At 40.0% G+C, this 122,946-nt stretch overlaps 3 protein-coding genes across 4 annotated transcripts; 1 reads left to right on the plus strand and 2 right to left on the minus strand.

The window, feature by feature from the left end:
- Positions 1-992: 992 nt before the first annotated feature.
- Positions 993-18,648, minus strand: LOC121517684 (mitochondrial ornithine transporter 1-like). 2 transcript variants are annotated; one of them, XM_041799658.1, is made up of 8 exons: positions 18,559-18,648; positions 18,295-18,317; positions 18,037-18,102; positions 11,612-11,870; positions 9,181-9,321; positions 6,019-6,194; positions 5,775-5,933; positions 993-1,646 (listed from the first exon to the last, which is right to left on the minus strand). In XM_041799658.1, the coding sequence occupies exons 3-8, from the start codon at positions 18,077-18,079 to the stop codon at positions 1,525-1,527; spliced, it is 900 nt and encodes a 299-aa protein (XP_041655592.1). In that variant the 5' UTR covers positions 18,080-18,102; positions 18,295-18,317; positions 18,559-18,648; the 3' UTR covers positions 993-1,524. The 2 variants fall into 2 exon arrangements, with proteins under 2 accessions (XP_041655592.1, XP_041655585.1); XM_041799651.1 differs by having other exon boundaries at positions 18,295-18,607.
- Positions 18,649-22,471: 3,823 nt separating this feature from the next.
- LOC121525218 (mitochondrial ornithine transporter 1-like) lies at positions 22,472-27,734 on the minus strand. The gene is made up of 6 exons (XM_041811090.1): positions 27,519-27,734; positions 26,217-26,475; positions 24,856-24,996; positions 24,604-24,779; positions 24,358-24,516; positions 22,472-22,593 (listed from the first exon to the last, which is right to left on the minus strand). The coding sequence occupies exons 1-6, from the start codon at positions 27,601-27,603 to the stop codon at positions 22,472-22,474; spliced, it is 942 nt and encodes a 313-aa protein (XP_041667024.1). The 5' UTR covers positions 27,604-27,734.
- Positions 27,735-30,433: 2,699 nt separating this feature from the next.
- Positions 30,434-78,278, plus strand: foxo1a (forkhead box O1 a). Its single transcript, XM_041800620.1, has 3 exons — positions 30,434-31,377; positions 72,823-73,014; positions 75,165-78,278. The coding sequence occupies exons 1-3, from the start codon at positions 30,751-30,753 to the stop codon at positions 76,347-76,349; spliced, it is 2,004 nt and encodes a 667-aa protein (XP_041656554.1). The 5' UTR covers positions 30,434-30,750; the 3' UTR covers positions 76,350-78,278.
- Positions 78,279-122,946: the final 44,668 nt, after the last annotated feature.

The following is a 122,946-nucleotide window of genomic DNA, read 5'->3' on the forward strand; positions in this document are numbered from 1 at the left end:
ATTGAATTAGGATTTTCTTTTTCAGATTGTACCGTAATGATCTGCTTATTTTGTTACTTTTTCACAAGGGCAAATCTAAAAATTGTCTCTGGTTGCATGGTTTCTAGTTGTATTAAATCGATGTGGTGTTGCTTTAATGTGGATCCACTGTAATCAAATTGCTTATTTTGATAATTTTCTTAATAACATCACATCTGGTCAATGGGTTGCATAGATTGTTGCCTACATCTATGTGATTCATATCAACTTAAATTGAAATACTTGGTGAGAAATATATTTACGCACATTTTTAAAATACACATTTAAAATTAAGAGTAATTATGTGGTTGCATCATAATCATACTGCTTATTTTGTACATTTTTAAAGTTTTTATTTTTATTATTAGATCAAATAAGGATTTCTTACAGACTAACACTGCCAAGAAATAATTGTTGTATTGCTGTTGTCGGAAAAAAAATACATAGCATTGTTCTAATTGTCTTTAGACCTCAGTAAACCACTCTCGCAATCATCCAGCATGAATGTTTACATCTCTTCGTCTCTTTGCAGTTTCGGGTAGTTGGGCTCATCCCACATGCTTCACCCTGACCAGTTCTGTGGCTCTCAACATGAACCAAATAAAATGTAACCTGCCACACTGCGTAGGACATTTTAAAGTTCAGTTCATTTGCTGTCCCATTATAAGCCTACTATAACATGCAGTCCAGAAACCTGACACCTGTTGAGTGCAGCTTATGAATAAACAATGAGAGATAGCCAAGTCAGGAAACATGAGAGCTGGCCTGCAACAAGTACATTATTTCTGTCTTTCTAAAATAGAAGCTTATAACCCTAGAAAAAAATCTGTCGATACACCACAATTTCACCAGGAAACTCCTGAGAAAATATTGGGAAAATTCAAGTAAGTCCTGGGAAATTTTCCCCAATTCCTGGGAAAGTTCCCCACAACACCTGGGAAAATTTCTGAGAAGTCTCTAAAATTCTGGGGAGCAATCTAAATATTTCTGGAAAACTTAACATCAAAATTTTCTGAAAATTACCTGGAAATTTCCATAAAAATTCACAGAATATTTACCAAAAACTTCTCTGCAAATAGTAAACACCCTGGAATTGTCATTTTCTGCTTTAATTTATGTTTAAATTACAATAGATGATGGAATTTTTGGGAACTTAACGGATGCAAAGGGATCAACATTCAGTTCAGTTAATTTTATTAAAATAATATTTTTAAAGTTAGTCTGATTCAGCAGAAAAAGCTGAACTGTGGAAATATTCACTCATTTTAAGATAACTTTATTTAAAAAAAAAAAAAGCAGTGCAGCACTGAAGCAAATGAAGCAAAGTTTTAAAATATCTCAAAGCACAATACAGCAATAAAAAACAGTTTCTTATGGTGGTTTAAAACAATATTCTGTCAAACATTTGCACACCTTTTAACTTATGGAAAAAAATTCACATCTCATCTTAAAAACAGAAATGGTGTTTGACCAGAATACTTTTTTCAAGTGTAAACATCCTCCTCATCAGGCACCCCATCGCTCCATCATGAACTTGCGGCTGAACTCATAAGCCAGGAAGAGCGCTCCGTTGGCAGGGAAGGTGCGAATCAGGGTCGGAGTCAGGCCAGAGTACAGAGTGGAGATCCCTGAGAGACAAAAGAGAGGGAGTCAAACAGATACACAGGCCATCCCAAGAGAGGAGTCAGTCACAATGCACTCAGTCTTCAAGTCATCAGCAGTGGTGCAATTACTGTGGTTTTTGTTACAACACAAAAATGTAAAGATTTGACCCTAGCTGAGCTAAATTACACAAAAGTTAAAATCTGGATCAGTCAGGGGAGCTGAATTTGTTAGAAACCTTTCTTTAAAATTCAGAAATCCACTGTTAGTCTGATACGTAAACAAGACCAATTAATGCGTTTCTAAATATTTTTTCAAGTATTAAGTAGTGATGGGTCATGCGCAAAAGCTGTGGCTCTGAGAGCCGATGCTTCATAGTGAATCAGAAGAGCCGGCTCGCATAGAGTGAGAGCCGGCTCCCAGTTTGTTTTCCTTTCGCTGCTTAGCTCTCACAGTGCTCAGCCCCAGCTCTGGTCAGAACTTTGTTTTGATTGGCCAGCATGGTGGCCGTGCAGCCAATCACATGTGAGGATAAAGGATTATACCATTATGTGAAAACAGAGAGGGAGGTGTCACTACCCGATCCGTCCCAGAAACCCGATTTGTACTGCGCATGTGCAAACAAGTGCCTACATCCGCGTCTATATAAATTAATTCAAACCCTAGCCCTAACCAGTGGAATTTAAATGCTAAACCTAACCCCAGGAAGCTAATTAATTAAAATATACACCTACCCCAGTGAGCTCCAAGCTGAGGCCTCTGATTTTTCTGAATGCCAACCTGCACTAAGGACATTTATACTGTTTGCTTGAGTTTGGTTCTGGTTCTATTTTGTGATGTGATATTAAACAAAAGTAAGAATGGTTTTGTAACAGAATAAATGCACAAAATTAGGCAATTATAAGGCTTCTTATAAAACACTGAATGTAAAAGGGTTTTCAACACACTAACCATTATTTTTTGCAAAGTTAAGGTAAAATATAGAGCTACAAAAGATCCTAAATAAAGAGCTGTTCGGGAGTCGAAAGAGCCAGCTCTTTTTTGGGAGCTGAGCTAAAAGAGCTGGCTCTCTGAAAAGAGTCTAACTTCCCATCACTAGTATTTAGCCTGATCTATGTGATCTAAATTCAACAGATTCTGTATCTGTAATTCCCCATCATACCAGCAGATGGTGCTGCAGGTGCATCATGAGGCTGTGACTCTGCATTAAAAATGCAAACAAGATGAAATGTATAGTGATACTTCACAAAATGTTTTTTTAGGTTGGGTTATTTTTACCCATAGTTTAATTTATACCCAGATCTGCTGTGTGGGGAAGTCATGCACATTTCTCTGATGTCTGAATGTGGTACAATGACAACACTACATGGGATATACCTTGTATTCTGAGATCAGCTATAGACTGAAGCGTTGAGTCAAGTCTTCACAGCTCTGCCAAGGTTGATTTAAGAGAACTTAACACTACAGTTACTGTTCTTCTTGCCGATTATATACTGTTTATACGATACATTAACAGGGATTAAAACTTGGAGAAAATCAGATATTCTGTACGTGGATCTGCAGAGAAATACAACAAGTCTTGGTCCCTATTTGTAACACGTCAAAACTTTAACACTGCTTTGAGATGTTAGACTCTCCTGTTACTTGGTCACTGTATGTATGAGATTTCAGCTGTGGGAAATGTGAGACATGGTGTATCATTTATTATCTGGTAATACTGAACAGATAGTACAATTCTGAGCATCAGTTTATTTTTATTTTATTTCATTTTTCTCTTATTTAAATTTATTATTTTTGTATTCTGTTTTTCTTTTTACTTGTTCTATTAATTATTATTTGCAATATATTATTATTTTCTTTCTTTTATCTGTCTGTTTAGTTTTGTTTTTTAATTTACATACTCACTCCTTTTATTTGCCTCCTGAAGGGTGAGGGTGGGGGTGGGGGCAGGGAACTTATGTCATGATCTTCATTTTGCCATATGTTTTGTATATGTTAAAACAACAATAAATAAAGTTAAAAAAAAAAAAACAACAACAGGAATTAATATCAGATTTAGCCGTTCTGAAACCAAGTGTTAATCCTTGATGCTTTGTGTGGACACAGCTCACTTCATACTGAAAAAAGATTTGATATGGCTCAGACTGCGTATAAGGGTGGTCTGGGATGCATTCATCCAGATTGGACTGGTTGTATGGACACAAAGCCTACCGGCTTACATTAAAGACTGCCCTGTTAGAGTTATAGATCTCAACAGCGCTTGTTAATTCTTTGGCAGTTCTAGTTCTGGCAAATTGGAATTCAAATCCTAGATAGACCTTTTGCAAAATCCTAATTAAAACACCTTTAGAGCATGAACCAAGCTAACCAGCTGTCTGAATGCTTATGACTATTAAACATTTGATTCAGTGCAATAAATGGCATTTAAAAGGAAGGAAAAAGTTCTTACACAATCCACTGCTGTTCATTTCATTGACTGGTAACCCATTTATCCAAAATCTATAAGCCACAGTGGCCTACAGGCGTGTTTTAATCCATATTTCACTTGTTTTTAGTCCTGGATGGTTAAAATAAGCAGACTGTGTCTGTCTCTCTACAAGCAGAAAAAGCTCAACCCCTCTTGTCTGTTAGCATGAAGATCCTAACGATTAGTAAAGTATGCAAAGACAGACAAGGTCTATTCCTACCAGGTCTGTCACAATAAAAGCTTTCAATGCTAATAATCATTTAAGACTTTTATTCTGAAGAGCATCATTAACAAATGGGGTGTTTTAGCAGCAACTAAACAACAGGGATGTTTCATAAACAGGAGAGAGAATCAAGGATGTTTCATAAACGGGAGATAATCACATAACTCAGAAAATGAGATCTAAGGAATAAGTGAAGTGTGAGAAAATGAAACTGAGACTTTATCTCCCATCTGCCTGCCTGTCATGCTTTTTTTTTTTTTTTTTACATTTTTGGAGGATCGTTTGTCCTATGAGTGGGCGTGGCCTCAGCTCATTCAAATGACACACCCACACCATCCTAGAGCAGATATTACTGCCTCATATTTCATGATTTTGAGGTTTACAAACTTATTAGCCCCAAAATAAGGCTTAAACTTAGAGATGTTGTTAATGACTGAAATTTGACCTGGTAGTTCATGACACAGTAGCCTGTCATACAACAGACCTAAATTAAAAAATTTTTAAAATCACTTTACAGGGACTTTAAATGATAATGTAACATATTGTAGTTAACTTGAAGTTTGCTTTATACTACATTGGCATGTACTGTAACCATCAGTACTTCACAGTTATTGTTCCTGGCTATGGTAAACATTTCTATGGTTACTGGAGACCCCACCAATCAGAGACATTGGGGTGATGTTTTGGGATTGTAGGTATAACAGTATTTTTAGCTGATATAATGAATAAGCTATGTTTTTCTCAAAAAAGCTTGATATCTTACAAACATTTGTCTTCTACAGGAACATATACTATAATTTCACACTCAGGTAACACATGTTAAGTCTAACTTGGATATTTCTGACAATATGGCTGATAATCAAAGCCACTAGGAAGAAAATAAATGGGAATTTTTATTTCCAGAATTGCTAGTAAACAAAAATCATAGCTGTATTTCTGCCCATACAGCTTCACTCAGTGTAAACTGCTCAGTTTTCTGTTATAAAAGCTTCCTTTATTTGGAAGGTAATTGCCAGAGATTTGGGATCATTTCTATTTATGTCAGAGAAATGATGTTTTATTTTGAAAAGTAAAAGAAGTTATGAAAAAAGATGAGCTGAAAACGCAGCAAAGACTGCATTAATCAAGATGATAAAAAATCATGTTTCTTTCTGTTTAAGCACCCTGCTGTTTTAGGGTCAAGGTTTGTATTAGATTTTTTTTAAACGTGCATTGTTTTAAAGCCACTTTTGAGTGCGATTATGAAGTTTGCTGAACTTAAACCAGTTGTGGGCTGGCAAATCTTTGCATCTCTCATAACGGTAACTTAGTGTACTTAACAAGAGTGTATGTTATATTTATATAGAAGTCAAAGTTGCCATAAATAGGGTTAAAATGCATTTTAAGTTGATTTAGAAAGGGTGACATGGTCATTGCGAATTGTCCTAACAACTCAAATCCAATAACAATCCATATGAATTTTACCCTCAGTCCGTATGATTCCCATAAAGGTCTGCCTGAATCCCAGCTGTCTTCCAGCCAAAGAGTGCACCTGGATCCTGGATTTCACACAGTCTATAGGATAAACCAACACCCAGAGACAAGCCCCTGCAAACCCTCCGCTGAACATCAGAGGAAGAATGCCTGCAAAGACACAGAGAGCTTTGTGAGAGCAGATCAATGAAACAAACACTTCATAAAACATGAAAGTAAAACAATAAAAGCATACCAATGCCGTCTTTGTCTGTGCCCATATAGTGTGCAAATGTAGAGCGGCACAGTTCATAGGCCCCAAAGAAGCAGAAGTAACCTGGTGGCTCTCTGACGAGGGTGGACGACAAGCCCTGGAAGAAACCTAGGGGGCCGTTTGTCCTCATCACAGTCTTCACCACTGTCCACACTGTGCTGAGGTCACAAAACACACAAAAAACACAGTCAATTATGTGTAAATGCTTCATTCCACTTATGTATGTGACTGATGTCCATGTATCTGTAAAAATGAACTTGATGCCACCCAGTGGAGATGCAAAGTAGTGCACTTTCTTAAATTAGTGAGGGAGCATGATTGAAACTACCTGCAGCCACGGGAAAAGGATCATTTTTTCAGGTTTTTGCTATTCAGTAGATTAGAATCTGTGTCTATTGCCAAGACTCACGTGGCTGCTGAAGTTCCAATGACAGGAGAAGAAGGGGGGAGAGAAAGATCAATAAATACTGCAGAAGGTGGTTGGGAATCCCTCCAAGCTTTACTGCAGTAGGCCTCTACATAAGGTCAGGGCAATTCCAGCTTCCTCTATCATCTATGGTGGAGGAGTTTGAGGTTGCAAAGTCCAGAGTTGTAATGACATACAGAGACAGGATGAACATTTCAGACCTGCAGGCGTCAGCACTGACTCATATATTGCACAAGCAGAAAGCATGCTAAAGCTACCCAAAATCACTGGAGTGTCATGCACAGGATGACAGGGCCTTGGAACTTCCCATTTCCAACTACAAGGGATGGCAGGAAACAGTGACAGAGAGAGCCATGATCCAGGAGGAAGTACGGAACCTGGAGGAGCAACTTAAAGGCCAAGGGCAGTGGAGCTAGCCTCCCAAGCAGCCTGGACCAAATGGAACCTCCCCAAGAAGAAGACCACTTGGACGAACCTATGGAGACTGAAGCTGTTCCGTATCTCTTTCTTGCTAAGATTGGTGTATGACACACTCCTGACTCCAGCAAACTTGTACAAGTGGGGCTGGAGGGAGGACCCATCGTGCAAGCTGTGTGGGGAAGGGGCACCATGGCACATATCCTGTCCAGGTGTAAAATAGCACTCACCCAAGGAGGGTACAGGTGGTGCCATGACAAAGTGCTCATGACACTCACTAACACCTTAGAGCAGGGAAGAAGCAAGAAATGCCAATCACCTTGGAAAACAACAGCAATCCAATTTGTAAGAGAGGGGGAAAAGCGACCAACCACAGCAACAATAAGAAACAGTCTGCTACAAAAGGCCCAATCATGGTAATCAGAGTCAGCCTGGGAGGAAGACTGCAGTTCCCCCAGATTGTCCAGACAACCCTGAGGTCGGATGTGGTACTGTGGTCTAACGAGGCAAAGAAGATCATCCTCATCGAACTAACAGTCCCATGGGAGGAGGGGTGAGAGCAGGCCTCTGAAAGGAAGAGCACCAAATACTAAGACCTTCTGGGAGAAAAGATGGCAGGCATGGTTGTTCCTGGTCATGGTCGGCTGTTAAGGATTCCCTGTATGGAGAAGGCTCAAAGCTCATGAAACGCATGGACATCAATACTAACTAGACTACAGAGCTACCTTTAGCTACATCGGTGAAATGTTTAACAATGCCAGGTAAACAGTCTGCCTATAGGAAAAAAAACTTGTCCTCCATAAAAACATTTAACGTAGCAAACGTAGCTTACATAGCCCTATTAGCTGTGTAAGCTACATAGATACCGTAGCCAAGTAACTAATGTAGCTAAACCAAAAGCTCATGAAACTCACCAATATCTCTACTAACAAAGCTACAATGCTAACATTAGCTACATAAGATAAATAGCTACATAATCTATGTTTTAGCAAAATTTTATAAAGCTCACTTCATGAAAGCTAACCAAGCTACATTGGCTTACATAGTAATGTTAACTATGTAGCTGTGTTAGCGCTGGCTAAAGGTGACAAGGCTAAAGCAAGCCACAGTTTGCATGACATATTCTAAAATGGGTGTTTTCATCATTTAATCCTGGATTAGACCTCTGACCTTTTCTCTGGTTTATTTATGAAATGTTTCTTAGGCTGTAATGTTTGCAGTGTGGTTGTTTCATGAATGTAACTGCTAGATTCTATGAACAAAGCTGACTTGAAAATAAATAAACGAATAAAACCAACAAACTACAGCACTTTGTTCTGACAGAGATGGTATCTCACAGTAATGGTTTGTTTGGTGGACGTCTGAATTCTTCAGATTGCAGACTGTCTCGCTGGATATCTGTAATGACCCTGGGTCATATGTTTTGTAGTGTTTGTTGTGAATGCAGCTTTGCCTCCTCTCCTGCTGTGTGTGAGTGGTGGGTGTGGCTGTCAGTGAGTCTAGCTGTGACATTGAGTGTCTGTGTTGCATCCGAGGTGTGAACGTGTGAGTGTGATTAGGTCTGGGTGCTCGGGCTGATTGGCTGCTACTAAGATTGCTACAGGTCCTGGACCTGAGGCTGATTGGCTGCTGCAGGGATTGCAGCCACCTGAGGGACTCCAGAGCCTACAAATACCTGCTGTTGCAGCCTGCTCGCCCTCTCTACTCCAGCCACTGCCAACAAAGAAACTTGTGATTTGTAGCCTTGTGTGTGTTGTATAAGTGGGACCAGTTAGTGGTAGCGCCCCAAACTTTGCTGTGTTACTTTTTGAGCCTTAGACATTCAGCCCTGGAGATACCAACTTTAATTGTTAAAGTTTCAGAGTTTTGTCATCAGTGTTTAGTTGCTTAACAATGCTGTAGCAGTGGACCTTTTGGTTGAATTTAGATTGTGGGCTGCTTGGACTGTGTTAATCATTTTGCATTTACTGAGATTTGAAAACCCAAGTTCAGTATCTAGTTTTTGTACTTAGAAATCCTGTGTTACTTGGGGCAACTTCTGTTATATATCTTTGCTCTGCACTAGCAAATAAACTTGTGTGAAACTTTTGAGGAGTTTTCCAGCTGGCTTTCTTGGGAGTGGATGGAGTCTGGGGCAACATCATGTTGTGTGTCTAGGTTCCCCTACACTGGGGACATAACATCACAGAGATTATCATAGGAAAGATTGGACTTCCTGTTTACCGGCCTCTTAACCACATGCAAGTGGAAATAAGGCCTTAGACTATTGAACATGTACTGCTCCATTTGGTTCCACTGACCTTCTCTGTCCACTCGCCACCTTGCCACTTGCTTCCATTTCATGCATGGCCTGGAGACGACATTTTATCAGCTCAGTGGGGCAAATGGCCGTAGCAGAGAAGATGGATGCCAAAGACCCTGAGGCTGCCTTCTGAATATCACTGAGGGGCAAAGAAACAGAGAGAGAAAAACAAAAAACAATATGATTAAAGGTATCTGTAGTGTGCTTATTACTCAGGGTGTTTAAAATGTAAGTCAGAAACCTTAGTTCCCTCCTATTGTGAAAACAATCAAGAAATATTTACTTCCTCACATCGCATGCAAATCTATTTTCTCTTTCACTTTGGCCTGGATGATGCACTATGACATTTGAAATCAATCACTTTATGCTTGGATAAAGAATTGGCATGACTCATCTTAAGAAAAGCTTTGTAGTGCAAATAAGTAGCTACACACATGCAGAGTTTATTCTTCCAAAACATAAAAACATTGGCCTTCTTGGTTTTACACCCTTGGCAGTCTTTGTAATTACTGGTACAACCTAATTCTAACAGATAAATTAGTATTTGGGTGATTAAGAGCCTTCTGCAGATTAAGTCCTGCTTTACTATACTAATTTGTTTTAGGGAATGCATTACCAGTATTAAGATCATCGAATATTGTTAGGGAAAAAAAAGACAAGTTTAAATACCACTGACTTTTCCAATTCCTTCACTTAAATGAAACCAACATTGTTCGTAGTCATAATGGCGATAATGTCACTCAGTGATTCTCAGTAGTAGTGGTTCTTAAACTGGTCTAGCCTCAGGACCCACCACCACCTCCTTAATATGAAATTATGACCCATTTAAAAAATCAACCACTCAAATTGGAGTTTTAGGGGAGCAATGTTGTCCTATTCTTGCTGATATAGGATTCTAGGTACTCAAAAGTCCTGGGTCCTCTTCGCCGGATTCTTTATTGCTATGATGCACCACATACTTTCTTTTGGTAAAAGGTCTGGACCGCAGGCAGGTCAGTTCAGTACATGGACTCTCCTACTGTGAAGCCATGCTGTTGTAATGGATGCAGTATGTAGTTCTGTGATCTTAAACTTCCATCTACTTTTCAGCATTGACAGTTCATTTCCGGATATGTAAGGCACTAATGCAACCCCATACCATTAGAGATGCCGGCTTTTGAACTGTGCTAGGAGGATAACAAGCTGGATGGCCCCTTTCCTCTTTAGACTGCAGGACACAGCGTCCACGGTTTCCAAAAAGAATTTCAAATGTTGATTCATGTGGCCACAGAACAGTTTTCCATTTTGTCCTGAGTCCATTTTTAATGTGCTCTGGCACAGAGAAGATGGTGGAAAATCTTGATAGCATTCCCATATGGCTTCTTCTTCACATGATGCAACTTTATAACTTGTATTTGTTGACAGGCAATGACTTCTGGAAGTGTTTCGGAGTGATTTCCAGTGCAGAATCATTACGGTTTTTATTGCAGTGCTGCCTGAGAGCTCAAAGATTGAGATCATTCAAAACTGGCTTTAGTCCTTGTCCTTTGTGCAGAGAGATGTTGTTGATGGTTGGATTTTCTAAGATTTTACAATTTTATGTTGAGAATACTTTTTTGAAATTTAGACAGTTCTTTGCAGATTGGTGAATCTCTGCCCATCTTGAGAGACTCTTCCTCCCTTATATGCTCCAATTTATACCCAGTCATGTTACTGACCTGTTGCCAATTAACCTTACTAGTTGCAAAATGCTCCACCAAGTGTTTGTAATTTTTCAGCCTTTGTTACACTGTCCCTACTTTTTTGAGATGTGATGCTGCCATGAAATTCAATATGAGTTAATATTTTTCATGAAATGGTAAAATTTCTCAGTTTTAACATATGTATGTTAATGAGATTTGCAAATCATTGCATTTTGTTTTTCTTTACAATTAACAAAGTGTCCCAGCTTTATTGGATTAGGATTGTAAATAGATGTTCGTCCAAGGGTTTCTGTACATTACAGACTTGTGGGTCCTGACCCACCAGTTGAGAACCACTACTGTAAAGTCATTAATTGTGTCAAATCTGTATGGTGCAAGTTTTTACAAAATAAGTTAAAAAAAAAACTTTTGGGAGTGTTTTACAATTAATCCAGCCATAAATCAGAGGTTTTATGCTCAAAATATCTAAAAAAAAATAGCATGTAAAAACAGGAAGTTTATTAGACATAAAAGGAAATGTGGAGAAAGGGAGTAAATTTAAATTTTTGAGAAGTTGACATAAAAAGAGAAACCTCATGACCAAAACAGTTCCTTGGAGTCATATTGAAACTAGGCTAAAACCTTCAGTCTGAGGTCAAGGGAGTATTTGATGAGTCAGGCTAACATGAATGTTAAAACTTTATCACCAATCAGCTTCTTAACACATGATAGATACAGAAATAAACGACAGAAACATGAGTGTCAAACCTGAGCTCAGAGCCTTTCTCCACATTGCACACAAAGCGAACCACTTCCTGGCAGCGCCCATAACTCAGGAAGAGAACCGAGTTCTCGGTTACGTTGGCTATGAGGGCAGGGGTCAAGCCTCTGTAGAAACCACGTAATCCCGTCTGCCTGAAGGTGGAAGTGAAGCAGTTGATGAAGCCCCGATACATGTTTGGGAACGTCTGCATCTTCACCTTTGTGGTGTCAAACGGCTGACCGCTCAGCACACATGCTGTACCACCTGAGGAGGGTTGACAAAAGGTACAGTGATTCAAAGAGACAGAACAAGCTGTCAAGACTCGTCAGACCAAAACAGAACAGTCTGAACACTTTTTGAACACTTATTTTTTGGAGAACATCAAAACTTCACCAAACAAGAATTGTTATGTTGGACCTTAAGCATGCATCTGATACAATAAAGCATGAACTGCTGCTTGCTAACCTTTTTTTACTTTCACTTTTCAAACAGTGTTGCCTGCAGGATGAGGTTAAACTTGTCAAACTGAAAACAAGCAAAACATTCAAGAGATTTGAATTCAGCCATCTCATCTCAAGTGCTCAGCCCAGCTCCACAATCCCTATCTTGAGGCCAATCTTATGCTTTCGGTGCTCAGTGTTTCCTCAAGTGTAAAAGTGTAATTATATGCTGCCAGTGTTTCATTGGCTCATTTTTTTTTTACCTCAAAAACCAAACACTGTATGCATGCAGGCCTGCCCACAGAAGTGGCTGGGCCCCTGAAAAACCCAGTGAATGGGCCCTTCCCAGTTGTGAATTATATATGATGTCAATGCATGAGTGTTTGACCAGTAGCATTAGAGCTAGCATTGTGGGTAACAGCTCCCTCATTATGGAGCTGAAAAGAGTTTCAAGCTAACATTGGGTTCTAATATTGAAATCACATATCTATGCTAAGTTTAACCAATTTCACCACCTTTTGCCACTTATTGTTGCCACTTTTGACCAATTTTACCAGATTTTAGCCCCTGTTTTCCACTTTTTTGCCACTTTTAACCAATTTTTGCTGGTTTGTAACCCATTTTGCCACTTCTTTTTGCTTTTAACCATATCCTGCCACTTTTTTAGGAATATTATGCCATGCTGTAAAACAAGTTGAAACTGCTCAAAAACATTTTTCTTACTGATTACTTCAAAGTTTTTAAGAAGTGGAAATTCATTTTTTTTTTTTTTTTGAGTAATCCTTACTCGTAGTACATTTATGTTGAGTGAACTTGACTTTTATGAGTTAAACTACACTTTAAGAAACTTTCCTATACTTAAAAATTTGATTGAAATCCAGCTCAAAATGTGTTAAAGTACTTTTTGTATGTGGTCTCCATCCACTGCAATTTTCCCTCATTTCTATCACATACTTTAATCATGAACATTAATGCCAGCTAATGTGGGCCAATATCAGGGACTACAAAGGACAATTAGTAAAAAGTTCACATCAAATCATAAAGTCCCTCCAGGTGATAGCACCTATAGTTAGTCAACTAACTCGGTGAGTTGCTTCACTCATGCCCAAAGGCATTCTGGGAACAATGACAAAAAAACACTACGAATGATTGAGTACTGTTTTACTAAACAGTACTAAACTAAAAATGTGTTCAGTCAACTCAGAAAAAAAGCAGAAATAGCTGTTTGAGTATTTTAAAGTAACACTCCTTATTTTACATTTTACCATTGTTTGGCGACTTTTCGCCCAATTTTGCCTCTTCCTTTTGGTTTAAACAATTTTGCAATTTTTTCGAATATTGTGCCACATTTAGTACATTTGGGCCCCTTGTTGCCAATTGAAGACAATTTTCTTGCTTTATTTTAACCTTTTATGCCCCTTTTCAAGAATTTTTACTGCTTTTTGCCATGTTTGTAGTACTTTAACCTATTTTGCCATTATTTGGCCATTTTTCACCCAATTTTGCCACTATCTTTTTAAGATTTATTTTTTGGCTTTTCATGCCTTTAATTGATAGGGGAGGACAATGATAGAATCGTAAACAGGAGTGAGAGTGGGGAGAGACATGGGGCAAAGGTTAAAAATAAAATGCCACAGCTTAACTTCACAAAGGACCATGATTTTGTCAGGTAGCTGACCATAACCATGTGCCCTCGTCAATAGAAAGCGACTTAATGTAGTGGAACAATTAAAGTATCTTGGTGCAGTATTTGACTCCTATCTTACTTTTAAGGAACATGGTAAAACCCTCATGTTCTAAAGTTCAATCTGGCAAATTTTCACCAGTTTTTCTCTTAAGACGTAGAGGGCTGAGGGTCATTCTTGGATAACTTCATTACTGTATAACACAATGGTATACTTGGCAAACTCTGGGCAACACTTTACAGATTAACACTGCTGATCCTACTACTCCAAATGACTAACCATAAACGGACATTGAGAGTGTAGGGTCATTTCTGGGAAATCTCTTTATTGCATGGTGCAGTGGTTATCTGTAGCAAACCACCATGTCAGAGAATGATGTATAAACAACAGAAATCTAGTCAAAATGAAAGTTAAAAACAGGACGTCCTAGTCCTCTTACAGTAGTATTTGACTCAAAATGTAATAAAGTTCAGTTTGTCAATTTTTCATCATGTAAGACCTTTTCCCACCACACAGTCACTACAATGATTTTTTCAAATATAACATAATGTTATATAATGTTGATCAAATACAGCAGCAAGTACAATAAAACCCATCATATCTCCCTTCAAGAGGACAATCAAGATCCTGGACAGGAAAACTTTTCATTTCCATCACTGCAATTATTTCTACCGTGTTAAATGGGCTTGCCCCCCACCAGTAAATGACTTTATCCGGTAGAAGAACAATAACAGGAAAAAACACCAGAGCACAAACAAAGGTGCACATTCATGGGACAGGTGACCCTTAAATATCAGAGATTGTGACAACTATAAACATTTTTAAAAGAGACTAGAACATTTGTTAAAAAACAAACCAATCCTGGACTCATTCACAGAGGCTGGAAAAGTACAAGACTACTGCGCTCAAGTAAAACTACAGCTGACGCTCCCCTGCTTTTGGAACCAATGGACTTACATTTCCAAGGGGAATGATCTCACGCTCACCTGATTAGTGTAACCCTTTACAGGTGTGAAACCACTGCTGGTAAAAGGTCCTGATGAAGACCTGAATAGGTTGCAGCATGTCAGCTTTTTAAATGCATGTAAAAAATAGCATTTGAATCACATAGAAAACTACAGTGGGCCCTGGGTTGCTTTTTAAAGACAATTGCAGTTTGTAAAGTGTGGTGGCTCCATCTCTGACTTCTTCCTAGTTGATTCTGGGGTGAGACAGGGGTGTGTCTTAGCCCCTGTGCTCTTCAGAACCTTTCTGGTCTGGATACTGGGTGCGGGTAACAAGGGGCAGTGAACTGTGGAGTTGCATTTGGTGAAGTCTGGACTTTGCAGTGACTATCGATGTCCTTGTGGGGGCTGAGGAGGCTAAAATGTTGGGAATGCACGTCTCCATGGCCAAAACAAAGATCCAGGCATTTGGATGCCGTCATCTAATTTGTGTCTTTTAATTGTGAGTAGGGATGGGAATTGTTTGGGTCTTTTCTGATATCAGTGCTTAATCAATACTTTTTTAATGGTGCCTTTGCGTAAACGTTGCTTGATTTGATGCTTTTAAGAGAAGACAAGTGTTGAAAGTCATCAGGAGAATGAAATCTTTCTCTGTATGTTAAATGAGTCAGAGAAATATCTTTCAAAGATGCCATTAAAACATGAAATAAGAAAAGGAAACGGGTGTTTATAAAGAAGGGGCAAACAAAATCCATGTACTGTAATTGTGTCAGAGACAAATCAAGTAAATGCGACTTTGTCCTTTGTGGGAAAACACGAGCAGAGCACAGCCATTGCTCCAGTCAGCAAAACAGTTAAAACACGTTCATGCTCTGCTGCAATAAAAAGAGTGGCAAGGCACCAAAATAAAGCATCAGTATCTGTGTTGTATTTCGGTCTGGTAGACACTTATTTGTTGGTACTAGTACCATGAGGGTACTGGGTTTCGATACTCATCCCTGATGGTGAGAGCGTGGAAGTTGTGGAGTCTACCTGTCTTGATCTGCTAATTGTGAGGCTGAGATCAACCAGAGGCTTGGACTCACACATGGGGCGATGGGGTCACTGAGCAAGATAGTGTGGTGAGCATGCAGAAAGAGCCAGTCTCTCTGTTCTTGGTCAGCTGTCGCGCTTTCCCGACCTGAGCTGGGTTCACCACGTACCTGGTCCCCGGACCCGGCCTGGTCTAGATGTGTGCATCATGAAGGGACCAGCTAGGAGGCTACCTGGAGAGATGGGGCATGGGCCTGGCACAGGCCTGAATGATGGCCATCAGGAGACCAGAGCAGTACAGGACCAAGGTTGATGCTAACTTTTAATATTTGAGTGCACCTAAATACTTGCCTTAAAGCGCAATAACAAAAAGAGAAATTTTACACAGACTTAGCTCAAGGTTAAGGTTACAGACTAATGCTGCAGATTTCGTTGCCCTCTGTGGCTGAAATATATACTAAAGTATATACCTGATTTTATTTTATTCTAAATATTAATGCATGCACCTTACCTTATTTTTATTATTTTTATCTTTTACCTATTTATCTATTTTTCTCCTATTTTTATTTACCCTATGTACTTTGCACCAAGAACACCAGAACAAATTCCTTGTAATTGTAAAAAAACCTACCTGGCAATAAATCTGATTCTGAATCTGATTCTGTTTCTGACTTAACAAACTGGTGCCATTCTTGAATAATCTCACTAGTGTATAGTGCAATGGTTATCTTTGGCAAACAACACTAAACAAAATTATTTCAGTGACCTCTCAACTTACAATGACTCAACAAACTTCTCTCTTACTGGAAACAGAGAGAGGAAGGTCATTTCTAAACAAGCTAATTACTGCATGGGCTGTGGTTATCTCTGGCAAACCACCACGTCTGAGTGTGACGTATATATGTTAGAGATTGAGTCAAAATGAAAGTTTAGAAAAGAAAGTAAAAAAACACAACTTGTTCTTAAGTAAATAAAGAGGCAACAGTAAAATCAAAATAAACACAAGACCAGAAATATGCAGGAATACAGGATAAACAGACAAATGATCACATGACTGCACATCAGAAAGACCAAAATTTTGATATATTGCCCTTGTGCAATAAATGTTGTGATAATGCAAAAGTTTTGATAACAAAGCCTGATAAAATGACAAAAAGTCCTAATCTTCAAAATTTTAATGACAGAGTGTTGCATCATACAACCAAATTTAAGTGTATTAATTCAATTATAAATGTTATTTATAAATTATGCAACCTAACTTAGTTTCTGAGCCAGTCATAAACATCTTAAAATGTAATAGTTATTATTTTCATTGCTATTTGTTTAGACTTTGCATTGGTTTGATGAGAATGCTAACTTACTTATCAATAATGAAGTAATTTAGTGCACAGGTCTAAAAAGATACATTGCAATACTTCAAAGTTTTGAAAATGAAACCAGAAGAAATGCAAAAAAAAAAAAAAAAAAAAAAAAAAAAAAAAAAAAAAAAAAAATAAGAAAAAGAAAAAAAATAAAATAAAAAATAAAATTTTTAATATTTCAATAACAAATTATGCTTTATACAACTAAGTATATGTGTATAAATTAGATATGACTTAACTCAGTTTCTGAGCCAGTCATAAATTTCCCAAATTATAACAGTTATTCTTTTGTCATTGTTTTTTTTCAGACTCTTGCAACGTTTCTATTGTGAATGCCAATATTTCAAGGAAAAGAAAAGACTAAAAACGTGAGTTATATTTCCTTATGCAATACATATTGTAAAAGTTATGAAAATGAAACCAGATTAAATGTCATAAGGTTATCTTCTTCAATATTTCAATAACAAAATGATGCAGTATAAGACCAAATATTAGGGTATCAATAAGATTTCTGAGCCAGTCATAAACTTCCTAAAATATACCAGTTATTCTTTTAAGAGGCTATTTTTCCTGACTTTTGCAACATGATTACTGAAAACTGGTTTAACAATATGACTCAGTAATTTACTGTGCAGTTAGATAGATGGACAGACAGAAAGATCCACCAAACACAAGACCAAAATTGAGATATAGGTTATAGCAATATTGCAACAGTTTTGAAAACAAAACCAGAAAAAAATACGAAAATAAGAATTATGATCTTTAATATTTCAATTACAAAATGATGCTTTAAATTATCAAATATAAGTGCGTAAAAAAGTTAAACCTCAGTTTCTGAGCCCGTCATAAACGTCTTGAAATATAATAGTTCTTATTTTTATTGCTTTTTTTTTTTACTTTTTCTACGTATTTATCGTGTATGATAGAAAGATGGATGGATGGATGGAGGTTCTTTAAAGGAATCCTACCGATTGCTCCAGCAGAGAAGTCAATGATTGCCTGGGCTGTCATAATGCTTCAATGATGCTGTGAACCTGAAAACAACCAAAACACACAAATATCGGCGATCACAAGTAAAGTTATACAAGTCTGGATCATTTGTTTGTGACAGTTTAAAAAAAAGTGAACATAAAAATTTAAGAATTGGTTGAATTAATATTGATACACAAGTTTTAAATGCATTCAAAAGATGTTCCAGAGACAAAAGGAAGAAAATAAATGCCCACCTGCCGTCTCCTCAGTCTTCTCTCTGGTCACAAACAGAAACCGTGCAATCATATGTTGCTAGAGGCTGTCAGCATGCTGCACCATGTGAGAACGAAATGAAGTGACACATAGCCTCGCCTACGTCCTAACACATAGCTGCTTTCCAGATGACCATTTCAGATGTCAGATTGAAACTTCTAAAAGGAACAGCGGACAGTGGTCGAAACAGCCTTTAAAATTATCCATTTCCTTTGTATCCCACGGGTGTGGATGGCATACTGTACCGTGCTTCCGTTTTCTTTGCTCGATCTTATGAAATCCTCAGACGGATTGCAACTAGTCTTCCCTGCAGGGTTTAAGGGCGTGCGCTTTACGCACCTACAGAGCGCACGAGGAGAGCAAAGGAAGCTACGAGGACACAGGAAACAGAACAAGACTCCAACATAAAGTGTGGTGACAAGATGTAGCCTTTAATTTGGGAGTCATACTGATAGCGTGATTAAATGTTGAACTTTTACACTACAGTTGGTGACTTTTGAGGCTGCTTGCTGATAACATACCTATTTAGTCTTCGCCTCAACACTTTCTCCGATTTTAAGCATCATGACTTTAAACATATTCAGTAATTTGCTTTATTTTGAAGGTGATGACTTCCTCGTGTGATAAATAGCTTTAAAACAAAAGAAATCCAAGTTGATATTTTACTAGCTAGAGAGCCTAGCTAAACATCATACGCTTCCTGTTTGTTAAAAGTTATTTGTATTGTTGATTTTTCAAGCGCAGACTAAATACTGAAGAGAGATGAATGTGGAAGAGATTAGATCCTACATTTCTCTGGTTGTTAAACCCCATAATGGCCACAAGATGGCGGTAAATATCTTTTTCGGCCGAGGACACCCAGACAAACTCCAGAGCAGCAGACCCTCAGCTGAAGACTGGACTAACACTGCTGAAGTCCGCAATCTAATTGTTTCTAACATCTTATTAAAACAACCATCTTTCTTTGAGGTTACATGTAGCATTTCTGTCTCCGGTGTGTCCCTAGCTTTGCAAAAGTTTAGTTGGTATTCATTTGGGGATTTTTGAACAGTATTTGAAAAAATTATAGTCAAAGATGTACTCCCAATCAGGGACACCCATAAAGGAGAGAGCTTTCTGGGGCCCAGCCAAACTGGGAGCACATGTTAATTGAGTTAAGGAATTTTATTTTTAACCTGAATAATAACCACTCATAAAAAGGTTAGTTTAATTTCTTTATGATTTGGTACAATAGCCTTCTTACAAATGTAAATCTTTTAAAACAGAATGACCTTTTTATTGGTATTGTTCAGAGGGAAAAAGCAGAAAAATAATGCAAGACTTCATGGCATCAGGATACCAGGAAATAAAGCAGAAAAGGAGACAACTTAATTTAAAAAATAATTTAAGAATTGTAAAAAGAGATGTGAAAAGTGAAAAGTGACAAAAGGAAGCAAAAATAGTTGAAAGGGGGCATAAAGGGTAAAAATAATAATAATAATAATAATAATAATAATAATAAACAAGAAAATTGGTTAAAAGTGGTGAAGAGGCAAAACTGGGCCACAATTGGCAGGAAGGGGCAAAAAATAGCTAAAATTGATTAAAAAAGCAAAAAAAACGGCAAAAAACAGCAGAAAATATGACACAGATGGAAAAATGGGGGAAGAACAGTGACAAAACTGGGCAAAATGCAGCAAAAAGGGATACAGATGAGCATAATAGGGGAAAATAAAGGTTAAAAGTGGCTCAAGTTCCAAAAAAGGGGCAAAAATTGGCGAAAAGCAGCAAAAAATATGGCAACAATGGGCAAAAGGCAGCAAAAGTGGTCAAAAAGGGGCAAAATAGGTTAAAAACAACAAGAATGAAAATTTGTTACAAGTAGAGAACAGCAAAATGGATGAAAAGGGGCATAGCAGGGTACAAAAAAACAAGAAAAGTAGGCTAAAAGTAGTTAATATGTGGCAAAAATTGGCAAAATGTGGCAAAAATGGGTGAAAAGGGACATATAACAAGAATAAATGTTTAAAAGTGGCAAAACTGGGTCACAATTGGCAAAAAAAAATGGGTGAAAAGAAGCATAAAGAAGTGGCAAATAGGGGCAGAAATTGGTTAAAAGTAGTAAATGTGGCAAATTAGGCAAAAGGGAACAAAATGGGTGAAAAGGGGCTGGTTAAAACATGAGGGTTAAAAAAAACAACAAGGAAAATTTGTTTAAAGTGAGAGGTGGAAAAAAATGTGCCACAATTGGCAAAAAAGGGGGTAAATAAAAAGGTTTAACTAGGCAAAAAAAAAAAAAAAAAAAAAAAAAAAAGAGGCAAAATGGGTGGAAAAATGGTGAAATAGCTTAAAATGTAGCATGGATAAATAATTCCAACATCAGACCCCAATTAAAGCTAGACACTCTTTTCAGCTCCAAAATGAGGTAACTGTTTTATTTTATTTTTATTTAACCTTTATTTAACCAGGTTAGTCCCACTGAGATCAGACATCTCTTTTTCAAGGGAGAGCTGACCAAGAATGGCAGCAATACATAGTTTCAACAACACATGCACTCAACTTACAACAATACACAATAAATATGAACAACAATAATAAAATAATCATCAGTTGAAACATTGGCATTCAGAGAGTTTGAATTCAAGAGTTTTCACTAAAGATTTAAAAACATTCAGAGTCACCAAGTTCTGCAGTTTAAATTCAGTCCGCAGATTATTCCACGCAAAAGGAGCAGAGAACCTAAAAGCCTTCTTTCCCAGTTCAGTCTGGAGTTTAGGAATAACAAACTGCACAAAATCCAGCAAACGCAAGTTGTGCAATCCATCCTTCAAGATCAACAGAGAGGAAAAGTAGTCTGGAATGCTGCTGAGAACGACTTTATAAATGAAGACGTACCAATGACCGAGGCGACGTGTACATAAAGAAGTCCAGTTGGCTTTAGAATATAAAGTACAATGATGAGTCAGAAATCCAGTCAGTGATAAATCTCAGAGCTCCATGATACACACTGTCCAGCAAATGAAGACTCTGAGTAGAAGCATTCATGTACAAAACATCACCATAATCAAGAACAGGTAAAAAAGTAGACTCAATGAGTCTCTTTCTGACATAAAAAGAGAAACAGGACTTGTTTCTGTAAAAGAAGCCTAGTAAAACCTTCAGCTTTTTAGCAACATACTGAATGCGCTCCTTAAAAGACAAGTTTTCATCTAGTAAGAACCCTAGCTATTTAAACAAGGAAACCAGCTCAATTTCTGTTAGCGAGGATGCTAGCACCAATGCTGCTGATGAAGCACACGTGCATTGATATCATCAATAAATCAGAACTGGGGAGGGCCTATTCACTGGGTGTGTCAGGGGCAGGCCCACTCCCAAGTCTTTAAGCCTCTGTATATAGCGATAGTTCTGCTGTATGGATGGAAAATTACAGGATAAAACTTTGAAGCCTAGCTATTAAAGGTAGGTGGTTGGTATTTACATTTTATATTTAAGTGGTGCTAGAGAATTAATGACCTGAATTAAACATCTGCTGATATGCCAAAGATATTCTGTGGTCCTAGAAGATAAATAAATGACCCACTTACTGATTGAGCACATGGGTTCCCAAAATTCCTGGAAATTTCTGGAGGAATTCTGGGAAATTTTCTTGAAAATTTTCCTGAATATTGTTAAATAAGACATGGGTAAATTTGGCCAGATTTTTTGGAATGTTCCTTATTAAAATGCCTAGAAAACGTTAAGAACCCCATGCCCCCAAATTCTAGGTAACTTTCTGTATAATTCTGGGAAAATGTACATCTACAGTCTACAGAAATTCCTGGGAAAATTCCCTAAAGTTCACAGGATATTTTTCAACAATTTCTAAAAAGAAAAAAAAAAAAAGAAAAGAAACATTCAATCTGAACCTGTCGGTCTGGCTGAGGAGAAAGAACTGAGCTGTGATATTAAGAAGAATTCTTTGTTTAAAAACATGGGCAGTACAGCACTGAAACAATGTTAGAAAATATCCGAAAGAACAATACAGCAACAACAAGCAGTGATCATTTTCAAAATGGTTTAGAGCAACATTTTGTCAAATATTTGAACACTTTCTAACATTTGGAATCTCATTGTCAAATAAAAAATGAATCATGCAGTGTTTGATCAGAATACTTTGTTTAAGTGTAAACATCCTGCTCATCAGGCGTCCATCTGCTCCATCATAAACTTGCGGCTGAACTCATAAGCCAGGAAGAGCGCTCCGTTGGCAGGGAAGGTGCGAATCAGGGTCGGAGTCAGGCCAGAGTACAGAGCAGAGATCCCTGAAAAATGAGAGAGAGCCAAACAGACTTACAGGTCTTTCCCAAAATAGGAGTCAGTGCTCTCAATCCTCTGCTGGTTTGGGCTGGTTTAAGGGTGTGAAGGCTGATCATAGACCTACAGACTGCAATGAGGAGGTATGAGCATGACTCAGTGTTTGAGTGGCATTTTCCCTGATCACCTTTCTCTTTCTGAATCTCCCTCTCTCCTTCTCTCTCACTGCATCTCCTGACAGGAATGTTCTCCAACCTACAGCCAACAGAGAAGTCCGTCTGCAAGGCCGCCTACAAGGGGGTACAAAGGTGAGCACTTTCTGGGGGCCAATGGAGGTCAAAGAAATCATGTTCAATTGTAAAGTTGAGCTCTGAAGTAGCAAAAATGAGGCAAAAAAGTAGCCAAATGGGTTAAGATGGATGAAAAGTGGCAACTGTGTGAAAAGGGGTAAATATGGGTTAACAGTTGAAGAATTTGCAAAAAAAGGGCTATAAGTTGGCAAATAACAGCACAGCATTCATGCAAATTGACAAAAATGGGGAAAGAGTTAGAAAAAGGTCGCAAAAATGGGTGACGACGGAAAAAGGTGGCAAAAAATGTACAATAAAAAGGTGGCAGAAATGGGCGAAAAGGGGCAATAACAGGTTAAGATTGAGAAAAAAAGGTAAACAAAAATGGGCAAAAACAGGGGCAAAAATACGTGAAAAGTGTCAAAAATTGGTTAAGATGGTTAAGATGGGAAAAAAGTGTCAAAAATAGGCAAGAAAAGTGTCAAAACAGCACAAAAAGTGACAAAAATTGGTTAACAGTTGGAAAAAAAGTGGCAAAATTGGGCTAAGGGGCAAAAAATGTGGCAAAAAGCAGCATAAAATAAGTTAAAAGTATTGAAAATGAGCAAAAAAGTGTCAAAAAAAATTTCTGATGCCCAGCTGATTCTGTGGGCAGGTCTGTCTGTGTCTGTCTGATTGGAAACATACATTATTCCTTAAAAACCATTAATTAAAATAAAAAATGGATCCTCAAAAGAACAAGGTGGGCCTTAACACAGAAAAGACTCTGCAGCTAAATATGCCATTAATATTAGAAAAATTGTACATTGTCAAAGTAGTTTGCCAAAAGTAAAAGGTTATGCTTTAAGAATTCTTCAAATAATATCATGGCTTGTGAACTAAAATCGGTTGGTCTGAAACATAAAACAGGTGCAAAACTAGAAAAGCACTAGAAAACTAGAAAATATCAATACACTAAAATACTGTGATATTCTCTGGCATGATACTGTATCGATATCTTAAAATGCTATATCGATATTTCATAAATCAACTAGAAAATCACTCAGAGAGCGCAGACCTCCACCATTAGCCCTATCTCCCAATAGTAAGGAATCCTTAAAAAAATTCATGGATCCAGACAGTGATCCGGATCACTCCCAAAATCTAATCAGTTCTTCCTTATGCCATTTCTGACATTTTATAAAAATTTCATCAAAATCCATCCCTAACTTTTTGAGTTATGTTGCTAACAATCTAACAAACTAACAAACCCTGCCGATCACATAACCTCCTTGGCAGAGTCCCACTCTGGCCCTGCATGGGCATGTGAGCTCTTATATCAGACCACCACTGAGGACATATTGTAAATGTATAACATGGAAGTCTACTAAAGGGCAGCTATTTGATTGCTAAAACTGATCGTTAATCTACAATAAATGTCCAAACAACCCCATAATGTGGACAAATGTGTCCACACAGTCACATCTTCTATTTAAATCTTACCCTCAGAGCGTATGATTCCCATTAAGGTCTTCCTGAATCCCTGTTGTCTTCCAGTTAAAGAGTGCACCTGGATCCTGGACTTCACACAGTCTATGGGATAAATGACTGACCAGTAACAAGCTCCTCCAAACCCTCCACTGAACACCAGTGGTAGAATACCTGAAAAGGCCAAGATAGCTTTATGGAGGCAGATCAATGAAACAAATGCCTCGTTAAATAGGTAAAATAATAATAGCATAGGCCTACCTATGTTTTCTTTGTCTGTGCCCAGGTACTGTGCAAATTTTGAACGACACAGTTCATAGGCCCCAAAGAAGCAGAAGTAACCCGGTATCTCTCTGATGATGGTGGCCGTCAGTCCCTGGTAGAAACCCAAGGGGCCGTTTGTCTTCATCACAGTCTTCACCACTGTCCACACGGTGCTGGAGTCAAAAAACGCAGTTAAACGTGCGTCAATTAGACTTTTATAAATAAGATCTTCCTTTTGGTTGTACTGACCTTCTCTGTCTGCTCACCACCTTGCCGCTTGCTTCCATTTCGTACATGGCCTGTAGGCGACATTTCACCAACCCTGTGGGGCAAATGGCCATGGTAGAGAAGATGGATGCTAGTGACCCTGAGGAGGCCCTCTGAAAATCACTGATGAGCAAAGAAAGGGACAAACATAGAGGCGGAAAACATAAATGGTATAAATAAACCTGCAGGTTCCAGGTCTAGCAGCCTGAGACTGTACACTAAATGGAAGAATGGAGGCTGAGGACTTGTGAGCATCAGATCCACTATCCAGGTTGAAACAGAAAACATCTAAGAGTATGTCAGACAGGTTGCTCCAAGTGACAGTCTGTTAAGGAATACCTTAGACAGCTGAAACCAAAGGGGGAGGACGAGCTGTCCAGAAAGTACAAGCTCCTGCATGGCATGAAGAAGATTGAGAAAGGTAGTTGATTTCAGAAAAAACACCAGACAAGAGACAAAAGGGCAGACAAGGCTCGGTGTAAGGATGGCACAGAGGCATCAACCATGGCCGTACAGGAACAGGCCCTGGGCACAAGACCAGAGGAGACTGAGATCTACTACACTGGCTGTGCAAAGGGGGTAAGATGTGTACATGGTGTACATGAATCGCCATAACCAAGTGGCTCGCGTAGTACACAGAAACATCTGCGCTGGATGGAAGATGTTCCCAAAGGTGGTTGAGAACAATTGACAAGCCAAGGTCCTGTGGGTCTTCTAGACTTGGACCGGCAAACTGGTGGTGCCTAGTCAACCAGAGGGATGGGCGGTGATTGATAAAGAGAAGAAAAAGGCAATGATGAAGTTACAGTAGCTTCAGGATGAAGGAACGTGAGAAGCTTGAAAAATACCAAGGGCTGAAAGAGCAACTAGAGAGGATGTGGGGAGTGAAGACAACTGTGGTACCAGCGGGGGCCAGAGCACTCAGGACTGGAGAGTGGCTTGAGCAAATTCCCGGAAAAACATCTGAGATCTCTGTCCAGAAGTGTACAATTTTAAGAAAAGATAAGAGTGCATAGAACCCTCAGACTCCAAGGTATATGGAGGACATGAGCTCTGTCTGGTACAAGTTTTTATGCATTTTTAAAGAATTTGTATCAGCTTTTGTTGGTGATTTCCATTTAATTCAACCACCAACTTGTTATCCTCAAAATGTCTCTAAAATAGACAGAGTGCAAATAGACAGGAAAGACAATGTGGACAAAGGGGGGAGATTTTTGAGTGTTTACATAGGAAGAAAAACCTTACGACCAAACTGGTTCCTAAAAGTCACACTGAAACAAGACTAAAATGTAGCCGATGATGATGGACACACAAATAAATACACAGAAACACAAGTATTAAACCTGAGATTGGAGCCTTTGTCCATGTTGCACACATAGCGGACCACATCCTGGCAGAGCCCATAACTCAAGAAGAGCACAGCGTTCTCAGTGATGTTGGATATGAGGGCGGGGGTCGTGCCTTTGTAGAGACCACGTATCCCCATCTCCTTGAAGGTGGAGGTGAAGCAGTGAATGAAGCCCCGGTATGCGTTTGGGAACGTCTGCATCTTCACCTTTGTGGTGTCAAACGGCTGACCAGTCAGCACACACGCCGTACCTCCTGAGGAGGGTTAACAAGAGATACTGTGAGATGACTCATTTGACCAGAAAAGATCAAAACAGGGTCCAGTGAACACTTTAATTTTCCTCTTTTCCCAAATAGAAAGAAACGTACATTAAAAAAAGGACATACTGTAAAAAGTTTTCTTCCCCTTGAATCGTTTGCTCTTTTGTCAATTTCATCTATCAATAATGGCCAATATAATTTTACCTTTTTTTTTCAACAAAAACATATACCAAAAAAATAGATTTCAAAGTAAAAACAGTCAATAACCTTTTCTCTGAGTCACATGGAGTGTTCTTTTGTCTTCCTGGTGTAACTGTAGCCAGGAATACTGATTAACTAGTGACTGGACCTTCCAGACACAGGTGTCTTTATACTACAATGACTTGAGACACATTCACTGCGCTCAGGTGATCCCCATTTCACTAACTGTGACTACGTACCTGCACCAGTTGGCTGGACCTCTGTTTAACGAGGTCAGTCACTTTAAAGGGGGTGAACTTTTATGCAGCCATTTTTTGTTTAAATGGCATTACTTTGTATAAATCTGTTTCACTTTGTCATTAAAGTGTCTTTTATTGTCAAAAGTCAAACTATTTTGACCATGATTGATTTATAAAATCATAAAAGGGTAAAACATCCAAGGAGGTAAAAGCTTTTAATAGGCATGGTGTAATACAACAGACTAACAGTGTATGAGATGTACCTTTAGAGGCCAGGACATATTTTTGTTGGTGGATATGACTTTGTGGATGCATAATTGAACACTTTACAGGCTGATGCTGTTGACTTCTTAACCCTCCATGTCTGATATCAATTTTTCTCTTACTGGAAATAGAGAGCGGAGGGTCATTTCTGAATAATCTCATTACTGCATAGTGCAGTTATGGTAAACCACCAAGTCTGAGTACAACTTAAATGAATAAGGAATCAGGTCAAAATGAGAAAACCTGTTCTAAAGTAAATAAAGAGACAACGGTAACGTAAATGTAAACAGGTCCAGAAATACACATTTACACAAACGGCATAAGGAAACTAACCTACTGCTCCAGCAGAGAAGTCAATGACTGCCTGGTTTGCCATAATTCTTAAAATGATCCTGAAAACTGCAGCCAAAACAAACATTAAAAATATCAATAATCACATGTAAGGTCATGCAGCAAGTTTGGATCAGTTCTTTACAAACTAATGGGAATTCGACAGATTTAAAAAGTGAACGGTTAAAATGACACTGATCTCCTACGATATGAAACAACAAAATTAGCAATGATATTTTCAAGACAGAGGGCAGAAAATTAAAAAAAAAAACAACCGAATCATTTCATGCTCACCTGTTGTCTCCTTTGTCTTCTTTTGTTTAACTTCAGCTTTGTTTGTTGTCAGTAACAGCAGCAGTGAACACAAGCTAACGCATTGCCTCACCTACACCCAAGGCGGAATCCAGGTATATTTGGGAAGTTTTGTACTTCTCTCATGTGATTACATAATCTATTCTTGTCATGACTTATCAAACATTTCTGAATTCCTCCTAATGTCCACTTTTTATGTGTGAAGAATAGTGTGCATGCTATTTGTAAAACCTTTTATGACTGTTGATACAAAACCTTATATCTGTGCTTTAATCCCTTTTAACTTATATCAAAGATCATTCAACTAAATTCTTATTATCCTGCATATTTTGTATTTGTTGTGGTCTCTTGATGGTTGATTGCCTCTATAATGTTATTATTTAAAGTGTTAAAGTCACTACAAATTTTTGTTGTATTATAAAAGTTCTTTAAGGTATCATTTTGCAGAATAATCCGCTTATCAATCAACAGAGCATTTCTCAAAACTCATCAAAAGTACCTCTCAGTCTTTCCTTGTTAAGGCCTGAATACCAGCCCACGGGTGAGATCACTATGGGACTGATGCAGTCCTTTGTTCTTATAATTATTATTATTCCAACAAATTAATTATAATTTATTTGCATTGCAAAATGCCTCCAAAAGTCAGTCAGTCTACATGCATGAAAATAGGTACGTAAGGCTGCCATTATGACAAAATAAAGAGGAGAGCTTTCTGGGGCCCAGCCAAATAGGGGTCCATGGAGGTCAGCAAATCATGACCCATTGTAAGGTTAATCTGCAATAACCATATTTTTTTCTTTTCTTTTTTTTAAACCTGAATTTAACTAATCTTATCAAAGCTACAGCTATTTTCATTCATTAATGCCATAGCATGTAGCCTTCTTAAAAATGTAAACTCCTTTTCTTAAAACAGAGTTAAAATGTCTACAGTGTCAAACTACATTATTTGAGCCAAGGGGAAAAAAAAAAAAAAAAAAAAAAAAATATATATATATATATATATATATATATATATATATATATATGTATATATATATATATATATATATATGTTTTAGAAAAAATTCTGCCACATTGAGTTTTTTTAGCTATGAGCATGTAATGTCAACTGAATGGCAACATGAAGTATCAAGTTAGGCCCTTCAACTCAAAAAAAGCTGTGAAACTTGTTACAAAATTACTTCACCTATTTTTATTGTGTAAGATTTGCAATGCCCCATCTACTGTAAGGCAGATGCACAACTCCCCCCTGAGGGTTCCCAGACCCCAGGTTGAGAACCAAACACCTTCACTGGTGCTTTTCAAACTCATTTCTGCTGAGGGCACACCTAAGATCAAGCTAAAACTTCAAAGCACTCCATTTTCATATCCATGCAAAATAGCCTGTCTAACATCTGTTATTGTGTCTACAGTTGATGTGTAGTTGTAATAATAAGATGTGGACTACAAATTCCTATGGCACTCCTAGAATTATCTCAAGCTATGGGGACCATGGTCTACATTAGCATCCCTCAAAGTATTTACATTTTTAAAAGAGTATTCAGAGGATTTATCTTGTTTATTCTACAGAATCCTCAAACAGTCATTGGGAATGTCAGTTTTTCAACCGATACATTTTGACAGGCATAACTTGAGATTTTTAAAGATTTTTAAAGACTCCTAAAAGGTTGAGAAATAATTTTCAAGCACAGCTTTAAATTGTCTTAAGTTGCCTAAGCCAAATACTAAAGGAAAACTAAAGAGAAAGAGACCGGATGCTTCTTTTTCCTGGTTGTAAAACCTAATAATGGCCACAAGGTGGCAGTAAAGTTCTTAACCCCCAAAAAAGTCCAGTCCTAGAGACCACTAGAAGCAGCAAACCCTGGCTGTAGGCTGAAACAACACTGAGGAGGCATGAGGAGCCTCTGTATCTTCTTGTCTGAAATTTAAATGTCTTTAAGATGTTATTATAAGATATATCTTCCTTTTCTTGTCACTAAGATACTGCCCTGTCAAGAGTTTTTTTTGGTATTCATTTTAAAGTTTATGAAATAGTTATATGAAGAAAAAAACACAGAGTAAATTACTCTGAAATCTTTAAATTCTGTAATAATAGTAGGCATGTAGATGAAAAATAGAATTGGAAAACTTTCCAGCCAAGTTGGTATAGCTGCTATATTTAAGTGGTGCTGGAAAATAAGTGGCTTGATTAACTTGAATAACCCCTCTTAAAGCTGTATAACTACATTTAATGGACTATTTGTACTGCTGAGAGGGAAGATGTTTAATATTTTTGCGTAGCCCTGTCTGCGTAAATAATATCGTCTTTATATAACCAGAATTACGGATTTAAAAAAGAAAAGTAATGCATATAACGACATTAAGTGGTAAGTAGCTAAATATAAAATTGCCTGTCTGGTAAGCTGATACCTTATTTTCAACGAGACAGAAACCTTAGCTTGAGAGAAAAGTTCATTTTTCGGTCCTCTCAGATGTTTACTAGACCAAAGAATGAAAACCGCTTTTCCTTCACTGCTGTGATTGGCTCTCACTGACTGTCAATCAAAAGTGGGCGGTGTCAGCTGACAAATGATAGTTCCAGTAAGTCCTCACATGCTGTACAACACAGAGAGGCAACAGGCAGGACTGAGGGACGGAACATCACTGAAACTGGATAACAACAACAAACCTGTGGGCAACTCGCTTTAGACTACTTTTTACTCTCATGAAGAGCCGTCTTCAAAGCTGACTTTTTATGACTGTTTGAACTGATCTTCACTGACTGGGATGTGACTTTAGGTACAGACTTTTCGCCCAGGCGGAGCTCTGTTTTTCCCGGACGCACTCATCTCGTGTTGGCGCTCATTTCAAAGGCGAAGCAGACACTTCAGAGTTTGTTACACTTACATGACATTTTAACCCTCGGCTCCGTCACCTTTCAACCATGGCGGAAGCGGCCCAGCAGCCTCACCTTGTGGAAATTGACCCGGATTTTGAGCCCCTCTCCCGGCCACGGTCATGCACTTGGCCCCTACCCCGGCCGGAGTTCATCAACCCCGGCGACTCCAACACATCCTCCCCGGTGCCCTCCGTGAAGCAGGAGCCGGCCGGGAACAACGACTTCATCAACAACCTGAGCCTGCTGGAGGAGACCGAGGACTTCACGGAGCAGAAACCCGTCATCCTGTGCTCTGATTTCCAGTGTCAGGAGAACTGTGTCCACCAGCAACCTCCACAGCAACATCAGCAGCAACATCAGCAGCAGCCGAACCCGCAACTCCCTCATCACCAACATCACCAGCCCCAGCAACAGCAGCAGCAGCAGGTGCCTCTGCTCTCCCCGGTTGGCTCGTCCTCCTCGGCGGCCGCTGCTGCAGCCGCTGCCCAGAGGAAGAGCAGCTCCTCCCGGAGAAACGCGTGGGGGAATATGTCTTATGCAGACCTCATAACCAAAGCTATCGAGAGCTCCCCAGAGAACCGACTGACTCTGTCTCAGATCTATGACTGGATGGTGAAGAGTGTGCCTTACTTTAAGGACAAGGGAGACAGCAACAGCTCTGCAGGCTGGAAGGTACGTTTGTTTGACTATTTTGGTACTTTTAAATAGGGCTGGACAAAGTATGGAGTTTAAATTTATCAATACATACATTTTCAAATGGGATAGGGTAGAAAATTAATGCAGTTTTTGTTGATTTGGAAAAAAGTCAGGTCTAATACTCAGCAAAAAGCCTGTTTGCAGCAGGAACCACCAACAATGATGTGCTTATTGACAACAAGATACTTTCTTTGATATTTTAAATCTAAATGGGGAACTCTTATCTTGTTTATTTAGTTTATTATACCACAAAAAAACAAAAAAAAGCTCTCAAACACCCAGTATTTTGTAATTTATTGTTTCTAATTATCAGAAACTGTCTTAATTGCACAATAACATTGACAATGAGGGTTTCCCTCACTTTTCCCGATCTTTCAACCTTTATTTACCTTATTTCTAGTGATGCCTGATATTGGGTTTCTGCCAATATCCGTTATGCTGATATTTACAAAATAACGTAACCAATAATGATGTTGATATCGATATTTAAATGTTTAGACCTAAAATTTCAGTCCTCAAAGAACACAATTCAAGGTTTGAGGATAAACAAATGCAAAGATTTCAGTTGTTACAACCCACTTGACAGTGTAAGGAAATGCAGACGACTAATATCGTTTATTTAGGGCCGATACTGATACAGATAATTTGTAGTTCATGAGATCGACAATTGATATATGGTACCTATATGCATTTATTATGATCTACAAAATGCATGCAATGTGGCAAAAGTAAAATTACATTATTACATGAAGAAATAAACGATTTAGCCTTGGCTATGGTAGATAAACAGGAGGAAATGTCATACACTCACTGTGTCAGTGGCACCCAGGATTAAATGTTGATTGGCCAGTACTTGTGACATCTGGCCAATCAGATTGTGTTGTTTACAGAACATGTAGTTAGCCTGTGGAGAGTGAAAATAAAGCCAGGGGGTAAACACTTTCCTTTGACTGAATAATAATCAGTCAGGTCAATAATAGGTCTACCTCTTGTAAAGAATGATGGTGGATAAAGATAAAGACTTCAGCTGACATACGGTATGTCTGCTGGTCCAGTTTAAAAATCCACTTAATTTGTTCATTTGGCCAGTATTTACAGCTGGTGTAGGCGGATATATATAGTCAACATATCGGCTGTAAATATTGGCAGAAGTTTTCATAACTGCAGATACCGATAATTCACTTCTTAAGCTAACCTCTACTGATATCATACCAGTAATAACATGCATCCCCTGTTATTTCTACCTTTAGCTTTTATAAGAGACAGCCCTCTCTGACTTTTTGTCAAAAACTACTGAAGATCAGTACTTTGCCTACCTTTGATACCAGTGTTCAGTAAATGGTGGTTTTATCATTTTAAATATATTAGGGTATAAAGAATGTTGCCAATGTTTTTGTGCAATTGAACCAATGTGTTGGAGTTTGTCAGCAATTTTGGATTAAACTGTACAGTATTGATTATCAATCACGTGCATTTTTGTTGCTGCGGTATCAGTGTTGTTTGACTTTTTGAATCATAACAAAAGTTTGTAATCCTGGTATGATGGCAGCCATTTGTTGGTGTTCGGACAAAACCTTGTATCTGCAAAAGACATTAAAAAAGATGCTGACTGTGACCATTCAATGTAAAATAATTTGAAAAATACAGCATTTTTTTCATTCTCAGAAAAGTAGTGATTTTGGAGATGGTAGGTTTTGGTCTGATGCCAACTATTTTTTATTTGCAGAAATACGGATATTGCATATTGCTAAATAGCAAAAAAACAAACAAACAGAGATAGGATTTTTGGTCCATATTGCCCAGCCCTACTATTTACCTGGATCATAACAGTTTGTGTCAGTGTTACTTTGAGACATGATTGATGCTGCTTTTTCTTAATAAGAATACAACACCAGAGTTTGAATGAGCTTTCACACCACTCCAGATGAACCAGACTATCCAGGGAAATAAACCAGTTCCAAAACCAGACAGCTCTGGTGTGAAAGCAACCTGAGACTGTGCCATTTCTTTTGCTAAGTTTCCCAGTCATGTCTGTGGTGCAGAGGGACTTCATTCTGCTTTAGGCTATGTTTTATGTCATGTTTTATCGCTGTCATATCTCTCCTGTAGGGCTGAGCAACATGGACCAAAAGTCATGTCTTGATATCTTTAGCTTATGGGCAGTTCAAAATATAAATCTTGATTTTTTTTTTCTGTGAACAACATCATAACATGACAATGTGATGATTATAATTCAAGGAAAAATTAAACCATATTGAAACCTGTTTGATAGCACAGCCATGAAAATAGAGGTCCTAGATCAGTGATACTCAACACGTGGCTTTTAGGCCACATGTGGCTCTTTTGTGATGATTTTTGGCTCTTTTTGTCTTAATTTGAAATATAACCCCCCCCCCCCGAAACCCTTTAAAAAAGGGGAACTTTGACTTTATAAATTATCCATTGCAAGTCACATTAATCAGTTTATCCCACGCTGATAGTACACTTTAATTGTCAAACTGAACTGTCAGCCTTTATTTTTGTGTGTATATTTTCATTGCCCTTATTTGCAATTTTTGATCCTCTTTTCCCCCTTTTAATCGGTATTTGCTGCTTCAAGCCCATTTTCACCACTTCTTTTTGCAACTTTTGTCACATTTTTGCCCCTTTTCACCAGTTTTTGCCTCTTTTTGCCATTAAATGCCACTTTCACCCTATTTTTCCTACCTTTTTGCTGCTTTTTGCAAATTTAAGTCACTTTTCCATCACTCTCTTTACCACATTTTTGCCACTTTCTGACCATTTTTCCACCTGTAACTCATTTTTTTATTCATTTTTCATCCATTTTGGCCACTTTCTAACCTTTTTGCCACTTTTCTCCCCAGTTTTGCCACTTTTCACCCTTCCTATGCCTATTTTGCCCCTTTTCACAAATTTTCTGACATGTTTTTGCCACTTTTACCCACTTTTGTCACTTTTTACCACTTAGATTGTGGCTCTTGTAAAGGTACTTCTCAACGGTTTGTCACTGTTTCCTACACTCGTAAATACTTAATGTTTCAAAATAATAAATTATCCATGATTTTAATCATCTTTGGTATCAGAAAGAACAAAAATGTATTGATCTTTGGGCATGTTTAAAAATAAAAAGAGAGAGATCAATGTCTACATTGCTCAGATACATTTGGCATTATTAAGTAAAAAGTGTGTGGAACCAGCAAAGAGTGAGGGTTTTTCCCAAACCACCCACTTTTCCAAATGTTGTCATTTGAGCATTTGAGCAATTAGGTATTTAGGGCTTGTTTGACTCACCAATGAGCAGATGAGGCTGGAATAAAAATATAATGCTATTGCCATGCATCACAAATTGTCCTTATATAAGCAATACTGCCTTAGCCGTGCTGTTTTGATGTTTAAACTTGATAAATTGCCCAACCTTACTCCAGGCACTTTAGGCATTTCTGTGATGTCTTACTGTCACTCAATGATGCTTTTTTGGTTAGGGTTGCTTATCTATAAAGGCCATCATCATCCACGGTTTCCCTGCCATCTCTCCTGCAGACATTGCTGTCAGCTGCGTAGGATCTTTCCTTTTTTCCCACATGAAGAGCATGCATGACAAGTTAAGCAGCTGTTAACATCATTTGGTGCTATTAATAGTCTTGTATAACCATTGTCATCCAGCTCGTGGCTCTTCAGCAAACTGACCAATTGCTACCACGACCTTAGTCAGTCATCTGACTTCTCCCTGCAGTATGTGAATTATATGAGTCTGCTGACTCAACAGTCTTTTTTTCTGTTTCTTTGCTTCATTTCTTCCCTCAGCGTGCAGTTCAAAACTGCTGTGAGTTCTGGCTCTGCATGTTGGAGACTGCTCTTCTATTACTTGATAATTTATGATGGATCTTAAGGCTGAATCACAGTTTTCCATATTAGAGTTTATGCCTTGAATGAAGCTGCAGTGAGCCCTTGTTGTAAGGAGATATCAGAAGCATTTATGTGCCCTGGAGACTGTCCAAAACATTACACAAGAGGGGACTTAAAATTTCTGATGTGGTGTGACAGGCCCTCCCACTGAACAGTATTGAAGGGCGTAAACCTCCCTTTGGAGACACATAGTTTCACTGGTGTCTGACAATAAATTGATGACAGTCTACTCTCCCAGTGGGAATTCATATTGAGCCTGTAGTCACATAGAGAGAGATTTATTATGGCTTCCCTCTCTTATGGGCCATCTGGTTTGCTGAAGAAATTTAAAGCAGTTGTTGAGTGTTTTTTCTCTTCCCCTGTCAGAGGCCGCTCTCATGTTTGAGTCATGTGCTGAGAGGTGACAGTCATGTCACTTACCGTGAGACACACTGGTTTGAACCACAAAGACAGAAATACACAAAAAAAATCAGTTGTAACTTTCGTATGTAACTTACTGAATGTAAATGGAGCACAAATGCTCCACATTCATGTTTCTGACCTCAATGTTTACAAAAAGCATAAACTGATGGTGAGCTGTCGAGTGTAGTCCAGTGAGTCAGATCATATGAGAGTGGAAAAACCCCTTCAGTGTGGTGAAATACTCACAGTAAACAGAGCAGAGGCTGGGCACATGTGTTGCTAGGGGTGGCTGGATTGTCCAAAAAGGCTGACTCTTAACCCTGGCTTTATGAAGATTTTAAATGTAATACATGCTTTTCTAATCTCTCCATTGACCAGTCTGGTGCAAAAATCAAACTTCAATTATTTTTTTTTTGGATTCACCAGGAACAGGAATATATATATTCCTTAGGCAAAAATTTCCTAGAAGAGAACATAGATACAGTTTCCAATAACAGTGTTTCCCACAGCACTTTAGAGTTAAGGTAGCTGTTTCAGACTAGGTACGAGACAGCCATGCAACAATGGCATCAATTGCTTGATTTTCATTTCAGTGTGCATGTTAACAAGTCAAGGTTTTCAGATTGCATAGATAAGTGCCAGCTCTCAAGTGCTGAGTGTCAATGTTTTTCAAAAATGGACCTTCTTTTTAGGATTGTGTAATGATTTTGCAGGTCCATGTCTGTGCAGTGGTTAACAGGTTATCATTTTTGACTAATCTTAACAGTGCTAAAACTTGCATGAGCTCTGAAAAACATCTACAAAAAAAATCACAATTTCTGGCTTATCCAAAACATTTTGTAATATCTGTTCTGTAAAAAGGTAAAATACTGGCGTATACCAAAAAAATTTAAATAATGACAGAAATAGATTTGTGATAGGCATATAGGCCAATATATTACCCAAACAGCGCATACCTGTTGTAATGATGATATACTGTTATCATTTAGACTTGGGCTGTGTGTGGGTTAGGTAACACCATAAAATACAAGTGTTAATAGGGATGAACAATATTGGATTTTGCCGATAACTAATAATAAGATAGGGTGATGATTGCAGCCAATGTAGGCTGAGTTTTCAGGTGATATGGGCCATTAATTACAGCTGTTTTTTGTCGATAATTACAGTCGATATAAGCAAATGTTCACAGTTGATATAAGCCACTTTTTGCTGCCACTATGGGCCAATAAGTACAGCGGGTATAAGCCAATGTTCACAGACCATTTAGACTGATAGTAACAGCTGATATAGGCTGATAATTACAGATTTAGGTCGGTAAGTACAGCCAAAATAAGTCAATATCCACAGGTGATATGGGCTGGTAATTTCAGCTGATATAAGCCAATGTTTTCAGTTGATGAAGGCTGAAAATTAAAACCAATATAAGCCAATATTTTTAGTTGATGTAGGCCCATAATTACAGCTAATACAGTTAATGTGGGCTGATAATTTTATATATAGCATTAAGTAGTAATAACAGCATTTGATAAAGGCTAGTATAGGCCAATAATTACAGCCAGTATAGGTAGATATTTACAGTGGATGTATCTGTTGTTTATATCAGGAGAAACTGCCGTATCTGTCAGTACTGTTAATTTTTTTAAGCTTATATCTGCAGATACCAAAATTATTCAGATAATATTGTGCATCCCTAAGTGTCAGTCTTGTAAATAGGAATGCACAATATTATCAGCATGATTTTGTTATATTTACAACTGATGTATTGATGATAATTTTCCAGTATTTGTACAAGTTTGTGGAGTTTTAGGCAGAACTAAGACACCTATGTCAGCCGATTATTTTAACCATTTTTAACTTTAGAATGTCTATTAAGGGCTGAAATTTAAGGCCTGAACAACATACATGAAAATCCGTATTGATATTGGTGTCAGCTAAATAAATTTCTAGATATCAGCAGATTTTGTTATTGGCAAAAATCTGATATGGTGCATCCCTAACTTTTAAAGCTAATATCTGCGCATTCTGATGCTACTGTGTTTTCCTAAGTGTTAGTATTGTGAACTACTGAGTTGCATTGTGCCATCAGAGAAAAAAACATGGCTTGTGTTGATTTATAAACACAGACCATCTTCTGATTCTTCTCTCCACTGTGACATGATGTAATGTGTAGGTGTGTCAGCAGTAGTAGCAGCACCTCAGTAATCATCAAACACAGCTGTGGTCAACACTTTCTCCCTGGTTACACTGTAATTACAGAGTTATTATATAGCAGAGTGTTACTCTGCTCTCCTGCAGTATTTTCCGCTCTAGTTGATTTTTAACATTTAGTAAAACATGAATGAGACCGCCACACTGCGCTGTCAAGGACTGTGGACATGCCTATGTGTCCTTATGAGGAGACATGATCAAATAGCACATTTTCCCCTGTTTATTACAGTTAAGAGTGCGATTGGCGGCTTGGTGAGGCGAGCTCAGGCGCAACCGCCCGGGCTGCTACTTATCCTGCCATGTTGGGGGTGTAGACTGAGTAATACTGTGGGAAAGTAAAGTGCCATTCACTGCTGCGAAGGGGGAGTTATTCATAGAGCTCCCCTCGCTCCTACACAGGGGGGCTATCACACATTGTCTCTGCAGAGCCAGCTTATCCAGAGACGAGCTGAGGAAAGATGACAACGTGGAGTGGAAATTTTATGGCCAGCTGTGTGCTCTTTGTCGGGCTGATTTTTCCTTCAGCGGCCTTTTGACTCAATATACAACTTAATCCAGTTTAAGTCGTGGGACCAGTACAAGAAATATTGTGAACAATGTGAACCTTTATGGGGGGATAAAACACAACCAGAATGAGAACTAGACATCTTCTGTGGTTTGTGGAGATATTTCCTGATTCTCTGGTTGACTTTTAATCCAAGCACATGCTCTTAAAGTTTGTTGTGCTGTCTTTTGTACTTCAAGGGAATGATCACAATGACATAAAACAACACGAAAGCCTTTTTTCTCCACCACCACTGGCTGTTTGACGTAAAAATACTGTTCATAGTTCACATCAGGTTCAGTCAGAGTTAAGCAGGGATCATTTCTCCGTGTCACTGATCTCTGCGAGGCTCACCTGAAGTGAACCGGCTGCAGCACATGAAGTTTTCATTAATCTATGATTAAGGCCGTCTGCTTGGTAATTGTTTGAGGCCCGGCTTGTTTTCTAGGCGCTTCTGATCCTCCACAGTCAGTCGTGTCTGAACTGAGTCATGACGGCCTCCACACTTCTCCGGCTGTCTGCGACAGTGTGAGAGCTGAGGACAGTTGTGCCGGGTGGGACCAGCTTGGAGGAGCTCAGTGAGAGGACTGGACACTGTCTATGGATCAGGACGCCGTCCAACAGGAAGACGAGCAGATGGCACAAATTATGTATCACCGACGCTCTATGCGTGTTGATTTCTAATACTCGACAAACTGCTTGTTTATTCTCTAACTCTCTCCACATGGTATCAATGTATACAGCAGTACAACTTACACTCATGCAGCAATATGCCACAGTTTATACTTCCTTTCTTGTATTTCTCTACTACTCGTACGTCACTGCAGGACAAATATTTGGTTTCAGCCTGTGGCGTTGGGTGGCTCAGGTGCTCTTTGATGTCAGTATCGGGATCAATTCAGTTGGAGGTTTTCTGTGTACGCAGCGCTCTCTTGACCTGGAATTCCTCGGCCTACGCTGGTAAACACTCCCACGGATCTCCAAACAAACCGTGCCGGAGCGGACAAACACGCAGGTCAGAGCAGATTGGACAGAAAGCAACACACGGGTCATTACCATGTAAATGTCCCCATTGACTGTGAACCCTCATAGTGTTACAGTGGAGGTATCACAGAGAGGAGAGGCTCACGTGGGCCGCGATGTAAGTGTGGAGATGATTGTTTAACTCCTACACCTAATACTAGAATCATAGATCCCAGAGAACTGATTGAAACCTGACAAGAATGCAAGTTAGCTGTTTCAAACTAATATAGAGCATCTTTTCTCATGATCTCATCCTGATGGATGTTGTTGATGGATGAAGTTGACTTGATACAGGGCACTCTTGGTGGGACAAGCCTGGAAAAAAGTTTTCTTGCGATTTACTTGAATTAAAAGGCCATAGGTTTGCAACATTATGATGCAGAGGTAAACAACATATAGTGCAACTGTAATCAACGTTCTGTACTGTAGGGAGATAGGGCTAATGGCGGAGGTCTGCGCTCTCCGAGTGCTTTTCTTGTTGATTTATGAAATATCGATATAGTATTTTAAGATATCGATACAGTATCATACCATAAAATATCACAGTATTTTAGTGTATTGATATTTTCGAACACCCCTAGCTGCTCCATATTCTGTACGTCATTAAGATGACGACTCTTATGTGACTTATAAGATGACTTTTATAAAAACTCGCTGACTTTTTTTCCTCTTTCTGATCATTGCAGTGCATGTTTTGCAAACACAATCATGCCATCCTTCTCTGAAACACTGAAAAACTCCCACATTAGTAAAGACTAGTAAAGCCACAGTTGAGTTTGCGCTGTGAAGCTTCTTCTCCTTCTTTGGGGTGTAATGCTAGACCACGTACCACAATTCCACCTGCTGTCTCAGATGATGTAGTCTTTTCGCGTAAACGAACACCTTTATTATGGGTTGGTTTTACTGGTTAATCTTTTATTATAAGAACATTGAGATTATATAAAATATTTGCATGTCTGCTGATAACTAATTGGTACCAATATATTATCATGCATCCCTAAAAACGTTTGTTCTTTCCTCTCCAAGTTTGGTGTCTGTAATAAAAGCAACATAAAGCGAGTAAGCTCACTTTTTGTTAAACAAGGTCATAGAGGCAGCTGTAAACTCTAGCTGAGTACAGCAGCCTAAAAGCTAAGTGAAATTAATAATAGGCACGCTATTTCCACCTATCTCTTCACAATAACATTCATTTAAATGCATTTTCACTTTTTAATTTTGCAATACCGTGATATTATACTGTTACTGTAAAGGGCAAAAACAAAATACCATGATATATTATTCAGGCCATATCCCCATGCTTGGTAGGAGGCCATAAGGAACACTTCAGTTTCAGTTAATAGCTAATAAAAATGTTGTAAAATTAATGAAAAAGTACTGTTAAATCAATGCTTGGCTTAAAGCAGTCTTGCTGATTGATTTGCAACACTGCATGCAACATTAAATAGAAGCAGAAATGTCAGGAGATGTGCCAAATTGATTTTAATGAAGCACATCAATCAGTGGGTGGAGTTTGCCCAACTCCTCATAACTTTGTAATGATTTCATTCTAACTTTAACTCCTCCATCTGATCCTTGTTGAGTTTGGACACAGCTGAGTGTCGGTTGCTGTGCATTTAAGTGTTTGAATTGTGTTTCCCATGGACCCGAGGAACACGGCTTAAAGAAATACAGAAGCTAAGAATTACAGCTTTCTAATCCTGAGTGAGCTCAAAGCTGGCTGTACTTTATCCCCTCTCTGCCTGTTTCTCTCCGTCTGAATGTGTATTAGTAGGACAGGGAGCTGGAGGAACAGCAGTCCTCCTGTTTCCACTCTCTCTCTCTCTCACATCCCCTCCCCGGGGCAGTCGAGGAGTCCGAACCTGGCACTGCCCCAAGACATGAGGGGCAGCTGTGTTTCTCAGGCAAAGAGCTGAAGGAGCCCTCCTCGCCCTCCTCCCCATTTCCTGCCTTTGCCGCCTGCCTCTTCAGTCCTGGTTTCTGCCCCAGCACAAAGCAAGGCACACTTAATGGTTTCAAGGGTTACTGAACCCCCCCTTCTCTGGGTCACATCCAAATAACCCTCCCCTTACTGTCTTCAGAGAAAATGAAGCGATGAAGAGAGAGAAAGAGGGAGCAGCAGAGGCTCGGAGCGCTTTGAGTTCAGATTGGGTGACACTTGTTAGGAGTTGCATAACGAGACATTTACTGGAATCAGGGAGCCGCAGGCCAAAGTCTGGTGCCACTGGTTAGTCAGCGGAACTGTGAGGCACTGTGTTAGAGATATGTGGGACGCTAGGCTCCTGTGTGTGCGTGTGCACATAACCTGGGCCTCATAATTAAAGCCCTGCTGCTGGCAGATGCACAGACTGGATGGCAGACAGACCGACGGGCCGGCACAGGAAACATTCCTGCACACGTTTATATCTTTTTATCTTTTTTTATTGTGGCGGGTTATTCTAACTTTCCTTTTCTCTTCAGCTGATCTTAATCCAGTATCCCCTTACAAGTCTTCCCTCACCCCCTCCCTCTTCATTTTCATACCATTCAGTGTTTGATGTGCTGAATCACCCTCGCTGGCACCGCATGGGTGTAAAAACCAGCTGTGAACTCTGTCTGTGGTCTCTGTGTGATCCCGGCTAGATGCTACAAAAAACATGATGGTTATTTTGTTTTTGCAGTGATAAGAGTGATTGAAATTGATGCGCTAGTTTGACAGTGATTTTGATTTATCATCCCACTCTGCTAAAAAAATATAACACCATTTGAAGACACATCAGTATGATCATGGAAAAACATGATCTATACTTCTTTTCCTTCTGATATTTTAAGATGTATATTCATCCGTATCTGTGTTCCCTTTTTGTAAATGACCTGATGCTATGCGACACTAGCTCATTGTAAAAGTTCCCTGCACGTGTCAGTTAACATAATAATGTTAGAGCTTCAACATTGGACTATTTTATTTTTAGTTATCTGCAGAATATTTATAAGACTGGTCATTTAATCTCTTAGGATGTTTTATACACCTCCAGTTCAGTTGGTTTGGTCAAAGTCATGGACCATGGACTGAGATTTATTGCTTGTGAGGAAAAAAAACACATGATTGTGTTGCCTTAAGGATTAATTATCTGTGACTTCTTTAACTGTGGTTAACCATGACACCATAAAACCACCTCATACCTACTCAAGTGCATTTTCAAGCAGGTGAAAAATGGGTAACAGACAAGGAAAGTTCTATGAATATGTATACAAAGTTGTGCTGTCAGCATTAAACCATTTATTACAACCAATTAGGGTCCATGAGTAGTGCATTAATTTTTTTCTCACTACATTAATCACTTGCTTTTTTTAGTAGTGATGTAAAATACATTAACCAGCCATTTTATTAGGTACACCTTGCTAGTACCAGGTTGGAGCCCCTTCTGCCTTCAGAACTGCCTTAATTTTCTGTGGCATAGTTTCAACATAACCTTGCAAAGCAGATGGATTTGCACATTTCCCTGTTTCTCACTGTTGAATTCATCTTGCAAAGCTCCCGTCTGGACCATTTGGTTTAGAAAGTGAGAGGACCAATCAGCGACCATGGACAGTACATTTGGGTGCTGCGGAGTCATGACTAAAGCAAGCAGCAACATGAGACAGATGCAATTATGGCGGAAGACATTAGCGTGGATGCTGCTAAAGTGCCAGTTTTATCAAAACTTGACAACATTTCTTCGTTAAAAAAAGAGCAAAGAACAGCATTGAGTTGTTTTCTTTTCAAAAATGCTAAAAGTCGTGTACTGACATGTCTACAGAGGCTATGGTTCGCGTTGTGCAGTTCTCTATGGAGTTTACTCCTCGTTAGCAGCTACGTCACTTGTTTTGTTGCTCTGATTGGCCCGTAAAAGATGTGACAGACAGAATGATCATCCAATCAAACTCTTGAGTTTTTTTCTTTTTTGAAGGCTGTGCCCATTCCCAAACGCTGTCTGTGAGTGGTTTGTGAGTGGATGTGTGAAACAAATCCACCTAGCGTGTCAGGTTAGTTTCAACAAGATTTTGGAAGCATTCCCCAAAGATCTGGTCCATCAAGTTCTAGCAGATTTTTTGGCTGCACATCCATGATTCATATCTCCTATTCCACCATGTCCCAAAGGTGCTCTACTGGATTGAGATCTGGTGACTGTGGAGGCCATTGGAGTACAGTGAACTCATTGTGATTTTCAAGAAACTAGTTTGAGATGGTTTGAGCTTTGTGACATGGTGCATTTTCATGCTAGAAGTAGTCATCATTAGATGGGTCCACGTTGGTCATAAAGGCATGGACGTGGTCAGCAGCAATACTCAGGTAGGCTGTGGCATTTAAACGATTCTCAAGTGGTACTAAGGGGACCCAAGTGTGCCAAGTAAATATCCCCCAGACCTTTATCACACCACCAGCAGCCTGAACACCACCATCTTTTTGCTGACCATCGATTAGTAAAATATGTGCCATTTCATTTCCATTGGATTGACCACTAAGGCCAATAGAGTATGAATAGATGATTAATTCTAATTTTTGCTAATTTGTTGATGCTCTAATAGAGCCAAAATGCCCATCACAAGGTCTGAAATTGACACTTTTAACATGTAAAATAATATCAAATATAATTTTTAGGATACCACAGAAAGAAATAAGCAAAGAAAACCACATGTTTGTCCTTTTTCCTGATAAATCATTAAAATGTTTGCAGTTAAAGAGCTTTTGCATTGGCTTAAAGTTTCAGACCAGGCAGAACTTCTCCATCAGGCATTTTTGTTTTCAAATAGTTAAAAATGTCTGCTGCACATAAGTGAAAAACAGTCACGTCAAAGTGATGTAACTGTGCCCGTCACACACTGATTTGATTGAGCAACAGCGTAGAGTGAGTAGCTTCTCCGATTATTTCACAACCTCATGTTTTCCTTCTGTCCTGCTCCACTGTGTTTTTCTGTCTCTGGTTCCCTCCACTGAGAAATATTTTATTAATCAGAGACTCTAACCTCAGCAGAGTGGAATAAAAAGAGAGAGAGAGGCAGCAGGAAAGCAGGTCAGTGTGGCACAGCGGGGATATCGAATGGTGTTTATGTCTGTGTGTGGCACACGTGTCTGTGTATTTACGGCTGCAGCCATTCTGATGCCATGAAGTCACATTACTTCAACCTCAGACAGTTATTGATGATTGAGTCCATGTGCTGGTGCTGTCTGGGTCAGTGTTGCATTGTAAACCTTTAACAGCGTGTCCAGAAAACCGCAGGAGGAAACCAATGGGCAAAGACAGACACTGTAAATACACTCAGAGGATCATGTCTGTCTGGTTGTCTGAAGAGGATTCAGGATTTAAGTTCTGTCTAAGACTGGTTCATACTGGGCCAAAGTCCACAAAACATCCAGAACTTACACAATGTGCAACCGAGTTTGATTTTTAAAAGTGATAAAATGAGATATACTCCACAGAAAAAACTGTTAATGTTATTTTTTCAGCTGGTCTACTAAACACTTCTGTGAGGATTAATCTTCATCATTAGGACTTCTTACATTTATCAAAGCAGAAAAATAAGATTTGGCTTCATGGTAGAGCAGATACATCTGATAATAATTATACTTTTTGAGTGCCCTTTGGCCCCTGACTTATGGTGCAGCTGTGAAATCTTCCCCTATGAAATAGGATGGCTGTTTGAGTTTCTAATGTGTTATTAGAAGTTGGTGACAGTATTACAGACATATGACAAGATCAGATGTTTTTACTAGCAGTGTTTTTTTAAAGGCTTGTTTGAAATGACAAGAAACAACATTACATTTTGATATTAGATTGCTGTTTTGATTAACAAATCTTTCTAGTAATTCAAAAGGCATTCTGGGAGATTTCCCATGATACTCTATTTAGAGTTCCTCTGAAAAACTCTGTCTGAAATGCCCTCATCCTACCCCTCTATACCAACAGGTGTCGGGGCACCCTACTCTTAGGCTAGTGATGCCCCTAGGCGAATAATTTCACATCTGATTGCACTTATTGCTGTTGTTTATATTTGCTGATGTGGCTTTTCGGGGATTCCCCTGCCTTTCCACGAGCCTACAAAGAAAGCCTAAGGCAGGGAGAGAAGCAGCAAAATCTCAAAGCAGAGAAGACGGCAAAGACAAAGGAATGACATAGATTAAGTCAGAAGCAGAATAAAAAGGAGCTGGGGTGGCGGAGGGTTGCAAGCAAGCAAGCAGAGCAAGCCGGCTGGCCATCAGCTGATGAGGGCTTGCATGAGATCAGCCGATCTCATTTAAATGGCCGCGCTTGACTTTGTGGACGGTCTGTAATAACGCTAATAACGCTTGATTTGCATTTATCCGACTAGTCTTAAGAAAAGGAAACACTCAGTGAACAGTCAGCATTGAGCACTATTTATTTAAGACATTACAGCAGCAGTTGGTAAAAGATGTGAAGTTGGAGTATAGATTGTAACTAGCGTTAGCAGTGTTAGCACTACTATCCTCTTACATGTGCCAAATGCTATTGCTCAATGCTTGCCTGCATATAAATGTACGCCCATTTTCTCAATCAAAATCATGCTTAACAGTGCTGTTCTTTCAAGATGCTACCAGTGCTATCAGTCCATCATTGTTTACATTTAGGTTAGAGAGCATTGTGGCAGCATGACAGTAGCCACTAACCAGAGCTATGGTGGCTGTGTTACAGTTGATACTGAGAATTTGACATTGTAGGCCTGAACTGATAAAAAATAATAAGAATTGCTTTAACCGACTAGTAACTGAGGTGCCAACTATAGAGGGACTTGAATTTAACTGCTTAGTCGGTGAATCACGTTCCTACCTACCCTAGACATGAACAGTGTTGGGGTAGGGCTGGTAGGAGAAAGTGGGCTTGGACTAATCCTACATATGGTGTAGATTTGACGCAGTTTCCAGACTTGGTCTGACGTTCAGGTCAGGTCATATGCCAATTCGGCACTTTGTGCCAGGTCCATGCCCCATCTCTCTAGGTGTCCTCCCAGCTGCCCCATCCATGACTCATGCAGCCATCCCCATCATCTGGATCAGGCTACCGGGTCCTGGGCTCCCAGTATGTGGTGAGCTGGATCAGGCTCAGGAAAACGTGCTTTAAAAATGCACCATTCTGGGGCACAGGTGGCCGAGTGGTTAAGGCGTGCCCCATGTACGCCGACGGCCCGGGTTCGAATCCGGCCTGAGGCCCTTTACCGCATGTCTCTCCCCCGCTCTTGTCCCTGTTTCTGACTCTATCCACTATCCTCCTCTATCAAATAAAGGCACAAAAATGCCCAAAATAAACCTTTAAAAAAATGCACCATTCTTAAAAACTGAGCCTCTGCCACCCCTAAAGGATGTTTTGAGAAAAAATAAGACATTTTCAGGACAAGTTTTTGTTAATTTGTTGGGTTTCTAGCCTTTACTCAGAGAGGACAAGACAGTAGATTGTGTTATGAAGTCAGGAAGAGCGAGAGAGAGGAATGACTTGCAGGAAGGGAGCCACAGGTGGGATTCAAACCTGTGCTGCCAGGTTGGAAGACTAGCTTCCATATATGGGCTGCAACTGAACTGCTTGGCCATCTGCATCCCTTTATTTAAAATCAGTATAATGTTTTCAAATCCTATTGTATCAAAAGGGGCTTGAACAGTTCAAATGAAAATAATGACCATATTATACCAACATGAATCCCTAAATCTAAAATGCAAGTGTTGCTGAATGGGCTCCTTAATAAAGTTAAACTAAAACAGACTTAATTTGAAGGGCAGTAAAAGGTGTAGCTGCTAAAGTTAGGATGAGATATTCAAAAGCCTAGTTGGTGACACAGCTGGTGGTAAAGCTGGAAACTTCCCACTCTGTGAGCCTTTATCTTTTTGGAAAGGACCCAGGAAAATCCCCGTTAAAGTGCCCCTTTCATTCGGAGATTTCAAACAAAACAGGCCCAATGTGTACACGCTGTTTTCACCTACCTCAGATGATGGCATCACACATGGTGCGGCTCTCCAGCCAGAGGTTTGTTTTGTCGCTTTTTTTTTTTTTCTGGCTGCAGACCAGAGGACAGATCGTCTAGTGAGCGTAGTGTCCAATAACACACAGTGTAAGTGATACAAGCAGAGAGTAGTGCATCATTCAGCAGGACGGAGCCCACAGGTGCCCACGCTCTGCAGGAAAAAAACACAGAGACGACGTCCAGCGACAGGCAGGTAAACAGTCATTCAGGATGAGTCAGAATGTTTTGTTTTTCTCTGAGCTGCTTCGGTAGTAGCAGCGGGAACACGTGACTGTGTGTTTTGGCAGAGGGTCTGCCCGGGCATGGTAGTTTGTTTAACAGAGTCTGCTCCTCCTGCTGCCGTCTGCCATCACAACTTCTCATCAGTCAGAGTACATTGGAAAAATGTCCCATGGGGTTAACAGGAAGACCTCGGCATTGTTTTACAGCGTGAGAAGAGGAACTAATGTTTAGCTTTTGAATAATTTCACCATTTGAAGGAGAAGTGAAAGCTCTGAATGCTCCTTCACATGAAAAACCTGCTGCCCCGTAGGTTTCTCATAATTGAAGAGTCTTCAGACTGACATGGGGCGAGCACTTTTACAGGACCGCTCAACCACCCAGGGCCCCAAACCACAGGCATTACCCAGACCCACATTGTTGTGCAATTCCTGCCCTAAAGCGATTATGCACGGTGCCTGTCAGGCTGGCCCAGTATTATCACACAATCACACATGCCCTGTTGCATGTGCGATTATACATACATGAACGCTCAGCTGGCTGCCATGGGTGGAAATTTAAATGCGCACTTTAATGAGAAGCACCGTTATGAATGTGCGTCAGACGGCAGGTTTCCCCGCTTCTGTTGTCACGGGAACTAATAGTTTGTTTCAAGGTCAAAGACCGTAACAGTGTGAACCGCCCTTAGGTGTGTTACATTTAGGCTTGCATTGGTGTCACAAATATGCAGCACTATTGTCTGTGAAGCTCGCTCTGACGTTGTTTCTATGAAATGCCTCATGCCCCACCAGCTCTAGCCTAAAATGAGCAAGTTAGCAAATCAAATAAAGTACTCTTAGCAAAGTTAGGATGTATTATCACATCCCCCTGACTGATAAATGAATGTAGAATAATGTGTTGTCGCTGTATTTCCCAGTTTGGCTCCTCTTCAGGGCTCCTCTTTGATACAAGGAAACGCAGTCGTGCCAGTCAGCCGGATTAGACGTGTCACCACATGTGGACTCATTTTTCTCTCAATGAATCATTCATGTCGTGGTTAGAGTGATTGATGAGAGATACCAAAGAAAAAAAGGAACTTTGGTGTGCTGACAGCCCTGGTATTTATGTCGTCATGATAGTAATCTACAACCATTTAGCTTTATTGTGTGAAGACTTGAGTCATCGTTATTAGGAAGGTCATTTACATTTTTTTAGATGAGTCATGACATGTCACATATAATTCTTATAAAGGTGAGTTATATCAGAGAAATGAGGCCATAAAGCAAAGGTAAAAGCTTTACTTTCAGGTATTTGCCTTCTTTTCTTTTTAAAATAAAAATCCAAGAGACCAGATTTGTGTAATTTTGTGAGTTATACTGATTAAATGCACAGAAATTTTGGCAATATGAAACAATTGAAAAGCTCTTTTCTAATAGGTCTGAAAAATCCTGAATAAATGGCATTGTGATGTTTTCTCTCTTTAATATACAGTACTGTGCAGAATTTTCAGGTGTGTTTGGGCCAAAAATTGAGGCCGAAGTAAGGCGCAGATGTGATGGGTAAAGGCTTGGTTATGCTTTCCACGTGGACAGCCACACGGACATCGTGATGCTGAATCATCTGGTGCCCTTCGCACCAGCTTCCTCCTTGCCACAAACCGATAGTCTCCCAAATGCTAGGGGGCAGTGTCTTCAAAAATCAAGTCTTGAGCTCATTTTAATGGAAATTATAGAGGGAGAATTTCTTCCAGGATTTTTTTATGATCTGGCTAACTCTGTGATCCTTCAAGGAATATTCATATAGATGTTTATATTTTCTGACCTTAATAACTAAACGTTCTTTCAAACCAACCATCTTAACATCTGGTTTGTTCACGTCTGTAAAAATTTCAGAGATGGGTGCGGCCAGGTGAAAATTTCCTGCATAAGACCTTGACAGAGGGGCATGTCTGGAGATTCTAATCCATGTTTGAAGCACAGACACTGCGACTCCCTGAACATGTCGAGCATAAAACAGGCTTAAGCTGCTTGCGGGTGATATCGGGCGGGAAGGAGGATTGATATGACCCCGGTCATGCTGGATGTCCTTGCATATTAGCAGGGGGTGTTGGAAAATAATCTATAGAAAGCAACAACAGATTTCACACCTTTAGGGCAGAGTAAGGGGTGGATGTGGCACATAAGCAAGGCCTAGGGCAGGGTTCCAATTACTTTTTCCTGGGGGCCAAAATTTTTCAAGGACAGAAAACCAAGGGCCAGACATGATTTCTTGGATGTTCACATATCTATACACCCACACACAGTATGGCTTAATTAGCTACACTTTAGACCAGTGATCCCCAAATGGCGGCCCATGGGCCACTTCCGGCCCACCAGCAGGTGTCATCTGGCCCACGAGACATTTGGGAAAAAAGATGGACATTTTTAAAATATATTAATTTTTAATTTTTACCCTCTTAGGTGTTTAAAATACAAATTTTCAATCATTTATCATGATCTTTCTATAATTAAAGCAGGAATAGGAAAATGTAATACTATGCAATAAATGAGTTGGATATGGTATGTTGATCTCTTTTTAGCGCAGGGAGGAACATCGTAAAAAGATGCATGGCAGACTGCTTCAGCACCTCAACTCTGCAAACATGCTGCCCAAACAGAGGCTGATACAGACTGCATGATTTTTAAGACTGAAGGAGAAGTATTTATTATCAAATTTAATATTGATTATTTTGTTGAAGATGAAGAATTTAACCACCGTGCACAACTGCACAGACTCTCATAGAGTCCAGCCCTGCCTGCACGTCTGACTGACCTTAACAAATGTCAGAGGTTTTTGCCTTGTAAAACCAAACTTCTAGCCCTGTGGGGGATTGAAACAGCTACTCTCAGGATAGCAAACACTTTCCCTGATAATTGTCTGCTCTGAGGCCGTCAAAATTAGATTAGCATATATTGACTGAAACCATGTTAAAGCAGTTATTAAGTAGTTTATAAAAAGGTATTTTGATAAGAAAAGCATGCAGAGGCCTTTTTTGGGTTTTATCAGTGAAACTAGGCCTGGGCAATATGGTCTAAAATTGATATCCCGATATATTTTTGCTATATCCCGATACACGATATATATTGCAATATTTTGAAATGTCCTCTAAGTGGCTGTATAATGTTCAATTCAGCCCTAAATAACACCAGTGTAGTGACTAAAATAGACCATTTTATTTGATTTTTTTTAAAATAGTACACAGAAAGGGAAAAAATCAATATAAAGTCAAACTTAGCACACAGTTTTATTTTGAAAAGGACTACATTCAATCTTTTACTAATAAATAAAAAATACATAAATCGTGAAATACTCTGGCTTTTACAGTGTATGGACAGTTCTGAAATGTTTTGCGTGTTATGTTTACTATTGCTGGTTATGAAACGATTATTTTCCTCATTAAGGGTGAAGCAAACCTTCGCAAAACTCATCAATCCTGCATGCAGCCAAAGACCAAAACCCTGCAGTCTAGTCCACCATTCAGGCTCAAAGCTCTCCCAGTTTCTGCCAAGTTCATGACATGAGAGTGTCTTATTCAAGAAACTTTCCTGTGTGATCAAGGGGGAAAAAGCTCATTTGGAGGCGGGAACATTTTCCACATGATTTATAATCGATGTTCGCGATATAGTCATTTTCTCTCATTGGTCCTGGAGGGGGCTCTGCTTTTCTTACATACATGTAGGAGGCACTCCAAGGAAAAATGGTCAGGAAACACTGGCCTAGGGTACCGTCAGGGTGGGTAGTAGAGTTGTCACAAGCCCCTGGTTGTGCTGTGGATGTCCAAAGGGCCTGAAAACCGCTGGTGCCCCTCCAGGGGTGAAAATTCCTGGAGATGCTGTCAGGCTTGACCTTGGCTGCCACATGTGTGTCGACATCCCCATCTCCAGCCCTGGGTTGTGGCACATCAGTCCCCTTGATGAATCTTTAGTGCCCCTTATGCTTTAAACATATGTGCACTACTGTATATGGCAATATGACAAAGTAATACAGGAAGTCATGCTAGATTTATGTAGTGAGTTCAAGTAGGCCTCAACGTGATCAGTTAACATTTAAGTCATACAATCCTGTAGTTACTTTTTACTTCAATTTATTGTAGGGATGCACAATATTATCGGTCTGATATCGGTATCGGCAGATATTAGCTTAAGAAGGCAAATATCGGTATCGTCAGATATCAAAATTTTTGCCGATATTTACATCTGATATTTTGTCTGTGTATTTCAGCATATATCAACTGTAAATTTTGTCCATATATACTGATAAATTAGTGTAATTTTAGGCTGAACTAACAGACCTATCTCAGTATAGGTCTATTTCTTTCTTTACCCTCATTCTTTAAACTTTCAAGTGTTTTTAAGGACTATAGTTTGTTTTCTTGGACATCCACAACCCTTAAAAAGTGTCCAAAGGACTGAAATTTCTTGTTCAAAGAGCATATTTAAATATCGGTATTGATATTGCTATCGGCTAAAATGAATCTGTAAATATCTGCATATCGGATATCAGCAAAAATCTAATATCGTGCATCCCTAGTTTATTGTTAACTTAGGTTTGTACAATATGAGAAAAAAGGTGCTGTGCAATTATATTGATCAATATTGAGGAATTTTGAGTTAAGGATGTGAGGGACTAACCTCACAAAGCTGTTGGATTGACCAGATTGATGTCTGTTATCGATGGATCCATCCTGCAAAACTTGAAGCTGATGTGCTTGTTCCTGGTCAGAGAATCAGGGCCACTGAGGAAAAGCAACAGGTGAGGTTTAGTCAAAGCAACTGCAAGCCAGATTTATCAGAACTGGACATCTCTTTAGGAATTAAGAAAAGACAACTGCGTTAAAAGCTCATCCTGGTGACCAAGAAAGCTTGTGTCACTTGTCAACTCGTTATGTTTCGTTGCTGTAATGGACCCATAGTGAATCTAACAGGGGTCTGCCTCTGCCCTCCTGTCTGTGGGCAGTTACTCTGGTGTATATACAATCCAAAATATAATTTTTTTTCACCTCTACGGTGTCACAAATTAATCTGTGGGTAGTTGGTAGCACGTTTTAGCTTTGTCTGATAGCATCAGAATGGTGCGACAGCAGGGCTGTAATGTTCTCCATACAACATGTAAAATGTCCATTTGCTGAGTGAAAGCATTTTAAGTTTCATTGAAATACTATTTTTTTTTTCCTGGCTAAATGCAGACCTTTGCTCAGTGTTTATTGCAGATGTGATGTTGTAGTAAAGATAAAATTGTGAGCCCTGTTATCAGATTCAGACAGTTCTCTTTCTCTTTTGTTGCCACAGCTTTTGATTCAACTATGACTGTTGATCTGAACCTTTTTCAAAGCTTTTGTATAGTCCAATCCAGTAAACAGAAACACCCACAGATTTTTGGTTCCAAATGTGGATTTTGAAAGTGTGGAAGTTTAGAAACTTTTGACCACCTTGTCCTTTTGCTCTGTGGTGTATTTTCATCTTCAGTAATGAAAAATAAGTTGGCTGTCGGGATCCATTAACCATCTCTTCTCTGTAGTACCTTTCATCTCTCTTCCTCTAGCTGCTTCTCTTTCTTTGAACAGAAGCAGATTTAAGCTGACAGGAAGTGGCTGCTTTGAAAGCAGCAGCAGGGCAGTGATGTCATCAGGAGAGGAAGCAATGCCGAACGTGACGCCAGATTCTTTGGCTTCTTCCTCTTTGAGTGTTTCCTCCACTTTTTTTATTCTTCCTCTTATGGGAAACCCGTGTTGGTGCTTACTAGGGCTTTAAATGTTTAAAATTCCCACACTGAGATATTGTGCTCACTCTTGACTAAACAAGATAAATAATTCTGTATGGACTCGAGTCAAATAGAGCTGGAGGGAGCCTTTTGTTTCCTCATGAGCAGCTCCTGTCCTGACCTGCTCTGGAGTCAATTTGATAAAGCACCCTCTGACTGGAATTTCAAGTCCAGGTCTCTGTGCCCTGCTTTAATGTCACACATGATGTCTACAGTCCTTCGGGGGAATGTGAGCCTTAAACGCCAGTGATAAGACTGTTTTCAAAATTTACTGGAGGAGAGTTTATATACTGGGCAGGATGTCTGTGCTGATACATAAACACATTGACACGCTCTTTACATCATTTTCAGTAACTTCTGCATTCACTGAACTTTAATCAGGGAAGGACAAATAAGCATCCTGACTCATACCAGCTATACTGGGTGTCCTCACAGAGCTGGTGTGATAGCAACAAGGTTAATGCAACAAGTATAGCAGTGATTAAAGCTGGATGATAAGGACCAAAAGTGATATAGCAGTAGTTTTTATCTGAATGGTGACACACATTAACAAAAGCTTATTAAATAATAAATAACTTCCAATTTAGCCATAACACTGAAAACGATTATCTTGTGGTTAATAAGAATATTACTGCAACTTCATTCAACAGTAAACTAATAGGAAACTTTCCCTTGTCTTTAACATATTTTAATTTTGAAGAATAACAATAATGCTACCCTAAGCTAGCTAATCCAAACACTTAAAGGAATCATGGTGTTCATGTGTTTCTTTTAATGACAACTGTCAATATAACAAGTCTACAGATAGCTGGGTCTGGTTCCCTGGTTTCCTTTCAAAACTGCCTGTTTATGCTATCCATCCATCCATCCATCCATCTGTCTAAAATTATTTATTTATGCATGCATGTATGAGTGAGAGGGTTGAAAATGACCTTTTTGCCTACCTGCCACATCAGGAGTAACTATAGGACTGTATCAGACCAATATTAAAAGTAAAGTTTACCTCTGCTGTCTAAAAGGCCTCCCCACATACAAATGAGTCTGACATCTGAAAGATTTAATAAATAAATAACAAAATAATTATTTAAGAAACAGTTTATTGTAACATATACCATATTTATAATAGCTACAATTATGTATTTTGGTAAATGTGCTCTATGATGAAATCTGTTTGTCCTCGACTGACTTTATCTACTAACGTTCTCTCTTCACTATTATTATCCACACACATGCATGTCTCTGTCTCCTCCTGTTGTCTCTATTCCTGTGTGATATTTTGTCAATACTTCTATGTTTAGCAAATGGACTGCTCTATCCTGGATACGCTCTGCCGCTCTCTCTGCAAGCTGCTCTTGCAACCCTCCTCCACCCCAGCTCCTCCTTCATCCTACTTAATCAGTGCCATTCTGTTGTCATCGATGCCCGCTCTGCTCTGGGCTTTTTGCTGCTTCTCACCTTACCTTAGCCACTTGTGTGTTTCTTGACCAAGTGGTCCTGACTGAAATGTGTTTTTCTTTAAGACACATGAGGATAACGTATTAAGATGATGAAAACATTGCTTAGTCATGGCCTTATCGTCTCACACTTTCTCACTTAAAGTCCTCCTGTTCTTCTTCTCTTAAAATCATTCATCTATATTTATTTTACATCCCTGTTATTTTATTTTTAAAATGAGTGCAGAGGGAAAGAACTACTTTGTGATAAAAGCATTTTAATGGGTCCACTACAGCTCATAAGAGGTTTTTGTTTTTTTTGTATGTGTGTTTTTTCCCTTTGAAAACTACTCACAGTGGCCGAGCAGTAGTGTGTAATTTTAGATCTGGCAGACAGGTAAGTACATTACTGCCCCATTGTTCAGACTACTTTATGGACAATGTAGGCCAGTCTTAATAGGGCTGTAGCAACTGAAACATTTATTCAATGAAGAAATGAAGCAGTCATGTCATGACATACATCAGTGGCTAGTTCGCATGTAACATTTTTGTTTATTTTGGTGACTTTTTTAGTGGCAGTGGTGTTTCAGAAGGCTTTTTACCTCTTTTAATCATTACAACCTATTTTTCTTAACATGCTCTTCACATGTTATCGATTTAGAGGTCATTTTAGTTCTTCACAGTTCAACAGTGTTACTAAAAATGGATAAAATATGTTGTATTAATGAGTATTCAGCTATACAAACAGCTGTGGGGTATCCCTGTGTCACCAGGTTGAATAAGGGTGACATGCCTGTGAAAATATAACCCCTTAAACTCTCGCCCAGTGCTCTCCTCTGTGGTGGGTCAGGCCGATGGATGCACGCATGCCTCCAAACAGGCACACAGCAGCGGCCCACACTCACACTACATCTTTATCCAGGCAGAGCGGGCAGCAGCCCAGCAGCTCTGCTGATCAGAGGCGAAAAATATCCGTGCTCCACAGACACAGCTCTGTGCATTTACAGACTCACATTGTGTTGCAGGGAGCAACACATGCACATATTTTAGCATGGTAAGCTTAGCCAGCACAACCCGGTCCCTGTCTGCACACATGAGCTGCGTGCTGCTTCAGTCTGAGTCAGGAAATCAGTGAGCACAGAGGGAGCGAGAGAGAGAGAGAGTGAGAGCTTAGTGTGTGAGCACAGAGCTGTGGTTGCCAGTTATATGACATTATTTTGAAAGTGCGTGTAGGGACACCTGTCATTAAGAGCAAATGAATGAATAGAAAATGTACAAAATGATCTGTGATTGTCATTATCTTCAAGAAATACTGAATATGTTGAAAAGGACTCTCAGATCAGTTGACCGAAAAGCAGCTGGTTTGTCAGCTCAACAAAAACAAGAATGAAACAAAAACACTTATTGCAGACTTCAAGTTTATTTTAATTAACAATTTGTAACTTTTCCAGCTTAAAATAGTAGTTTCAAAGTCAATCTGACATTATGAAGAGTTTCAGGGAGAATGGCGTGGCATGATTGTCTCAGGAACTGTAATGACATTGTAGTCACATACATGTACATTGATATGGAGTTGTCCCTCCTTTTGCAGCTATGACAGCCTCCACTCTTCTTGGAAGGCTTTCAAACAAGATTTGGGAGTTTTTTGTGGGAATTTGTGCCCGTTCATTCTGTAGGTGCTTGATAAGGTTGAGGTCAGGGCTCTGTGCGGTCCACTCACATCCTTCCATATCAAACCATGTCTTCATAGTCCTTGCTTTGTGTTCTGGGGTACAGTCCTGTTGGAATAGAGAAGCGCTTTCCCCAGTCTGTTGCCTCAAAGTTGGCAGCATAGCATTGTCCACAATGTCTTGGTATGTTGAAGCATTAAGATAAGAGGCCTAGCCCAAACCCTGAAAAACAGCCCAATACCATTCTCCCTCCTCCTCCAAATGTCACAGTTGGCACAGTGCAGTCAGGCAGGTAGTGTTCTCCTGGCATCCATCAAACCTAACATTGCACATGTGATTGCCAAACAGAGTAGCATGATTCAACACTCCACAGAACACATTTCCACTGCTCCACAGTCCAGTGCCAACGTGCTTTACACCACTGCATCTGACGCCTGGCATTAGACGTAGTGATGTGAGGCTTTTATGAGTGTGCGCACCATGTGCCTCAGCAGTCGTTGGCCCTGGTCTTATGCCATGTCGCTGAGTTGCTGTTGTTCCAAAATGCTCCCACTTTGTAATATTATCACGTACAGTTGATATGGAATATACAGCAGGGAGGAAATTTCCCAAGCCATCTTAGTGCAAAGGTGGCATCTGCTTGATGTCACTGAGCTCTTCAGGACAACCCATTTTGTATGGAGACTGCATGGTCAGGTGCTTGATTTATTACACCTGTGACAACGGGTCTGATTGAAACACCTGAATTCATTAATTAAAAGGTGTGGCCAAATACTTTAAGGTGTGACCTTTCATGGCTAATGAGAAAGCAACAAACCACCAGCAAAGTGTTCGTCCCTGCAGGAGTTGTTCAAGACAGATTCTGATGTAACATCTGTTATCAGTTTTGTTGTCTCATGCTTGACATCATCACCAGGTGCAGAAAGTTATCCAACACAAGTTAGGCCTCGTGTTTGCATACTAATGAATGAATAAATCCATCTTGAACCAAAAGTAGTCTCTGTCCTTGTCAGTCTTTAAGTTGGCGTTATAATCTTAGGACCTCTCGAACCCATCGTAACTAGGATAAAATAAATCAGCCTCTCCAATGCAACAGTTTTGCTTAAAATTAATTGATTTCTTTGTTTTTAAAAGCCTGAATGAGCTGAAAGCAACATTAAGTTAACTTGTTTTTGTTCCCAGTAATGCTTTACTCTTCAGTTATTTGTGCCATGTAATTGTCCAAACTAGACTGAAATTCAAGAGTTTTGGCTTGAAATATATAAGGAGCTCCTGAAAACATTATTATACCATCATTATTGATAGTGTAATTGATTTATCACGTAGTTTAGAGTGTGTGCTCACTCTCTTGTTCTGCCAAGTTTTCTTTAGGAGCCATTGGTGCAACAGTCAGATGGGGTCAGACCAGAGGAAACAGCAGATGATTTATTATTCCCTCACTGAGTTGTGTTTGTTTTGGTCCACAATGAGGGCAAATCATAAGTGGGGAACTGTTACTGAGATGTACAGTAAGAGCTTTATCGGCTGTTGTAATCCTGCTGGAAAAGCCTACCTGGCCCTGGGCCCCCTCTTTCCTTTTTCCTCTTGTTTTGCCCCGTCAGACTGCAAAGTTTTGATTAGGAAGTCGCAGCTCTTGAACTCGCTGTTTTCTTCAGCTGGTTCCTTGCATTACAGCCAGCAGGGCTTCATTCCGCGCTGTTCTGCATAGAAAACCAGAGGCATCAGTATCAGGACCGGCCAGCTCTTCCTGTGTGGATACAATGCTGCAGGAAGTTCGCTAATAGCCCCTCCACTCGGCCGCTCGTCTCACACTATGACAGGGCGATGAAAGATCCTGGAGTGTCAGTGGCTTTGCTGCCTCTCAGCGTACGCACAAAACCACTCATGGACTGTTTATCATTTGTCTGCAGCGTCTGTAAGACCGATCAATCTTAAGCTCAGGCAGTCATCATCCGCTCAGACGTCCAAGTTCAGCTCCTGTGCGAGTGTTTGGGGGGGGGGGCTGGTTGTGCTCAGATTCCTTGCAGAGGATTGTGAAAAGGAGATCCTGCCAAGAGGCCGTCAGTAAATACATTTGCAGACAGATTTGCTTCTGCATGACTTGCGTTTTCTGCCTCTCCATCTGCGCTTTTACGACGCTCATATAACTCAGCATCTGACAATGACCTTGTTGAAGAGGTACTTTTCCTGAAAGTCATTCAGAGCTGCATGGGCTCGTAGAACTCTAAAGTGAATTTAAGGAGCTCCACACTGAGCGCTCTGTGTCCGAGCCTCCCTGCGCCCTTCTCTTAGCCAAATTGAATTATGGGAAGCTGACGTCAGCAGGTGAGAAAGGGAGTCTTTTTGCTGGAGCCGGAGTGGAGCGATCAGCTGTTGTTAACGCCTATGTCCTGAGGAGTGAGAGTAAAAGGACAGGAGAGGAATAGAAGTCTGAGATGATCTATTTCTGGTTCAGTCTTTATCCTTGGGTCATTTCCATTTTTAATCTCAGTCTTTTTTAAGACAGAAATTGCGGTTAAACAGAGCTCTTTTTATATCGCTGCTAACAGTGACACATTGATGTTTCCCCCAACAGTTCAACCTGAGGCGCTGTGCTTCTTGCTGCTATGCAACGCTAATACACAACAATCGCTCCATTTTCCCCAGACTATTTTAATAAAACTGAGATTATAAATAAGACTTTACATTTCCGGAGCTTTGCTTTTTATTTGCACTGCCTGTCTGATTGTCAGCGTATCAACTTTAGGAAATAGGTCAGCGATTATCTCTGCTGAGCTCAGTATTGGTGCTGATGATAACCTATCAAACTGCGAACACATGGAGTCATTAGACTGTTCAGATTGCTCTCAGTTTGGTCATGTGGAGCTGTAGTGCATTGTTATTACAGGTATGGGAGACATTCCTTGTGTGTAGCTGAGAGTTGAGATCAATACGTCCAGACTGTAGCAGCTCCTTGACTTTACCCTGTAGATAAATGCTGATCAGCTTTACAAGCAAATGATTGACAACACGACACGCCATATAGACTGCCTTGCTTATACATGGGATATACATTTCTTGTCATCTGGGTAGCGGCCCATTGATGGTGTTTCAGAAGAGCTAAACCATTCAAAAAACAAACAAACAAACAAACAAAAACTAGGAGGGACACTGGATGAATGTTCTGTCTGCAACATTCATTATGGGACAATCAGAGCGACAAAACATATGACGAAGCGGGGGCGAACTCAACAGGCAGCCATTGTCATGCTGATTCTTCACTATCATTGGACCCAAATGGTAAAATAAGCTTTAGCTGAGGTCAGTCAGAAGAAGAACATAAACATCTTCACCTCCAAGAAAAACCTAGAAAAAGTCTAAAGGGGTTCTATGATGTTTTAGCTAAGGATGTGCGTGGTTAATCAGTAAAATGGTTAAAATCGTTTATCAAGTTAGCCGGCGCCGGATTTACTTGTCAGTTAAACTAATTACCTATCATTTGTTATGAACATGGGTTTGAAATCACAATAATGCTCTTTTAAACTGTAATGAAACTCCCACCTCTAGAGGCCGCAGTAGCTTCAGTTAATGGCCGCTGCCTTCCTCTCTGGCACTTCATTGGATGTAAATATGAGAAGCTCAGCGGTAGCTTTGCGTTTAGCGTGTAGTAGGAAGACCGTGGTACAACAGTTTTCTAAAGTAGTAAATGGTAAAGTGGTATGTAGGCTGTCAAGGGATGAACTCATGTATTACTACTCACCTGATGTGAAAAGAGGCCAAATATCAAAGCATGATATTAATCTGCAGAGAAACAAAGGTAGGCGGGATGGCGCTAGCTGCTAATGTTAGCAACGCTGTAGAGAGTATATGAGGCTAACATCACACCCTTTGACACAATAACCCTTTGAGAAATCTGACTGTTTTCTAGGGGTTTTCTCCTCTTTGGACTAGTCGGTTAAACAAAATTTAAAAAAGGTTTTAGCCAAACAAGGAAATAGACGCTTAGGAACATCCTTAGTTTTAGCCCACAACCCCTAACGGGGACACTGGAGACCCCCACTGTTCCTGAAGATGGTTGAAGCATGGTTGGACACACAGCTGTGCACATTCAAGTATAGTCATGTGCAGACTTTTATTTAAAGGATTTTTTAAACGTTACTCTGATCTCAGTATTAATTTCACCGAATAACCATTTTTTTCTACATCCAATCAGAATCACCTTTATAAGCCAAGTATGCTTGTGCAACAAGGAATTAGACTCCGGTTAGCCTTGGTCTCAGCATACAGGAATTTAAACATTAAATATGAAAAAACAAATAAACTGAAATCTTGCCCAGCGACACATGTACATGTGGGGACAGCAGCTGGAGATTGGACCTTCAAGACGACCAACTCAACCTGCTGAGCCAAAGTTACCCCTCTCTCGAATGTTTAAAATACACTCCTCTAGTCTGGCTTTTTCTCGGTCAGTCTTTGTCTTTTCTTAACTTGATCTGTCACCAACCTCTTCCCCCTCATAGCCTCGGTCACAGTATCAGTACACAGATGGGCTAACTGTCTTCTTTTTAGCTGAAAGCTTGTGTGTGTACTAGTGCTGTAAAGCTGTAGAGTTTTTTAGGTGAGGCTTGCCAGAGTTAACCTTGCAAAGCAGATGGATTTGCCTGTTCTGTGTTTCTCACTGGTGAATCCATCTTGCAAAGCTCCCATCTGAACCGTTCAGGCCTTGTTAGAAAGTGACAGGACCAATCAGCGACGAGGGGCAGTACTTTTGGGGTGACATATGCAAGCAGCAACAAGAGGCCGGTGCATTTATGGTGGGAGTTTTTGACATGGATGGTGCTAAAGCGTACGTTTTTTTAGAAATTGACAGCAGTTCTTCATTAAAAGAAGAACAAAGAACAGCAGTAACTTCTTTTCTTTTCAAAAACGAAAAAAGCCCTGTACTGACATGTCTACTGTCACAATGGTTTGCATTATGCGGCTTGTCGGTAGTGGCGCACCTTGGTTTGGGGCTACGACGTCACATGTTTTGCTGCTCTGATTGGCCTGTAAAGATGTGACAGACAGAATGTTCATCCAATCAGCCTCTGAATTTTTTTTCAAAGCCTCTGCCCTATCCCAAACGCCGTCTATGGAAGGTTTTGCCAGGATGTGTGAAACACATCCATCTGAGGTTACAAAGTCAGGTTACAAAGTGCTGAAATCAGGTAACAGAGGCACTCTGTGGAAAAGGGGTGATGCCATTCTCCCAGTAGGAAGAGTCTGTACTACTAGATCAACTGTGAAACTACTTCTTTAAGTTGGAAAAGTTACATATTTTCGCTTAGAATAGAGGAGATGTTATCTGACACACTTGTGCCAACAGCCTTACTTTAAATTTGATGTTTTCTTCAAAACTAACTTTTTGTGAATAAAGTTTTTACCAAACCCAAATGCCACTCAGGATCTCTGACTTAAGCCGTTAAACTCTAATTTTAATGTTAATGTGAAACGTTAAAAAAAAAAAAAAAAAAAAGATTCTTCAGTACTCACTGATCAAAGAAGCAAATAATTGTATTTGATAGCCTCTGACGTCAGCTTTGTATCTCCTGTAGTTTTTAGTACCGAGGGCTACAGAGGGTTTTCTCCTGGCTCCAGAAACTGTTTAAAGTTTAGTTGAGGCATTTTTCTCCAGTTTATAAAAAATAATTGTTGCCTCTTATTGATGTCTGTGTGCTCTCTCAGGCTCCAGTCTTATCATTTGATCATCCTCTGACACCAGCTAACCACACTGTACCACCTTTAGGCAACCAGACTAAGTCATTTGTTATCGGTCTTTGGATCAAAGAATTCTTTAAACGTCTGCCATACAGGGGAAAATCTGCTACAATTTGATCTTTGATGACTCCAGTGGTGTCTGAAACCACAAATTACCTACTACCAGGGTTGGACAGCTAGTTGAGTTTCAATATCAGTGACAGTTTTAGTTTCCCACGATCATTAAAACAAGAAAACTGAGATTGAATAATTACTGTGCAGCATGCGATGTTGTGTTTATGCCCATAGGTTTTGTCATGTGTAGAAAATAGAGCAATACCCTCCCTTCCCTTACAGCTCAGCATGTTTTCTTCCCCTCCAACCTAAACAGCTCTCACTTTAATTTAAGTGAGGAGCAGACAGAGCTATGCCATGCAGTCTAGTTAGCTTAAAATGCAAGAGAGCAAAAAATGGACAGCTGGTGGTTAACAAAAAAGGTGAATGATCTCAGTGATGCATTAATAAGGACTTTCATTAATTCATTATAAGAGGCCTAGCTGGTGTAACTGCAAACCAGAATTTCTTATGAGGTAATTTCTTACAAGGCTTAAGTTTGTCCTAAGCTCCACTTCTTGGTTTAGGCTGATCTAAAGGTAGTTTGAGATAGGGTTTTCAATATGATGGATGCCACAGATTGGACTCAGTAGCCCTTTTCAGTATCTAAATGGCTGCTGTTACTCCACTATTTGTCCACTATTTTTCTACAGTCCACGGACTAAACGAGTGTAACCTGGCATGTGACACAGTTATCTGGCTGTAGACTGCAGTTCGCAGATGCATACCACTACCCTGAGATGCCACCCCTGTGAGAAGCTAGCCTCTGGACTCCTCTAGACTCTTGTCTTCCTCCATCTGGTTAGATGAATAGCTGTGAGGTCTGCAGGACGGAATAATTTACTGATCCATGCCAAATCCCCTTTTTTAGGTGCAGGGTTTGTAGTCAGTGTTTGTAGAACTTTTCTGCTGATAATTGCAGATTACATGCCCATTCAGAGCTGATAAGGACTAACTTTCTATGGCCATTCAGTCCCTGTAGCTGTGCCCCACTTTCTTTCAGGACATTCGGGATCACGTGCAAACAACCTGTTTTAGAAAGTAACATGAATAAGAGAGTTACATGAATAATTGCTCGCCTTAGCTTTGATAGCTTTGGCTAAAGCTAACATGGCTATACTAGCTACATAATTAACATTACTATGTAAGCCAATGTTACTCTAACTTACTCTTACTTACTCTTATTTGTAGAACAGGTCTAGCTTTGGCAAACGTAGCATAAGCTAAAGAGGCTAACCTAGTTTCATTAGCTTTAGCTATGTTAGCTATGTTAGAGTGTTTTCTTGGAGGACAAGCTTTTTTTCCTATAAGCAGACTGTTTACTCACATTTTTATCATACTTTTGTTATGAGGTTTTGCAGGTCAAGATTTTTTTACTTTTGACTTTTGGTAGCCTAACCCTTTACCTCTTCCCATTCATTTCTTATAGCTGTGGTCCATTTCCTGGCCCCCATTGGGCATTCAGGATCACATGATTGCAAACTACTTATAGACCTGTTTTAGAAAGAGTTACATGAATGGTTGCTCCCTTTAGCTTTGTTAGCTTAGGCTAATGCCAACACAGCTATGCTAGCTACATAGTTAACATCACTACATTAGCCAATGTAACTCTAAAGCGAGCCACTGTTTTTAACTACTTGTAACGCAGGTTTAGCTTAAGCTACGTAGCATAAGATAACGAGGCTAATGTAGTTTCGTTAGCTCTAGCTATGTTGGCTGTTTTCATTGGAGGACAAGCTTTTTTCCTGTAAGCAGACTGTTTACTCACATTTATCAAACTTTTTAAATTAGATTCCATTTCCTAACCCTAACTGGAAGTCTAATCTGATTTTATTTTGAAAGGTTTAATGTGAATTTCTGTCCTGATGGAGGTGGCGTGGTCCTCAAGGGTGCAGTCTGCAGCAAGACTATGTTGCATGATTTACTAGAATGTGTGATTGCAGTTATACTGGACATTATTATGGTTTCAATATAAAATATAAATATTATTCTAAGTCTACCTGCTTGGTTATGGAAAATCAAGAGAATAATAACAGTTTTGAGATGTGTATTTCTCAACTCAAAACATACAAATATTAAACTACATAAAAACTGAAGTTTTTACATTATTGCTTTCAGAATTCCTTAATGTATTTTGTGTAAAATAAAGGTACTTCTCCAAAATACAATAGTAGCCCGTCTGTAAACCTTTCCAGTACTACTTAATACAAAAGTAGTTGAAGTCTTTTATGCTATTATGCAATTGCACAACCTGTTATCGCAACTGCAATCAGATTAATTGTGTAGCCCTACTTCATACTCAGTGTGACATCACATTTAGTATGACTAGTGTGAAAGTATACGATTTTGGACACAGGTGAGAGGTGTTTCCCTGTCGTCACTCGGCCATCCTCACCTGCCGCTGCGTGCTCAGCTCAGCGCTGTAGTTAAGCGGGCAGACCTGCTGAGCTGGTGTTAGACTAATCACAGGTTTACAGGTTTTCTGTCTAAACCACATTGATCTAACACAGCCAGACTCAGCACAAAGCTCCAGACATGAGCAAGCTGCAGCTTTAGGCCTGCTTACTCTGGTGGTGAGAAAAGGTGCGCTGCATACCCTATAGGTCATCCTCTTCACAGCCGCAGACATTACACAGAAAATAGATAGTTACCGTGCAAGTGCACACCTACAGTTAAGACTGAAACACGGGTAATGAAAGGTGTGAAAGTCTGTTCAGGACGGCACCAAATGAGTTCAGTGGAAATGGTGCAGAAAGACACTTTTTTTTTCCACTTTTCTCGCTTCCATATCTCTGATAGATTCATGTGAAACTGCTCTGCTTGCATGTGAGCGCAAACCTGCTGCAAACTGTAAGCCAGAGAGGAGGGAGATGCTTTGTAGCTGTAAGAGCTGTGCAACTGAGGTTTCACTTGTGGCTTCTCTTGATTCAAAGCAGGCCGACATGTAGGTTGCGTTTCGCTCTGCTGGGGATTTTTTTTATCAGGTGAGTTGACATTTGAGTAGCTCTGAGAGCGTCAGCACCTCGGTCAGTGTGCCAGCAGGTGTCTGGCACTTCTGGCACCCTTCATCCTTTTTTTAATGTAGGTGCTTGGCTTATATCTGCAAAGGAGAGGAGGGAGGTAAACAGAGGAGAGGATGGGAGAGAAAAGGAGAGGGAATTAAACAAGATGTGGACAAAGACAGAGGCTGTAGGTGCGGAGAACTGAAGAGGGGCGATCTAAGTCAGAGGAAAGGGGTCAGAGGAGGTAAGATAGGAAAAAAGAAGGAAAGTAGTTTAAGGGAGGGCAAGTAGACAATGAATATAGAGGAGGAATGAGAGGCGAAGGAGAGCCGTACCGAACAGTGTGGCCTTTCAGTAATCCTGCCAGCGAGGGAGTTTAAAGCAGCACAGTTTGTTCTATACTGATCCATGCCCACTCTGTCACACACAACCCTTCTTTCTCCTTTTCTTAAATAGCACACACACTCTTGCACCACCTAGACGCCCATACTGCAGCCATTTGTAGAGTCATGACGTACGCAGTCTTGTAATTCTGTCTCAGGAGTCACACGACAAAGTGAACATTCATTTAATGGATGAAGTGTGACATCAGGGATCATCGCAGCTTGTTGCTAAACATAAACCCTCAGGGTGTGTTTGCGGGGGGGGGCAAAAGCTAAATTTGCATCTTCTACTTGGCTCCCGATGCTGCGGCTTCACATTCCAAGCCTTTTTCTCTGGCGCACAGCCGCCGTGTTTCCTGTGAGGCAGGAAGTCAGCTCTGTTTCCTGTCACAGTCTGCTTTCATGTGGTCACTTCCTCCTGTTTTGCCAGCGTTGCTCTGATCTGTTGACTCAGAACTGAGGTGCTGCTGCGAACGGGGAGCTCAAGCACGACTCTGGAATATTTATCATAATCCTTAAGCCTTTAGATCAGTGTCAGGAAGTGGCTGATTCTTTGGGACAGCAGTGCTCCTTAGTGCAAAATATGGGTTTAAATTACTTGAACTTTTTTATTTATTGGAAGTATTAAGGGGGATTACATGTAATTCCTTACAAATGCCCTCATTTGGTCCTTTCCAAGATTTTTTCCATTAAGGATGTCAGTTTTTTATATTAAACCACATGCTTTGAAACAATACAATTTCCAGTATTAATGGAAATCTTCTGATCTGCAGTCGTATTTTTCAAGTGAAAACTGTAAAGAATGCAAGAGAGTAAGCGCTGTTGTCACTGCACAAATATGTTGGACGTGTTCCTATCAGGGGTCGACCAATATTGATTTTTCAGGACTGATACTGATACATGAGGCCCATAATTGATATTTGGAGCCAAGAGGTGAAAGATTTAGCAGACCAGCTGCTAAAAAGAGCCAGAGTGCTCCATGATAAGTTATGTTAGTTATTAACTTTAGTGACTAAAAGAGCCACATTCATTTTATTCTCACTGTCAAAGAGCCAAAGTGTTAAAACTGTATGATCACTCTTAATAAAACAAATACAACTTAACAAGTTTTAAAAAGTATAAAGCTTCCAGCTTTTGTGCTACAGTGATAACAAAAATAAATGTACTGAAAGCTCTATATGATCGTTTTAAACGAATCATGACACAATCAAGCGCTGCCAAACTGCTCCACACTTTGCTGCTCCTTCTGCAAGCTGCTTTTTGCAACCGTCCTCCACCCCAGCTCCTCCTCTTTTCTGCCTCTGACTCAATCAGTGTCATTCTATTCTCATCGATGAGTGCTCTGCTCTGTTTTTTTGTTCCCTTTAAGTCACGTTAGTTTGAGCCGATATAAAAATCCTTTAAATGACTGACGAGGTTAACTGTCACATTTAGCTCAGAATTAAAGGGGACATATTTTACCCTTTAAAACAAGTATATTGTTCTCAGAGGTCCCCAAAACATGCCTGTGAAGGTTGTTGCTGAAAAAAACTCCAGTATTGGATGTTTGCATGTCTAAATTCCCCTCTGTTTCAGCTCTTCTCAGAACGAGCTGTTTCTGTGTCTGTGGCTTTAAATGGTAATTAGCTCTCTGACTCCGACCCTGACCACACCCCTCTCAGGAAATGGATGTGGCACTCCTGCAGGAACTGCAGGAGGATCAGTAGAGGAGGGCAGAACTTTCTTCTACGAGGGGGGGGGGGGCAACCAAACCTGGGGGTGGGTGCTTACTCCCCATGTGACATCATGAGGGGAAAATCTGACAACGGCTTGTTTCAGCACACACTTTCTGAAAGGTGGGGTGGGGGTGGGGGTGGGGGGCTCTGGTGCATGAAGGGATTGTGGAAAAAGTGAAGCCTGAAAAGTGATTTTTAAATTGTCCCCTTTAAAATCCTAACAGGACGATGTGAAGTTAATTGAATCAAACCAGAGATGTGAGAGAGTGAGGGAAAGAGGGAGATACGGTGTTAAAGATGTTTAACTTCAATTTGTAACATTGTTCATAAAAAATGTTTTAGAAAACAAGCTAACCTTTGCAGTAAAAAGGGGAAAACTGACTAAATGTATAACATATCAGGCCTGTTTTATTATGCATTTCCCAAAAGCTGATATTTTTCATGCAAACCTTTTACTTGAAGTAAAAGATTAATATTATTTTGCCAATCTGTGGGAAACTATTAGTTTTATCAGCGATCATTAGAATAAAAAGCTGATGATCATCAAAATGCGAAATATGAGTTCCAATAATACCAAATTGCTCCAATGTATTTGTGCAGTTTTTTTTTTTTTTTTTTTTTTTTTTTGTAATTCAAAGAAATGAGCCAGTATCGGATGTTAAAGACGTCTTTTTTGTTGCTGTGGTATCAAAAATGTTACTTATCTTTTGATTCTCAATAATATTGTATCTAATTTAAAACTCTGGTATCATGACAGCCCTCATCTCCGTCGCTTTGTTTCCCGTTCCTCTTGTGGAAATAAAGAAACAAAAAACTCCACTTTCTGAGATAGGACAGTGTTGTTGTCACATTTTTATACAACACCAGATAGAATGGCCCTTGTGGCCCTCAAGAGAGGGTTATCAGAGTTCATTTGTGTGAAATTGTGGGTTTTGTAACCTTGCTGAGGAATGTTGATTGTGATGGCTGCCTGACTGGGAATCCTGCCTTTACTGTTTCCTAAGAGATACTAACACGTTGGCTCTGATTACAATTGAACTTTGCACGCAGTGATTAACTGGAATGTTAAAATTCCTGTGTGCTGCAGCCAGAGATAAATCTGTGTCATGTCCAGGCGCAGGATCTAAGAAAAACACATACTTACTTTGTAAAACATCTTCATTCATGTGGAGGAAAAAAGGCAACAAGGAATCTGTTCAACTTCTCATTTATATATGCAAACTTGTTAGTTCATGTGCATGTGCTCATCATGTTTTCATACCAGGATATCAGCCAAAATCAAACCATCCTGTGCTGCTTGTTGTCATGATGCTGTACCACTAAAAGCATAAGCTGGCACACACAAACATCCCTACACACAGAGAGACCAGGCTTTTCCACTGGCCCCAGCAGACAGCCTTTAGCCACACTCCCCACACAGTACGCTGAGTCCTGCTGAGTTCTGGTATTTCCCATCAGAGCAGATTTTATGACCCTTCACTCCCTCCTCTCCTTCATCCAGACTTTAAACTGGTTTTAAAACTCTTTCCATCATGACAACACCCAGCGTATGACTGTGACAGAAACTGAGTGGGGACTCTTGCTGTGCATTTCTCTTCCTGTCATCAGGATGATGTAGGGCTGTAACAGGACATCCCGGCATCTGCGCTCACATTGCAGTCATTCCTCGCTGCAGCACAGCTGAAATTACCAGCGCTCTCCATGGTCATGGGAAAGAGAGGCTCATGACCAGACTTTACTCCTCGCCTTTTGTCATAGCTACCGATGTGCAGGAGGAGGAGGGGGGCATTTGCTAGGCTAATCAGGGAGGCGCTGTCACGTCGCTCAGACCATGCAAACTAGTTTGAGATGATTGGCTGAGGCAGTCAGGTCATGATTTTCATTAATCTACGAACAACCAGTGTACTATAGTCTGACATCTCCAGTGAAGGGAAGAATATCATCATCAAGTAATAAGATATGGCAACAATATTTCAGTCAGGACCACCTGAACACCCCTGAGCCCAGAGCAGAGCACTCATCAATGACAAGCATAATAAAGGAGGAACTGGGGTGGAGGAGGGATGCAGAAAGCAGCTTACAGAGGGAGCAGCAAAGTGTAGGCAGGCTAGAGCGAATCAGCTGATAAGAGCTTGTGTGAGATCAGCTGATCTCGATTATACAGCAGCGCTTGACTCGGTGGCCTGCTTGTACTAATGCTCAGTGTAGCTTTTCCACCTTAAAATAGCTTTTTCAAACTCAGGACAATTTTCAAGAGGGAAACAGCATCGGCCAATGTCATCAGAGCACCCAAGTTTCCTGCTTTCAGCACGATGTAACTTTGGAAGCAAGTTGTGGTTTTCTCACAGGAAGTCGGTACAGCTTTACAGCAGAAGATCACAAGCCAGCCTTTGAGTAAAAAGAAAGCCTATCTCTGCACAGTTTAATACAACAGCTGAGGCTTAAAGACAAAGGAAGATGGTGATGGATAAACCCAAGAGGAGGAAAGAGAGACGGAGCATGAAGGAAGATCAGTCTGATAGTATAGATGGTGACGTAACATAAGGCAGTATCATTAGCAGTGTTGTTATTTAGACAGCTCTTTTGGCCCCCAAACATCTCTTCATTGAGCACGTGCTGGCTTTGTTGAAGTAACCTAATTAGGCAAAGCTTTGGTATTCAGATATTACTGAAATTATGCAATATACTTCCCCCAATAGCACTGTTTCAAATAAAGCATTAACGTTACACAACCGAGCTGCAGGTCTGCCTGTGGCAAAGCAGTGTGTAGAGAAAAGATCATCGCTTTATTCTGCCATGCAATAAATGAGAATAAAAACGTGGAAAAAGGCTTTATTAACCTTTATTAGGATAGGTACGTTGAAGTCCAAAGTCCATTGTACTTTAACTAATTTGCTTGAATATTTGGAGAATTTGCTTGGATTTTTTTAAAGTATTTAATGGAATTTTTAAGGGGATTTGTTTGGATGTTTTGGGAAATTCTCTTGGAAGTTTTCAAGTATTTTATGGAAACTTTGGAGATTTGTCTTTTTGAAGAGTTTCACTGGAAGTTTTGGTGGAAATGGGTTTATAATTTTTTGGGGGGCATTTTCACAGGAATTTGGAAAATTTGTTAGGATGCTTGGGGAAATTAGTTTTGACATTTTCAGGCATTTTCATGGAATTTTAGGAAATATTTTATTTTTTATGGGAATTTGATTTGAATTTTGGGGGGAGACGGCTTTGAAATTTATAGGTATCATGGAAATTTGTAACCTGGCACATCAGCTGGATTGCTGAGATTGCTGGATTGCTGAATTTGCTAAGAAATTGTGGGGGTAATATACTTGTAGGGAATTCTGCTTTAATTTTTCACTGAAACATTTGAGTAATATTTAAAGACTTCTAGGATAATTTTTGTGAGAAAAATACATCAATAATTTTGGTTAATTTCTTAGAAATTTTTTGGTATATGTGTGGATTCTGGAAAGGCAAATTTCAGTACTTTTCATGGTAATTTTGTTCATGCGTGGCCTTAACAAGTCCTTGCACTCCATCATCAAAATATCTAGGAAAATGACTCGACCTTCCCTCTCTTGATGACCATGCCCTACTGACTAAAAAACCCCAACAACTGACCAACCGGCCGGCAAAGCCAAACATCTGATCTAAACCTGTCAGTCCTGTATTTTCTGCAGAAATAGGACCTTCAGGAGACATCCTTTTTGGTAAAAACTAATTCCTGTTCAAAGGCCAAGGCTGAGCTTTTATCAGGAACTAAAAATACACTCCAAACAAAAGCTCGTTTTAGGAGGTTAAGGTAAGAATTTTAGATCAGATCTCAGCTCAAGTTAAAGCTCAAGTTTGAAAGATGTTCAGGTTGCACATTCAGGCAATGCCTGGTTTAAGTACAAGGTGCATTATGGGAAATGTAGGATCAAGTGGGTTAAGATCTTGGCCCATACTAGGAACTTAACATCTTAATACCCTTCCTTACTAAGTTCAGTTTTGTCAGTTTTTTTTTCTTCCAGGAAACCAATATTATAAAGCATCATTCATGAGTCAAAAACTCACTGATTGCACTGATTTCTTATTTTAAATGTAAGATTTGCTTCTTCCCTCCTTTCTGTGTTACTTCAGTTCAAATTTCTTTGAGTTTTAGAATTGAAATTAAACAAGTTAAACACATATTATGAAATTATGATTATTCTTTTCTATTTTAATGACATCTTATAGACTAAATAGGTCATCAATCACTAACCTTGAGTATAAAATCATTAGGATATTGTGGCATGGCAGGTTTGGGTGGGAGATATTTTTGAAGCGCAGCGATGGCAGAGATGAAGCAGAGGGCAGACTGTGAACCAGATGTGAGGCAGTGAGTCACTGCAGGAACAGGCCTGATGACGTTAGACACTATGCACGCTAGGCTCTGCTTGTGTGCCGGGACTTCCAGCTTTCTTCCAAAACAACAAGCTGTACGCATGCACAGAGCCGTCTAGCCAAGGCTCATTACTTCACGTTATGGCCCGGACACAAAACCACACAGAGCAAGAGAGTAAGTTACTCTCTGAGGGTAAATAGTCACCACAGCAACAGTTTGAGACGATTTAGAGTTTAAAAATGGTGAAAAACAAAGCTGAAGTTTGGACTTTGGAGTAAAAAAAAAGTGTCCCAGTGCAGTTTTAGTCAAGACAGATATGGCGTCTCACTCTCTGTGGTTTGCTTATCAGACAGATTCTCGCTCTTGTTTGCAGACTTTTAACAATGCTTCACTTGCTTCCCGCACAAAAATTAGTTTTTCCACTGTGGGTGTCACTAAGCAACGTTTGAGTGCAGTATTAATGTGTCTGTAAGAGGAAAGATTAGTCTGTTTCCTCCCTTTGATTCTGTCCTGGTTTAGACAAGACATGTAGTCAGGTGGAATGTATAATTTCACTGGGCTGAGGTATAATGGTGTTTTTCAATGGGCTGCTCTGTTTTTGTGAAGGAAATAAAGGCCTGCATGTACGCTATGTTTGAAGATAAGAGTGAGCAGTTTAATCCTGGCTCCTTGCGGGATGTATTGCTCATCCAGTGAATGTATTGACACCTGTTGTGTGCTGGTGCAGATGTGTTTCTTTGGACTGTAAATGGCATTAGATTGTTGAGTGACCTTAAAATCTCTTCTTTCATTCCTGTAAGTCAGCTTTCAGGGCCTTGTGAGTTTTTAATGAGAGCCACCTGCATGGATGGATTTGCACCTTTATGCTGAGGAAGATCTGAAATGTTTTTGGGAAAAGGGCAAACACCCATCTCTCTGTTAGTCCGCTCCTCAATAAGCTGTTCTCTCTCTCTGCTGTAGAACTCCATCAGACACAACCTGTCGCTGCACAGCCGCTTTGTTCGTGTGCAGAATGAGGGGACGGGAAAGAGCTCGTGGTGGATGCTAAACCCAGAAGGTGGAAAGAACGGCAAGTCCCCACGACGCAGGGCGGCCTCCATGGACAACAACAGCAAGTTCACTAAGAGCAGGGGGAGAGCAGCGAAGAAAAAGGTAAAGAAAACATTTTAAAAATACTTTGGTGCACCGAGGAGGGTGATATTTTATTATTAACAAAACCGGTGTTTCTTTTTGTCTCAGCTGTCGATTTTTGAAGTATTTTTGGAGTAAAAGGATGCATGATACTGGTTTTTGCTGGTATCAAATATGCCAATATGATGATATTTACAGATTAATCTTAGCCAGGACCAATATAAATAGATATTTGAATATGTAGTTCAGACTTCGGCTGGCAGCCTTCTGAGCCTATAAACTTCACAGAAATATTTGCACATATGGCCAATACAGCTTATACATTGGTTGTAAATACTGAAATTTTCATATTTGCTGATACAGATAATTAACTTTATAAGCTCATATCTGCAAAAAACAATATCATGCCAATAATAGCATGCATCCCAAATTTTACAGAAAGTTGTAGGTAGTCTACACCAATACTTAAGCTATTTTATCATCTTTTGTTAAACATTTCATGCAGGGTTTCCGCACATGCTTAAAAAGACTGGAACACGGGGCGCCGGTAGTCGAGTGGTTAAGGCACGCACCATGTGCGCAGGCAACCCGGGTTCGAATCTGGCCTGTGGCACTATTTCCTGCATGTCTCTCCCCGGCTCTCTTCCCTGTTTCAGACTCTATCCACTGTCCTCTCTCTAATAAAGGCACGAAAAAGCCCAAAAATAAATCTTTAAAAAGACTGGAACAGTCTTGTATTAGGGCCATGGGGCACAGATGACCTAGGAGTTAGACGCCCGATGTACACAGCCGGCCTGCAGCTTCGTTATTGCACATCTCTCCCCCAATCTCTCAGCACTGTTTCTGATTTAATCCACTGCCCTCCTCTCTAAATAAAGGTGTAAAAAAAGCCCAAAAATCTATCTTTAAAAACAGCCATAAAATGTCTTTAATAATCTTATTTGCAATTGTGAGAGTTCTTGAACTTGACTGAGATGTGTGAAATCTTACCCTTTTGCCTCTTCTGTCATTCTTTTTTATGGATTTGCTTGTTCATGTGACAGTACACAGCACTTATGGCAGGTTATAACATTAAAAAGAAGTTTGAGAAAGGCGAGCAATTTTACTTTAAGTTAAAATATACAAGGACTGCAAACTAGGGCTGTCAAACAAACTTCGTGGAGAGATTTATCACAGACCTTCTGTAGTTAATTATGATTTATCTCCTCTTTTTGTGCATTTTAAATTTTAAATATTGTCAGCTTTTATTTTTAAAGAAAGTAGGGATGCACTGATACCACATTTTTCCAGACCAAGTACAAGTTCTTACATTTGAGTACTCACTGAATTTAAGTGCAAATATGAGTACACAATATTACCATAAATCGAGCTTACAGCATTAGTTCAAGCAGGCCACAGAGTTAAGCACTGCCATGTAATTAAGATCAGCTGATCTCATGCAAGCCTTTATCAGCTGATTGGCTCTAAGCATGCTATTGGTTGATCACACTCATGCTGCAATATTTCAACTACTCTAGCCTGGCTAAGCTGTGCTGCTTCCTCTGCAAGCTGCTTTTGCACCAGTCCTCCACCCCAGCTCCTCCTTTATGCTACATCTGACTTAATCAATGCCATTCTATTGTCTTTGATGCCTGCTCTGTTCGGGGCAGTTTTGCTACTTCTCTCCCTGACTCAAGCTTTCCTTGTAGGCACTGGAAAGGCAGGAATGTGTGTTGTTCCTTCTTGATGCTGTCCACTTAGGCTCGTGGAGGGCCAGCCCCCAGAACTGTCAGTATCTGTGCATCCCTTAGAGGAAATATGTAACTTTGGGTAGATTAAAGATTATGACATGACCTTAACCATGGAAAAAGGAAATTGTTATGGATTAAAAAGGAAATAAGGGAACAAGTTAAAAGGTAAATGTTTGATGACAAATGGTGCAGATGACTTCTGACTTGTCCTCTGAGCTGTTTTTTCATGTTTACATTAAAGGTTTAAGTAACCCTGTTTAGGATTTTATCATAATATTGATTTGATTTGGTGGAAATGCTCTTGTGTTTAGTTTTTACGTCACCATCCTATCCTGTATTTCACTTCTTAAGGCTTAAATCTGTACCATATGTTTCCCTGACTGCCTCTGGCACATCATCTCTTTCCTTCAGCTCTCTGATAGTCTTCTTGTCTCCTCACAGCTGTCCCTGCAGGGCGGTCCCGACGGAGGAGCCGACAGCCCTGGCTCCTTCTCCAAGTGGCCCGGCAGCCCCAACTCTCACAGCAACGATGATTTTGATGCATGGAACAGCTTCAGGCCTCGGACCAGCTCCAACGCCAGCACTCTTAGTGACCGCCTCTCCCCCTTCATGCCTGAGGACGACTTCGGGGAGGCAGATGTGCACATGGGCTACCCAGGAGCTCCCGGGACCAAGATGACAGCCACATTGCCCAGCCTGACAGAGATGACGGGCTCTTTGGGTCACAGCTCTGAGAACGTCATGGAGAACCTCCTGGACAACCTCAACCTGCTCTCACCCAACAACGCACAGGTTGGAGGAGGTGGGACGACCCCCTGCTCCTCCCAGTCCTCGCCCTCTCCCATGATGCAGCAGAGTCCCGGGTACCCAGCATACAGCTCGCCCAGCATGGCCCCACAGCCACAGCAGGAGTATCGGAAGTGCGTGTACGGGCAGGCGGGCATGAACGCACTGCCGTCCATGCAGACGCTGCAGACGCTGCAGGAGAGTAAGCCCAGCTTTGGACCGGGCCTGGGTCAGTACAGCTGCCCTGCAGGGCTCCTGAAAGAGCTGCTGACCTCGGACACAGACCAGCACGGAGACCTCATCCCCTCAGTGGACTCGGTGGTGCCTCAGCCCAGTGGAGGATGCATGCTGCCACCGTACAGCAGCAGCCAGCATGCAGTTAAACTGATGGGCAGGGGAAACGGACACCCACACGCTCTCTCTCACACTCGCCCTCACAACGTGCACAACCAGGCGCCGGCACCTGCTATGAACGGCCGCCTGCTCATGCCGCTGGGTCACAGCGGGGCCAACACCCGTTTGCCTTCAGCCAAAAGCATGCAAATGCCTTACGGCCTCTCCAGCCACCTCAGTGGGGGAGGAGGGATGCCCGGCGGATTCTGCCCGCTTAACACCAACGGATACGGACGACCCAGCCTGCAGCAGCCCTCACACACCGAGAAGCTGCCCAGCGACCTGGACGACATGTCCATCGAGAAGTTTGAGTTTGACATGGAGACGGTCCTCCATGACACGCTGATGGACGGTGACTCCCTGGACTTCAACTTTGAGCCGATGGTGACCCAACAGGGTTTCCCTCACGGAGTGAAGACCACCACACACAGCTGGGTGTCAGGGTAGACTCTGGCTCAAACCTGTTAACTCACCTGTTACTGTTGGTGAAAAAAAAAAAAAACTCATCTGAGATATAAAATCTATAGAAGGATGTTTAATCCTTGTCCAAACTTACCCAGCTTCTACACCGTCAACGTTTCTTGTTTAAAAATACTTCTGGGATCTCTTCATGAGACTAAAACCAGCTGAGAATCATCTCGATTAGTGCCGTTGAACTGGTGAAGACAAAACAATCCTATTCTGTACAAATTAAGTGCCAAACTTTCTGCCTTAACACAAGAGCCAAACTGAAGCACACCTCTCTGGTTTACTCATAGCAGCAACACAATCTGTACACATGCTCAGACTCATACTGTGCTGTTTACTGTGTTTCCACAATCAGACTTCATGTATGTACAGAGTAGTGATAAGTGATCACCACTACAGAAGGATGATGAAGGTTACATGGTCAGAGTTGTAAACAGACATGATGTAAACTTAGATACTTCTCAAGGGATCCTCCATGATGTTACATAATAACTCACTTTCTTATCACCTGAATGTACATAATGTCACAGTACAGTTTGTAAGATCAGGTCTGGTAGTGAATTTTTTTTTAAAGTTGTAAATATGGTTTACAGAGTGAAGCAAAAATCAAGGCAGCAGAAATGAGCTCAGAGAAAACTGGATCACATTATTTTAAACACACATCTGTACTCGAGGATTCTTCATAATCAGGCTGTAAAAGGTTAAAAAAGTTTCTAATTTCATGTACATAGGTTAAGATTGTATATTAACATGATGGAGTAGATGTTTACTAGATTTAGTATATATTTGAGACTAAATTATTTGTGGTAAATATAGATTTATGCTGGTGCATTACCTGCACTTGGAACTGTTCTGGGTTGTCTGTCACTCTTAACCTTAATACCACAGAGGCCTATTTATTGTGCCTACCAGAGTAGATTTAGACTGCAGGCTTGAAGAGTTTTATATTGTGATGTTTATGGTCCAGAAGATACTCAAATACAGCAGTTTTTATTATAAAGTACAGTGATTCTTTCTATACAGTTTCCTGCTTTTACTATTTTTGGGTAGAAGTGAAGAAGAAACGAGTGACAGTAGTTTTTGTTAGGGGTTCCTGAACGCAACACAGCGTCCTGAATGTGAAAAGAGATTCTCAGTCAGTACGTTTACATGCACAGTGAAGTTGTTTATAGCTTAACTAGACAATTTAACTGGACTACAGTCCATGCTCCAGTACACATGCACGACAGAAGAATTGATTTATTGAGGGGAGCATGCTCATCTTGACTACGCTTAGGGATGAAGATTATTAATTTTATTGATATTGATACTCTTATTAATACTCCTTATCAATCCAAGTCCTTGGTGAATAGACAAATTCTGTTTTTAAAAGAAGTGGTGTAAGTTTAGGAGAGCTTCAAATTAAAATGGTCATGATTGTGTCTGTTAGCTTACACTATAAAACCAAACAAGTGGAAAGATTTCTGTTGAAACTGATTATACTAAAGTTTTTTAAAAAGTGGAAATACATCTTTGAGCAATCACAGATGAGTTAATAAAACTTTAAACTCTAAACTCTGTTTAAATCCAATTCAGAAGAGCATTTTTAAGTAATTTTCGTAATGCTACATGTTCTTCATCCACTGTAGTTTTCTCTTATTTTTATAACACACTTAAATCTTGAATATTTATGCTTAGGAGACTACAAGTACAAATAACTGAAAGGTTTCACTCTGAACCAGGAAGTCCTCTTCCATTGTGTTCAGTATACCTTCCACTGGGGTTGCTCCCCACAGGTCAGACTTCCCTAACTGAGTCAGTAACTTCATTCATGGTGCAAAAGTGTCCAATGCCCAAAGGCATTCTGGGAAAACTCTGCAGATTAAGGGGTGATGGTTTAAAAAAATCACAAAAAAAAATACTTAACAGTGATTGAGCACTGTTTATTATAAAATAAAAATGTATTATAAAATAAAAATGTATTCCATAAACTCAGAAAAATACAGCTGAATTAGCTGTTTTGGCTTTTTAAGTCAACACAGTTCTTTTTTTTTTTAAACTTTAACTGTCTGCCTTAAAGTGTAAAGATGTTCTATAATTCTTTAAAAAAATCCCTGTAACTATATTTAAAGTTTCTCATCAAACAATGAATTTTAATTTCCCTAATGTTACATTTGAACACAACATGACATTATCTACATTCATCTAATAGCAATTTTACTGAGCTGACCTTTAAAATATATATATATATATATATATATATATATATATATATATATAAAAAACCATCTGTCAGCTCTTAAAGTCCCCTATCAACTTTTATTCTGTCTATTTGACCATGAATTTCAGCTCTGAATTATTATTTTTAACAAATGAGACTTACTACAAAGTTTGGGAGCATGCTACGCCCCCAGATGGAGTTATTTTTTCCTCAAGCGGACAGTCAAAGGTGGGCTATATAGGTGGTTTTTGAGCATGTTTCATTGGGTAAAAGGGTATCTCCTGAGTGGCTAAAGCCATTGTTTAGAGTGCATGCTACTACCAGTGCATCCAGAGCTCTTTTTCCTTTTTTCGTGCATGCCACTCCCTCAGTCTGAAGTTTTTTCCCCAAGCTAAAAGATGAAGGTCACCTATTTGGGTAGTTTTAAGCGGTTTTCTTGGGGTTAAAGGATAACTCCTGCAGAGGCTAAAACCTTTCTTTTTTTACCAAACCAAACAATTGAAGCTACCCCTTACTAGTGTGCTTATGCCCCCCTTTGCAAAACTGTTTTTGTTTGTTTGTTTGTTTGCATCAGTGATATTTATCATATCAGTGGTGCATTAGCATGGGGGAAGCAACGTTATCATAATGACATTAAATCAGAACCCACAAGACTTAATAGCAGTATTGATAAGCTAAAATGTTATTAATTTTCAGGTTTTGAAAATTTAAAACCCAGTCCGTATGGAGCTGGTTTTTCTCTCCATCATTGACAACACTATAGGTAACTTGCACAAGTTGGCAAGTGGTAAACTGGTTTGTTTGTTAAAACATTGAAAAATTTGAAATCGCTGCACATTTCATACACACTCAAAACTTTTAGAAGAAATGCAGTCGAGGCTGTCCCTCTAGCTTATGGTGATATCTGTAGACAGATGATAATTCAGCATCTGCTATGATTGGGGTTGGGTATGGGCAGAACACCTAGTCCAGTTTGGGTCAGTCGTGCAAATTCAAGAGTAAATCCATCTCGAGCCACATTATTTTGGTGTGGTTGTCCAATTTCAAGAAATTTTATCTAGAATGATTTCAGCTGGACCTCCTTTTAACAAAGTCCAGCGTAAGTTGTTCAAACACAATAAACTGACTTTTTCTTCTTGCATGTAAACATACTGAGTGATACTGTGCTTTGTTCACAAAGACCCTGAGTCTAAGACTTGTACGGGATTGTCACTAAAGACACTGTGAGACACAAGCCTGTCCCTGGTTCAATTTCAAAACTTTTTATAGTTTTCTTTTTTGCTCTAAAGTTGAGTGATGTAACTAACGGAGCCATGTGTTGCTTTCTGTAGAGTCAGCTTTACTGTTTTTTTAACAAGACTCCACTTTCACTCTATCCCTCCTACCTCTACCTATCTCTGTGTCTTTTTAAACGTTTTATATAACCGTGACTTGATGGCTCCAATCGTCTTTTAAATAACAGGTCTGTTAAAATTTTTTATTAAGATGCCCTTGTGATGCGCCACTAAGTGTTAAGTATCTTATCTTAAGCTTGTACATTTGCATTTTCTGACTTGCCTTTTCAACTTCTTGCTGTGCTAACAATGAGCTTCTCAGTCACAAACGGTGACTAAGATTGTTTCTACCTTTGTTGAAATAATGTCTGCAAACATGACTGCTTCTCCTGAGGTTGTCAAAGAGGCCGAGCAGCCATATTAGGACTGGTTTATACTTCTATGTTGAACCTACGCCAGAGGTTCATGTAGCCTTGAACCTACATAGAAGCCTACGTACGTAGCTGACTTATGCCTCCAAAAAATAACGTAACTACACATGGAAGCAACTCAGACTACAAGCCCTGTAATTGGTCCACTGTGTAGCATCAGGTGACTGCCAGTCTCTAATGTCTACAGGCATATTGTATGCACTTTAGTGTGAGATAAAGGGCTAAACCAATCTGTAAAGATCTGCTTGCCAACTTCTGAGAGTATCAAAGGGGATTTACTTATCCATTACACTCTTTTTGGCTAATTAAGTGTAAAAAAAACTCCCCCGCTCTTTCCCTCATCCGACAGTATTGCCCCACTGAATGCATCCAAGCTGCCCAGCAACAGACAGCTCAGTTCTGCTCACCTCTGTAGGTTACTTTTTAAAAATTGAGTAGTCTGATCATAATTCACTATTGTCATTTAATGAATGAATTTTTTACCCTGAAGGAGAAAAAGCCAGACCTTTGGGGCTACAAGCAAAGCAGGCCGAAAGGTGTTGCCACTTAAAAGCTTTTTTTCTCCCTCACTATCTGAAGTTTGCCCATGAAACAGAGGTAATGGCTGACTGTTTAGCAAATTAGCTTTGTGGAGTTCACTTTTTTATGAATAGAAAACAAAAAGACGCCCCAATAAAATTCCTCAAGAGCTAGTAAGCAGCAAAGGTGGGTAAAGCATGATGTTCTGTTGTTGGGGGGTCCTACCGAGATTCAGCAGCCATGTAGTCCATCTACTCTGTTTTCTTCTCAGTTATTGTGGTAAATTAACCATTTCTTAATATTTATTGGCTTTGATTCAATATGCACAGTTTCAGTTTTCATTGGTTACCTGTATACTACCGGAGAACGTGACAGAAAAAGAAACTGGCACTGTGAAATGCATAGAAATCACACTGCCTGTAAGTTTTTTTGCATTACACAACTACTTGCGAGGGGTTTGGCTGCAGACTGTACATCTCTGACAGCCACTCTCACAACACCAAATTACAAAGCGTTTAGAATGAAGCCAAGTAAAGAGTCTACTTACAGGAAAAAAGCTCATCCTCCATGAAAACACTAATGCAGAAGTGTTAATAATGTAGCTATGTAGCTTTAAGCTAAAGGTAAGCTCACAAAGCAGCTATGTAAGCTACATATATATGTGTAGCTAAGTTATCTTTTGACACATATGCTAAAGGTCAGGTTACTAAAGCTAACTTAGATATAGTTAACAGAGTGATGTAGCTAAGCTCACAAAGCAGCTACGTAAGCTATACATCTACCTAGGTAAGTTAGATTTAGCTACATTTGCTAAAGCTCATGTTGCTAAAGCTAACTTGGCTACATTGTCTAATGTAGTAATGTTAATTATGTAGAAAGCATAGCTAATGTAGCTAAATCACAAAGCAGCTACATAAACTATGTATGTACCTGGGTAAGTTAGCTTAAGCTACATATGCTAAAGCTCACTGCCAAAGCTAACTCAGCTACATTGGCTTATGTTTAACATTTATTATGTAGTAGGCATAGCTAATGTAGCTAAAGTCACAAAGCAGCTATGTAAATTATGTATCTACCTAGATAAGTTAGCTTTAGCTACATTTGCTAAAGCTCCCATTGCTAAGATAACTCAACTACATTGGCTTTTGTAGTAACGTTAATTACTTAGCTAGCATAGCGGTGTTAGCTTTAGCTAAAGCTAACAATGCTGAAACAAGCTATTGCTTGTGCAACTACTTGTAAAATGGGTCTATACATAACCTAATCCTGGATTCGACCTCTGATATTTCTCTTTGTTTTATTCATGAAACATTTCCTAGTCTGTAATGTTTGCTATGCAGTTATTTTATGACTGTAACTGCCAGACTTTGTTAATGAATTAAAAAAGAGTTAAAAAAAAAGATCTAAAACAGTACTTCAGTTCTGTGCCTCAGATGAACACTCTGTTGAAAGTGGCCGTCAGAGATAAACAGTCTGCAGCCAGATTATCTTGAACTACTTGGTTGCTGAATGGTCCTCTCACTTTCTAACCAGGCCCAAATGGTTCAGACGGGAGCTTTGCAAGATGGATTCGCCAGTGAGAAACAAGGAAAGGGGCGTATCCATCTGCTTTGCAAGGTTACTTCGACATGCCAACTCACAAGCATGTCATGCTGATGATGGCGCACGCCACTACGGTGTAGATTCAACACAGAAGTATAAACCAGGCTTTACTTTGATACAACGAACTAAAACTGCCTATTTGACATTAATGTTTATGATGTTTTTAGTCCAAACACCACATATGTGAGTGTCCGATTATGTGTTAAGAAAAGCCCTGAGTATGCTGATTTTTATTTAAGTCATAATAACTGTGACTTGAGCCTTTAAAGAGGGGAACCTCTTGGGTAGAAATCTAAACTCACATACTCAAGAGTCATAAAAGCACATGATCAGATGCTGCTGATATACAGACAGTGAGAGAGCAGGGCAGGTTTATAGAGTCAAATTAAACTGTTAACATTTCAAAAAGTCCTGCAGGGTCGCCATTAAAGAAGCTGCTGTTGGGCTTTGGTGCCAGGAGTTGCCTTTTATTACCCAAACATGCCACAGTGTACTATAGCCAAATCTGCCTTTGAAGTTAAAGTGATATATTTAGCATTTTTATCATGTGATATGTTCAGATTTATATATATTTGTGCCGGTCACTCAAGTCAGGATGAACTGTAATGAATCCATGTAGTCAGTGTCACAGGGTTCACTCTCAAAGTTTAAGAGCTGTACTAAGTAAATTATATCTACATTTTTAAATGATTGAATCTATGCATTGTATTCCTTAATTTTGTGTTGCTATTGATATTTCTTTTTTTTCTTTGAATTTATGAGAGATATTTTATTGTAACATAGCGCTGTGAGATATTATGGTGTTGTTGTTGTCCAAACTCTATGTTCCAGATAGTTATATGGGAAAAAAATGAAGTTTATTTAGAAAATAGATGATGCAGTGATTAATATGCTAAGCTTTTGTAAACTGACAATGTTGTATTTCTTGTATTTTAGCTACAGTTTTTAGAAAATAGCTTCAAAAAGCAAATTCATAGAAAAAAAATGGTAAAGATATATTGAATTTTTAAAAAGAGAATTTTTAGTCTGCTCAGCATGCAGATTCTGGACCAATTTTGTAATTTTATGAGTAGAAAATTTATTGCACTTTTACTCACATTTTATAAGAAAGTGCTTCTCATAAGAGGAAGAGTTCCCGTTATATATTTCAAAATAAAATCTGTTACAGTTAACTTATAAACGGAGATAAATTGGGCTTGTGCTGTTTGATTTGCCGTCAATAAAATATGTAACTTGTTGGACATTAATGTATTAAGACCTGAATAAATGTACATCTGTGTTAAATATGTGTCTGATTTGTCATTTAACAGTGAGACTGATATGCAGATGATCATTTCAGCAACTTAAAGTTCTGGTTTGTAAAGTTGGTCACCATTTGTTGAAAAAAGCTGAGAGATTAGATAAAAATCCAGTCAAATGGACCATTTACTGTGGCTAATTTTATCTTGTTACATAGTGATAATTTTCTTACAGTCATGGTAACTGCTGTGACCTCACAGCAAAATGTTCCCGGTTCAAATCCTCATCGGACTTGGCCTTTCTGTGGGGAGTTCACATGTACTCCCTGTGCATAAATGGGGTCTCTTTGGGTACTCCAGCTTCCTCCACAATCCAAACACATCCTTGTCAGGTTAACTAGTGACTAAATTACCCATGGGTGTGAGTGTGATTGCTTTCATTTCTACATGTCCTGTGATTGGCTGACAACCAGTCAAAGGTTTACCATGCTTCTCACCCAATGACAGCTGGGATTGGCTCTCGCCCCCTGCAACCCCAAATGGGATAAGTGCTATGGTTTGATGGATGGACAAATGCGTGAACATTTGAGGGACCCTAACGACAAATTCTCAATGCAAAAGTTGGCTCAGTGGGAACTTAGAGCTGTTTAAATACATCAATACTTAAATCATGTTTCACATGCATCTATGTACAGTGCTTAACAAATTTATTAGACCACCCTAACCCTAACCAAAGTAAGGTTGATGCCACAGCTGCCCTAAATTAACAGCACTGGTAATTACCAAAATCATTTTTTATGTTTCTGCAATGGTTAATACACCAATATGTAGAAGCTCTTTAACCCAAATGATATTTTTTATGCTAAAATATAATTATTATTGTTAGCCATTAATTTTCAAATTTACTGATTTACAAAAAAACTGAAAAAATAGTAAAGCACATTAATATTTCTTGATTAATATGTCAAATTATAGTTATTTACTTGCATTCCTGAACAGAAAAATTAGTTTTAGTGGTTGAATGTTAACGCTTGATTCATTTCTGAAGCCCAGTGAGCCGGCTCAAATTCGGATGAATTTAGTTTGAAATCCCTCATTCCTGTTCAAAATGGTAAAACGTGGAGAGCTAACTGAAAATGAAAGAATTCGCATTAAAGCACTTCATGATGCTGGATGGTCTTTGAGACAAGTATGACAGGTGGTCTAATGAATTTGTTAAGCACTGTATGTGACATGACATGCCAGATAGACAGTTTCATTTATCCATTGCATAGGACATATTTCACATTCATCCAGAATTCCTCCAAAACAAAGCATTTGGAAAGGACAGGACTTTTTTTAAAAATTCTCAAAAGGGGATAGGACAAATGTTCTGTTAGTCACATTCATTACGGGCCAATCAGAGCGACGAGACAATATGAGGTAGTAAGCATGTCTAGCTCCAGTAGTATCCTGAGCTCAGCAGGCAAGTGTAGTTGTAGTTTACGATTAGTGGAACTCGGTGTGTAAAACTCATTGGGAGAAGTGCAAAAGTATCTCTTCCAAGAAAGAGTTTTTAGTGTGGCTTTGCTCTTGTTTTAATAAAGAAATGCGCTCCAGTTCTGATAAATCTGCTGCTATGCTAAGGCTACATCTGAGATAATTACTACACTGGGGGCAGCCATTACAGTCGGCTCCCAGCACAACAGAACCCACCCTGTATCCACTGCTCAATCTCCTCAAATGATGCTGATTGAAAATAAAGTCACAGATTCTACCAAGGAAAGAGGGATTCATTTTTTGTAACATTACCAACAAAAAGTGCGGGTAAGAAGTGCTCTGGAATTGAGATCCTGAAGCCAGCTGTGGACACAGGCCCTCATACAACCTTACGCAGCACCCTTGTCATCGTTTTGCACCCCTCTTGGGGCCATGGGCCCTACGGTGGCAATCACTGCCTTAGTGAGAGTTGTTTAATTAGATATCCCTGGCATCAGGCCTCATACCTCTATTTTTAAGATTTTTTTTTTCCATAAATCAGTGCTATTGGGCATCCTTTACATCTGTCAGTGGGTTTTTACAAATTTCAAACAAAAAAGGTGTCAAAAAGATGCTGACTGTGACCATTTAGAATTAAAGTTGTTTGAAAAATGCAGCATTTTTTTCACTCCCTAAAAAGTGGTGATTGGTTTTGGCCCCATATATCAGACAGGGTAGATTAATATTATTCATACTTTTATATGAGCTACATACTTCAGCCCAGCCCTGCATCAGTCACGGCCACAGTGAGGCTGGTCGTTGCCTGGTTGCTATTTGCCTCTGTGAGGGATATACTTGCAATGACAGTACAGCGGTGGGCCGAGAAAAGACCTGGGTTTTTTTTTTTTACCTTGACCTTTTACCTCCAAAAGGTATTCAGAGTATCCCTAAGTCAGAGAGGATATTTGGGCAACGTTTGAAGAGAATCTCTCACATCATTATTGAGATGTTCAGCTAACAAGCAAGGTATAACCATGAGGTCCAGTGACCTTGACCTCTGACCTCCAAAATCTTTTCAGGTGATCTGTGAATCAAAGTGGATGTTTGCATAAAGTTTGAGGAAAATCTCTCAAAGCATTTCTTGATATTGCTTTCACTAGACTGGTTCAGACCGATGTCCATTCAAATTGATCAGTGGTCCCCAAAGTGGGGGTCAGGATCAGCAGGGGGCCACAAGACGCTAAAGGAGGGTTGCAGGATGCTTTCCAAACAAACCAACAGAAATTGAAAATGATTTAAAGTGGTACAGTTTATCAATTTTTGTTGAAAAAAAATGTCCTTAAAATTAGTTCAACTTAAAATAAAGCCATAGTTATTTTGTGTGATTTGAGCTTACACTTTAACCACATGCAGGCTGGTTGGGGTCCCCGGTCTCTGGTGCTGTTGTTTTGGAGACCACAGGCTGAGAAGTTTAGGGACCTCTGAAATAGATAACCTGAAAACAAAAACATACCTCTGAGCCCTGGCTATCGCTTGAGAGATTCTTATGAGAATCACTTTAAACTCTGGGAGTCCTTTGCTGCAGGACCCTAACTCAAGAAGAGACCATGTTTTTGCTAACCCCCATGGACGCCTCCATGCAGCTGGGCCCCAGAAAGCTCCCCCCCCCCCCCCCCCTTATGGGCATCATTACAAGTCTATTGAAGCACAGCGTAATAGTGGCCAATGCTAATATTCCAACTTCACAAGGATCTCTGACTTCAGCACATTAATCATTAAGAAAAACCTCTCATCTTTCAACTGCATATATATAAACTGGCATTTTAGGAGATGATTATCTGGCCTGAGGTTAAACTTTAGTCCTGACTAATAAGCAAACTGACATTTTCAGGTTAAAGTGACTCATGGGGTGTTACAAGACCTACAGTCCTTAACATGAGCCGACAAAGTTTCAAAAGATTTTGAGGTGAAGTCGGATTTTCAACATGTACTTTTCACGCTTGAAACAAAGAGAAAAACAAGGAAGCTGACTGATAATAACCATTTGAACTGATCAACAAAAAATCTTTACAAAAGTATGGTTTTCCCACTTTGGCGTCCAATCAGTTAATGGTGGAAAGAACATACTGTCACAGGAGGATGAAGGATCTCAGAGCAGCAGATTTAAGCCATGTGCACAGGCTTGTTTTATAAAAGGCTGAAATTCTCCTCTTAGTTCTGGCGTCTCATTTCTTCTCCATAATGATTCCTCCTGGCTTTTCCTTACAGCCACATTCCCCACCATGCACCCCCTACCACTGAACCCAGTCACCCCAGACGGCAAACTGCACAGCCTCTGTGGCCCCCGTGTCTTTGACTTTGAGCTCTAAGTAAAAGATAACCTTTAACTGGACAAACCAGCAGGGACCGGGTCATAAATAGTACTGTTTTTTTGTTTAGAAGTGACTCTTTCCAGCTCAGCTGTTTCTCTCCTACTCATCCTTAAAGAAAATCTGTGAGTTTATCGTCAGCAGCCCATCACAGGAGCTTGACAAATATACAATTCACAGTAAGTTTAGCAGAGAGCTTTTGGGTTTAAAGTGAGTTGAAGAAGTAGCACTGTATGTTCTCTGTGCGTAAAGGAAAGAACTTCAGTGTTTGCATTTCTTTACAGCGCTCAGCAATGTGGGCCAAGGTTTTGGTGTCAGTGTGAAGAGGGAGGGAGGGGGAGTGAGGGGCAGAGAGGACGCTTGTGAGCACATAGCTGAGGAATGTGGGTGTGGACGCCTGCCAAAGGCATATGTGATCCTTATGTTCCCCTGAGTATGAAAGAGCAAATGCAGTTAGACGGCTGGGGCCATGTCAGGACACTGGTGCAGTGTGAGGACGAGGTAATATGCCATGGAGTTCACTCTCTATGCTGCTTTTGTTTGTGATATTTTCCTGTGCCCGTGTATTGAATTTGGAACAATGAGTAAGAGAAAACAGAAAAAAAAAGACTCCTTGTGGTTGGAGGGAGTAATTAGACCATAAAAAATAGATAGATATTTTTGGCATTCCTTTAGTGAGTCATTTTAGTGAATATTGACGAACAGAACTCTCACATCAGGAGGACTTTGAGGTGTACTTTCAGTGCTGACAGCATGCGCCCCACATAGAGAGGCTTAGTCATTCCTGCAGCCACCCCATATGTGACTCCATCCCCCTGCCCTCTGCTGCATGTCTTTCCCAATCTTTCTCTCCATATTTCCTGTTTCTATGAACTGACCTACTTAATGATCACAAGGGTAAAAAAAAAATTTAAATATTAGAAAATAAGAGTTGGCAAACAGTCAGATCTGACATTAAAGGCACATCCTGCTACTTTCTCAGTGATAATGTGCTTACACTGGAACTATTTACATTGACTAGTGTACAGTCATTATTTGGCATTTATTAATCTGTTCTTTTTTTTGTTCAAGAAAACTGATTGAGCTTGTTATTACCAGTGTTTTCATTCATGATACTGGATTTTTTATTTATTGTTTTATTTTGAAAGAACTGGCTTTTGGCAGTAGACAATAAACATGGACGCACTCTAAATGACTTCAACCAATGGACTTTAAAACCCTACAACTTTTAATTTTTTTCAAATAGGAAAAAACAGAGAAAATAGATGAATAAAAATAGTATTTTTTAACAAATCAAACAACACATTGCAATACAAGAGTGTCAAATGCAATTCTTTGGCTTATCTGAAAAGGAGTGGGAAGAAATACACACTTATTTGACCCCGCCCCTTTTCCATAATTCCTTAATCATTAACTATCCAAATTCCTTACATATAAAACCAAAAAAGCATTTTTTACATTTTCCTAATCTAGTCGTGACAGACACCATATGTGAAATACTATCTCAAAGTTAGTAACAAGGCGGAGCAAGGCTTTAATGGTTGGTGCGTGGCTGCTGCACAATGACTGTGTCACATCTTGACTTTAATTACAGCATGCATGTTGACAGGTCAAGGCTTTTATACTGTCTGTGTGCATGTTGTCTCATGAACCCTTGCATCTCAAATCTGTGCCCAGCTCTTGGCTAAAAAAAAATTCAAGACGGGTTTGACTGCAGACCGTACATCTGAGAATCTCTCGCTTTCAAAATGAAAATACACGCTAAACCGTCAAATAAAGTCATATTAAAATTCCATTTAGGGTTAGTGTAAAGGTTATGGTAATGGTTAAAATACCAAAAGTTAAAATTTAAAAACTTGATCTGCAACCCCTGATTAAACAACTTTTAATAAAGCAGGGTAAACAGTTGTTTCCAGTAGAAAAGTTTGTCCTCCATGAAAACATTAAGACGTTGCAAACATAGCTTATGTAGCTCCATTAGCTATGTATGTAGATAACATAGCTAAATAGGTAACGTAGCAGAAGCTAACATAGCAAACACTAAGATCACAAAGCAACTGTCAGGTTCACGGGGAAAAACTCAAAACGGAGGACCCAAATGCAGATAAAACAGAAAGATTTAATTAAACAAACTAAAGTCCAGGAAAAAGCAACTGAGGATCATGAGGAAAAAGCCATAAACAAAAACTTACTTAAAACAAAGTCCAACAAAGCAAAATCCACAGGGAGCACGAGGGGAAAACACTGAGATTAACATGAGGAGTAACAAGCACGGGGAAGATATTTGCAAATGAACCGACACAGACACAGAGAGACACAGAGCTTATATACACAGGGAGTGATTAACAATGGCGGACAGGTGTGGACAATCAGACACAGGTGAAACTGGTGAAGGATAATCAAAGTGGAGGGAAACTCAGGCAGGAAGCAAAACTGGAATCACACACAAGGGAAGGCAACTACAAAATAAAACAGGAAACATGGAACCTGACACAAGAAGCACACAAGGACTGAAAACTGGACACAAGAAGCTAAACTACAGAAACACTGAAAACACAGGAGGATACAAAGAACCAAGGAGGGACACTCAAACACAGGGAGTAAAACTAAAACATGTAACAACAAAACAAGAAGCACAGGGAAACTTAACATGAAACAGGGAATTAACTAAACATAAAACACAAGGAGCAAAAACTGAACATGAAACAGAGAAAAAAACTAGACATGAAATACATGGAGTACTACACATGAAACACAGGGGAAAACCTAAACATGGAACACGGGGAATTACTTAATACAATAAAAAACTAGACACATGGAAAATAACAAAAGCCCAAAATACACAGAAACACAAAGACTATATAAAACACTAAATGAACTGAACTAAACACTAAAAGCTGAACAAAGGAAACACAAGGGCTACAGATAACATCTAAGAACTAAACCTAATACAAAGTCAACCTAGAAATCACAGAATTCACAAAGGAAAACCACAGGAAAACTCAGAAACATAATGAACCAAAACCTGGGTCATGACAGCAACTATGTAAACTATGTAGCTATGCTCTCTTTACGTAGCTAAATTAACTTTATTCATGTTTACTAAAGCTCACAATGCTAAAGCTGGATTAGTTACAACGGCTTATGTAGTAAAATTATCATGTAGCTAGCATAGCTATGTTAGCTGTAGCTAAAGCTAAAGAAGCTAAAGCAACCTCCGGTCGTGTAACTACTTCTATAATGAGTTTATACATAATCAATTGCAATATCATGAATGTAACTGCCAGACTTTTTTTTACCAATGGTTTTTCAACCTTTTAGTTCTATGCAGTGAAAATTTGTGCTGTTTGGACCTCAGCCAGTACAAAACATGTAACAGAACAATACATGGAACAGAACAAAAACAATAAACATGTTAAAAAAGCACTTTACAGACTTTCTTTTCCCCAGCAACCAATTGTGACCCACTAAAAGTTACTCCATGACCAACTTAGGGGTCCCCACCCACCATTTGAGAATCCCTATCCTAGCAGATACAGCAGTCCACAAATGAAGAATATGTCACAGGGAAGATAAACAGCATGGTTATACTTCCAGCTTGTGCTTTTCAAAGTAAAAGCCCAGTTAGACATTTATTTAGAGAAACTCACCTCGGTTCTACAGTATACTTTTATTCTTAAGTTTTCCCCACTCAGTTATATACTAAATCAAGTCACTTGTTGGGAGATTAACTGGGGTAAAACTTGTGGAAAAAACAGGGCTTTGACAGCAGGGAGATACAGCCAACAGGCAGCATGCAGGCTGGTATGAAAGCCATGACAGTGTGAGGCAGGGCTGACACTTGCACTTCCGCACTGGCTTCATTTTTCTAAAACTGGAGGTTGCTGCATGGTTTTGGCACTGGGTGGTATGTAAATAGATGGACAGGTGAGATAAGATGGCTGAGGACCATAAAAGATTAACTTTTTTCTTTTTTTATCAGAAAGAGAGGCATGAGGATGAAACTTTTGGTGTAAGAAAAGCGTTTTGAATAAAATCAAAAGAACATGTCTCTTGGCATGGACTTTGGCATTTTTCGTCCTGCACACGTTCCACTCTCCCTCTACCACAGTGGTTAGCTGGTTGTAAATCTGAGCTGTAAAAAGTCAAAATTAGGTAATAAGACTGAATGAAATTGAATCATAAAAGCTCACCCAAAAAGCATCATCCATACTGAGCCAGGTCCAGTGAATTTGTTGTTCAGTAACACTGTAAAACCCACAAAGCTTTATGGTACTGAGTATCTTTACATATATAATTGAGCTCTAACTTTATGTTTAAGCTTCAAAATAAAATTAATAAGACTAGATAATAAGAAATGATTTAGTCAACAGAATCAATTTTAAGGATCCAATCAAAATCATATCTAACATTAAAAAAGAAAACACAAAGTGACATTTGAGACTGATTATATTGACTGTAATTTCTTCTGCAGCCTTCCAGCAAGCCTGAACATGTTAGTGTGAGAGTGCTGGAGGTTTGTCTCAGGGGCTCTGTGGGTGACACAAATAGGTCTCACAGAGACTCTAGACCCTAAAGACACCCCTCAATGAGGCCTGTAACTAAGAAGTGCCGGTGTGGAGGACAGAACCCATGGGTGGTCACCGGCATCATCTGAGCTTCTGCTGTACACTGGGAATCAGTCCAGGAGATCTTACAGTGCATATTTTATACATTTGACAGTTCATCTGGTTCATTTTCAGTGAAGTATTCCTGAAATAATGGTTGACATGAAGGCCCTCTAAACCAATACAGTAATACCACTTATGCAATTTAAAGAAAATCAGGCATAAAATTTGTTGGAATTGGATATGGCTGATGAAACAGATTATAATGCATATGCTATTTATCTGCTGCACATGTCTTCTGAGTTATGTGTGGTTTATAAAACTGCTATACATGGATTTTCTCCCATGTAAGTTTCTCCTCCTCAGGAGGAGCTTAGCAACAGCCCTGATCATAGAGGTGTATGGTTGATTATTTTAGCCTTCTGCTTTCCTTCTGCAGTCTTTAACTGGATACACAGAGGTTACACTATATGGACAAAAGTATTTGGCCACCTGACCATTTCACCAAAAGGGACCGTAATGACATCGTATTCAAATCCATGTATGTTAATATGGAGTTGGCCCCTTTTGCAGCCTGAACGGCCTTCCCTCTGCTTGGAAGGGTTCCTGTAATATTTTGATGTTTCTTTGGGAATTTGTGCCCATTCATTTTGTAGAGCATTTATGAGGTCAGGCACTGATATTCTACGAGAAGGCCTGGCTCGCAATCTCTGTTCCAGTGATCCCAAAGGCCCTCGATAAGGGTTAAGGGCAGGGCTCTGTGCAATCCAGTCAAGTTCTCCCATACTGAACTCATCAAACCATGTCTTCATGCTTGCTTTGTGCACTGGGGCACAGTCATGTTGGAATAGAAAAGTGCCTTCCCCAAACTGTTGCCAGAAAGTTGGAAGCATAGCATTGTCCAGAATGTCGTTGTTGAAGCATTAAGATTGACCTTCACTGGAGTTCATGGGTCTATCCCAGACTCTGACAAACAGCCCCATATCATCATCCCTCCTCCACCAATCTTCATAGTTGGCACAGTTGGCATCTGCCAAACCCTGGCTCACCCATTGGACTGCCAAACAGGGAAGCGTAATTCTTCACTTTACAGTAAAGAACAGGTTTCTACTCCTCTACAGTCCAGTGTCAGTGTGCTTTACATCACTCCATCCAACACTTGCCATTGGACTTGGTGATGAGAGGTTTGCATGCAACTGCTCAGCCATGGAAACCCATTCATGAAGCTCCTGCCACACAGTTTTCGTGGTGAATGTGCAGATCACAACTTGTCCACGAGAGCGTTGTTGGATTGTGTATTTGATGAGTTTGATGAGGGAAAGCTGGAATACCGTAAGACACCATAGCGTTAGCTGAGCAGCTCCTAACTGAGAAGCGCTGATCTAAAAACTGCTTGCACCGACAACTAAAGGTAACGAACCTATTAGTTAGACTATAGGGATTATGGCAATGGGCAAATTTGCCAAAATGTTGACGTATCCCTTTAAAGGAGGCCTAGATGCTCCTGAGTATGGTCTATGAGACCATATCTTGCCCTGCTAAGTCTCTACCCTCTTGTATTTAGTTCAGTATCCCTCCATGTTGGCCTTAGTGCTCCTGCAATTTACTAAAGTGACTTCCCTTTCAACTAAAGGGCTTGGCTGGTAAGCTCATGAGCAGCTAAGATATGTGCCTTTGGTTTATTCAAGAAAACCTCTCTAGTTCAGGATAGTGCCTCTCTGGTTGGCTTAAGAGCGTTTCTGTAGTTTGTCCATGTTACTGTTTGTTGGAAACCAAGGATAGGTTGGTGCACTTGCTGTTCTTAAGTGCACAAGCCTGTTTTTGGTATGCCTCTCTAGGGTCTAAATAGCACCTAAGCTTGTAGTTGCACAAAGTGGCCACAGATTTAAACATGCTTTTCCTTTCTGTCCACATCCTTTCCCGGTCAACATAAGTCTCTCTTTGGATTCAGTGTCCCTTTGATTGCTCCAAATGCCCTTTTAGTAAGCCCAGTTAAGTCTCTGGTTGGCACGTGTGTCCTTCTGGTAACCTCATGTGCCCTTGCAGTTTTTCTTCATGCACCACGTTCTGATCCACGTATTCTCCTGGTTGGCTGATGTTCAAATTCCAACTCAAGTGAAATTTTGCTGCTCTGGCTGCTTACTCAGTAATCCACCATGCTGCTCCACTGACCTTTCTTGTCAGTACTTCTAGCTGCTCTAAAGTAAAACCTAAGTTCTTGTAGTTTACCCAAGTGCCCACATTTTTTTTAACAATTCTCTCTAGTTGATCAAAATCTTTCTGGTTGACCCTGGTCTCCCTCATTTGATTAATCAAATTGCCATCTGCTTGACTGGATTAATCAAATGTTGCTGGTGTCAGGTTAATAATTATACAACTGAGTGGTTCCCTGAAAAACTCAAGGAGACGTTGTGTCTTTGGCACTGTTTTTCTATTTCATTAATTATTTAGCTTTTAAAATGAAAAACTCCTGCTTTGGGATTCATGACAATGATCCAACTGTTAGCCTATTATCATATATGGGTGACATAGTTTTACTGGCTGGTTGCTTCAAGTGCTCAGCAAACCATGTTTGGGGTGGTGTTACCCCTAACACTGCAATGCAAGTAATAGATTAGATAGAAACGTTTTCATAAAGCAATCCTTTAATCCAGAAACTAAACTTTACTTGTGCTTTGCCAGTGGATCATATTGACATCAACCACTGAATGTATTAGGTAAATGCCAAAATTTGTTCTTACAGTTATGTAACTAAATGATCAAACTGGAAAATCTCCAACTTGGCATCGTACGCTGACGCATGAGTTCATGCAAATAATTGAAGAACATGAAGCCCATGTCAGCAGTGGATAGACCCAGTGTTTCCTTTTCCTCTTTTTAATGTGTGAAAGAGACACAGAATCATCTTCTCTTCTTTTCTCTCATCAGCCTTGCTCTGCAGATTTTAAATGCATTGAAATTTTGTGCAAAGTTCATGATCTCTGATATTTTCTCAGTGATCTAAAAAACATTAAAAAATGGACTCCCTTTGAAAAGACTTGTCAGATTATGGTCATGTTAAGGCAGAGTTACAGATTATGGGCCACAAGTAAACCCATATAATACGCAAACATATGGTAGGCTACACATCATCTGGACACGATCACTGGCATGTGTAATGAGTCACTGAATACTTATAATATTGGTAATGTTCAGACGTGGAGTGCAGAGTATACTCAAGTATACCGAGTAAAGTGTTTGTCCCCTCTCTGATTTCTTATTAATACAGCCCGAGCACTCAGGGTGTGAGAGCCCTATTGAAATTGAAAGGGTTAGTCATTATCTTTTATTTTTATTTTTATCACACCCCGGCCCTGTGGACCCCTTACATGCTCAAAAATGAAAGAAAATCGGCACACATATGTTGGGTCTGAAAAATGCGAGGTTGACATAGGTTTCAAAGATCGTCTTCAGGAATTGCCTCATTAGCGCCACCTTTTGTGCCTATACAGAACAGCCCCAACAGAGACTTTGAGGGAAAGTTATAAAATTTTGTATGCCGTTTCGGTTCTGGGAGCTCTACAAAAAGTCTGTCGGAGCAAATCTCTATCTCCAACAGGAAATCCATCATTTTGTCAAAAATGCCCAAAATGTGTTTTTGGCCTGTTCCAGGGGTCATACTCGATTGTCCTAGTTTTTTTTTTTTTATTTGCATAAACGTCAAGCTTAAATGTTTCAGCTCATCAAACAAACTGACCCCTAAACTTGATTACTTGTTGTGCCACTCTAGACAGCAACAACTGCAAGAAAGCATTTGCAGTAATTGGCAATGAGTTTTCAATATTGCTGTGGAGGAATTTTGGCCCACTCATCTTTGCAGAATTGTTTGTTTGTGCCTGAAAACCCTCCATGGGTTTTCAGGCACATACAGCTTCTTTAAGGTCTTGTCCCAGCATCTCCATTGGATTTAAGTCTGAACTTAAATAATGCTACTCCTAAACCTTCCATTTTGGTTATTTAAGCCACTCAGAGGTGGACTTGCTGGTGGGTTTCAGCTCATTCTCCTTCAGGATTTTCTGTTAAAGAGCAGAATTCATGGTTCAGGTCCAGGTCCTGGAGCAGCAAAGCAGCCCCTTCCATCACGCTGCCACCACTATGTTTAACTGCTGGTATGACGTTCTTCTTATGAAATGCTGTTAGTTTTATGCCAGATGTAACACACAGTATTTTCCCCATAATCTTGAGGATCAAGATGTTTTTTTGGCAAATGGCAGATGAGCTTTTGTGTTCTTTGTGATCAGCAGTGGTTTTGGCCTTGGGACCCTCCCATGAATGCCCTTTTCCCAGTCTCTTTCTTTTAGTTGAATCATGAACCCTGACCTTAACTGAGTCAAGTGAGATCTGTAGGTCTTTAGATGTTATTCTGGGTTCTTTTGTGACCTCCTGGATGAGTCATTGATACGCTCTTGGAGTAATTTTTGTAGGTTGGCCACTCCGGGGAAGGTTCACCACTGTTTGAAGTTTTCTCCATTTGTGGATAATGGATCTCACCATGTTTTCTGGAGTCCAAATGCCTTAGAAGTAGCTTAAAAACCTTTCCAGACTGATAGAAGTCAGTGACATAGTTTCTAATCTGTTCTTGAATTTCTTTAGATGATTTGTTGCGTTTTGAGATGTTGTAGCTTACTTCACTTTGTCTGACAGTCTATTTAAGCGGTTTCTTGAAATAACAGGTCTGGCAGTAATCAGGCCTGGGTGTGGCTTGTGAAATTGAGCTCAACATTTAAAAAAATTTGGTCAGTCACAGTTAATTCATGATTTAACAAGGGGGGGATTACTTTTTCAATAGGGCCAGGTAGGTTTGGATAGCTTTTTCCCTTAATAAATGAAAGCATCTTTTTAAAGCTGTATATTGTTAAAAAAAAAATCAGGAAGGGGGAAAATACTTTTTTACTGCACTGTATGTGCCACTTTGAATAGTTAGAGGAGAGACACAAGAACAACGAAAAAGACACAGAGGGAGTAAAACAGAAACAGATGTAGCTTAAGTGTTGTGAAAGTCAAGAGGAGCCAGCCGAGCCTGAGGATGTGATTTGTGTCCTGACTTGACCTCTACCCTGAGCTTTGATAAGACACCCAACAGGCATGAAACACACACTGATGTGATTCTTTCTGTCTCTTTTTATCTCCTGACTGTGCTGCTGACCATCACTGCTCCTCCCTGTGTGATGTATGCATCACTGGAACCGATTAGCCGCATATGACTTCAGCTTCCAGGTTAGTTACATTCCACATCAGTCTCTGCTCCCTGCAGCCTTTGTACTGTCACACTGTCTCCCTCGAGGAGCCCTCGTTAACCACCTCTGACATTATTTTAGTCTCTTTCATCGAAGCACTCGATATATATCCCCAGGAGATCTTGGGAAATGGAGCTAGACTGAGCAGAGTCTGTGAGAGTGTTTTGTTTGAGACCAAAGTGTGTCAGAGCCGCTGGTCCCTGAGAGCTAAAGTCAGGTTCATTAAGGGAGGCTTGTGTCATACTCTCTGAGGCTGGAGGACAGTTCAGGGAAAATTTAGGGCATTTTAAATTCAGTCTGAAATAAATACAAGATACTTTGTCACAATGACAAATAATCGTTTAATTTCAACTATACCTTAATATACGACTGAGAAGTTACATAACCGAGCACATGACCCTTAGCTGCTGCAGCATCGCCAGGCCCAGACTAGATACATGCAAGGGACAATGCTGATGCTACCTCCTCTATAGCATGGCCCCCTAACCAAACTATATAGAAGCTCTTCGACTGGAAGAAATTTCCCAAGGAACTAGGAACCTTTTGATGAACTTTTTGACCTCAGGAACCAGGGTCTAAATTTTGTTCTGGGGTTATAAATCTACATCTTAAGAGTCCCTGCTTTGTGGGTAGAGCTTTCCAAAGGCCCAGGAATATAGGGGTGTGGCTGCAGAGCTGAATGCTTCTGATTGGTACTTTTCAAATGACTCCTACACGCAGATCATCACAAGGAAAGATGATTGGTCTTTAACACCCTAACCAAGTCCAGTTGCTCTGTTTGGATGAAGCCATGAATTGCCAGGATGTCTTGACAAGCTTGACAGGCAGTAGGCTAATCTGCACTGTATTAATGCCATGCTATTACCGCCCTTTAGATCAGGGGTTCCCAAACTTTTCAGCCTGCGACCCTCAAAATAACAGTGATGAAGACCAGGAACCCCCACTGTCCCGAAGATTGGTCATGGCATCATTAAATATGAACATTCAAGGATCGTCATGTGCAGGACTTTTTAAAAATTTCTTTGGTTTCGGCATAAATCTCAACAAATTACCATGTTTTTTATATTTTGAATCGAACCAATTTTATGCATATATTTCTACAGAAATGTGCAAAATGTACAGTTTAAAACAATTCGATAATACTCTTCCTTGGAAGGTATCTCCCAACTCCCACTCAGTGTCTTGTGACTCACCACGAGGACCCGACTCCCACTTTGGGAACCACTGCTTTAGATGCTTAATGAAGGTCAATTTAAATGGCAAGGGGTGTTTTTTTTTTCTCAAATAACTGCGTAATGGCACAGCATCTCTGGTCGCCGGTGCATATGTGCAGTGACAGGCCAACAACACAATAATGGGAGCATTACAGCTGTGCCTTTAGACTTATTTACAAATTTAGAGTGCACACATTTTCTCCTGGAGCTTTAAACAAAGCATCACAGGGCCCACCTGCCATTTGAAGCAGGCAACACGAAAACAGATCCATCTTTAAACATGTTACTGTTTAAATGATTTTTTTTGTGCACAGTAGGTGCCCTTTTTGTTATTTTTTGCCTGTGACCCTCAAACATCCTGAGTCCACCACTGCAAATAACACACCTTAAACTGCCACTGTAAATAATCTTACAGTGATGGTGAAGAGGAAACTGAGTCGGAGGGAAACAGAGGAGAAACCAACAAAACACTGACAGGTACAGTGTGCAAGGCTGGCTAGAAAATCATAATTTGCATAGAATTAGATAGGCCTTTATTAAGACTGAGTCATACAGCCACCTCAGGAGTGGAGTGGTGCAGAAATTGTATGGGTTCATATAAGGTAAATTTCCATAGGAATCAAATAGTTGGTGTGAAACTTGAAGTCTCTATCACAAAGTCTGAAGTTCAGCCCCAGTGGGACAAAGTAGGAACCTCTCTTCATAGGTATTTCATCCAATTCGTCCAATGACATCACAGGGAGACTAGACAGTAGGTAGGTGTCCCAAAGTCACCACCCCCCTTCATACTCTCACTGTGCACCATAATAGCCTGAGGACCTCTTTAAACATACTAACACTACCACGTGGCCATCACAGCCCAAACAGCACAGCCACCGTCAACAGACCCAGGCTCTGTGCATGCAAACACAAGTGACAATGCTGATTTACCTTGCCTAACCCACGGCCCCTAACTGCCCCCACAAACATAAAACAGTTCAAATCTGATGCTTCATGGATTGAACCCGACAGCCTGGGTAGACCGTATGACTAGCTCAGCAGTACACATAAACAATAAGAGCCCTTTTCCCCAGCTTCAACACAGGCACTGGTTACTCCAGTCTGCCTTTGTGTTGCTCAAAGCTGTTACTACATGCAATGGCAATCTATTTTGGTGGTTCACTCAGCCTGGCAATGGCTCGCTCACAGCCATATTCCATGGTTTATATAAAAAAATGCCCCTCTCCACCCAGCTCTGGTTTGTGGTTAGCTGAGACTGGCACGCGACTCATGGTATTTCCTCCAGCGTGATAGTAAGAGAGTCAAACACTGGCACTCACAAGAATAAACAAGGTCTTCTCGCAGGGCACACAGGATGTAAACAGTGGAGTTACTATGGTAAAATACAAGTGGACAAAGAGGGAGAGAAGAGGGGAAAGAAGGACAAAGTGAAAAAATCAACAGAGAGAAGAAAAGGAGTAAGGTGAGGCTCTTTTATTTGTGTAGTGTCTTTTAAACTCAGAGGTAAGAGCTTTACATAAAGCATGAATGTATCAAAACAGAGACGACTGGAAAGCACTTTGGAAAAAATGAGTGCATTATTTTTCATGTTAGAGTGGTTCATATATCTTTAAAGTATGGAGGCCTGAAGAGGACAAGCATATATATATTTTATTTTACTGCACTCTCCCATGAGAACAAGCAGAAATGAGCCGTTTTCCTGAGATCTTAACTGATCATGGGAAAACCAGTGGCATTTTGCCAAGATAAAACAAATAAGTTCCTGTAAAAACAATAAGAAACTACTTGGTATATGACAAAGAAAGCATCTGCTTAAGGCACAAAACAAGAACTCAGATTTTTCTTTTAGTCAAAATACACTTTCTTTAATTTTCACCTTCTGTGTCCCAAAAACTAGGGACAAATCCTGAGTCTGATTTGTGGATGCTACCATCCAAGCTGGCCTCCATAACTGTGGTGTCTACTGCTGCTCGCTGGCTGTGACAGCAGCAGAGATGGTCTGATTAAAAATGTAGACACCTGCTTAAAAAGGAACCTTAATCAGATTATTTTAACTTAAGTTTGATTTTAAATAGTAGGTATTATTTACAGTATGTGTCTGATTTTTATATCACAGGTGCTGATGAAGTGTGATGTGTTTAATGTAATGTTACTGTAATCACTAATTACTTAATGGAACAGCTGTATTATTAGCACACACCTTTCAAAGTTCATTTTTCCTGTGATTTACTTCAAAAAGTTCAAGTTCTCTAAACTCTCAAGTCATTTCATTAAAAGTGAAACACTCAAAGCTTTTATGTTTGAATCTTGATGATTACAGCTCACAGTTCGTGAAAATCCACAATCTCAAAATATTAGGATATTGTTGAAAATTCCAGTTTGCAAAGGCCTTCATTCTCTTTCCTTGGCTCGGTTCACACAACCACAATCATGGGGAAGAATGCCCACTCGATTCTTGTTCAGAGGACAATCATTGTCACCCCCCACAAGGAGGGTAAGCCACAGAAGGTCCCTGCTGAAAGGGCAGGCTGTTCTCAGAGGTTGTAACAAAGCTTATTCATGGAAAGTTGGCTGGAAGGAAAATTGGTAAGAAAAGGAGCACAAGCAACAGGGATGAGCTCAGACTTCAGAGGACTGTCAAACAAAACAGATTCGAGAACTTAGGGGAGCTTCACAAGGACTGGACTGAGCTGGAGTTAGTAGATCAAGAGCCACCACACATAGACAGGTCCAGGGAGTGTTGTGTTCCTATTGTCAAGCCAATCCTGGACCACAGACGTCATTAGCATCATCTGGGCTTAGGAGGAGAAGGAACTGGACAGTTTCTCAGTGGTCAAAAATCCTGGTTTCATATGAAAGCAAATTTAGGAATTCAACCATTTGGAAATCAAGGTCCCAGAGTCTGGAGAAAGATTACAGAGGCGTATGAAGTCCAGTGTTTTCAGTCAGTGATGGTTTGAGGTGCCATGTCATCGTCTGCTGCTGCTCTAATTGAGAGTCACTTTATGCTTCCATCTGCTGGGAAGCTTTATGGGGATTCTGATTTCCTTTTCCTTGTCCAGCAGCACTTGGCCCCTGCCCACAGTGAAGCCAAAACTATCAGAAACTGGTTTGCTGACCGCGGTGTTACTGATTTTGATTAACGAACTGGCCTGACCTAAACCCTATAAAAAACCTCTAGAGAGATGAGAGACAGCAGACTCAACAATACAGCTGAGCTGAAGGCTGCTATGAGAGCAACCTGGGCTTCATAACACCCCAGCAGTGCCACAGAAGGACTGCTTCCATGCCACGTTGCAAGGATGCAGTAATTTGTGCAAAAGAAAATCCAATTACACTGAGTGGATAAATGAACAGAATTTCCTGAAACTGATATTTTGGGATATTCTATTATTTTGAGATGGCGGATTTTTGATTTTTGTGAGCTGTAAGCTGTAATCATCAAGATTAAAACAAAAAAAAAAAAGGTTTTAAAATATTCAGTTTGTCTGAGATGTATCTCAAATATATGGAAGTTTCACTTCTTGAATTAAATAACAGGAAAATAATTAAATTTTCATGATAATCTAATTCTTTAAGATGCTCACGTACATGCATTTTTATAAATGCTTATTAGCAACATATTTGATATTTGACCACAGTTGATAGTCTTTAATGTACATGCAGTCCTAACTTGATTTTGTGTGTTAAAAGACCACTTTATACCGTATAATTTTAGGAATCGACTTGAAATAAATGATAAAGTACTATCTACAAATCACTCAGAGGGGCAAAAATAACTCCACTCTTCTTGATCCTTTCCTGAAGCATATCTCAGTCTTCTGCGTGGTCTGTAAATTAGAGGTTAGAGTCTGCCTGAGCCCAAGACCGGCCCGGCATGGCTGGCTGCCTGGATCTGGGTCGAGCCAGGATCTCCAGGGTCAAGCTTAAGGGGACTTTAAGACATCCTCTCAGACATAACAACATAACTAGATTTTACCCCAGATTTGAAAGTTTTTCTCTATTTTCCTTATAATAACTTCAGAACCTCTCTCGCTGCAGAGACCCACTGCACAACTTACAACTAGAGATGAGTCGCCTTGTTCTGCTGGTCATGTGTCTTGAATTAATAAGTCTTTTCATTAAATTTTCAATGTGACTCCATAAACCCTTTCTAGTAACACTAAAGCAGCAAAGTTAAAATTTAAATGGAGTGTTACAATTAAATTTAGCACCAGTTAAACCATGACAGCTGTTCTGTACAAAATAAAAGATTAAAACACGACATGTAAGTTAAATATTCTGGCTGTGTTTTGTTACTTTATGGACATTAAAATGTACGTATAAGTATCTAAGTATCTAATGATCATTTAAAGCTTGATTTTAGTTTTAAAAATTATGTTCTTGGTTTTCATACAAGGTTAAAGGCCTCTCTTGGTCCACCTGCAGTGCCCCCAAGACCACCAGTGGGTGAGGCCCACACTTTAGGAAGCGCCGATCTGAAACTTTTCATCAACGTTCTCTTAAATCATTGGTTCTCAAGGTGAGACACTGAGAGGGGGGTCACAAGATGCCTTAGAAATGTTTCAAAATGATTTCAAATTGTATATTTTATCATTTTTTAATGAAAATATATGAACAACATTTGTTTGGTCATTTGATGCAATTTATGCTGAAATCAAAGTAATGTCTAGTCTAAGTCTGCACACCAACATGCTAACAGGTTTGGCTGGGCCCCTGACAAATCAAACACTGGGCCCTCCAATTCTTTGGGTTCTAATGTCGAAAGTATTTATTTGTGCCACTTTTAATCACTTTTCCCACCCAGTCATGCTACTGTTCACCACTTTTCATCAGTTTTGTACAATCTTATTTACCATTTTTCTACTTCACAGCAATTTTGCCACTTTTAAACCTGTTTTCATCACTCCCACCAGTTTTTGCCACTTTACAATCCCATTTCACCTCTTTTCTGCCCATTTCTAAAAATGTGAGCCATTTTTATCACTTCAAAATCCTTTCCACCAATTTTCTATTCCTGCCACTCAAAAACAAATTCTTTCCACCTATATTGCCTCTGTTGACCCATTATTACAGCAATTAACCCTTATTCACCACTTCTTACTCCCATTTTTGCCCATTTAAACACCTTCACTAGTTGTTATGCCCTTTAAAACCATTTCTGCCACTTTCTGCATTTCTTTTTTTGCCTAAGGTAACCATTTTTTGCCAGTTTAGACCAAGTTTTCCACTTTTTAAATCCCATTTCACCATCTTTCCAACCTCTTTTGCCCCTTAAGACCCATTTCTGACATCTTTTCTACCAAATTCTGCCACTTTAAAGCCAATACTGCCACTGTCAACCAGTTCTACCACTTTTTATGCTCATTTTTGCCACCTTAACATGTTTTGTCACTTTTTTTATTTTACCACTTTTAACCCATTTTTATCCTGTTTAATAAAAAAAGGGATTCACATTTTTTAGATGCTATATACGATGGTACAAATAAAAAAAAAAGATTTTTGTTGCTAGTCAAAGAGGGGGGAAAAAAGGATAGATATCACAGCATAACTTTATAATGACTCCTTGGGCCCTCGGTTGGGCTGGGCCCCAGAAAGCTCCCATTTATCCCCCCTCATGGACGTCCTTGTCTGCACATGGCTATTTTTGAATATACATGGCTGTGTTCAACCACCTTCAGGTACAGTAGGGGTCCCTGGTCTCTGGCACCTTTATTTTGGGGGTAGTGGGCTGAAAAGTTTGGGAACCCCTGTCTTAAATGTTTTTTGACATTTTGAAGGAGAAAAGTTGTTAAAAAGTGGTGCTGTCAGTCTGTTCCAGCATATTGTGAAATAGTGCAGCGAGGGGGGAGTGAGGGAGAGTGAGTATGGCATACAATTATGCAGGTGAAGTAAAAATAAGTCAAAACTTCAGCTGATCTGTTGAGATGTAACTCAGTTTACCAATGAAGTCATACGTGCTTTTCTATTGCGCTCATTAAGATCTCATATGAACAGATTTATACCATTAAACAACTCAAAATTGTAGGTAGAAACTGTAATTATAAAAGCTAACTTATTTTTTTAAATATCTGGTTTAAATTTTCAAAGTTAATAAGACAGGCTTAGAGAGAGCATGCATGGGTTCAGGCTAGGTCCCTCTGGAATTTCTGGCCCTGATTTAAGCTCTGCAGCGAATCTTTGTTAAGTGCCTCCTCTCATAGAGGAGGACTTCTAATGCCTACTGTTCTCTTGCCTTTTTTCTCAAAGTTTAAGTCTGTCACAACTTTAGGGACTGCTATGAAATCCACAGGTTGTTCAAGCGTGACATGCCTAAAGGGGAAATTCACACTAAAATCACTGGAGGCTATTAACAGCCATAATAGAATGCTGGTTTTACCAGTAGAAATAAACGTGTTTACAGCCTGTTTCGGAAACAATTTTGGCCTGGATAGCTCATGTCTCTATCAAACTGAACAGAACAAGGATGAAATGTTTCATAACTCATTCATTTGGATTTTATTATGGCTAAGAGTTATGCATAATAAGGGATGTGGCTGAGTTCATAGACCATTAGTGTGCAGTATTTACTGAACCGAAGGTTCAATTTCACCTTAACTCAGCTTTTTGTCTGCTTTAGGGTTAAATGAAAACTATTTTAAAAAAGTATGTCCGTTCTTAGGCTTCCAAATGTCTCTAAAGATACCAGCAGGCAACATCACTGAGACTTCATGCATTAGGTTTCTGTGTAGAGTTCTGCAGTCTGACCTGAGATTAATGTTATAACTCCCGAGCTAAATGGAGACCATGCAAAATGTCCTTTTTCATGCTACCAGAACATACGTAAATGGACTTAATTGGTGTGTTTTACCTAGAAATAAGTCATGAGCTGTGTTACTCATCAATGCCAGGGAATAGGTTTCCTGCTGCAGCTCTGGGTCATTCAGCAGCCGCTGAATTTATTCACCGCTGTATTTGCTTCTGTGTCCGCTCTCCTCATGTGTGTCATAAGGTGTTTCACGCTTGTTTACGTTTTATTCAGGAACATATCAGTTACCTGAGCCTCAGCCTGATAATCTGCATCCAGAGTACGTGTGGGCGAGAACCAAGTGTCAGCAGGACATTTGAAAACAACACCATCAACAACACTCAGTGTGGCCCACAAACAGTGACGGCTGATCCTAACAAAGCAGCATGTGTGTTTGGAAAAGTCTGGCGCTGAGTTACAGGTACAGGTCTGTGTTCAAACCACAGGACTGGTGCTATCTCTGCTCAGTCAGATTTGTCTCCTGATAACCGAGTCAACAACAACGTCGTTGTCTCACTTTTGTAGTGAGGATGTCAGCCAGGCGTGTGTGCCATCCCTAACTACAGTACATGACTCTAGTGTGTATTGAATTATGAATACATGGCTGCAATGACAGAAATACTGCAACAAGGTTGAATGGAAAGCTTCACAGCTGCAGCGTCTGCTTTTTAACTAATATCCTCATCTGTACAAGGCCAACGTTAAAAATTCGACCAGTCTACACCCAGAGGAGTAGAAAGTAAAGGAAATGGAAACCAAAACCCCCTTTTCAAATTTATAACGCAGACTTTTTTCATCCTTTTCGCAACCAAAATGGTTTTGTTCTGTCTGAGCTTTGTTGTGGCAAACTCTCTCGAGTTTTATTCCAAGTTATCAATTATTGAAGCTTAAATGTGCAGTCTGGAACCTCCCTTTTCTCCTTTCATGCTGAAATTTATCGTCTTGACTTTTATTTTTGAAGGTTTTATATGCATAAAGCAGCTATAAAGAGTTTTATGTTTTGTAGCAGACAAAGATACAGAAATAAATACTGTTCTCAACCATGTTATACAACGTTTGAAGACAAAATGTTCCAAATTTTTCATGTTCTGTGAATGAATAAAGTTCAAAGGAATCCACAGTAGAAGACGAACACTGTTTTTGGTCTCTGACTTCATGTTTTCATCTGACAATACTACAAAGTCGCCCATTTGGTGCTTTTCTTGAAACTCTTTAATGGCCTTTATTAGCTGCCTTTTGCTGTAATACAGGTATTGTCACAGCTGTAACTCCACTGTTACCATTGGAGATTTCCCATAAAAAAGGAAGGAGGTTTCCTACGTCTCAACTGATCAGTGAGTGTGAGAACAATCCGTCTGTTGAGCTATTATAATACCTGATGACAGTGTTTAAATCAGACTAAAAGGATAGAAGGAATTTTAATCTGCAAGAGGGTGACTCTTGGAACCATTGCATGCCAAATAAATTCAGATGTATGGCATTTTCACATTTGATATGACTGTATTGCACCATGCCCGAGCACACTTGTGTGTTTACTCCGTCTGACAACCGACATTTGTTTGTGCTTTGTGCAGACAACAGACACCATCCTGCAGGCTACTATGGAGGTTTTAATTAATTTGAAGACGCCAACAACAACCCTTTTTCTACTTCCACATCTACCGTGCAGCTCAGATGATGAAATGAGCCCCTATGGTGGTTTTGGAAAGACAGATGTTTAGAATGCCCTTACAGCTCTACTAACGGATGAGTACTCCATACTTGAGCACGGTTGCACTCACTTCTCCAGCTTACTATGCCCAAGTTCACATAAACTGTGCCCAAGACCACCTCTTTAGGCAGACTAGGGCATAGTACCTGAGTATGTTATGCTAGTGTTTACACAAACTAAATGAAACTGGACTTTAGGGTCAAGTGTATTTTGGTCCAGACTGGGTCCTTATTGTTAAACTACACTAAAAGGCCTAAGAGCCACATTGGAAAGGGTCCAATTCTTCTCTAACAACTCCTTTTCACCCCAATCCCCACCCCACCCCATCTTACTAAGCTAAGTTGTTGTAAATAACCCTGCAGTGTCCACCAGGGGGGCCCAGCCCACACTTTGGGAAGCACTAATTAACTACATCATGACTCCCTCATTAATTGGCATCTTGAATTAAAACCCCGTCCACACGGAGACGAATTCAAGAGTATATGCAAAAGTTTTTTGTTGTATTGTCATTTCGTTCACATGGAAATGGCGTTTTGGGAAGCCCTAAATGCTAATTTTTGAAACCGGGTCCCAGAGTGAACAAATCTGTAAACGCTTACCGCTTCGTCTCCGTGTGTACGTAGCCCACTTCAGCCGCATGCAAGTGTCAAACCAAAACAACAATGGCAGGTTACAGGGTTGAGTTCATGCTGCAGAAGCTATTGAGCTTATTATGGTTTTTACAGCAAAATCTGATGCTCTTTTATCACCACTGAGAACAGCACACACCAGAAAGTTTGGGGCAGTTTTTTTCTGTAATGTTCTTCTCTCTTTTGGTGCATTTCCATGGCAGCGTTACAGCGCCACATACAGGCTTGGCTTATATACTACAGTGTTTTCAGTAATTCTGTGATTATGCAGACATTTCTTGAAACAATCCCATGTTAACAGAAAACACTGTATCACCAAAAGTATTTGCTCACCTGCCTTGACTCGCATATGAACTTAAGTGACATCCCATTTTTAACCCATAGGGTTTAATATGACGTCGGTCCACCCTTTGCAACTATAACAGCTTCAACTCTTCTGGGAAGGCTTTCCACAAGGTTTAGGAGTGTGTTTATGGGAATATTTGACCATTCTTCCACAAGTGCATTTGTGAGGTCACACCTGATGTTGGACAAAAAAGCCTGGCTCTCAGTCTCCACTCTAATTCATCCCAAAGGTGTTCTATCAGATTGAGGTCAGGACTCTGTGCAGGTCAGTCAAGTTCATCCACACCAAACTCTCTCATCCATGTCTTTATGGACCTTGCTTTGTGCACTGGTGCACAGTCATGTTGGAACAGGAAAGGGGCCATCCCCAAACTGTTCCCACAAAGTTGGGAGCATGGAATTGTCCAAAATCTCTTGGTATGCTGAAGTATTCAGAGTTCCTTTTACTGGAATTAAGGGGCCAAGCCCAGCTCCTGAAAAACAACCCCACACAATAATCCCCCCTCCACCAAACTTTACACTTGGCACAATGCCGTCAAACAAGTACTGCTCGGCCATGCAAACCCATTCCATGAAGCTCTCTATGCACTGTTACTGAGCTAATCTGAAGGCCACATTAAGTTTGGAGGTCTGTAGCGATTGACTCTGCAGAAAGTTGGTGACCTCTGTGCACTATGTGCCTCAGTATCCGCTGACCCCGCTCCATCATTTTACGTGGCCTACCACTTGGTGGCTGAGGTGTTGTCATTCCCGATCGCTTCCACTTTGTCATAATACCACTGACAGTTGACCGTGGAATATTTAGGAGCGAGGAAATTTTCCGACTGGACTTGCCGCACAACTGGCATCCTATCACAGTACCACGCTGGAATTCACTGAGCTCCTGAGAGCGACCCATTCTTTCACAAATGTTTGTAGAAATAGTGTGCATGCCTAGGTGCTTGATTTTATACACCTGTGGTCATGGAGGTGATTGGAACACCTGATTTCAATTATTTGGATGAGTAAGTGAATACTTTTGGCAATATAGTGTATATCGTTTTCTTCTCCATGTGGACAAGGCCTAAGTAGACATTTTAAATTTACATCCACAAGATTTATTTGCTAAATAGTACATCACTGTGTGCATTAAAAGCATACTTTGACAATATAAGGGAGAAAAGCTGTTAAAGAGGCACTGCTGGCCTCTTAGCTCATGACTGCTCACACCATTCATCCTTATTGCTCGAAGCTTCCCGGCACATAGCCAGAAGGGTTCAATGCCATGGCAAGAGAGCCGTGGATATGATGCATGGGCTGTTGTTTGCATAAGAGATGAAATCAGGTCACCAAAGAAGACAGAGTGTTAATGCATAGTGTGGATGCACATACTAGAGCGCAATCACTTGGTATCCAAATGCCTAAAAGGCATACCAAATGCAAAATAAAAACGTGTATCTGAGTTGGCCCTCCTGAGTTGTCATGGGGCCAATTTCATGAAACACTGGTGGGGGGAGGTTCCTACTTGACAAATGATGTCCTGGCTCTCTCTGCCCATGGGTTAACGCAGATGACTTGTGGCAAAAATGGCACAGTTGGGTTAGAGGTCTCTTCATTGAACTCTTATCCTCTCATTAGGGAACAAGTATCTTGTGTTTATTTCAAACTGAGCTGGGAATGACCCAGAGACCCCTGCCCACAACTTAAACAGTGAGTCATGGGCTCAAAGATGGACTGCAGTCTCAGTTCTCTCTCTGTATAATGAGTTGTGTTGTTTAATGTCAGTCTCTTTTGAATAAAGTATAAATGATCCTGCCTCTACTCCAAGTCCCTCACTGCGCCTAATGATATAATGGAGTTAACACTATGTTATTGGTCAAATGTGTGTTCTGATCTACTCACTTATTGACTTAGAGAGTTCAGGGAGGAGCCCATGTCAATAAACTGGCCTGCCCCATGCTGGCTGCACCATATGGAGAGGTCTGCCTGTAATTCGTGGGACAGGCCAGGGCATAGTGCCAGGGAATTAGAGAAGCGGGCGGCAGGAGACATTTTAATTTGTGCTGCCATGTGCAAAGGCATGCACCTCCAGCCTGGGTCTGTTCCTGTGATTAGACTGGCCGGCGTATTCTGAGAAGAGGGGAGGAGCAGGAAAACACAGGGAAATAAAACAAGACCCAGGAAATGCTATCGATTATCTCTCATGAGCTGTCTCATTATGATGATGTAGTATGAGCAACATCGAAGCGTCATCTAAAGACAATAGCGACAGTGATGTATCATCAGAAGAATATCTCATTTCTCTTATTATCACACACATGCAGGCGATGACTGCGATTGCTTTAACAGCATGTTAGCTAGCAGTGTAGACAACAATGACACAAATATCAATTTATCATAAATGTCAAAGCGACAATTACTTATAATAGTTCTTGTTTAAGTCTGTACTATAATGTGAAACATAAACCCAGTGATCATTAACCAGTTCTGAAATTCAGGACTTTTGGTATTAATGATAATGATAAACCAGCTATAGTTGCATGTCAAAATAAAAGACTAGCTGGTGAGGAACTGGATTAAAAGTCTCAGAGGAACCAGATATGTCTATGGTCTACAGGAGGAAGCTGGGGTTACTGTAGGAAACCCATGCATACATGTGGAGAACATGGAAACTCCTCACAGAAAAACCCAGCCACAGTGCAAACTGCTGCACCACCATGCTGTGCATTGTGGGATCAGTTGTTGACTCTAAACTGACCATAGGTGTGAATTTGAGAAGGCTTGGTTGTTTGTCTTTTTATATCAGCTGTGTAACAGCCTGGCAATCCCCAAACCATCCCTAATGGGACAAACAGTATAGATCGATGATGAATCGATGGATAGAACCAGATATGTTTTTAAGACAAATGTAAGACTAAAACAGATTTGGATCATTTTCACACATGATAGTCTGGGGGGACTTGGTTTGATTGGGGGCTAAAATTGTTGCACTTTCATGTGGTTTGGTTTGCTTTCACACTGGTCAAACAAATGAAACCATCTGAACAATGTCAAGCAGTTACACGTTTTCTTGCCACTTTTATCCCAAACAAACAGCGATGAAGAAGAAAAGAAGACATAGTAGACAATGAAAACAGCTCACCTATTGGCCAGCACAGGAACTGCACCAAAGTAGTGACGTTTCGGGCAGAACTGCTCTGCTCGAAACGTCACTACTTTGGTCCAATAAATAACCATATTGTTGGAGCCCTGCAGTGTGTGAGATGCTTTTTTTGTTTGTTTGTTTTGTTTTGGTTTTGGTTTTGTTTTTTTTTTTAAGTGTCCTTTTCAACTCAGCACCTGCCCGCCTAGGTCTGGATGTGCGTGTAGACCTTTTTCCAGCACAGGAACTGGAAATCCCTCACCTTCCACTGGCTTTTCATCACATAAACAATAGAGCAAGACCAAATTTTTGCTGTCTAAGGATTTCTGGTTTTCTTGGTGTTCATGTAATATCTGTGTTTCACAAGAAAGCGTCCAGTTTGTGCAGCAAATGAGACAGTGAGCTGACCATCAGGATGTTCTTTATGTGAGACAAAGAAATCGCTACCGAAGAAGAAGGCAAGCCAAAATAAGAGCGAGAGATTATTTCTTTAAGGTTTTGCACTGATGCAACCTGCCACCCATATATACCATATGGACAAAAGTATTTGGCCACACCAGTTCATTACTGGATTCAGGTTCATTCATGATACACATGGGTTGTTCTGAAGAGCTCAGTGACTTCAAGCGTGGTACTGTGATGAATGCCACCTTTGCAATAAGAGAGTTTGTGAAATTTCATCTCTGCTGGATATTCCACAGTCAACTGTCAGTGATATTATAAGAAAGTGAAAGCATTTAAGAACAACAGCAACTCAGCCACAAAGTGGAAGACGACATAATAATCACAGAGATGAGTCAATGACTGCTAAGGTACATGGTGGGAAAAGGTTGCTAATGCTCTGCTGATTCCATAACTGAAGAGTTCTGATCTTCTACTGGAATTTATGTAAAGATTGTGTGGTGGGAGCTTTATGGAATAGGTCTCCATGGCCGAGCAGCTGCAAGCAAACCTCACATCACCAAGTCCACCACCAAACGTCAGATGGGGTGGTATAAAGCAAAATGACACTGGACTGTGGAGCAGCCCACATGTTCTGTGGCGTGGCAAATCCCGCTTCTCTGTTTGGCAGTCAGATGGGTGAGTCTGGGTGTGGTGGATATTGGGAGAATGTTACCTGCCAGTTTGGCGGAAGAAGGATAATGGTATGAGGCTGTTTTTCAGGGTCTGGGATAGACCTTTTATCTCCAGTGAAGGCCAATCTTAGTGCTTCAGTGTACCAAGACAGTTTAGACAATGCTATTCTTCCAACATTGTGGCAACAGTTCGGGGAAGGCCCTTTTCTATTCCAAGGACTATAAAGACATGGTATGATGAGTTCACTGTGGAAGAACTTGCCTGGACCACACAGAGCCTTGACTTCAACCCCATCGAGAACCTTTGGGATGAACTGCAATGGATAATCAGAGTCAGGTCTTCTTATCCAACATCAGTGCCTGACCTCATAAATGCTCTACAGAATGAATGGACACAAATTCCCACAGAAACACTCCAAAATTTTGTGAAAAGCCTTCCAAGAAGAGTGGAAGCTGCTATAGCTGCAAAAGGGGGCCACTGACATATTATTGTCCATGTGTTTGAACACAATGCTATTGAAGTCCCTGTTGGTGTCATGGTTATCTGAATACCTTTGTCCATAAAGTGTATGGCAGAAACATTAAATCCACTCTGCACCCTGCAGGAAAACACTCCTTCAGGGACAAAGGGATCCAAAAAAGGTGGTTAAAATGTTGACATTTAAGTTAGGCATTTATGAATGTAAGTTTAAAATCATGGACATTGGTTTTAAAGACTTAATTCAACCTTTTGGTGGTGTAGTACCTCTATCTATTTTTTGTTTTAAATGACCTCAGTTACTGATGAATCCTGCAGGATTTGTTCAGTGTAATGAATGTTAAGATTTAGACACCATTCATTGAAATAACCAGAGCAACATTACAGATATGAGGCTGTTTCATGGTTTGATCTCAGTATCTCAGTGATTTTCTTTTAAATCAGCAGCAGGTTCAGGCTAATAATCAGGTAAAGGTGTCACATTAGGCTCTGTGTCTCTGATTATCTCATCAAGAAGAGGCGACTGGTGTAATTCTGAGGATAAATTTGGTCCTGTGGGAAGAGCTGTGTCTCCTGGCTAATGGAGGAAGGGAGCACCTATACATCTCCACGGTGACAGATTCCCATGAAAGAGACAGAGCAGTGCATTAACGACTGAAGAAGAAGATGTCTAAAATGAGACTTTCAGGGTTAATAGAAGAGAAAAACTGCTCTCGTGACCAGAAAATCTAATGTCATTCTAATGTGGTTGTAGAAAAAGTGTGGTAATTTTCTGTCATTCCATAAACTTCTCTCCAAAGGTAATTTTCAAACTGAGATACAGAATGCAAATTTTCTCTTGAATAGAAAAACACCTGTAAGCTTTCCTGTGTTTCCTGGGATTATAGGACGTAGACGGTGGGATACAGAGGGTCCAAACCTGGGGAAGTCTGAGTTTAGGGAATGACCTAGCACTCATTAGCGAGCGAGGGGAGGGGAGAGGATGGCAATTACCACTGAGTCCCATAGGAAGGCAGAGCAAGTCTGAGGGGACTTGTTAGGTCTGTGTGAAGGTGACACCACCTTATGTGAGACACTTTGTTCTGGATCTTAAAGCTCCAGTGGCGAGCTTCTTGCTGGTTATGAAACAGACTCAGATGTTAATGCTTATGATAAGAAATACAAAAACAAAGATTATTATTTTTGAAGTAAAAAAAAAAAGAGTCAAAAAGAAGCTGACTATGACCATTCAGGGTTAATTTGATTCAAAAATACAGCTTATATCAAGGCTATTTTTTAAACAGCGTTTGGTGTAAAGTAGTACAAAGTAATGCGTTTCTGTAATCACATTACATATTGCAGTGGTGTAATGCATTACTGTGGCTAACTTAGAGACCACATACCTTTACTGTAAAACAGTGACATTGTTGCTTGCTTGACTGTAAATCCTCAAACAGCCTCTCAAACATGGTGAGCATGTTGACACTCGCTGATTCAGGTGATAGACACATCAGCTCGAGTCTATAGAGAAGGGAGAAGGAAACACCAGAGCAGCTAAATTGAGGACATTTTTAACAGCGTGGAGATATGAACACCACTTTGAATTTAATCAATGACAAATCAAACAATTTGTATATATGTATAATATTACACACTGCACCTTATTTGAAGCAAACACAAAATACTTGTGCTCAACAGAAAGGATAAGTCCCTAAACCCAGTTAAATCTTTACTATTTGCCTCAGCAAGTCAATTGAGCCAACAGATGGGCAACAAGAAGCCAACACTTCACTGGTGTTGTCACGTGGGAACACCCCCCTTTGTTGGTGTTACGATCAGCTAGTCCCACAACACCCCCAGAGGGCTAAACAGTGATCTTAAGTGTCCCAGAGCCACCCCCCTCCATGCTAGCTCTCACCGCCCACTATGCCAACACAGAGACATTCTCTTTCTTACCCTGCAACACAGTCATCAAAGCCCAAACAGCGTTGCCACCTTCAACAGACCCAGGCTTAGTAAGAGGGTGGGGGAAGCAGAGCCAGGATAAGGTGCCCTGACTAGGGCTGGGAAATTAATCGCTAATTAGATTAAATTGCAGACAGTGCAATATTTTCTATCCTGAAATATCAAAATACCAATTTGATACAATTTTTTTGCAGCAAAGATTTTATGCTCTACACATTATGCATACATACAAGTCTCTTTTTTGAGAATAGTTTACTAAAATCCTACTTTTTCTGTTTGTGTATATATGATTTTCTTAATCAAAGTGAGAATAACATAAAAAAATTATCATTCCTTCAGTAGACAAACACAGTCTGCTTAAACTAATACTGCACAAAAATGATATGTTTTCATGTTTTTATTGAACAAAACATGTAAACATTCACAGTGCAGGGTGGAAAAAGTATGTGAACCCCTAGGCTAATGACTGGTTGACCCTCCTTTGGCAGCAATAACCTCAACTAAATGTTTCCTGTAGTTGCAGATCAGACCTGCACAACGGTCAGGAGGAATTTTGGACCATTCCTCTTTACAAAACTGTTTCAGTTCAGCAATATTATTCGGACGTCTGGTGTGCATCACTCTCTTGAGGTCATGCCACAGCATCTCAATCGAGTTGAGGTCAGGACTCTGACTGGGCCACTCCAGAAGGCGTATTTTCTTCTGTTGAAGCCATTCTGTTGTTGATGTACTTCTATGCTTTGGGTTGTTGTCCTGTTGCATCACCAATCCTCTGTTGAGCTTTAGTTGGTGGACAGATGGTCTTAAGTTTTCCTGTAAAATGTCTCGATAAACTTGGGAATTCATTTTTCCATCAATGACAGCAATCCGTCCAGGCCCTGAGGCAGCAAAGCAGCCCCAAACCATGATGGCCCCACCATATTTCACAGTTGGGATGAGGTTTTGATGTTGGTGTGCTGTGCCTTTTTTTCTCCACACATAGCGTTGTGTGTTCCTTCCAAACTACTCAATTTTGGTTTCATCTATGGACAGAATATTTTGCCAGTAATGCTGTGGAACATCCAGGTGCTCTTTTGTAAACTTCAAATGTGCAGCAATGTGTTTTTTGGACAGCAGTGGCTTCCTCTGTGGTGTCCTCCCATGAATGCCATTCTTGTTTAATGTTTTACTTATTGCAGATTTGTCAACACAAATGTTAGCATGTGCCTGGAGACTTCTGTAAGTCTTTAGCTGACACTCTAGGATTCTTCTTCACTTCATTCAGCATTCTGTGCTGTGTTCTTGCAGCCATCTTTACAGGACAACCACGCCTAGGGGGGGTAGCAACAGTGCTGAACCTTCTCCATTTGTAGACAGTCTGTCTTACTGTGGACACATGAACATCAAGGCTTTTAGAGATACTTTTGTAATCCTTTCCACCTCCATGCAAGTTAACAATTTTTGATCGTAGGTCTTCTGAAAGCTCTTTTGTGCCAGGCATGGTTCACATCAGGCAATGCTTCTTGAGAAGAGCAAACTCAAAACTGGTGTGTGTTTTTTATAGGGCAGGGCAGCTTTAACCAACACATCCAATCTCATCACATTGATTGGACTCCAGGTTGGCTGACTCCTGGCTCCAATTTGCTCTTGGAGAAGTTGTTAGCCTAGGGGTTCACATACTTTTTCCACCCTGCACTGTGAATGTTTACATGTTTTGTTCAATAAAAACATGAAAACATATCATTTTTTTTGTGCAGTTTTAGTTTAAGCAGACTGTGTTTGTCTATTGTTGTGAATTAGATGAAGATTGGAGCAAATTTGATGACCAATTTATGCAGAAATCCAAGAAATCTCAAAGGGTTCACATACTTTTTCTAGCGACTGTATCTCTAACCTGAGCGCTTTTATTGTGAAATTCTGCCTAACCTACTTTAGGTAACATTCCACTGAAGTGATGCTAGAGTAAAAGAGTGTGATACATGAAAATGTTGCTTTTACATGCTGCAAATTTACTAAAACTGACTTGCCTGTTATTTATAGATTTTCAATACAGACAGGTGTGATTTCAACATTTTTAAGTCATCGTGGCCTCTAAAGAACTTTGACGTATTAACATTAAAAAAGGTGATGTGTTTTTTTTATACCAACATTAACATGAACTTCAAGTAAATATCAACAGAGTTCACTAAGTGGGGTTAACAGTGTAAAGATCTTGAAAATGTGCCTTCATCTGTTAGGTTTCAAATAAAGGAGAATTTGACATAAACACACGTCTTAAAACTAACTTTGAGGATTCAAAGAAAAAGTCAGAATTTTTTGATCAATGAGGGCTCCATGAAGGCCTGCTGTTTTTTAAATAAATAACCTGAAAGGACTCTGTGTGGCGTTTCAGGACAGCTAAACCAGTCGACTTTTAATCAGAGAAAAAGAATCTGCACTTTTACTTTAAATGGAATCACTTAAATCTCTTAAAAACAGGAATCTGGCACAGAGCTGCCGATGTCATGTTGAAACTGGATTAGAGCCGCGTTCTAAGACCTGCACTTGTGGCAGAGACCTTATATGAACTAATGCATATGTTTCACAACTATGGAGAGCACATACACAGAGTACTCTGTGACGTGCCAAGATGGCATGCATTCAGGATGAATGGTAAAGCATGATTTAATGCCTGTGGCGAGCAGTGTGCATATAAGACATTTTAACCCTGCCTGGGCAGACAGCAACCTGAGTGCTGCTTTATTTCTGTTGTCTCAGCCATCAGTCTCATCAAATATGACCTAATTATATCACCGGGTCATTCACTGAGGTGTAGGTTGTGTGGGTAGATAACCAAAGGTTTTACAACAGTGTATGTGGGGCAGTGACAAAAGCAATCAAACAGGTTTTAAACAAGTCCAGATTACAAGCACATTCTCCAAACAACACCAAAGTAAAGACTTAAAGTTAGAAAAATAATAACGCCCACTTGAATTTACTACAAATTCATAGATTAAAACTGACCTGTTGAGCTGTCTCTGCTTTGATTTCACAACATTTATAACCTAATAGAGGACAATAAAACTCACTTTTGGTTTCACTTTAATAATTCGGCACACATTTGTTTTAGAACAGCATTTGTGTTTTCCTGATTGCTCTGGTTGTCTCTGAACTCTGTTGTGATGCTGTATTAGAAATTGTTTGGGTATTTCTTGCACTAGATCAACAATTGATCAAGTAGTTTTAGTACAACTTAAAGGACCGTGAATTTCTTGCACAGGACTGTCCTAGTTTGGGTCTGGTTGAGTACGTACATGCAAGTTGTGTTATATAAAAGTGCTTCAATGACTCCAAAAATTTTGATGTTTAAATGTGGACTAACAAGTTAATTTAACTTTTTCTAACTGCATGTATACTGACTGTGAGACCCACTCACATAGCTGTGTTAGTGTTGTATGCATACAAATGTGTATGAGTGTTGTGGGACTCGTTTCAGTGTTGCTAATGACGGTCGTCCCATGAGTTTAATCAAAGATTTGTACATTTAATTGCTGTCAAGTCAGCGCTCACCACCTGCCACGTCTTGCCACACATGTGCTCAGCTCTCTCTGGGAGCGTTTCCAGCTCCATCTATCATCCTTCCTGAAGGCTGAGACAACACAGCCTGCCGGGCCGCCTGCACTGAGCAGTCCAGCCGGGCCCGGCCAGGCCTGCACAGCATGGACCCAGAGAGACTGCTCAGCGTGTCGGACGGCCTGTCAACACCTGGGCCTTTTACCTTTTAGACCATTCCTCATATTATCAAAACCAGACCAGCCTAAAACTGACACTGAATGAAGCCGGTGAGATGTATGTTTTTGTTTTGCTCTCTCACAGAGATATTCACACGGCCATCCACAGCCTGCTCCTGACATGAGATACATATCAAAGCAGAGCTGTTCTATGAAACACCGCCAACCGTGCTCCTCTGGTGGCCTCACTCTCACTCTCACGCTCACTGCTGTTATCCTGTGTAAAAAAAATGGTGGTCTGCTTTGTCCCTCAGAGCAGCCAGGGATGGAATGTGGCCTGATCTGTTATCAGTCCTCGCTTGTTTTCCCAGCTGATGCCCACAGGCCAGGTTTAACACAGCCACACTGTAGGCACACTGTAGCAGAAGCTGGGTGAAGATCCGTCCTATACATTAATAATCAGTGCAGTCATGCATATGAGGTGAGACATTTAACCACATTGACAGCATTGAGATGATCATCACAGTAACTCTGTGACTGTTTAGTGGTCATTAGAGTAACTCTCTGACTGTTGAGTGGGCATCAGAGTAACTCTCTGACTGTTGAGTGGTCATCAGAGTAACTCTGTGACTGTTGAGTGGTCATCAGAGTGGCTCTGTGACTGTTGAGTGGTCATCAGAGTAACTCTGTGACTGTTGAGTGGTCATCAGAGTGGCTCTGTGACTGTTGAGTGGTCATCAGAGTAACTCTGTGACTGTTGAGTGGTCATCAGAGTGGCTCTGTGACTGCTGAGTGGTCATCAGAGTGGCTCTGTGACTGTTGAGTGGTCATCAGAGTAACTCTGTAACTGTTTAGCTGTCATCAGAATAACTCTGTGACCGTTTAGTGGTAATTGGAGTAACTCTGTGACTGTTGAGCGGTCTTCAGAGTGACAGCCTGGGGGAGGAAACCGTTTCTGTGTTGGGTTATTTTGGTGTGCAGTGCCCTGTAATGGCTACCAGAGGGGAGGAGTCAAAAAGTTTGTGCTCAATTTGTGCAGTGCAGTGATGTTACCTGCCCATTTCCTGACCCTGGACCAGTACAAGTTATGGATGGAAGGACGGTAGGTCTTGATAGTTACCTTTGCAGACCTGATTGTCCATTGCTGTCTGTTCCTGTCCTGTTTGGTGGCAGATCCAAACCAGACTGTGCTGGCAGTGCAGAGAATAGACTGGGTGATGGCTGGATGATTTAAAAGAGAGAATTATTAAAAAAATCCCTGGGAGCTCCAATGCTGTGCTCTCTCATGCTTCCACAACGCTGTAATGCAGAATCAAATGACAGAATATTGTGCTGAATCTATACAAATGTACAAAGGCCTAAGTGTGACAGAAGTTTGTTATAGTATTGTTTTAAAAATTAATTATGAAAGGCCTTATGATTCTAGATTGTGTGTTCTGAAGCTAAGGTTTCAGTTTGGGTATTTATGGATTTTATCAAGTCAAACTCCTTCTGACATATTTTAACTGTAGTATCTTAATGGCTCTTTATCTATGTATCTCCTCTGGTTGCATACAATGTTAAATAAACATTCATGTTATCTAAATGACAAAAAACAAAAAGCAGAGAATGTAAACTGATGTCAGCGCAGTTTCACATGTAACCTGGCTCTCACACACGCAGTGTGATAAAAGGCTCAGGTGTTACAGTTAATCTAATGTTATAGTGATCCTTCAGAGTTCACTAATTATCCCACACAGCTCCAGGCTAGACAAAAGAAAACAGGCCTGACCTGTACGCTGGGACTCACTCTGACTATCAGCTGGCAAGTCTGGACAAGGTCTCCTATAGCCTGGCATCTCGTGGGGCCAGAACGCTGCATGCAAGGTGTGATTTAGTCCTGCTCCCATGGGTGCCCGAGCCAGGGAGCAGGTGGAAGACATCATCTGTCTGTTTGACTCCCTGGGGCCATAAGAGGTCCAACCTCTCACCATCTGCAGGAAAGTTGAGTTGCCTTCACTCTGTTCCTTAATGACTTGACTTTCTATGATTGGAACAAAGTCTCCTAAATCTGACAGAAAGTGAAAAATAAAGTCCAGTGATTGTGGCAAGATTTAAAGCCACTTAAAAGCCTTTCTTACTCTTTGGGTTCCTTATTTTAAATTGTGGCTTGGCAAAAAAAAAAAAAAAAAAAAAATTAAAGGCTCTGCAAGATTGAAATAAAGTGAAAATAAATTAAAGATTGTTACAGTGAGTCATAGATGCACTGCAGATGTTACAGGTTTTTTGATGTATTCTCTGTGCCTGCTGGTTTGATTTGTGTTTCCAGATTAAAGTCTTTACCTCTTTTATAATTTAAATTTTTTAATCTTGCAAGTACACGGAGAAACAAATCAGGACAAATCAGATACAACCTTATGTATTCTCTTTCATGTATATCCACTTAAATGATACCAGGCTGGATAGGTTTTCAGAGCATGCTCCACAATCTCTATGTCAGGCTTTGACATGGAAATTGAACAGCATAAACGCTAAGTGTGGCAGGAGTTGTGTTGTTGTCTGCCTTTTGTAATCATTAAGGGTGTAATGAGTGTAAGGGTGTATTTGTCCCAAACATCACAGTTTGGATGACACCGTTTAGTTTGAAACCCTCTCAGAAAGGGCCTTTTTGTGTGAAATCGGCATGTTCTCCCTGTCCGTGTGTCAGTTCTCAGATGTACTCTGGCTCGCTCCTACAGACCGAAGACATCAAGACAGTGTGGCTGCAGACTGCAGATCTTACATGCCCCCCCTTACAGAACACTACGGTGAGACGCCGCCTCTGTCAGAATGGAAATACACGCTAAACCTTTCGAATTGAAATCTGATTAAACTTCTGGTTAGTGTAAGGATAAGAGTTAAGGTATGGGGTAGGATACCAAAAGTTAAAGTCAAAAACCTGACCTTCAAAACCACTTACAAAACATTCAATAAGGCCAAATAGACTTCTAACAGGAAAAAAGCTTGACCTCCATGAAAACACTAAATTACAGCTAAGGTAGCTGAGGCTACAGCTGACAAAGCTACATTAGTTACACAAGCTACATAGGTAAATCCAAAGCTAACGAAGCTATGTTAACTGTACAAGCCACGGGGGAACCATAGCCATGTAACTACTATGTAACTAAATCTAAAGCTAATAAAGCTACGTTGGCTACACTAGCTATGCAGGTAACATTACTTTGTAACTAACATAGCTAAGGCTAAAGTTAACAAACCACATTAGCTACGTAAGCTTTTCAAGCTATGTAGGTAACATAGCTATGTGACTAACATAACTAAATATAAAGCTAACAAAGCTACGTAAGCCATACAAGCTATATGGGTAGCATAGCTATGTAACTAACATAACTAGATCTAAAGCTACATTAGCTATGTTAGCTACACTAGCTATGTAGGCAACATTACTTTGTAACTAACATAGCTAAGGCTAAAGTTAACAAATTACATTAGCTATGTAAGCCATACAAGCTATATAGGTAACATAGCTATGTAACTAACAGCTTAATATAAAGCTAACAAAGCTAAATAAGCTACAAGCCATACAGGTAGCATAGCAATGTAACTAACATAACTAAATCTAAAGCTAATAAAGCTACATTAGCTACACTAACTGCACAGGTAACATTACTTTTAAGTTAACATAGCTTAAGCTAATAGACTACGTTAGCTACATGAGCTACATAGGTAGGCTAAAAGAGTGGCAAAAAAGTGGCAGTAAAGGAGTCAAAAATTGCAGAAAAAGTTGCAGAAACAGGTTAAAAGTGGCAAAAAACTGAGCAAAATGGGCCAGGAGTGACAGAAAATGTGGCAAAAAAGAGTCAAAAGGGGCAAAAAATGTGGCAAAAGAGGCAAAGAGTTGCAAAAAATGTAGCAAAAATGGGTCGAGTTGCAAAAACCTTCCAGAAATGTGTTAACTGTGGCAAAATCTGGCAGAAATTGGTTTAAAGCAACAATAGGTGTCAAAAATATGTTAAAAGTGGCAACAAAGGAGAAAAAAAATTGTGGAAAATGTGTTAAAATGGCAAAATTGTGTTAAATCGGCAACAAATTTGGTGAAAAAATGTTGCTTGTGGCTTGCATGGGTGGAAAAAGTGGTAAAATGGCATTAAAACATCAGACCCAGACCCATCAGACCCAGACCCTCATTTTGGAGCCGAGGCTCCAAAATGAGGGAATTGGGTTTTTCAGTGGCCAAGCCAATCCTGTGGGCAGGCCTGGGGCCAAAATCATCAAATTTGTGACTCTGCTGCTGTATCTTAAAACTATTATTGAATGAAAAAGAGAAGAAACACAGACCAGAGGCATTGTTTTCCACATTGAAGCTTGCTTGATGGACACTGTGTGAAAAATTCTGTTTTGCTGTGTGAAAAAGATCCCTGCTGTTGACCTGCAGCCTGCTGAGCTCAAACCAGTCTCACAGTCAGAGAGGAAACTCTCCTCACGGTCCCCTCCTGACTGAAGCAGCTTTAACTGGTCAAAGCAGATGCTTTAACTGGGATCCACCTGCTCAGGAGCGGTTTAATCATTAGAGAGCACTGATGCAGCATACTCAAACATGCCCACAGATTTGTGTGGCTGTAATACACA

The sequence above is a fragment of the Cheilinus undulatus genome, linkage group 2 (genome assembly GCF_018320785.1).
Source record: "Cheilinus undulatus linkage group 2, ASM1832078v1, whole genome shotgun sequence".
Lineage (NCBI taxonomy): Eukaryota > Metazoa > Chordata > Actinopteri > Labriformes > Labridae > Cheilinus > Cheilinus undulatus.

What these genes read in the sequence shown, in the direction of transcription:
- LOC121517684 (XM_041799658.1), bottom strand. Translation starts at nt 18,079, where the DNA reads ATGACAGCCCAGGCAATCATTGACTTCTCTGCTGGAGCAATCG. An exon ending in CTTCTCTGCTGGAGCAATCG is followed by an intron (nt 11,871 to 18,036) that starts GTAGGATTCCTT and finishes AACCCTCCTCAG; the next exon opens with GTGGTACAGCATGTGTGCTG. An exon ending in GTGGCGAGTGGACAGAGAAG is followed by an intron (nt 6,195 to 9,180) that starts GTCAGTGGAACC and finishes TTGTGACCTCAG; the next exon opens with CACAGTGTGGACAGTGGTGA.
- LOC121525218 (XM_041811090.1), bottom strand. Translation starts at nt 27,603, where the DNA reads ATGTTTGTTTTGGCTGCAGTTTTCAGGATCATTTTAAGAATTATGGCA. An exon ending in GACAAAGGCTCCAATCTCAG is followed by an intron (nt 24,997 to 26,216) that starts GTTTAATACTTG and finishes TTTGCTCATCAG; the next exon opens with TGATTTTCAGAGGGCCTCCT. An exon ending in CACAGACAAAGAAAACATAG is followed by an intron (nt 24,517 to 24,603) that starts GTAGGCCTATGC and finishes TGGCCTTTTCAG; the next exon opens with GTATTCTACCACTGGTGTTC.
- foxo1a (XM_041800620.1), top strand. Translation starts at nt 30,751, where the DNA reads ATGGCGGAAGCGGCCCAGCAGCCTCACCTTGTGGAAATTGACCCGGAT. An exon ending in ACAGCTCTGCAGGCTGGAAG is followed by an intron (nt 31,378 to 72,822) that starts GTACGTTTGTTT and finishes TCTCTGCTGTAG; the next exon opens with AACTCCATCAGACACAACCT. An exon ending in GGAGAGCAGCGAAGAAAAAG is followed by an intron (nt 73,015 to 75,164) that starts GTAAAGAAAACA and finishes GTCTCCTCACAG; the next exon opens with CTGTCCCTGCAGGGCGGTCC.